The sequence below is a fragment of the Tachypleus tridentatus genome, chromosome 9 (assembly GCF_004210375.1).
Source record: "Tachypleus tridentatus isolate NWPU-2018 chromosome 9, ASM421037v1, whole genome shotgun sequence".
NCBI classification, from domain to species: Eukaryota; Metazoa; Arthropoda; class Merostomata; order Xiphosura; family Limulidae; genus Tachypleus; species Tachypleus tridentatus.
In genome coordinates, this window is record NC_134833.1 from 94,543,817 (window position 1) to 94,687,995 (window position 144,179).

Below are 144,179 nucleotides of genomic sequence, written 5' to 3' on the forward strand. Positions count from 1 at the left end.
TGGACAACGAGGTTTACTTTCAGGACAACCACAGGCCTAGAGTGCTGCTAAACCATTTGTAGAGATACCACAGGTACCTCACCATTATGTAATATATGAAAATAGATCTAATACGTGTCTGAATTCATGAACTTTCGAATCAGTTGACACTACTATGCCCCTACTAATGAAAACGGTTTTGTCTAGTATAAGACGAGAATCTTACAATGGGAAGCTCAGGCTGAGATCACACACACCTGTGAGAGAGACGATCTTCCTTCTGACTTCTTGGGGAACAACAGAAGAGAAATTAAGTGTTTTAATCAGGCTTTTCAGGAAAGTCATGACAAGAAATGGATGGACTATAGAGCAGGAAATGCAAAGCCTGGCTCTAAGTTTATATTATCAAACCCTTGACAACGTCAAACACTTGAGTAAGACCCAATTGTAGGTCTGTAATATCGCTACTGCGATGAAGAACTAAGCAATGTATCAAGTCGAGTTCAAGGCTGAAAATTGAGTGACAATGAAAATCTGCACCAGCTGACTAAGAAAGCCTACTTGTCAATGATCTCCAAGAATGTTTAAAGCATCTGTTAGATATATACCACTGTTTCAGTTTAAGATTAATAAAAGTACAATGATTTATACAGTTTATCCAATGCAAGTGTTAAATATAGCTATTTTTAGAAGTAATAGTTTATCGCAGGTTTGTTTATATAACTTTTCACAAAACATCCTTTGCACAGTTCATTATGAATTGGTTATTGTAATAATAATGTTTCATGTTACTAGAACTTTCTATGCTTATCTTAATGTTTTCAGAGTATTGTTAACATAATATCTCGAAGTGTGTGAAATGTTCTAAGATTCTCTGTGCTGACAGAGAAATAGACAGGAAATTTAACTGAATAGACAGAGAGATAAAGAAGTGTGTTAATCAGTTTAGTCATAAAGAGCATATGTTTTCGTTTTCAAAGATAAATTATCACAGATTGTATTGTAATAATAGAGTAGAGGGAATAATTTATTTTGTAAATTACATTCTAAAGTAGCTGAACCAGGTTGCGTGGACTTTGTAAAAAATAAACAGTTATTTAAAGCTCAAGGTAAAACTGTGGTAATCTGTAGTTATAGTGGTTATTTTAGAGTGAAATTACCACAGACTGTATTGTAATAACAAAGTATTGTTATAGTCAAATAGAGCATATGGACAGTTGAATTTTGTAACAATCCATTTGATTATCAGCAGCGAGGACAGTCATTTGGTCAGGAAAGCAATAGCTGAAAGAGATTTGCAACTCTTGCTTTCTGAACTGTTGGGTAGTATTGTCTAACAACATTTAGGATCAGTAACTGGTATGACAGACACTGACTGCAAAGAATCAATGACTGAAATAAAATAGTAACAACTGCTTTAAATGTTAATATTGATGGTCGTAGTATAATGCATACACTGCATTTTGTGATTTTCACTTTAATATTATCATCTAGAACGGTTCTTTTGGTCAAGAAACCAGTGGCTTAAATGGATTTATGACCCTTGTTTTCTGAACTACCTGATAGTAGGTACTGTTCATTGAAATGTGTGTATTACATTTTGTGACTGCCATTCGATTATAAGTTAGGGTGTTTTCTGATTGTAAGATTAACTGCACAGAAAGGTGTTTTTAACCTTTACTTTCCAACCTATCAAGCAAAGTGTCACATGCGATATCCACAGGCTATACATCTTTATGTATAGCCAGCAAAAGTTCTGCTCTCAGTCGCGGGTTCGAATCGCCGTCGCACCAAACATGCTTGCCCTTTCAGCCGTGGGGGGCGTTACAATGTTACGGTCAATTACACTATTCGTTGGTAAAAGAGTAGCCCAAGAATTTGCGGTGGGTGGTGATGACTAGGTGCTTTCCCTCTAGTCTTACACTACTAAATTAAGGACGGCTAGCGCAGATAGGCTTTGAGTAGTTTGAGTAGAAATTCAAAACAAACAAAAACAGTTTCGCCTGTTATTTTGCTAGTGTGTGCTTCTTATAGCAAAGCCACATCGGGCTTTCTGCTGAGTCCACCGAGGTGAATCGAACCCCTGATTTTAACATTGTGATTCCGAAGACTTACCGTTGTCTCAGCGGGGGACCATTTTGCTGGTAGAAATTAAAAATATTTCAAATCAATCAAATTCACAAACCATAACAAATATCTTGGTAGAGTCAAATTTTGAATAAATGAAATCAATCATGCAGGTTGAAATATTCTTGATAGAACATAGTTGTCTGGATATTATTTCTAAATTTTCTAAACTGATGCAAGAGAATATAAACTATGTCCTGGAGGCAAGAAGTGACATCTACGTGGCATTACTTTGTGCTTATCTTTAACAAGACTAATTTTTATCTGAAAGAATATATAAGAGTAACAAGATGTCAAAGAGTTGAAGTTAATGCCATCAGTTTAGCTATTTGAGTAGACGGTTATGACTTTGACGAGCAAGATAAGTCAGGATCAAGCACGAGACTCACTGAAGCCTGAGTGGACCATGACGTCCTTATATATATGTACAAACGGCTCGTTTGGGTTGAGAAAATATTTTAAAATCCAGTAAAATCACCCATACTGGATTATAACATTCCTTGGGACTCGGCACATTAAACAAAACAAAAACTCAACATACTAAGAAACCAAATAAACACAGCCATAAAACTATGCTCGCCAGATGAAATTAACGATAAATTAGACAAAATAAAACAATACTTCATCAACATCAATAAGTTTCCTCCACAAACTGTAGAAAACATTATACGCACACACCTGGACAGAAAGCAAAATCAACCAACAAAAGTAAATATATCTCACGAATCAAAAAATCACGAAACCATATACTGCTGCATACCATATATTCCCGACATCAGCAGAAAAATAACCACCATTTGGCAAAAAGTAGAAACAAAATATGACATTCAAGTTAATACCAAATTTATTCAAAAACCAGACACAAAACTGAGGTTTATACTATGTAAAAACTACACTGACAAACATCACATCAACATTATTTATCAAATACAATGTGATAACTGCCACGACTTCTATATTAGAGAAACAAGTAAAAAAATGGAAACCAGATTCAAAGAACATAAAAAGTCAACTTCACACGTTTTCGAACACTGCAAGTCAAATAACCACAACATGACCATAGAAAACACTCAAATACTAAATAAACAAACATAAACAAACGCAAAATTAAAGAAGCCTTACTTATACAACAACTTAAACCCAAAATAAACCAATACAAAGGAACACCTTTATAGCTATATTAAAAATAATATAATAAATAATAATATAAAATCATATATTCTAAATTATGAATATGTTCCAAGAGAAAGTAAAATTGTCTTCCACAACCTGGCCTGGCATGGCCAGGCGGTTAAGGCCCTCGACTCATAATCAGATGGTCGCTGGTTCGAATCCCCGTCACACTAAACGTGCTCGCCCTTTCAGCCGTGGGGCGTTATAATGTACGGTCAGTCCCAATATTTGTTGGTAAAAGAGTAGCCCAAGAGTTGGCAGTGGGTGGTAATGACTAGCTGCCTTATCTCTTGTCTTATACTGTTATATTAGGGACGGCTAGCTCGGATAGCTTTGCACGAAATCAAAAAAACAAAAACAAAAACTTCATTATAAATTGTATTAAAATATATTTGTGTTAAAAATTGTACGTATCAGTCCTGTTGGCAAATAACATACATTTGATACATATTGATACTTAATTAATTTCTAAATTAAAATTTCTGGCTATTTGAAATATTAATACCTTAGTATACGTAACATAATAAATCGGAGACTGTTCGAGATAAATTATAACATAACAATATATATTTATTGTACTTTACTTTTATTTCTTTTTTCTTAGTTAATTATTGTTTATATTTGATATAAATTGTACGAGTGATTTTAATGTGTATTGCATACGTGTAAATTTTTTCTTGTAAACAACAATTTATTTTATTATGTTTTGCTTTATTTAAAATTAGAAGGTTATTGTTATTTTATTGGGTTTCCGTGAAGCTTTTTAATAGTTCATTGCATGTATTTGTGTAATAAAAATTAATTTTATGCTCATTTTTGCGTGGTATTTTTGATAAAGGATTTTATTTGTATAATTGAGTTACACTATTGTTAAATTATTTACCTTTGTTTTTTATTTTATGTATTGGATTGAGGAATAATTCGTGAGCGTTTTTTCAAGTTAAAAAAATATATTCATAAATGAAACGCTTTCGCAAAATATTTCATGTCATTTGGTAGATAATTTTTTGCTCTAATAGATGGTGTGTTTGATTTTCATATGTCTTTAATTTTTGCTTTCATTTTCAGCTCATTAAATGGAATGTCAAGTGGACAAAATCCAGCATTTTCGACACCATCTGCTTTTCGCATTTAATTTCTTGCAATTTCGTTTAAAACAATGCATACTATATACCTAGGTATTACATGAAATAAAGTATCATAATAAATGTGTTGGGTGTAATGTGTTCATGCATTGAAGTATTGTATAGTCTTGCATGTAATGCTTGAATGAAATTATTTAAAAACGCTCACGAATTATTCCTCAACCTAATAGAACACGTACTATTGAATGTACTTATTTTCATGTATTACGTATTTCTTTCTTGAATGATTTTATTTTTGGATTACTTCATCTTTGCGAAAGGGTTTCGTTTTTTTTAAATTCATTATTAACGGGTTTTCTCGTGTTGTATTTAATGTATTGATTTTTGTAAAGTAGTACAGGTATTGTACTTGTAAAGTTACTTTCTTGTGTTGTTCATAATATCACAAGATAAGTGTTTTCAACGGAATAAGAGCAAGTCACGTGGCTCTTTTGACATATGAATGACGTAATTTTAGCAAATTTTACATTCTGTAGTTAAGGATGACCATATCAGTTACGAAAGAAATGGGAAAGTAGAAGTCTGATATACAGATATAACATGCATTTTGTACCCGCTGACAATTTCTCAAGTTGTCAGTGTCTTTCAGAGTTTATTCTTAGCATAGAACATTGTTCAACGAAACAAAGTTCATATTGTGTCAATTATTCATGATACTGCCTCAGTCATCAAGGTATTCATATGTTTTCATTTAAAGGAGATCACTGCAGTATTAACAACACCAGGAGTGAAAGTGTTGTTCATACTACATTTTTGACTGTAAACTATATGAGTTTTGAGGGTTATGATACCACATACTAACATGAGAATGGTCCCTAGCCACGTGGATAGTGTACGAGCCTGAGAAGAGATAACTTTGTATATATTTAAAGAGCACACGCTTAGAGAAAGATTTTGAGAAATTTAGAATCAACTATCATCTGTCCGACAAGCTTCATTTTTAGAGTTTCAATTTTCTACCTCTATCATTGTTATAACTAACAATGCCAGTTTCACGTACATTCAGAGAACTGCATATAGCTTCTATTGAAATATGAAGACTCTACAATTTTCGATATGGAATGTCCTTGATCAGACAAGTCTTTATCAACTATTAACACATGGCTGTACGTTGCTGCATTTCATTCCAACATAATAATGAGGTGTCCTTCCTGTAGTATTTATAAGTATAACGTTTTCCCTCTTAATTTCCATGATGATTTAGTTACTTTCTTATTCATGTCCTACTATTATTTATTTAAAGGACTTCAATAGGGAAATAGGTCATGTAAAAAAATATTTTTAAGTTGTTGTTTTGAATTAAGTGCAAAGCTACACAATGGGTTATCTGTGCTTTGCCCATCACGGGTATCGAAACCCGGTTTTTAGCGTTATAAGTCCACAGACGTACCGCTGAGCCACTGGGGATATTTTTAAGTCCTTAAAGAAATAGTTACCAATAGCAAGAGGGAAAGACTATTATTTCTGTTAATTTATAGTGATGTGTTACCCGTGCTTGACCTAAAATTGTTATACTAAACAATTACTTTTAGTGACCTGTTCGTCATCTTTGCCCTTTAAAAATTATTCTTAAAGCTTGCCTTAGTAACCTGTTCTTCACGCATGACTTATAATTAGTGTTTTTAACGATTGTTTGCCAAAATTTCTGCTAGAAGAAGTGGTGTAATTTATGTGAATGCAATACTTATAAACAAGTAATAATAATAAAGGTGAGGGTTTTTTCTCTAAGTTTCAAACAAAACTGAAATGAGTAGTTTACCTTGTTTTTATTAACTCGTTCGGAAATCTCACTAAATTATAATTTTGTTTTACTGTGATTAAATCAGACTTACCCCATTATGTCGATTTATAGTTCAGTTGTCTGAAAGAAACTGTGCAGTGTATTATACGTTAGTTGTCGCGACTTTTAACCTTTCAGTTGTGTATCCTACATAAGAACACTTACGTTGCAAGCTCCGTGTCCGCCATCAGGAAAACCTGCACAAATTACATTCTCGTCGATACGGTAGTCGGGTCCATACCACTCTTTACACTTTAGTCTCGGTATCACTGGTACTGCAGCTTGTTTCAGTATTAGTTCACCACCAGTACCTGAAAATAACTATCATTTAAATAATTTATCCTTCTACCAATTTTTTTAATTACTTTATGAAGTGTTTAAACGTATTCATTATAATTGTTATGATGCGAAAGCTTTTTTCCAAACTGTGTTTGTTATATCCTAGACGTCATTATAAGCTTTGGATTGAGCGAAACGTGTCGTCAGCAATGGATATGACAAACATAGTACGGATTGAATATTGTTATTATGCACCATTCGACTTCTAGAAAATGTAGTGTTAAAAATGAATATAAATGACCCAATCTTTTCTAACAAGTAAAGTTCATTATAACACTATATAACACAAATTTTGTTCCTGGATAGTATGTGTTATTTCTTAATTGCTTATGTTGTAAAAGTACAGAAAATAGCCATTATTCCCTTCAAACTTTGCTTTCGTGACCTGGATAATGAAATTTAGAAATTAACCTATTTTCTATGTAAAAACAGGCAAATTTTCATATTTTCATTTACGTAAGATCTGAATAAAACAGCATATGAATTGAGATTTACATGTATTTATACCAAAGTTATACAAAAATGTTTAGAAGTGAATATTTTTTCGAGATTTGCGACTGTAATGTAAATGACTTTCACGTATCAGCCCCCAAGTATAGTCTCCCATCATGTTTTCGTTATACGCTCCTAGGTCACAAAAGCAAAGTTTGAAGAGAAAAATAGGTTTTTTTTTCATTTACTTTAGACATAAGCAATTGTGAAATAACACTTTTCGCCCAGGAACAAGAAAAAGTAAAAATTTTGTTATATAGTGTAATCAAAATGTACTCTTTATCAAAACATACCTATAATTTCAGTGTATTATAATGATTTTGTTTAGAAGTTTGTTGAGTAAACACTTGGTTATGTGAGTAACAAAAAAGCGAGCTTATCAGATTTTAAGTAATTCATATAAACTATTTGATCCTAAGTGTTCACTAATCAAGATGATTTACCCAGTCCTAAGTGTTGACAAACCACGTTAATTTACGTCTTTCATGTTGATTAACCAACATTATATACCTGATCGTAAATGTCCTCGTCTATTCAATAGCTTTGATGTAGTTGGTAAGCCAAAAGTAGACATGTATGTTTAGGAACACTCAACCTGAAGTATAGATTGAAATTTTTAACTATCTGATTGTGTTTCCTTACAAAAAGTTTGAATAATGTATTTGTGTTTTCAGGTATATGTAGTATACTGAAGTGTTCCTCAAATGAAACTAAACTATGTTTGTTCATTATTTAAAAAGTGTGCCATGAAGTTTCGTCAAAGCAATCATTAATTTATTACTGCTAAAACTTCAAGTGTATTTGAGGGAAAATAGAAATTTCCGTTTTAGTTATCGGGTAGGAGAAATCGTTCGTACTTGAATTTTTCTTAACTAAAACAGTGCTTCTCTATTCTATACCAATATCAAATTTCACTTCCAACAACCTAATGTAGATGTGAAATTGTTAGTCTAATAGAAAAAAAGTATACAAACATAATTTTAACGTGATTAAGTAATTCAGTATAAGGAACGTTAGTTAAAACACTGTAAAAAAGGTAATTATTTTCAGTGTTAGCCATACAATCTGTAAGAAACTAGTTATGTTGTTTTGTGTTCATAGCTTTGATAACAAAGCATACACGCAATATATCACGGTAGCTATTGATCAGAAGTTAATATTAACAACTCAAACCAACGGTACTTGCCATTTGCGGTGTGATAATTTTTTTTCATTTATTGTCTCTGCATTTCTAAATAAGGATATGAGGTAGGAATAAATTTATATAAATACAACCTTCTGTTTACTTGTTCGTCTTACTATAAGTTTAAACTGTATGAAATCAACATAATAGATACATGTAAATAATAATGAAAGCATAGACCACTTAAAGTTTCCTCTATAAAGTTACCTCTGGCAATTCCCCAACCAGTCACGTGACATACAGTTCCAGGTGAAATGTCCGAGTGTGGCTTAGGCAAACAGACAGGCTGGACAAATGGCGTAAATTCTATCGGTGCACTCAACTTAACTGCTGCAATATCCCTGGCTTTCTAGAAAAGTTATTGGATAACTTCTGTGATACAATATTAGTGAGTTTAAGACCGGCTTAACATTTTAATCGCTAATGTTATGTTATGTTGCCATATATGGAAATTTGTTCAGCGATTTTATTTACAATTGAGGTTGATTTTACTTATTACTTTAATAATTCTATTCCGTGTAATCCACAATTTATTTAGAAGTGGTTTAGCTGAAACAATAATTGTGTTAATTTAGGTTTCATAAGAGCACAAAAATTACCATGAATGATCTAGAACTAAATTTTAAGCGATCTAACATTCAAAATACTTAACCCTTTAGAGTACCGAACTTTTTTATATACGGTTCAGTACCATGGGGACGACGCATTACGTCATATCGAGGCGTCTCTAATTTTGAATTAGTAGACCCTCGAATTCGCAGATGGGGAGGATTAACCACTCAACCTCGCCTACCCCAGATTCTGAACTATATATTCTGCATACTTTTGATCAAATGTTCTAATTAATTCTTCTAAATACCACTTAAAACTCAATGAAATATTGGAAAGAATTGCAGAAACTTTTAGTGTTTATCCAGTGTATGGATTCTGTTGTTCCTATAAGTAGAAAATTTACACAATTTATACGAATGTAAGGTGTTAAATGTATTTCATGAAAGGAAACTAAAGCATATTAAACTTAAATCTTACATTCCATGGTTCAAGCCCTTTGAAATCTGGGTGGGAATAAATGGCATCCACATATCGGACTTGTTCATTTGAGTCATGGATCAGTTTGTTGTATTTTCCAACGTGTACCCTCCACGACTTCCTCTTAGGATACCTGTATAAATCAGTGTGTAATTAAGAAACGTGATGGAACTCTGTACAACAGACTTGGCGCGTGTTTATTAAAAAGTATCCATATGTAGCTTTTACCCAAAATGTTTATACTCTCTTTTTTCCATATTAATTAATTAAGAAAACACTACAATGAAAAAACAAACGTGAAAATATGCCTAACGTAAGTTAAGCCTACTTAATGGTATATGGTGCTTTGTGGTATAACAAATTTATAGCTTAATTACAAGTATAATGCTTTGGAGGAACTAACTGTATTAGTTCTAGTTCTTTTTGTTAATAATAGTATTTGAAAAACCATGTTTGCTGTTTAAATAAAGTTTCGATGGTGAAACATGAATTACCTTTGAAAGGTTAAACAAATGTTAAGTAGTAGTAGTAATAATAAAGAACAAGATACATTTCAAACTCCAAGTTTTGAACAGTAAATCTGAAAACAACTTTTTAATATATCAAATTTTATTATAAGGTTTTCAGAGGAAATCATATTACAGTATCCTACAAATAGTATCCGCTAAATACTTAGGTAACTATGTCATTTACATATAACATGTTTTAATGTAATTTTTCGGTATTTTTGTAACACAGAAACTTTACTGCTTTGGAGTTCAACTGATTATTATCGTGAAAAAAGCATTACAGGAAGTAAATGAGTGAATCCTATTTCAACAACAAAAACACTTAATTTTCTTTGTTGTTTTATATAACTTGGTTTTTACATCGTATCATGGTATTGTCTGTAATTTCTAGAATAACTGGGGTACAAGAAACTTCTGTTAATTCCTTACCCCCACAACCACCACAAGTAACAATAAAAAGAAATTGAGCTATTATCATAACTTTACATTAAGTTGTTAGGCACTTTTATCTTTTATATACTGGAAACAGCAAGTATTCTTAATGTGTGTGTGTGTGTGTATATGTATATATATATATATATATATGATTTGAATGCCATAAATCTGAGCTACTGAATTTTTTGTTATAGTTTTCATCCACAATTAAAATTACACATTACTTTGCCTTGCATGTGTAAATAAGCAATATTTTTTCTTGTGAAAGATAAAGCCGGTAATTAATATCCAAATATCACAAGAGGTAACACAAATGATATTAAATTGTAATATTAAAAGTATAGGTCTCAGTTACACTAAACTCCCTTCCTTACTTTTAGTTCCTAAAAAAAAAAATTGAGTTTTACCAGATCAAACTCTCATGTTTAAAAGAACCTATTTAGAAAAATATTTTAAATATCACATGACCACATATAAAAATAGCACAACTGATTTAACCTTTGGAAAATAAGTTCTCATCATAATAGGTTCATTTTTACAACATCGCCACAACTTATAGAAGCTTCTAATCACAATGTATTACTGTACAGCATTATCACAAGTTATAGAAGCCTGAAATTAGGAAGTTAATGTCACAACAATAAATAAAAGTATAATCAAGCTCAGGAATTAGTTATTAATATGCCGGTTTATGAAGAAACCTATTGTATTAGGAAAGGTTATTTAAAGTGGTCATATTAAAAAAACAAAAACTGCTTATTCGGCGAATGGGGTTTTGTTTAAATTTTACTTATTCTGCGGAGGACACAGGATTTAAACTACCAATTGTCTAATGTATATATCCTACCTACGAAAGCAGTGTCCGGCAGTAATCAACCACTGGCGATTAATAATAGCACCACCACATACGTGACCGAAAGGTTCTAGGTCCCATACACGAAGTGACACCTGCCAAGGCCAACTTCCCGGAATCGCTTCTCGACCTCCTACAATTCTTTCATTTCCAAGTACAGGACTAATGTCAGGTTTGCCGCAAGGCGTATCGGTAAATAAACCTTGACCTGGACATTTTTTGTAAGAAAAATAATGTGTGTAGTGGTTATTTTACGTAAAATCTCTAAAAACATTAATAGGAAGACTAGGAAAAAGTTTTTTTTTGTTTTTTGTGTCTACTTTCAGTAAAAATAAACATTCTGTGAAACTAAAATGTGTATGTAAATCAGTGCCTTTATTCCAAAAACCGAAACTTTTCTATTTATACTACCTATCTTTAGTACTAAAATGTCATTCATCAAGAACATTTTATCCAAAGTATCTTAACTCCATAGATCAAAATTAAAAAGAAACTTTTAAATTAACGAAGAAAATTTTGTATACTACACCGTCTATTAGTACACAGTATAATACATCAATACAAAAGAAAACTGAAAACAGTGATTATCAGAATTCATTGGATGAGTGTCCTCGATGTTATCAATACTTGTAAAGGTAAATACAATAATATATTACGATGCTTACCCAACTTAAGAGATTTAGATTAATTATATGTCGTATATTATTGTATATTATCAATAACACATAATATCTGTAAAAATCAATACAATAGTAATAATATTCAAACTTACTTTAAGCATTACAACCAATAAACTTAGTGAAACTAAAAAGAAAGTGAGTAGATTATTGCTTGGCCCGGTATGGCCAAGTGGTTAGGGACGCTCAACTCGTAATAGGAGGGTCGCGATTTTAAATCCTAGTCACACCAAACATGCTCCCTCTTTCAGCCGTGGGAACGTTATAATGTTACAGTCAATCTCACTATTCATTGGTAAAGAGTAGCCCAATAGTTGGCCGTGGGTGGTGATGACTAGCGGCCTTCCCTCTAGTTTTACACTACTAAATGAGGGACGGTTAGCACAAATAGCCCTCGTGTAGAAATTCGCGCGAAATTCAAAACAAACCAAACCCTCTAGTCTTATACTGGCCACCATGTACCAGACGTTTAGAACTAGTATAATATTCATAGTTTTTTCTACTTTCGTTAAATATTTATATTTATATATATTTACAAATAATAATAAAAAATATAAAAGAAGAAAAAAACAAATAAAAAAAGCAACTCAAGACAATATATGAACATTGCCCTGAAAAGGGCCAGAGTAACCCACAATACTCTGGCCCTAAAGCACTACAACTACAACATAGTAGTTGTAGTGCTTTAGCCGACATGAAAGTTAGGGATGGAGGAAGAGGTCTACTGCACCTGACCCTTCTGGGTATCTAAAATCCAACATACCCAAATATCCAGAAAGAAGCTTATACTGCTTGTTTGTTTGTGAATTTCGCACAAAGCTACTCGAGGGCTATCTGCGCTAGCCGTCCCTAATTTAGCAGTGTAAGACTAGAGGGAAGGCAGCTAGTCATCACTACCCACCTCTTGGGCTACTCTTTTACCAACGAATAGTTGGTATAACGCCCCCACGGTTGGGAGGGCGAGCATGTTTGGCGCGACGGGGATGCGAACCCGCGACCCTCAGATACTTATACTGCTAAATTAGGGAGGGCGAACTCAGATAGCTCTCTTGTAACTTTGCGCAAAATTCAAAATAAAATGATGAAGTAAATGTTAGTGCTCAGAAAACACAGTCAGCTGTTTGTTACTATTTTCTGGCATTTATTTCCTAAAAATTGCGAGTTTCAAGTCGAGGAATTTCTGTACCTTCGTTTTTTGACCAAAATATTTGCATAATGTTCTATATTGATGTTATTGTCCACATGTATGGACAATAGCGTTAATGCCCAAGTAGTAACAGAGAAGGTAACGTGTACGAGTTATTAATCTTGTTTGTATGGGTTGTTTGGAGTACCTGTTTGTAAAAACACTCAAACAACTCTGTGGGTCAGAGTTAAGTTGACAAAATGACAACGACAAAATTCAGGATTTGATTCCCTGTAGTAGACAGAACGTAGGTAGATATATGTTCAGTTTTGCATTGAAAAACATAAAATAACAAACAATAAAACCCTAATATAAAAAACCATGGATGAGTGAATAGCGAAAAGATTCAGAATTGACCCCAACCACCAGGGGCAAGCTTAATATAAGGATAAAATAGCCATGGACAGCAAATTTTTGAGCAAAATGTAAACTTGAAAAGGAAAATGAGTAAGAACTGAAATAATATTCTACTTTTTGGCGTAACTAATAACGTAATTTCAGCTTTGTTAGAAAATTCTATTATTGTCTGTTTTTTTAATTTCGCGCAAAGCTACATGAAGGCTATCTGCTTAGTCATTCCTAATTTAGCAGTGTAAGACTAGAGGAAGACAGCTAGTCATCAACACTCACCACCAACTCTTGGGCTGCTCTTTTATCAACGAATAGTGGGAATGACTATCACATTATATCGCTCCCACTGCCGAAAGGGCGAGCATGTTTGATGTAACGAAGATTCGAACCCGCGACCCTCAGATAACGAGTCGAGTGCTGTAACCACCTGGCCAAGCCAATTCTTTTATAAGAATTAACTTCTCTTAAATTAAAATAAACATTTTTGCAATTGTTTTTACCTGTTTTTCAATTCGATATTTCAGTTTAATAACATTTTTCGTAATCGTTGTCACAAATCGACACTAAATTTCTAAAATAAAAGAGAGATAATTTATAACTGTGTGTGTCTGTTGCTTGAAAGTTTCACGTTGTAGTAATAACTGCATTTAAAAGAATCTTTGCAGAGTAAATAAATTATTTATTTTTTTTAAGTGCTAAAACATATATAATACGGTGAGAACATTCTATATAAGAGGCGTCGCTAGTTACTTAAAATATTGGGGCTAGGGCCAGTAGGCTTGTGACATCATCATGGTTTACTGCTCTGGTTTTTCAAATTACCAACTGGGCATTCAAAACACTATTAAGAATAACTGGGGCACGGTGTGCCAGCGCCTAGCAACACCTTTGTTTCACACTCATTCTGTCTGTTTTCACTAACCTATAATTCTGTGCGCGAACTTTGAAAAGAATGTCGTTGTGACGTTGGTAATTCAGTTTATGAATTGCTGTTTTTCATCCGGGCATTGTTACATCCGCGCTGTAGCCGGAATAGTCAGTCTGTTACACTGTCACCTTTTCATTTTCAATCAGTTAACAGGCCAATAGCCGGGCAGTCTATTACATCTACAGTTCAGATAACGCAAAATATTTGAGGTTTTATACTAAAACATGTTGAATAATAATTACTAAACAACTACTGTGGCTGATGCTTTTGGCCCAGCATGCGAGGTAGTTAAGGCCTGATGGTCGCGGGTTCGAATTCCCCTCACACCAAAAATGCTTTCAGCCGTGTAGGAATGATAATGTTACGGCCAATCCCACTATTCCTTGGGAGTAGCTCAAAAGTGGGTGATAATGACTAACTGCCTTTCCTTTAGACTTACACTGCAAAATTAGGGACAGTTTGTGCAGATAGTTCTCGTGTAGCTTTGCGCGAAATTCAAAACAAACCAAAAACTATTGCTTTAATATCGCAAAATTTAAAATTATTATATTTATATGTTTCTTTAAAAGCGATTATTAGGTGATGTGAATTCAATTCTGTTGAAGCGAATTTTAAGAATGGTTTATTTTGTTTACGTTGTCGTAATGGATATGAGAAAAATATTTAGCGGACTTCAACACCACTTACCAGGTAACAAAAAGAATGAAAAAAACCTAAAGCTATTATAAAAAAGCCAGAATTTTTAGTAGTATCTCTAATATTTTTACAACGTTTAGAAAAAGATCAAAACATTACAAAGTTTCTTGTTTTTTCTTAATATAAAAAGTTCAGAAGAACGAGAACCTGCAACTAACAATGATTCCGATAATATTACAAATGAACCACCTGTTAGTGATGACCCACTTGAATGAGTAATCGATCGAGTATTTGGTAAAAAACAAAACAAAAACGGTATTAAACAGAATCTCAAGTGTGTTGTTTTTTCAAGACCTGCGAAAACATATTCCAACCGAACACGTGTATAAACGAGAATTACGTTCTTTTGGCATTTGCTACATTTTAAAACAAGGAATAGAAATTACCTTGTTTATACATCCAGCTCAAAGCTGTTTTTTGTGCTCCATATCGGGGAAAACTATGCATACTGAAAAATGTAACCACACCTCTAAGTTTTCATGAAATTATATCTGAAAATATTCGAAATGAACCTTTTCAATAACCCCAAATCATTGGTTTGTTTTTTGTTTGTTTTTGAATTTCAAAATTTTTAACAACACATCACACATCTAGTTTTCAGTACATCAACTCAAAGATGTAAAATCTTTGTTTGAAATCAGAAACAGGCAGTAAGAGTTTAAAAAGATTATCCAAAACCAAGTGTTCTGCTTGTTTTAATTTAAGTAAAAAATTGGGATGAAGTTAACACGTTTTTAACAACACTAAAATAAAATGAAAAATCAAACAAATGATGTGAAGCCGCTAGATACAACAGCCAAGTGGAACATTAGAATCAGTTTCGAAATAATTCTTTTTTTTAATGGAATTCTTTGTTAGAATGATTTCATGCAGTTAACAATGACTTTTCGTAATGATGATATATTCAACGAATTAGAAGAAAAAAGTAAAGTAAAATATTGTTTTTAAAATTATGAATTTTAGAAACGAAAACTGTAATCTGCTGAAACTCGAGAAGAAAATATAAATTTGTCGGGAAGAGAAAAATTTAGATTTGAAATTTTTTTAACGATATTAGATCGTCTGAAATTTTAACTCAACAAAAGAGATGAAACATATACAAATTCATATAAATTTAATTAATTTTTCAACATAAACATAGTTTCAGAATCCCAAATTATGATATGTACTGAGAGCTTTCGAGAGTATTTCAATATTGATTTTGGATATATTTTGGAAATTCATGTTGTTTTTTATCAACAGTTGTGATAAATCACACTGCATAGATAATTCTTTTTTCTTTTAAAAAATTAAAAATTACTGAAGATCAAATATTACAGAAGAAAACTGATTCTCTTTACTATTTTGACCATTGAGAATTCTGTAGTAAGTTAATTAAATTATAAGAACGTAACAGAAAAATGTGCACAGTTAAAAACAAGGCGTAAAAATGTGTAAATTTGTGAGAGATTATATTGGAAATATAACATAAACAATTATAAATAAACATTTAAAACATGTGAAATGTACCTGTCTTGATAACAAATAAAAACTAATCATATTTATACCAAAATATAAAAAGAAAAATAAATTTATTTATTTTAGTAACTTTTTTTTAAGATAGGAACAAAATTCTCATAAATCACTTTATGGTGTTCTGTTTATATTTTTATGTGTGCTGCAAACAATTGAAACTCTTATATGAATGACAAATAAAATAAATTCTTATGTGAATGATAAACAATTCACATTCTCCCTTGAATGGGTTAACAATACAAATTCCTAAGCGGATGATAAATAATACACACACATCTTGTACGTGAATGTAGATGAAAGGAAACCCCGACGTGAATGTAAATTGGTGAGTGGTAAACGATTCTAACTCATACATGGATGGATTAACAATTAATATACGGATAGTAAATTATGCAAACTCATGGATGGTAAATGATACACATTCCTACGTAATGGTTAACAGCAGAACTTTCGTGGATGGTCAACAGTTCAAACAGCTGCAGGAATGGTAAATAGTTCAAACTTCTTCATGGTGAACAGGACAAAAACGGTTGTTCAAAGAGTAATATGCTTTATTGTTTCTACGAAAAGTCTCAGTTTCGAGTTTAACTTATTATTTTATTTCGTTTTTGAACGGCAAATGACTCAACGAAATTCAGATTGCATTTCTTACGCTGATAAGCAGTATTAAGTAAAATAGCGTGAAAGAATTGTATCGGAAATTTGTTTTAACGATTGCGCTTTGAAGAGATTGAATTAAAGGTAAGGCAACATACCGCAATTTTCTTCATCTGTTCCATCACCACAATCATCAACTCCGTTACAAACGAATTCCTTGGTGACACACTTGCTGTGGTGATGACAAGAAACCTGATCACGATCACACTCCACTAAAGTAAATACATAAAAATAATATCGTAACTTGTATAGAAAAAAAGGATAATAATGTTAAGACTGGAAATGAACAATAAGAAAACTTGTTAAAATACGAGAATAATCTGAATAATCTACTCGTTATTTTCTTCCTGTAATCTTATTTACATCATCCAATCAGAGTTACGGGCATTGTTGATTTTGAATAGAACTTTCTTTTAGATGTGGTTTAAATATGGAGGAAGAGTTCGAACGTTCCTGACTCTTCCTGGTCTTTAAGACCTAAAATCAGACAAGTGAAGTGTCAGTAGGTGGTTTATACATATAAAGACCTGATGTTTAAGTGTTATTATGCGATGGTTAATGTCACTATTCGTTGATAAAGAGAAGCCAGAAAGTTATTGGAAGGTGATGTTGACTAGCTGATTTTACTATAGTCTATCAATTCAAAATTATGAACGGCTAGTGAAACCAGCCATCGAGTAGCTTTGAGTGAAAGCTAACAAAAAAAAACAAGAAATGGAGGAACACGTTTTTTGAAGCGATAAAAATTCATGGAAAAAACATTGTTAAACATCTTGTGTGCAATGTAAACACATATCTAAGCCCGTTACAAGCTCTATCTAACCTATTATCAAAATTTTCCAAATTTAGCGGTTTTTTTACTTTTTAAATGTTGTTTTTCAACAAAAATTCACCTACAATTAATGTCATAGCAGTACTAACGTTTTTGACATTTGCGAATTTTAAATGCATTCAGATGTGTTAATGACGAAATTCTAAAATCTTATGAGTAAAGATCTTAAGGTAAAGAATGTTATATGTTAGTATGTGAAATATACTATATCTGCTATATCCAGAGCTGAAGGGGCCATTTGCATGATATCACGGCTGACAAATCGAAGAACAAAACGATTGGATTATTGTGTTAACTAGAGAACATGCAATCTTGAAATCGATAATTGATTTAGTTGGGAGTCCTATCATTTTGTAATTATTAAGTTAAATATTGGTTAGCAAAAGAAAACAAAATGACAGGAAATAATGTATCGATACCACGTAGTTTCCTTTACCTACTAAGGAATGGGTAAAAATCAGGCTACAGTTAGATTCATTATGAATCTGTAAACTGATTGTGATGGACTCATAATTTTCAAATTGCTTTTTCTCTCTAAAGCCAATTGCTCAAAAATAGTCAGATGTCAAAGTAAAGTTTTGTATAAAACAAATAATTTCAGTTTATAACGACGCTAGTACCCAAATTAATAGACTAAAAATTGAGGTTATTTCTGATTAGTTTGTGTGTATATAGTGTACCAATAGTTGTTAAAATATTATTTTTTAAACAACCAACGCAAAATACACAACATTGTAAAATAACCATGATTTTAAAGAATCATTAAAACTGTTTACCAGGTGGTGCTGTGTGCTCAAAATAAAGCCTAAAGCCATTGTTGCCATTTCCAGCTCCAGTTGATTTAAACCGAATTAGTACTTTAGTGGAGGTGGATAACATGAATCGATTACTCAGAAACCCACAGAATCTTCCAAGAAGACCACTTGAATCAGATTCTCCATTAAATATTTCAAGGCTTCCTTCATTGCATTCACCAAAGTAATCCAGGATGCGTAACCGAATGATCTGAAAGTTTTAAGTTATTTTCCACATGGTTACTAAACAATGTTTCATTGTATCGTTATTATAAACCACACGTAAATACGAAATACCTCCCATGGTATATTAATAGTAGCTAAATTACCAAAATTTACAATAATAATAGTACAGCTTTTTAACGATCCTCTGGTTTGAAGGTTCTTTGAGGAGATGTTTAGATTGTGAGTGTGATGATGACTTCAGCTAGCTAGTATTAATCAACAATCTAACAGATTATGAAACCGTTACTTTAAACATCTCAAAACTCAAAATTTCACAAAATAATTATTCACGATATAAAGCAAAGAAGCAAAGTTTATCATTTTAAGTTTATTTCATTTTAAAATTATTCAAATTTAACGATGGTAACTTATTATTTATGATTTAAATGGTGTGTAGTTTATTTATGCAGTCTTAAGGTTGCCTTTCAAAAATTACTAAAGCATTGATATACAACGCAGAAAATGAACTTTCAAACCAACATCTGTGATTCAATCACAAATTTTTAGAACACTAGTATTTTTGCTTATGGTAGCACTTATTAAAATACCGTGTACTTAGACCCATTTTACGTTATTTTATTGTTGTTACGAATTTTTATACATAATAACGCATTTATATTATGTAAATGAAAAAATCAAATCTATTAACTAAACCTTTTTCCACTGTTTTTAATAAAAAACATTTGTTATTTCAAGCTGGGCACATGTCAAAACTCGCTTTCCTACCTTGTCAGAAAAACTATCAAGGAACCAGATACACGATCCATTGTGATTATGTGGCTGAAGAAAGTCTATTATTCCAAACGAGGATTTAATTACATGGGGTTGATCAGAACTGCAGGCTACGATCTCATTCAATATCGGTACATCTTGGCCCCAAGTTGCTGTATACATATACATGATCAAAATCATGAACATTTATGCGTGTATCGAATATAATTACGTATAAATTCTAAAACATACAGACACTTTTTTTATTAAAAGTGATGACTGGCCTTTAACGTAATTATTATTCATTTCGTGTCTTGAACCATTACAAACATACAAATAAACTTGATTGATTTAAAGCTACTAGACTTTACAACATAAAATGGCAAGCATAAAACTACAATACAACACACTCGAAACTTTTCTTGGAATAGTCACGTTTATCTTATACTATTTCAACTTATCAACATTACTAACAGTTGAACGTTCTCTTACGTCATTCGGTTTGAATGTATAAACCTTATGCTTATCTCTTATCTTTACACATATAGTTAAACATCCATATTGCTTTGAGTTTTCGAGGTTCTCTATGTTAACTACATGCATGATATATACGTACTTTAACTGCGAATTAAACAGTGATTTTTATATAAAACGGAAGTGTTGCAGATTATCACAATTAAAAACGTACCTGTATTACAAAATTTAATTAAGAAAAAAACAACCTTGAATAATATCCGCAAGCTTTCGTACTGCATTTTGCCGTAAGGAAAAGTTAGGTTAAGGAAAACTAAATTCTGTAGGAATTATTTTACAAACACTTACAAGGTCCACAACTCTGACTGAGTTTACATACCAGTTTATTCCCTTTTATCACATTTAGTTTTGTTTTACAACGTCACGTGACCGTAAAACACACATTGAAAAGGCCTTAATTAATATCTGGCATTTTCGCAAAGAAACTATTGAAAAAAACAACAACAAAGAAAATAGAAAGAAAACACACGTGCCAGCTCGCAGTATATTTCAACCTTCAGTGAGGACCGATATTTAGGGGAAATCCAGTTCGAAGTTTATGCTTCTCTACTCAAGCTACGAAAAAGATTAAACTATTCTGCATAGATTCAAGGACGTAAAAACTGGGGATACCACCGTTCTCCTGCTTGAAGTACAGGAGTGCTGTGCACCTTGTGATTTTATTAATATGATAAATAAATAAGTAATAAATATCAAATACGTAGTTTCCATCAGGGTTTATACAGTTCTTATATTTAATGGATTTTACTATCACTAGTACATATAAAAAAAGTGTTCCAGCGCCGTTGGCTAGATTTCTTCTCACTAGTGATATACATGCTGTCAAAGCTGTCTTAATGATATTCGAGGTTTCTGGGCACAGGTGGAATTGGAGAATCTTTCCATATTACAGTAGGAAAGACATGTTACTTGTTTTTGTACAATTAGTTTTTGTTCTACATTGTGAGCGCAGTTTCCCCCTCGTATTTCTACTCTTAAATTTATGGCTTAACATGAGACTGGTATTTAGCGCACATGACTCGCAATCTGTGAATCGTACGTTTGAATTTCTGTCACCGAACATGCTCGCTCTTTTAGTAGTGGGGGTATTATAATGTTACAGTCAATCTCACTATTCATTGGAAAAATGTAGCAGACAAGTTGGCGGAAGGTGGTATTGACTAGCTGCCTTTCCTCTAGTTCCTCACTACTAAATTATGGACAGCTATAGTAGATGCGTTGGAGCATCTTTACGCGAAAGTCATAGTAAATCATCTTATAATTACTACGCATTGCGTTAGGGAAAATGTACTAACTTTGAAATAAGAGAAATATAGAATGCATGCATAGTGCATAAGTCTTCATAAAAGAAAAGTATCTATATACATATGGGAAAAAAACTAATATATTTCGTTTGAAGTTCTCTTTTTAACTGAGGGTCCTGGGTAGTTGCCCAGTTTACCCACTTAAGACGTAAGTGTTTACAGTTACAGATGTTCATTAGTTCCGCTAATATGTGTATGTTTTCCTGATTGTAGTTTTGGCACTATTTTCCCTGTTGATGCTTATTTAACATACAAAAACTGTTCTAACACCTTTGAATTGTCACTGGAAAGGCGTTCGTATGTATTGTTAATTAAAGACTTGTCGTGTATTCATAACTGCTTAACAAAATGTATTACTATGTTTCATTATGCTGATAAATCTTTTACGAACAAGAATTATATAAGTGGTCGAAGCTACACAAATAATTTTGTAAGAATAACACAGTAAATAGAATATTCGAGAACATACGACACTTTCTTTTCTTTTGAATGAAATCGAGGCTCAGCTACCCATCATAATCAGATTTCAGCTGTTCAAAACGTTTTTATTCTCAGAGTTTAATCGATCATCAAAACAGGCAGATTATATTGTGTCTATATTCCAATGTTAAATCATATTCAAATCCTGGTTTCGTATCCAACAAACCTCTATTATACCTCCTTCATAACATTCATCACATATTTCATAACATAACATATTTCAAAACATTCAGATCATACTAGCTTTGTATCACCTCCCCAATGGGAAGCGATGTTATAGATCATGGCTAATACAGTATATGTTTTGTTTAATGGTATCTGTGATGCGTAGCACAGCCCGGGTTGAGAATTAATTTATGTGAAAGTTACAATTATTTACGTTCTGTTCTAACTGCATAACACCTGCACAGAAACATTTAAATCATCCTCGCTGAACGTAACTGAAAAAAAGTATCCTTAATTAATTATAAAATACCAGCAGTCCTAGTATTAATTATAAAACTAAAACTAACATTAATTTATTTATTTTAATTATAAAATATTAAAAATCTAACAGTTTTAAACTGCTACATGCATGTGATTTTAGCTCTACCACAACTCGAACTCCCCATCTTTTTCACAGTGTATGTCTGAGGATTTACATTGCTAGAAACCGAATTTCGATATTCATGATGGGCAGAGCACAGAAAACTCATTGCGTAGTTTTATGGTAAAATGCAAACAAACTCAGCTTGAAGTGCTCTTAATTCAAAAAACGAAAAAATATTCACTACAAACGAGAACTACTACAATGGGAAGTATGAATTGATGACCAATTAAAATTCATACAATAAATACAATTGATTTTCCATGTATGACCAAGAGTAATTGAAACTATATGAATTTTCTTTCGTTTACAATACTGATTGATTTTTGCTCCCTACTTCCTGCCCTCACCCAGTGACACAGCGGTATGTTCTATAAACCGGGTTTGTGTACCCGTGGTGGACACAGCACAGATAACATCCAAACGAAACAATACATTTCTTCATTTGATAAGATTGGTGGGCTTAATTTTTTTCAGTTGATAACATTTATTTATTAGATTTGTTTAATAATATTGACTTATTCTGTGATAAATTGTTTAGGCACAGTATTCATGATGAAACTGTAGAATGGACGGCAACTGCCTGTCATGGAGACACAAGTGCAGAGGACTTTCGTCTTCAAGACGAAAGACTTTCGAAACGTCGTCCTTTTCACTTATGTCTCCACAACAGGCAGTTGCCGTCCATTCTACACAGTTTCATCAATATTGACTTACTACAATACTCTTATTTTCCCCATTTGTCTCAATGAATGAAATTCCACTTTCTGAAACGTTCAAGTTATTAGTTTTTTCTTGATCCTACGTGTTATGCAATACTATAGATGCTACTTAAGTTTGAATTTTGCGCAAAGCTACTCGAGGGCTATCTGCGCTAGCCGACCCTATTTTAGCAGTGTAAGACTAGAGGGAAGGCAGCTAGTCATCACCATTCACCGCCAACGCTTGGGCTACTCTTTTACCAACGAATAGTGGGATTGACCGTCACATTATAATGGCTGAAAGGGCGAGCATGTTTGGTGCGACGAGAATTCGAACCCGAGACTCTCGAATTAAGAGTCGAACGCCTTAACACGCTTGGCCATGCCGGGCCAAGCTACGCTACTTAAGTAGATGATGGGATTTAGATCTGTTTATATGATAATTCTAATACATTTATTGCTATTTGTTTGAGAATGTTGATGGATTTACAACTATTTCTTTGATCATTTGATTATGCCAAATATTTAGTAATAGAAATTAATGTAACGAGATTTTAACTTTAAACTGACAGAAACACGATATTCTTTTCTACGAAATAATTTAATGTTTTACTTATTGTACTTACTATATAGTGACAATCTGTATAAACTTAAGGTAAGTTAACTTTTAAAATACACTTTAAGACTGAACGCAATATAGGTCTTAAACTTACTCTTAATACTTTTATTTATTCTACTTAATTGATAAAAGTCAATAAAATCAGACATATTTCGAGCACTTAATGTACTGCTTTAACTAAAAGCATTCATTACTATAAAAAAAAGCTCGTAATGATTAGGATGCATTGATTCATCAGTTTTGTATACTCGCTGTCAGCAATACTTTTGCTTGTCGCCGCAATAAAATCTTACGCGGTTCAAATGTTGGGTTCTTATATCTTATGTTATTTCCAAGTTATCTCGTAAAACAATTTCTTAATACAATAATGTTGGTTTTTTGTAAATTAGAATTTATAGAATCATATTCATAGAGATAGCTTTCCATAATTCTGCTTCTAGATTTGCAAATGCGCATTCAGTTGTTACCACCAATGTTTTCTAATTCTGTCATTTTAAAAAACAACAGATCTTCTTCATACTTTAAGTAGTCGAGAATCAAACATACAGCATTTATGTTTTGCATATTTTCTCTTTAGCAACTGGTTACTCTTTCACTATGGTTTGCTGTCACCAACAAAATTATTGTGTTTTGTCACAAAATATTTGGATGATTTTGCTACTTGGCTATATAAGTAAAATTGACTTTAGGTTACCCTAATCCTGCATTGTAAGTACATTGCTCTATTATAAGACAGAGAAAATAAATTAAAATGATGTTTTAAGTTTGATTATTATTATTACAGGTTCAACAGATTTCAGTATTGGTTTTCGTGAACTGAGTTTACTCAAGTAGGATGGTTGTACACAATTTTGGCACGCTTTGCTAGCTTTAGGAAGATGGAATACTCAGTTTTGATAGTCCTGGTTTACATGGACTGAGTTAACTCAAGAAACATTGTGTTCTCAGTATTGACACTCATACTTTGGTTTACATGGACTGTGTTAACTCAAGGAAAATGGTGTACTCAGCACTGACAGTCGTGTTGTGGTTTACATGGACTGAGTTAACCCAAGGAAGATAGTGTGTTCAGTATTGACACTCGTGTTCTGGTTTTCGTGGACTGAGTTAACTCAAGGAAGATTATTGTGCGTAACTTTAACATGTGAAATGTTTAGTTAATCCAAATAGTATAGCCGTCCCGAGGATGTTAGATCTGGAATTTATTTAAAAATATATAAATATTACAAGATACTTTTATAGATTTTTGACGTTTTTTGTGACAACCACTGTAGAGCAAATTATGACGTAAAGAACAATTAAGATGCTATATTTTAAGATATCTTTGTTTTTACTTTTAAATAAACAAACTTTTGAAACATTAGATTATATCAACATTGTGCTGGCTTGTCTCGAAGATTATAACTGCTGTGCAATAAGTTGTTACGAAAGTGTTTCACTTGTTCATTCAGAACACATGTTTAATTACTAATATTATTACTCAAATGTTTTCAGAAATAGGTTTTGTTTTTGTAAAATTCGCATGAGTACAGCACATATAATGCTTTCTAAGCCCGTTAGTTCAGTGCAACTTTGATACACAAATATCTTAATTTCATATCCAAGAAGAACCTTCACTTTGTTAATCTTCATGAACGTTGTAAACTGTAGCTGTTGTACCGTGACAAAGAGATCCAAAGATCTGTTTCACGGAGAAGATTGTAGAAATGCCATAACACTACGTAACAAAATGTTTATTTTTACTTGTTCCTAGGAAGAAAGTGTTATTTCCCAATTGCTTATGCCTAAAGTAAATGGTAAAGACTGATTTTTCTCTTCAAACTTTGCTTTTGTGACCTGTGAGCGTATAACGAAAACATGATGGGAGACTATACTTGGGGGCTGATACGTGAAAATGATTTACATAACAGTCGCAAATCTCGAAAAACTACTCACTTTTAAATATTTGTATTCATTTTTATGTAACTTTAGTGTAAAGAATATAAATCTTGATTCATATGTTGTTTTATTCAGACCTTATGTGAATGAAAATTTGCAAATTTGCCCGTTTTTATATATAAAACAGGTTAATTTCTAAATTTCATTATCCAGGTCACAAAAGCAAAGTTTAAAGGAAATAATGGTCATTTTCTGTACTTTTACAACATAAACAATTAAGAAATAACACATACTATCCAGGAACAAAATTTGTTTTACGTAGGGTAATACGGGTTATGGACATTCAATGCCTGCTTTATAGATAAGATTGTAGAAATGTCATAATGTAAAGTATGGACCTTAAATGCTTGATTTATAGACAAGATTATATAAATATCATAATATGAAACATGGACGTGAACTCTCTGGTTTATGGACCACGTCAGAGAAGTGTCATATATAAAGTTGTTTTGGAATTTCGCACAAAGTTACTCGAGGGCTATTTGTGGTAGCCGTCCCTAATTTAGCAGTGTAAGACTAGAGGGAAGGCAGCTAGTCATCACCACCCACCGCCAACTCTTGGGCTACTCTTTTACCAACGAATAGTGGGATTTACCGTCACATTATACGCCCCCACGGCTGGGAGGGCGAGGATGTTTAGCGCGACGCGCGCGCGAACCCGCGACCCTCGGATTATGAGTCGCACGCCTTACGCGCTTGGCCATGCCAGGCCTCATATATAAAGTACGGGCTTTAATATCTTATTTATTGACAATATTATAGAAATGCCAAAATATAAATTATGGACTTCAACTGTTTACTTTATGGACAAGAGTACAGAAGTGCAAATAAAAGTCGATTGCACAAAAGTAAGAGCTCAAATTTAAACATTGTCCTTTGTCGAATAATTATATTTAAATTAGATGAACATTTTGCGAAGTGCATTAAATAGAAAAGTACACTAAACATTATTAATAACGTGTTCCACACACAATTTTTTTTAAAGAGCAGTTAAACTCTGTGAAGCGAACACTTCAATATACATTCAAAACTCTGCAAATAATACAAACATTAATAATAATATTTTTGCTTTAGATATTTGAATTTGTTTTCATCTAAACTCTATAGATGGCAGAGCAACTTACATTGACTTTTAAGTCTTTGATATAAACATTTGCCATATCTAATAACAATCTCTAGTGGACATATATTATTTTAGGAAGTAGTCATTTTACAAACATTTTGTACTATTCTTTTCTCTTCTCGATCAGGTTTCAGGTCGTGTTTGAGTGACCCGGGAGAGTCAGCTGCTAGTAGAGACGTCTTCCTCCTTCCTTGACAATGTATTTATATTGAGGAAAAATGTTAAATAGTTTAGGTCACGATATCAGGGAGGGTTCAGGCACTACATGGATCTATTCTCTCTATATATATACGTACGTGTTTGTTTGTTCTTTAATTTGGCACAAAGCTACTCGAGTTTATGTGCGCTAGTTAGCCTTAATTTTGAAGTGACAGCTAGTGAACAATACTTACCGCCCATAGTGAGATTGACCGTTAATTATACAACTTCTACGACCGAAAAGTTGAGCATATTTGGGGACAGTATTCGAACTTACGACCCTCAAACTGTGATTCACGTTCATTCACGACGACCATGCTAGGGCTTCAGATATTCCTTTTCATGTTGGAAAACCTGTTTGACCCAATGATATATTTAATAATTAATCTAAAATTCTCTTTGTTTTAAATAGCCATAAAATCTCACTTTTTATACTGAACACACTATTTTATTTTCCTTTAAAAACTGATGTTAATCCACCATGTTTTATGTTGCCCATACTACTCCAATTTTGGTTGAAATTCCACACCAGCTCACTTTCGTTACTAAATAGTCCATATACCCCGTCTCTATTTGAAATAGTGCGGACTATCATACCTTATTTTTAGTTGTCCATGCTATCCCACCTTGTAGTAAACAGTCTACATTATTCTACCTTGTATTAAACATTCCACGTAATAATGCCTTGTTCAAATGATCCACAGTACAATGTAAAAGTGTTAGGACAAGATAATTGTTTTGTTATTCTTTCCACTTTATGTTGTGAATTCTTCCATATGATTACACAGTATAAGTTTCAACATTATGGTAATGTTCCACTGATCCCTGTTGACAACTGAATGAGCCAGGGTGATGTGATAATACTTATCATTCTTTAGATTTCCTATATACTTCTACCAAGGGCACATCATAAAGGTTCTGTTTGAATGAACATACTGATCAAACTTAGAGTCTGAATTATCTGTTATGGTACCCTCTGCAGTGTCTTAACTAAATAGAAAAAAGCTAGCATATGGTACTGGAATATGTTTGAAGAAATTAATTTAATAGTACTTCAAAAATAAGTCTTGATAAAAACACTGTTTTCTAATACATATCAAGTTTTGTTGTTATGCCACGCCCCAAAAAGTGTATTAACTGTTTACTGACCTCAAGCACTTCCAGTGAGTTTCACTTGTACTAAATATGAATATTTATAAGAATTTGATGTTTCACGCGTGAGTTACCTTTCATTGTTCTTTGAAAGTAGCCTGAAATCTAATTTTTGACTTTGTCCTCACACTTTTACACAGTACTGTAGATTATTTCACCATGTTTTAAACATTTCACTCTACACTTTGTTTAAACAGCTCATAGTATTCTCCACTACATTAAACTTTGTTTAAATAGCTCATATTATTCCACGTTACTTTATACATCAAACTTTGTTTAAACAGCTCATAGTATTCCCCATTACATTTAACTTTGTTTAAACAGTGCATATTATTCCCCATTACATTAAACTGTGTTTAAACAGCTCATATTACCCACCTTGGTGTAAAGTCTACAATATCTCACTTTTATGCCCCATCATTTTCTACCAAAACGCACACTATTTCACTTTGAAAACAGTGCATTAAACTAAATTCATGAAACCTAGGTTTGAAGTGACATCTTCAATATTTGGAACACTAAACGTTCAGCATTGTAAAACTTTGTTCTTCCTATACAGCTATAAGTATATGTGAAGTTTCTTCTTTTCTTTTTTGCACTTAAAACAGGAATTTTTATGACTTTATATTACCACAGATAGATAGACTTTATACACAAGTTTTGTTATATATTTGTAACGTATTATATCGTTGGATGGGTTCTTTTAGATTATTTAGTGAAAATAACACAGTCCAGTCCACGTAATAATTACAAATTTTTCTTCCTTATGGTTGGCTACAGGTTACTGTCACTTTAACACAAGTTTTGAGCATAACTACGCAACAACATCTTAATAGATACTCTAGAATTAAATGTAGACATAACTTCAAATATAACATTACAATATATCTAATTTAAGGAGTTTGGATGGATAAACAAACATATAACTCATCGAGTGATTGTATAAAAGAGTATACGAAATAAATCTTAATGAATAATTTCTCTGACGCTGAATTGACTGACTAGCCTTGAAGTAATTATTCAATTATTCAATGCTATTTGTTCAATAAGTTGTAATTTACTACTTTACTTCTACTTATATCTTAATCTCCCTATTTTCACATTCCACACGAACCTTCTCGATCTTAACTTCACGCATTCTCTAGCAAATAACTAAATTAAAACATTAAGATACAGCTTAGTTGTAAGCTACGTATTTTTAATGTTGTAATTTAGTTTGTAACTAGAAGAAGCTGTGGGTTTTGATGATGTAATGTAAAATTCATGCTAGTCCTGGAAATATCTAGAACAAGGGTAGATTATAAAAAGGACGCTCGGTAAAACATCGAATTAGTCAAGAGTTCAGATGAAGTAAACTGTTACTCAATATGTTAAAGAGGCCAATATTTTGAGGACGAATGTAACATGTATCCGCCACGCAATCCCAAAATGGGTTTTGACACACACACAACAAAAAACCATGTAAACACAGGAACATCAAAAATTGTCTTTATTAGTTTATAAGTTGGTTGATATACACATGATTTTCATATACATATTAAACAAATGACAAAATTCAAGAATTTTCTACACCTCTGTTAGTTGGGACATGCAAAGAGCATGTTTGTACCACATTCAGTGTAAATCGGTTGAAACAAGGCTAAGTAATTGACCAAAATCTCTAAAAATCTAAAAATCCCATATTTTTGTATGTTTGTGTACGGTATCCCTAAAATAAGTATATTTTTACAAAATTTCGTATAAATTGGCCATAATATAGAGACATAACTGTCAAAAGTTTTTAAATCATGCTTTTCGTGATATCTTGGCCCTTATGATTACTAAAAATGGGCAAGCCAACCATTTTTATTTTTTCAACATGTAGTACCTGTAGAAAAGTAACTTTATACCAAATTCTTTGCAAAGTGATCAAAATATTACCGAGTAATTGATCATAACCCTTAAAAGTATGTTTTTTGTGAGCTCTTACTCTCCTAAAAAGCTTTATTTAGCGTTTTTTTTATAAAAAAAGTTATATTTCAAAGTGTTTTTTTTTCCAAGCATTGGTGGCTCAAGAGTTATTTATAATTTTCTTTAATGGCCACAAATGTCATGAGGAGTTCAGAACGACAAACGAAGTCATCTCTCTTATCATCATCTGTAAAGATTCACGTTACTACTAGTCTCGATACACCTTTCTAACTGCCTTACTGGGTATTCGTATACAGTGTTCTATTTGTTTTAGCGCTGACTCAAGGTGTTTTCTTGACTTTTTTGCATTTCTTATTTTAGCCTCATAGTTTTTCAGTGACTGTTGGAGGTTATTGTCGTTTGGCGGCTTCCCTTATTTTACTAATGCATCATTTCCCTTCTTTCTCTCTCTCTGTTTCGTAAGTTAATTAGTTCCAAAGCAAGTTTCAATGTAGGACATTTTTCCTGTATCTACTGCGGGGATCGAATATTAAACTTAAACGAATGTTTCTCTTGGTTATCTCTCTGTGATGGTCCCGCATGGCCAAGCGTGTTAAGACGTTCGACTCGTAATCCGAGGATTGCGGGTTCAAATCCCGGTCGCACCAAACATGTTCGCCCTCCCAGCTGTGGGGCATTATAATGTGACAGTCAATCTCATTATTCGTTGGTAAAAGAGTAGCGCAAGAATTGGCGGTAGGTAGTGATGACTAGCTGCCTTCCTTCTAGTCTTACACTGCTACATTAGGGACGGCTAGCGCAGATAGCCCTTGTGTAGCTTTGCGCAAAATTAAAAAACAACAACAAATAATTTGCATAATTATTTCGCATATTTTATTTACTAACTTCCTATTACGATTTTTAACATAAAAATCACCAAAAAAAAGGATTCAAATTCACGATAGCTATTATTACGTCTGTAACAAACGCAAAATATCATTTTAAGTGTTTCAAGTGTTCATCCTTGGGTGTCTTAAAAAGATCCGCACTTATTTAGATTTGAAACAGAATGAACATAATATATTATCCAATGATTCATTGATTTTTGACATTTGTAATGCCACGTAAGTGTAGTGATGTTTTAAATTAATGGGTAATTTATACACAACCAATTTATTCATAAAATATTTCGGTTTGTCAAGTACGACTAACACATATTTTGTTTTCAACAACACTGCAAGACCAAAGACATACTTGTATTATGTCTTTAAACTGTATCATTTAACCTAATATCGGGTTTGTCAGTTACTGTACCTCACAATAACACGTCGAACTTGGCATGCATAGACTACATGAATGATTGGAAAATGTCTTATTTTATTGTAGCCAATCATAAGAAGAATTACGTCCTCAACTGATTATCAAAGAGAAGTTCAGTGCTGGACTATTGTTGGGTCAATGTTTTTCTTTTTGGATTGTTGTTGTTGTCTCCTTTGTTTCTGCTCATCCGACCAACGTTAGCTGAACATAAGGCCAACAGTATTCCAGCTTTTAGTGTTTATTAGCCAGATCAAAGTATTTTTCTAACTGTTGTCCAGCATTGGACTAATATGCGATCTTTTTTTGATGGATCTTTATGTCTCATTAAACGTATATGGATACTATAATATGATAAAACGTAAATAAATTGTACCTGTATTTTCATTTATGCATTAAATTTTTCATAAAGTTATTCCTGTCAGACTTGTGGAGAATATGTGGAGGAATTATATGGATTGGAACCCGGACCGCTGTCTCCGAAGTGATACTTCTGACCTCATGAATTCAAGATGTCAAGTTATCATGATCATAAACTCATATATCACGTGCTCTTATAGATGACCTGTGACTCCAATCCATTTAATAATTTATCATAACGAAACTACATATAATTATATGCCTGTATTAATATAATACACGAATTATGCATGTATGTGCACAAAGGCTTTGAAGTGGTTGGAACAATAACATCTACAATAAACAGTAACTGAAAATTGTTGATCAGTTGCGTCCCATATAATATTTCAGAGAAACTAGGTCTGTTTGTGTCTTTTAACAACAGGCCATCTGTCCACAAAGGGGCCCGCCATGGCCAGCTGGTTAGGGTGCTTGGCTCGTAATATGAGGGTCGCGGGTTCGAATCCCGGTCACAATAAACATGGTCACCCTTTTAGCCATGATGGCGTTATAATGCAACGGTCAATGCCACTATTCGTTGGTAAAAGAGTGGTGGTTGGTGATGACTAGCTGTCTTCCGTCTTGTCCTACACTACTAAATTAGCAGATAGCTTTCGTGTAGCTTTGCGCAAAATTAACAAAAAACTGTCCACAAAGAGAAAACGAGCCTCGGAGTCCGTAAAGATAACTGCGATCAATGGAAGATAAAAGAGCTATCTCTGAGGTTTAAATTAATGACCGTATTACTTCCTAGATTTCAAACTCCAACGCCGATTTTTCCAAATTCTGTTATCTTTCATACTATACTCGTAAATTATTTGTTTGTTTGTCTTAGAATAAATTCACATTGGATTATCTGTTGTGACCGTCATGGAGAATTAAGCCCCGGATTTTAGCGTTGTAAGTCTGTAGACTTATCGCTGTCTCATGGGGTACATATTACTGGTTAAGATAAAATATTTTTAATAATACTGGTAATAAGCAGAAAAGGAAAGAGAAAAAAAATAATTTTGTTAAAACAAAATCCATAGATTTACATCCCTTTATATGCAATTTGCTATATAATATTAATTAAACATATCATATTCTGATTTCCTGGATTTATGTTACCAGAGTATTGGGCTAACAGCGGTTAAATAATTTGGATGTTTAGGTTGGAACAAAGATGAACCAACATATTATCCCAGTTAAGAGCCGATGTGCAAATTGTCGCTGGGTCAGCACTGTTTACCAATGTTGGTCAGCGATGTTACAACTAAAAGTGATCATTAGCGAACATTGGTTCAGTATTTTTCTGCTATCTGGGTTCCCAGCTGCCGTTGGCAGAGAAGTGCAGTGAAGAATGTAAACTTTAAGTTAACCTCACAGTTGATAACTAGGGATGAGATGTGGTTGTTGTATTGAATCCACCTTCATATTCTTCGAAAACATTTTGTACAGTATGAGAAAAGCAAGGTGTAGCATGAACATCTTGATAAACCTCTTATTTTTATATCATAAAATATTATCTGACAACTTTCACGTACGTTCACTTTGACATTTACATTTGAAATAAAGCAAAGGAATCAAAACCTCGCCGCAAGAACGTCACACACCAAATGAAGGTGTTGGAGCACCAGTGCAAGTGGGACCAAATACCTCACGTGGAGTTCTTTCTACATTTTTATGTTGCATTCAGTAACAGAAAAAGGTAAAACGTGTTTTAATCGTCAGACCACTTCGCTAGCTTTTTGCTATTTAGTACAGTTTAAGTTTGTTTGTTTGAAGTAAAACACAAAGCAACAATATGGGTTATATGCGCTTTGCCCAACACAGGTATAGAAACCTGGATTCTAGCGTTGTAAGTCCACAGACATACCGCTAATGCCACTGGGAGGCTACAGTTCAAGACGCTGCACTTTCCTGCATTGTGATAGATGCTTTCGAGATATTATATTCTTTGAACAGTATTGTTAAAAATACTTAAATAATGTCAACCGTTGAAGAAATCAGTCCAAAATTCACCTTTGTCTTGATTCGCCATTCATTTTTCATTAATTAATCAAGGTTGATAATTTAGTAACAATATTAAACAACTCTATTACTGCAATGTTAGTTTGATTTGAATTTCGCGTTAAACGACACGAGGGCTATCTGCACCAGCCGTCATTAATTTGGCAGTAGAAGACTAGAGGGAAGGCAGCTAACCATCACCATCCACCGCCAACTCTTGGAATTCACCGTCACGTTACAACGCCTCCACGGCGAGCATGTTTGATGTGGCAGGAATTCGAACCCGTGACCCTCAGGTTACGAGTCGAATGCCTTAAACACCTGACCATGCCAGACCTGTTATCCTATTATTCATTATTCCTTGCTGAGAACTTATAGTTCGTACCTTGTTGTAAAAACACTTTTCTTGAAGCTAACACAAGTTTGTGAAAATATAATAAATCCAAAACACAAAAAAGATTCTACAAATTATAAATGGTTTATAAAAAATAACAATTATATTCTAGCATTCTACTTTTGTAGATACAAATAAAAACCATTTAACAAATATATTATATCTAAATTCCAGCCTTAGGCTTAAATCAGATATCAAAGTATATGTAAATATTTTTTTAAGTTTCAGGATGGGTATGTATTTTTTAAATTCGCAATTCAAACAACTCTTGAAATTTCAAAACATAGTACGTTTTATTCAATCCTAGACTTAGAAATGCGTATTCAAAGTGACTTTTAGCTAAGAGCATCTAATTTGTCCATTTGATATTATACGAGTAATCATTGCTAACTGACTATCTTTACTCTAATATGAAAGATATGTATTTATTATTATTTATTTTGTGTATGTGCAAAAGAAGACTTATGTACTTCAATTTGATTAGTTTGTTCTGAATTTCATGAAAAGCTATACCAGGGCTATCTGCGATTGGTTTGGTTTTGAATTTCGCGCAAAGCTACACAAGGGCTATATGCGATAGCCGTTCCTAATTTAGCAGTGTAAGACTAAAGTGAAAGTAACTTGTCATCACCACCCACCGTCACCTCTTGGGATACTCTTTTACCAACGATAGTGCGATTGACTGCACATTATAACGCCCCCACGGTTAAAAGGACGAGCATGTTTGGTATGACAGGGATTTGAAATCTCGAACTTTCTGCAATAGCCGTTCCTAATTTATCAGTGAGAGACCAGCCAGAAGGCAGGTAGTCAACACTATTCACCGCCAACTTTTGAGCTACTCCTTTACCAATGAACAGTGAAATTGATCTTCACGTAATATCGCCCTCATTGCAAGGATTTTCAGTGATGGGAATTCGAACCTGCGACATGCAGATTGCCATATTACGTAGCTAATCATAACTATAACAGTGTTTATCGCAAGAATGACCTAGATTTGCAATATGTGCAAAACAAAATAAAATTTCAAATACACTCCAAACAGCATATAAACAGAACATTATAATTATAAGCACTTTAGACACACTGTTGAGTAGTAACCAACCCAACTGCAGAGTAAAAAGCCACCAAAGCACTTGGAAAAAGTCGGTAAAGTAAAAACAAAAATCTTACAAAAGCAACAGATTTGTATATCTGGCTGACTGATTAACATTATTGAAAAGGCATAGCTCTTTCCTGCCTTCAACTTATGCAAATCTAAATGCACATGACAGAATTTGGCTACCTTGGCTAAAAGCGTTTTTCTTACTTTTATTTGGTAATAATAAGTAATAATAATAACCATTTTGAAACACTACAAATAAAGTGATAGCGCAATAGTAACCATATTCTGTTATTACTAGCATGCACTGTGAGCTACCAAGTAACAATCCGCACTCATATCGCGATTGCATATACGCACGCGTCAGATGATCGTTTTCTAGCTGTATCATCTATATAAGGAAAACGTGGGTTACTATATTATCTAGATCTGGGCTCTAACTGTGATCTAATATTTGAAGGTGGAAGTTTCAGCTCTATACATCTGACTCGAAGGTTCAGTGTTGGACAAAGCAATTATATCATAGTAGTCGGTGCCTAAGACATGAGTTAATACATGAGAACGAACGTTATCACTACCGAAGTTTGATGCAGCTTTGCTTGAGTACCATGGATTTCAAACAAAAACGATACGTTCTATAATTAGCCTTTGTATTGTTTTCAAACTACATGTTACATACTGACATATAAGGCTGTAGTTTAAACAATATGATTTTTAAAATATGTCTTTCACGAAAATATGAGAAAAAGAAAATAGCTTATGTGATAACCTACATAAGTAGTTATCCCACCGAAGAACTCATTATTGCAAAAAATAGAGATAATATTAGAAATAGTAATACTGAATGTGTAAGGCAAACCTCGGACATTAATCTAACAAATAAAAACACTGCCGCCCTAGCTAGATGAAAAAAAAAAAAAAAACTAGAGCAAAAAATATCAGACGAAACCAGGAGAGGTAGTGATAGCTCTAAGAAATGTTATGAGAAGGATAGGCTTAAAACCAAGAAATGCTATAAGACAAGTATAAAGAATGTGTATTTCTAAATATTTCTAGGTTGTTTGATAGAAAATAATGTTATCAGAATAACAATTGACAAGCACTTGATTTGTAATATTACCCTATAAATGACGTATTATATATAAAAATAAGCTGTTAATTGCATTTGGTTTGCAATAACAGTCGGTGGTTTCTAATCTCATTTTGATAATCTATATGCGTAACTTATTAAATTAACAACCTACATATATCTATTTTTAATGTCATTTCATAAAATAAAACCTTTTTAACACGTTTTTTTTCTGTCTAGGGTAACCCTAATCTTCGAATTATTTTCTTTATCGTAAAAACCGGTATGACCAGGTGGTCAAGGCACTCGACTCCTTATCGGAGGGTCGCGGGTTCGAATCCCCATCATACCAAACATGCTCACCTATTCAGCCGTGGGGGCGTTATAATGTGACGGTTAATCCCACTATTCGTTGGTAAAAGAGTAGTCCAAGTGTTGACAGTGGGTGATGAAGACTAGCTACCTTTCTTTAGTCTTACACTGCTAAATTAGGGACGGCTAGCACAGATAGCCCTCGAGTAGCTTTGTGCGAAATTCAAAACAATCATTGAGATTTTTTAAACGGATCTTGATAATGAATCTTTAACGCGAATTTTTCATCACTAGAAAAATAAAATAAGGAAGGATTAAAACATAGGTTGTGATCGCTGTAATTAATATTTAATTTTTATATCAAATATAAATAGGTTTTCATAATGAATATTTTAATATGAATCTTAATAATAAAGTTAATGTCAAATAAAACGTCAAGTATGTTAAGGCTTTTCTACACTGATATTTATATGGTCAGAAGGTGACAAGTGTGAGAAAATAGCACTAGCTTTATTTTCAATGTGATTTTTATATATTCGGTTGTATAACTAAAATCATCAGTTGGAGGCATATGTTTTATTATTCTGATTTCGACTTTTCTCAATTAATCAGCCGAAATATCTTAAGAAACTTTCCTGTTTCACAATAAAAGTTCATCAACTTTTGTTACGATTACAAGCAACCACAACTGTTTTAAAAGTATTTTATATTAAAATATTTATATAAATATATATAGATTCTTATAATTAATAGATGAAGTCGTCGGTACTTAGTAAAACTACATAGTTACAGAACTGTAAGTTTTGCAAGTATTCTGTTTATTTTTAACATGACAGTAATAAATGAACTTCACGAAATGTGCAGTCACTTTTGTTTTTCTTTATTCTGTAATATACATATTATTAAACTTTCACATATATTATGAATGCATTTCTCCTTTTGCATCTATATAATTATAGTAGTTCCTATTGTTGTATGTCTATGTAATTACTTCGCATGGAGTGGATGAGTCTTCTACAAAGTTGTTTTTGAGATTCATTAGGCCCATAAGGGAATGCATACAAATTTCAGTTTTGAATTTTGTGTTTTGTGGTTTTTATGGGCGTTCTTACACTTTTTACCACTACTTAGCCCACTATAGATGGATCTTCACCACATTTGCTATGGATGCTCATTGAGTCCATGAAAAGATACAAATTTTTAGTTTTGCATGTTACATTTTGTACTACTAATTCGTCCCCTTTCAAAGGAATTTAACCAAATTTACCACGAAGGTTTCTTGAATCCATATAGAGGTACATGATAATTTTTGGTTTCATGTTTTGTGTTTTACAGTTTTTATTGGCATTTTTATACAATTACATATAAAGGAAGCAATTTAAAAATTAAACATTTTAAAACACTAAAATTTTCACTATTTGCTCTTCACTACACAAACTGAGCTAAAAACAAAGAATGCAGAAACCTAAGGAAAAACCCTGGAAAATTCTTGATAAACAAAACATGAAGTTAATTTGTTTAAAATATATCACATGGTAAGAAGAGAATTGCGAAAACTGGATGCGTTATTACTTTTATTTATATACAGAGGATTAATAACTTTATATTAAAACGACTTTACTGTAAAATTCAGTAAATTAAACGACAACCACAACTGATATAAAGTTATAATTAAAAAGCATAAACCAAAAGTGCAATGTTACCATAACTTGATCGCTTTTGGAAATGGTGTATAACATCTAAAGAAAAATGAAAAAAGTCCAATTACGTGTACAGGATAAACATTTTTATAAGGCTTTCGTGAGTCGTGAGTTTCATCCTGTAGGTACGTTGTATTCAAGTTTTCATGACTTATACAGCTTTTTTTTTCTCTGTGTTTGTTTTTGGTATTTTACTGTTGTTGTTGTTTCGAATTAAGCACAGAGCTACACAATGGGCTATCTGTGTTCTTCCCACCACTGGTATCGAAACCCGGTTTTTAGCGTTGTAAGTCCGCAGACATACCGCTGAGCCACTGGGGAGCTTTTGGTATTTTATAACGCACACATACGTTTTCTCTACGTATTTGAAGTATGGGTTTTTAAATGTGTACATAACTTTGTTCTCTCTTTGTTTGTTGTTCGGGTTTTTATGCCTTATGGATTAACTCTGAAGAGCACCTGTAGATGAGAAACTGGCAGAAAATATAACAAAGTTTTAAGTTTTTAGTTTTTTTGTGATATATTTTATCTCTGTGTGTATATATATATATATACACACCAAGGTATCTTAAGTTTTTATCATATTATCAATATAGGTAATTAACTTTACAGGGACTCTAGCGCCAAATTCAGAACATAAGTTTTCTTCCCAGTTCTGTTTATCAGGAACAGCTACAGTCTTCTCACGACTTAAACAGCGCATGAAGTTTTCACAATCCGCTACTGTTATTTATTGCTAACTTCTCGTTTTCTTTCATTCACGTGTAACATTTTCAAATGGAAGTTAAATCTGAGAAACATTGTATCCATACCATCATATATGCACCTCTCTCAATAACATATAGACATTATATATTGTATTTTGTACCTTATTTATCTATTATGTTTGGCGCTTTTCGCTTGTTGTATTAAATTATTATCAAAGGTAAATAGATGGTACTTTAACTCTTCTTTAGGTGTTCAAATTAACTGTTCTGTAATTATTACAAATGAATAAATATGTAAATGTTGCTTTAAAACAAAAACAACATTTTCTGGAGCTCATTCGGTTTGTTCATGTGTACGTGAAAACAACAACAACAACATAAAACAGTTATAGTAGCTTTATTTATGTGCTTCATTTTTCTATGTATATTTTCAAACTGCTACTTTCCTAACAAAACCTGTGATAATAGGAAGTCGTCAGATAGAAAAACTAGTTAGCATTACAGATGAATCGTGTCCAATGAACAAACTTTGTGTCTCCGCCTCCTGCCGACTGTCGGATACACCATGTACAATCAAACCGCTATAGCTTCACACATACAATGTAGCCTGGGAAGCGACAGGATGGCCTGTCTGGTACTTTAGATAAAAGCTTAAATTATCTGTTTCCGGGGACAGAAACATTGCGTTTGGTTGCATTACTAAAATTATTGTATGTGGGTGGGTAGGTTTCTATGGTACAAGGTCGTATACAGAAAATGCCTAGAGAGGCAAAGCCGGTCACGTGTACAGGATAAAGATTCCTAAGGCTCGTGTGGACAATATATAAATTATAGGTTTTTAACTTCTAACCATTGACACAAACACGCATACACACACACACACACATATATATTGTTACTTGAATAAATAAATGCATAGATAGTTATTATTTTATCCCAATATATAGTGGTTTTTATATTTATCTACCCTACCAAACTTATCTATGTTTTAATTATTTTTCTATTAATTTACACATTTACCTGCACATCCATCTATATCTGTTTGCTCAGCTTTCTAGGTATTTGTGTAACAGTCATGTTATATATAAAAAAAGATAGCAGCTGATGATACTTCACGTTTCAGTAAAGTGACTAGTCTGACATTTAAATATCATCAACCTGAAACATTGTTTTATTATTTATTATATCGTTTATTGTATCCAATTTTATTACGTTCTGCTTTTGTTCATTATCATTATTTTATTCTAAAGATTGTTTTGTATTGTTAGCTTAATACCTTCGTTTAAGACTAGCAAATATCTTTTAAACTGATCTAACTTGAAATATTATTGGGTTTATGGCCGAAAATATCGTTCACATCGAGGGTGATTTTTATATGTAGAAACGTAAGAAACATATATTCAATTAACTGTACTGATTTCCATGTTGGTTTTATGGTTTCGTCCTAAATACACAGTTTGCTCTGACTGAAAGTTAATATTATAATACACTAACCTTTGAAGATGTTTCAACTGGGTTGGGCAGTCCTAGACACTGATTCTATAAAAACTCTTACCCCATTAATACACTAATATAAAAAAGTTTTATATGCTCTTTTCATCTCATATTTACAAAGATTGTCTTCTTTTTCATCATCCTGATTTGAATCCCAGTTGTATCGAAAGAAACTGTTCATCAACTGGTCATTTTTATTTGTTTGTATTTATCTTAATTCTTTAACGTCTACTGTCAAATAAGCTTAATCGCCTTTAATACTTCCTTCTTTATCGTTAATACACACTAACTTTATCGATGTTAGAAACACTATTTATGCTATGAACGTATTTATTTGGTTATTTTCTTAGCCTGTGCAGTATATTGCAATAACAATCTCCCAGTAACGTCTGAGTAATTTCATTTTGGTAACCACTGGGTCTCTTTAACACATTGTAATTTGTCTAAGTGGTTGTTAAAGTTGACTGTATTTCAAATTATCTGCTACAACTGGTACAACACCAGCTGTTGTAAAAACATTTAATTCAGGCTCAAAGTTGACAGATTTACAGGATTATGATGCACATATAGTTTAGCACCAGCTGGTGCAAACACTTTTAACTCAGTGTTAAAGTTGTTAACTTTGTGAGTTAAGTTATACAAATAGTTTCGTACCAGCTGATGTAAACACTGGTAACTGTGATAAAGCTGTGGAGCTCCAGTGTTAAGTTGTGCAACCAGCTGGAACAAATGCTGTTAACTTGGTGATAAAGATAGAGGAACTTCGGATAATGCAAGCACTTTTAACAGTGAGTTTATATACACAGGATACATTACATACTTTAGTTCTAAATTTAATTATACTCATGCTATACATTTATTTAAAATAATAAAAACAAAACGTCTGTAGAGCTTTTGTTTTCTTAGCTGTATATGTATATATATATATATTGGTATAGAAACGTATTTGTCAGTCCATTTGATAAACAGTTGAACAACGTTAAGCAGGACTTGTTCTTGTTTGTTTATAATTTTCGAACACAGGTAAACAAGGGTTATTTTAACGACGGAAGGAAGTTAGTTAATCGACGGTACTCACAGCCAACTTTTGTCTAACCGAATAGCGAGACTTAACCATCACTCATATAGAGCTCTCACGACCCCAAAATGCGGATTCCCATTTTATTCGGCAACGGGACGAGAACCACGATACCTATTATGCTTCGCCCGACCTATAATGTAGGTATTTCCAGAATTAGACATGTACCACTATATTAGGTTATATTAACGATAGGTCAAATTTAATTTCAAAAGGAAGACCAATACGATTTCATGATGATATTTATTGTCATTTTGAAGTTTAATTCGTCTTTGGAAAAAAACACAAAGAGAAGTTTCATATTTGAAACTCAGATGTCTGAGTACGTTGTATACTACCGTAACATTACCCTGACCTTCCAAGGTCTAATCTCGTGGATTGGTTGTATATTTTCTACTTATTGTGCTAGTCAATCAAAAAGTAACGAAATAAATTTTTCTCTAACTGACTAGATGCGGTAGTTTAAACGAATATAGTCTGTATACACGCCCTGAAATGACTAGTAACAAAATTATCTAGAACAGAGTACAGGTCACAGAGAAAGATGCCAAAAGAGACACTGAGCGGTATGTTGGCAAGAAATCAACAAAGACAACGTGTAACTGGGTGATGAGCAAAACAATTTACTGTTCTCAGTTTTTTTTTGTGAACAATTGTTTTTATTCTACTACGAAATTGCTTTCCGTTCACAGAATTCAATACTTACTCATTGCAAGATATAGAGAAATGTATGATGTTTCACATACACAACTCACTATTCAGTACTTTCAGTCTAAAGACGAACTGCAGTACATATGTTCAGAATGTTCCACAACCTGCTTTCTCTTCGCTTTTAGAGAGACGTGAGAGAATAAAAGTTTGAAAGTACAAGTTTTAAAGAACGAAACAAGTTACCGAGCATTACGTAGAAGTAAGTTCTAGTTTTAATGCATCACTTACTTATAATGAAAAAATAAAAGAAAAAAAGCCGTACAAGCTGTGTCCTTGACCTTTCATTTCACGGTCCTGAGAAACGTGTAGAATGTCAGTCAAATTCTTAACATTTTGTTACCCCTCTGTTCAGTGTAACAAAAGAACCGACTCCATTTAAAGGCGGGTCTCTCCCTCCCCCCAAAGACCTAGCGGGTGAGCATAATTTGGATGATATTTTATATTAACTGGTTTAGTTTCGGCAGGAAATGAGTTACGTAAAACAAGTAAAATGGTCAGCATTTCGAATAAATTACCATTTTGACACCTCGATGACTCAGAGTTATAGCTAATAATAAATACTAATATCATTAAACTTTAGAACTATGGAACGAAACAGTTTAGAACCCAAGCACGAAATGCTGATATCGGAATAACTCATAGTCAAAGAGTATCAGCATAATATAGAGATATATAGCATAAGACATTAACATCAGTAAAATTTAGCTATATGGTATCAGTATAATATGGAGATACATAGCATAAGACATTAACATCAGTAAAATTTAGCTATATATTATCAGTATAATATAGAGATATATAGCATAAGACATTAACATCAGTAAAATTTAGCTATATAGTGTCAGTACAATATGGAGATATATAGCATAAGACATTTTACATTAGTAAAATTTAGCTATATACCGGAAAACACGACTATTAATATAATTCTGAATTACAGCAAGATGCATAAGTATCGGAATAGAATACATAGTATATAAAAGAATGGAGCAAAGTATAAGTTAAGTGGCTAAAATATGAAAGAATTTCGATCGACAAATAAAAATCTATCATTCCGTGAAAATCTGACAATAGTGTGGTCTATACTTCTATTTTCTAAGAGCTACTGTACATTCTTCTAAAAGGTGTCCAATTTGTAACAAGAACAAAGAGTAAATAGCTGTTTGCTATAATTGTTTGTGTAACATCGTTTTGTTTGATTTGGTTTGTTTTGAATTTCGCACAAAGCTACACGAGGGCTATCTGCGCTAGCCGTTCCTAATTCAGCAGTGTAAGACTAAAGGGAAGGCAGCAAGTCATCACCACCCACCGCCAACTATTGAGCTACTCTTTTATCCAAGAATATTGGGATTGGCCGTAACATTATAATGCTCCCACGACTTAAAGGGTGAGCGTGTTTGGTGTGACGGGGATCCGAATCCGCGACCCTCTGATTACGAGTCGAGCGCCTTAACTACCTGGCCATGCCGGGTCTTATGAGTTGTATTGGTTTCCAAAATAACGTGATTAAATATCGTATGTAGTTGTCTTTCAATGACTACGAAGTATATAAGTAGCCATTGTACTTTGGTTCAAGAGAGCTTTGAATTGCGCCATTAATTAAGGAACAGTGAATAAAATAATCTAATATCTTATAAATAATTTTGCCTAGTTTATCAATGCAATAGTATTTCAAATGAATAGCTGAACAAAAACGTTAAGAAATAAAATCTAAAAAGTTATTACTATATTTTGTTTCAGAGGACGCTAATTATGCAATATCTATTATAAGTTCCACATCTTCTCCAGCTTTTACACAGTATCTTACTTAGTTGAGACTCAAGTTTCTATCTTGTGTGTTGCCGATATAATGTTATCTATTTCGTGGCATTGGCTCAGGTAAGCATAAGTTGCCTTCACACACACATAGAGACACACACGCGAGCGCATACATGAAAAGGAAGCAGAAGTTAGCATCTACGTCATCCATTTACCGGAAAACGCCCGAGGCGCTGGCAAAAATGAATTATTTATATAGGCATGGCATTGTTACTTAGTAGAAGCCTACAAAGTGACTCTCAGATACGTCGGTCAGTGTGACATATTATACAAGCACACGTATTTTGTCCTGCAACAGGTGCTCACGCTTTTTTCTAAACGTTTACCTGTGTTTTCTTTAAAAACGTTTCATTTTGAACGTTTTCTTTGTGGTGTGTTAATCGAAGAATCACAGTTCTAGGCATCAGTTGTTTTTCCTTCTAATTTTATACTCTGTTGCTTCCAGTCTAACGAATGAAAACAAATTCAGGTGAGTGAACCGTTAGAATATTCGCGCAACTGGGCAATTCGTAATGTTGAACGGTTTACTTATTTTATTAATAAATAAATATAAATATTATTTTCATCCAAGGTACGTCTTCGTTACACTCGCTTTTCCAGTTCCATGATATGTTATCTTCAGTTTTCGCAGTTTTTTTTTATCTTGCTATAGAACCCAGTTTTTCTCTCTTGTCAAGTTCGTGCTTTAACAGTTGAGCCAAAAATTAATTCCAATAACAGTTACTGGTTAGACCTCTTTTGATAACTCAAGCTATCACAATTAGGTTGATTATTACAATTTTCATAAACATTATTTGATTCTGTATGTATTAAAATATTTTAGACATAATTAAGAAATACAGAAAGATTATTAAAAGTTAATTATTTTTTGTTTATTTTGAATTTCGCGCAAAGCTACTTGAGAGCTATCTGCGCTAGCCGTACCTAATTTAGCTGTGTAAGACTAGAAGGAAGGCAGCTAGTTATCACCACCCACCGCCAACTCTTGGGCTACTCTTTTAACAAAGAATAGTGGGATTGACCGTCATATTATAACGCTCCCACGGCTGAGAGGGCGAGCATGTTTCATGCGAGCGGGATTCGAACCTGCGACCCTCGGATTAGGAGTCGAACGCATTAACATGCTTGGCCATGTCGGGCCGTTTTAAAAGTTAAAAAACAGAAAGTACAGGCTCAAACCACAAATAGTAAATATTCTGTTCAGAGCAAGATCCACTGGCTTTTCACTACACTCAATGTCAGTCAGTTTTACAAATAACTCTGCACAAGGTTAAACTTGCTATTGTAAATCGTTTTAAAACTACGGAGTCTATTTGAAAGTTAGCCTCCGTATAACGTTTGTCTCTGAGTTGTTTAACACATGTATTTTTGTATGTAAAACATAAATTTCTTAAATTATATTTGCCTGAGCTGCCATTATATGTATAACACCACATTCTGGGGTAGATTTGTTGAGTACGGACAGGAAACCATATTAAATGATAGAATTATTTGGTGGCTTAAGGACAATAGACTAAACTTAAGGAGACTGCACTGAGCATGATCGTACTTAAAATATTAATAATGTTATATTATTAATTCAGGAATGAAAAAAATACAAGATTTTTTCCCCATGAAATCAATGTTATAATACATAACAACGATTTCACTTTAAATCATTTCCCCTAAACCTTACTTTTTGCAACATGTATACAGTTACAATTGCTTAATATTACTGTAGAATTTTGTAGTCACGATATTATGTAACATAAATTTCAACTTTTTTATAAAAGCGAATATTTAAATTGTCTACATATTTATTGAAACGGAGTAAAAGAGAAACAACGTTTCAAAGAAACAGGCAAAGTAGATGAATGAGTATAGGTTAGCAGCTAAGGGAAACTTACATGTAGTTAAACATTCACTTAAAAATGTTTTAAAAATTAAGTCAATTCTAGTAAGGTATCCTTAAGTTTACTAAAAAGGAATTTTACAAGCATTCTATTTTTGCCACAATCTCTGAACTAAAAGTGGTTAAAAGTGTTTTTTTACGTTATTTCATACAAGGCAAATATGACACTCATTCTAAATGCAAAACATGGTATGAATGAATAATGAAAACAACCGAAAAAACATGATTATTCATAAAATGCACTCATTTTGATATGTATGTTATTTTGCTTTGACGTAGAAGGAGCATATACTGCGATAATACGTTTACATATGTGTTATTCTGCTTTGCATAACATGATTTTATCATAAAATTTATGCATTTATATATATATACACACACATATGTATATACACATGTTTTTTAGGCTTTCTTGTGACATAATTATACCATAAAATATACATGTGTTTTTATTATTTTGCTTGATCATAGTATGATTATGCGATTAAATTAACACTTTTAGCCATTCACGTTCTTCTGCTTCGTACAAAAATATCGTTTTTACGCGCAATTAATTTGTTTAGTTTAATGTTTTGTCTGTGCTTCAGGCGAATTTCCCATTCTGAGTTGATATAGTTAATCAGTCATTTTTCCTTTAATATTTTCTACGCTGTGTTTCTTTTCCCTTTTCACAATGTAATATCCTTCCAGTAGCAGAGCGGTATGTCTGCTGACTTATACTGCTAGAAACCGGGTTTCGATACCCGTTATGGGCAGAGCACAGTTAGTCCTTTTTATGTAATAACAACAATACAATAAAATAATTTTTGTGGCATCATCGTTTTTGTGGTATAGTGTTTATGTAGCTCGGGATGTTAAGTGAATTTTTTTTATTGAAAAACATGTTTGTTACTTGATTGTCACTTCATCTTCTTTATTGTCACAGTGTTTCCTCATTTATGCTAATCGATGATTATTGAAACACAATTTTCTTACCAGATTCTCGCATCTTTCATACTATTGTTTACTTTCTTGTCAGTGGAGGGTTACATTTTACATATTACTTATTGGTAGGTAGCAACTAATAGTTTCTGCAGGGAAGTTCAAGAGAGGAATCGGACCAACATGGTTCAACCAAAATTTCAAATCCTACATAACTACAGCAAACGACAAAATATCAAAACGCAAAGAATCTGTTTAAATATTCTATTCTTATTTTTACCGCATACTAGTTTTAAGTTTGAGCAAACGTTTCTTCTCACAATGAAAGATAACAAAATAATACATAGCTAACAGAAAAATGAAAAAAGTGAAAAAAAAGTCATATTATATCAATGACTTCCTCCCTAGTCTAGATATTGTTAATTCTTAAGTGGTACATCATATCTCTAGAATATAATATTAGAAAACAACATATTAACTTTTGTGTTTTGGGTTCTCCTGTGTCATGTGCCCAATTCACTGTATCTCTTGAACATCCTTATTCACGACTCCTGTCCTCTTACTTATTGACGGGTCTTTTTGCTACCAGAATCTCTCATCTTTTATAACCACTGAATATTAGACTTTAATATTTCTGTGTATTTTAAAGTAACAAATCAGGTCATGTAAACATTATAGTAGAACATTTGCACATTTCCATGTTCATAGAAATGATCTTACAGATTTAACAACCTTAATAATACTATGAATAAATGATCGATGATTTTCATCAATTATTTTTTACAGAAAATACATATGAGAAGCTACAACAAAGTGGCGTTGTGCAACACTGAAAGTGATTTCTCTGTTATGTTCAGAATGGCTGTTATTAATAATTTTACCTGTACCCCGCATAAAAGATTACATATAAATATATATTTTTCAGATGAAGGTACATTCTGTATTGTGATGTAAGGCTTTAATCCCTTATAAAGTTCAAGCACAATTCGAACTCAGTTAACCACGACAGTATGCCAGACAGAAGAATCTAAAAGTTTCCCGTTGTGGTTATGAACGGATATGTGCTTAATTTTTGTAATTATTGGATTAACTGAAATTATGTTTAATATATAATAGGTTTTGTTTTGTTTATTTGTTTTGAATTTCTCGTAAGCTACACGAGAGCTATCTGCGCTAGCCGTCCCTAATTTTGTAGTGTAATACTAGAGGGAATGCAGCTAGTCATCACCACCCACCGCCAACTATTGGGTTACTTTTTTACCAACGAATAATGGGATTGACCGTCACATAATAATGCCTTCACGGCTGAAAGGGCGAGCATGTTTGGTGCGACGGGGATTCTAACCTCCGACCCTCGGATTACGTGTCGAGTGTCTTAATCACCTGGCCATGCCGGGCCTATAGAATAAGTAAAATTAAACAAAACAAGGTGCATTCTGTCATCATGTTTTAATAGAGGTCTTTTATGTTTTCTTTGTTTGTACGTATGTTTAACTAAAGACACGATCTTACATTAATGTTTGTGCAATCAAACTCCAGGGTTGGTTAGCTTCTTAATATTTACATATTTGTTCGTTGCCAGTAAGTACCACGTTTTAATGATCGTAACAGAAGTCACCTTTATAAGAGCAAAAAGTCATATGCTATCTAAACGTCTCCATTGTGTATTCGTTGTTCTATAGACAGACCTTTGTTATCAATTTAATAAACATCGTTCTTTAATGTGATGAATGGTCTCAAACAGCCCTTTATCTTACCATAATAGCGTCTGTATAAGTTTGAAACACACAAGAAGTTTTGTGGACTGGGGCAATGATCAACCATAACATTTCAACACTTTGTTTCAACAGAAACGCCACACTTTGGATCATGGTAAATCTTTACCGCAGACTACAGCTTAGTGCCTAATTTATGTTAACTGCTACAGTACGACGGGTTAACAACCAGTACAAGCAGTTGTGTATTCTTTCGTACAGAATTCCAAATGTAATGGGCTTGGGTAGGCGGACGTAATGACGGCCATTTTTCTTGAGGAACTTCTCTTCATAGAGCTGGTTTGTTGGTTGATTTGGTGTTTTATGGTGCAAAGCAAGTAGGCTATCTGCACTCTCATCATAGGGTCACTGCAAGGTTTAACCATAGAACAATGACTTCAACCAAACGATTCCACTAAAACTATTACATTCCCACGCTTTAGCAGTAAGTTAAGAAATAGACGACTCCTGGCAGGGATGATTGAAAAAATATACTAGCACTATTTTGCTCCTCAGTGGCTCAGCGATATGTCTGCAGACTTAAAAACCGAGTTTCAATACCCGTGGTGGGCAGAGCACAGATAGCCCATTGTGTAGCTTTGTGCTTAATTCAACAACAACAAGAAATAGACGATACGAAATTCTTATAAAGTAAACTTGTGTTTCTTTACAAGAAGTAGTTCCAGCTTTATATCAAATGCACATATATATATATATCTAAAACATTACTACAAGAAACCTGCGAGAGACAATTATTTGTTTATTACAATGTCACTTCACTACAGCCATCTATCTTCTGGTTTAATCGAATTAAGTTTCGTTATAAAAAGCTTTTCTGCCATGAAATAAAAGGTTATTGTTCCTTGATGATTTAGTATATTTGTATATGAACATGATAGTACTGTCTGTTGTATGCCGATGTGACTACTTCGCCGGGTGTGTGTGGATCTTGCGTTTTTCAGTTTTGTGGACGTTTTTACCACAACAAAGTTGACATAAAGGTTTGTTGGATCCTGCAGAAATATATGCAGAGTTGCGCTTTTACATTTTGTGTTTTGCAGTTTTTATAGGCGTTTTATGCAATTACATATAAGGGAAGCAACTTTTCATGTCCTAAGATAACCTTCTTTAATCATGAATTTACATAACTACCATACAAGGTGCGGGTACTCTTACTAGTATATTAAAATGATTGAGAAACTTCAATAATATAACCCATTTGCAAGCGAGGGAGAGAGGGTGTTGTAAGTTTCTATAAAAAATAAAAGGTTATATAGTGTGCAGAACTAAACAGTGACCAGTCACAATTTGTCTTCACTTCACCTATCCAACGTATAGGTTTTCTTCATAGTGACTACGAAGCACGTTCACACTAACTACATGTTTAAATCTGTAATTTTTGGGTAGTTTTGAGTGTAAGAATATTCACTTATATGTCTGTCAGTTTGTAAGTAATCTGGAAAATGCCATATGTTAATAATATACGCACTTTTATATTTACCAGTTTGTAGATAATATGAAAAGTTCCATATTTTCATAATAATAAACATTTAAAACTTAACAAGAGACTATAAGTAATATATGTGTGGACGTGTGAGGTTGATATGTTTGATTCATTACTGATTTGTTGTTTTTTGTTTTTAATGTAGTTGGTACATTTGATTTATGTAGTTGAAAGGTTTGATTTATGAAACTAGTACCTCTGAGTTAACAGAGCACAACATAATGTTTTGGGATAACAATGAACTTGTTGGCTCATTATGGCTGTCCCATCTTTTAAACTAAACTAAAACTATTAAAAGAAATAGTTTCAAAAAATCTCAAAACCAGTCCTTATCATTCAAATAGTTATCAAATTTTCTCTTAAACTTGACTAAATTTATTATCTCTACAACATCCAAAGGCAACACACTCCAGAGACCAACAATCCTGTTAGAAAAATAAAACTGTCTTAGTTAAACTTGCTAACATTTATATTTGTGTCCCATGATTTTACTACTGACTGGTATGTTTGATTTACATAAAGGATGCATTTGGTTTATGTGGTTGATAGTTTTAATTTATGTGGTTGATAGTTTTAATTTATGTAACTAGACGTTTGATTTTTGTGATTGGTTAATTTAATTTATGTAGCTGGTAGGTTTTATTTATATAGTTGATACGTTTGATTAATACAGTTTGCGGGATTTTGTTTTTTTCCTTATTTACCGAAGAGGTTTAAGTCACCAGATTTACATGTTTACGTCTTTTAAAAAGCTGTCTTCTCTTCACTAGGTACACGAAGGACCGTTGCATAAAACGTTGTGTTCTTATTTGTCATTGAACTTATTTTAAGTTATTGAGTATTTATTTAACTGGGCTTGCCTCATTCTAGATTTTGTTATTTCCACACCTACGCAATTCTTTTATTATGAAAACGTAACTGAAATAAATTAGTTACATTTGCATTACCAATTTTAATGGGTGATTTACTGTTTTGGTTTTGTCTTTGTTGGGCAGATGTGCCACTAAGCAAACAACAAAACTATATTTGTTCTTGTTCTTTCTATTATATGGCGTTATATGGTAAAACAAACACACAATAGCTTAACATATTTGAAGGAGTTCTGAATATCCTTAGGTGTTATAATGACCCGTAATGTTTTAGATGGTAAAACAAAACCGCGATGGTTTAACTTTATTTTCAAGGTTTATGTTTGCTTGTTTGTTTGAAATATAGCATATAACTTCAGAATGTGCTAGTTGTACTCTGCCCAACAGGGGTATCGAAATTCGGTTTCTAGTATCGTAAGTCTGCAGACATATCGCTGTGCAACTGGAGAGCTAAGTTTCTGTATCATCAACTGTTATAATGTCTCCTAATGTGACATACACGGTAAAACAAAACCGAGAAGGTTTAGCTTTATTTTCAAGGTTTCTGTGTGTCCTCAGCTATGATAATGTCTACTAATGGTGATGTTACATGGTAAAATAAAAACGGAATAGTTGAACTTTTTGTCAGGGTTTCTATGTGTCTTTAGGTGTTAAAATAACTTGTAATATGATGTTATGTGGTAAAACAAAACTGGGACAGTTTAACATTCTTTTTCAAGGTTTCTACCTATCGACAGCTGTTAAAATGTCTTATAATGTGATTACGTAGTAGAACAAAACCGGGAGATTTTAACTCTTTTTTCGGGATTTCTGTCTGTTGTCAGCTGTTAAAATGTTTGAGATGCTTATTTGTGTCTTTGTGATCTGTTGTTTCACATTTAGTGTACACATACGACAGTGTCACGATGTAGTAAAATTGAGAAAAGTTTGTTTATTTGATGTTATAAGTTATTATAAATTACATTGCAAAAGATTACATATAAGAAACCTCTAACTCACATTTGATTCAAACAGTTCTTTCTAATTTTATAATCACATGTTATAAATTTGTACAATAACCCGGATGTAAAGCCACTTGTGACACGCCAATCAGCGGCACTTTCAGCAAATCTTTCGTCGCCCGTGTGCGTTATGTTTGATCCAGAATTCTTAAGTGTATTTTTATTTAGCCTCGATCTAAAAGTAGCTACTCAGTCTTTGTACAATTGCGCACACATTCAATACAGGAGATAACTCGCGAGTCTCGCGTGTTTGTCACTGTACAATCAATGACATCCATATCTAGCATAAAGTTGATGTATTCCTACAGTGAGATTACGACATCTCTGCCTATTTTTTAAGCAACACACTAGGCCAAATGTATCATGGTTTACGTTCACGACTTCAAAAGAAAATCACTTTCTGTTTCTCATATGCAATGATAACTCAATATAGGTACGATTTGTTCAAACACTGGTTTCGGTTTTTTTCCCCCAAACATTGAAAAATGCCATAATGTGTTTGCGAAGCTTGTATATAACGAACATCACCAAACATAAATAGCGATTACTTAATTTTTCACTAAAAACTCATGCAAGCGGGCTATTTGTATATTTATAAATATATTGAATAAAAATAGGCCCATCATAAATTGGTTTCTTTCAGATGTGTAAAACAAAATTCCGCTCACAATAGTATGCTGCTTTTAGTCTGTGTAATACACAAATATTTGCAATTTGATTTACTATATTAAAAGTCAAAGTCTGAATTCCTAGCCTTCAGAAATTCAACTTCGTTTCCTTTTTCCCCGGGTAATATTTCTCAGGGATACCACTAAGAGGAAGTTAATACTGCAATGAAAGTGGGTCAGCACGCTGTGACACTTTTTCTTACAGATCACTGATGTGATGCAACACTGGCCATTACAAAACAATAAAACCATTTTCCATAAGAAACCCTTATCTCACGAGCAGCATGTGAGGCTTGTCGCCCATTAGTCATATTCTAGGCTCGCGGTCACGCGAGGTTGATGGCAGGCACTAACTGTGGTGGTCCAGAGTAGGCGCATTTCAACCTGGCAAGGAGCCGTAACTGGAAATCTGTCCCGGCCAGGGTTCAAGCAGACTGTTGAACGACTGGTTGTTGACAACAGCTAGAGATTTCTCCAAGCGAGTTTGTCTCGCCTTGTATGGCGTTGCCGTTTTATTTTCCTAGAAACAGAGCTTTAGAATCAGCAAAGATTCAAGACGTGGAATTCTCATGCAGTATGGCAAGTATATTGCAATTTAATTTTCTTAAAAACTATATTTTTAATATTTAGTACCGAAAGAAATAAAGCCATGCCTATTAAGGTTGCTCATTATGCATGTGTGTGTAAATTCTGCAGTTTGCAAACATGTTATGGCGGCCTTACCGTTTCTTCACAGCCTTCCCTGAGGTTAAATAAATGATGAATATAACTTCGATCATCACGTTAAACAATTCAGTTTCCTGCTTTTGACCAATTGTCATTTTTTATATCAGCAAAACCACACACTGCGTGAGAAAATTTGTTTGTTTACTTCTACGTATATGTTGAAACATTAGCTAGGTCATATTTTAATGGGTTTTACAATATTTAAGTATGAGTTAATTTAGAATTTACAGTTTGTTTGAATTATGTTATATATTTATTGGATATTCTCAGTAAAATATGAAACTATTTTATTGCGAGTAAAATGCTTGCCTTTTTCGTTTTTGCTTATAAGTATGTATATATGCACTCTCATACAACACGCACATTCAGATATAAATATTACGTATTCACTGTGAACATTTTGTAACGTAATATAATGTATCTCAGACGAGTCTCCGATTTACTACGTTAACGTATTACAATTTCAAATAACCTGTAATTTGAATTTAGAAGGTAATTAAATCTCGAGATGTATTAAATTTACGATATTTGCCAACAAGATTGATACACGTAGTTTTCTTACTTAACACAAATATGTTTTAATCTACAAACAACAATACAATTTATAATAACGATTATTACAAATAATAATTTATATACAATAGTTTTACGAACTTACAAACTGTACTGAGTTTTCCATTTGGTCTGGAAATGAATATTTTATCGACGGTTCAGGAATAGCGAATTATATGTTTATATTGTTACACTTTGATTAATGGCTACCCTCACACGTTTACCAACTGACTTTTCTCCGATGAAGATATCTATTGTTCTCATAGAAATACTAACGTCCAAAGTTAAGTCACTGAAGCTGATCGGTTTTTAATGTTTAAAATCTATAAACGTTTCTCGTCAAATGTCTGTAGTTTTCCAATTAATAAGTGTTTATCACAATTATAGCTTTCGAAGTTTATAGTATACTGACTCTAGCAAACCAACAGTATTAAATTCCCTCCTGGTGCGTTGGCTTACAAACTTTAGTGAAGTTCTCGAAAGTTCAGTTAGCGCAATACTAGCATTTGTGCACACACACACACACACACACACACATATACATATATATATATATATACATCATTGATTCTTATGTTAGAGAAGCTTCTACAAATTTAGAGAACCGTCGGAACTTTCCTAGTACACATTTAACGATATAAGTTACATACATTTCTAAAAACATTTAACTGAGACAAACATCGACATTAAAGTAAATATACATTAGAAAATCTGTTACAATATAAAAAGTGAGGTGAGTTTTATTGTTGTCACTTAACAACCAAATACTTGGTTCTTCTCCGTAACATGAATATGTAGACATTTCGAAATTATTTAACGTAAAATGTTTATATTCATAAATGTTGATACTTAAAGTGGAAATTATGGGCATTCTTCGTTCTTTCTTTTACGTGGATGACGTTTTAACCCTGCGTCCCGAGTGGTTTTTTGCTCATAACTTAAAAAGTATCACGAGTAGGCTAATAGAAGTACAGTATATTATAAATATTATACTAACACACATCTACATAAATTTTATGCAAATTAAACGACAAATAAACTGTTTATAAACAAATAACCAAAAATAGGAGGACCAGAAAGTGTTCGTACAGTTCAGAACGTGTGACAAAACTAATATTCCCGTAAATATTTTGTTTAGTTTGGCAAATAAACTACATTATACCATTTCAGAACTAGACAGTGGGTTCATAATTATTGGAATTAGCCAGCAAAAAATGTACTTCCGACAATTTAACGCCGTCTCCGTCATTATCTGCTTGGTCATCATGGCGAACAGGAAACAACTGTCCAGTGATTTAAAAAAAAAAAACGAATTATTGTAAAATACAAGTCTCGTGTGTCTCTTTCCGGTATTGCTATACAACTTAATGTGTCGAAATCTACTGTTCAAAGCATAATTGCCAAGTTTAAGCTTAGAGGATTAACTGCTAACCTCCCTCGTTCCGGACGCCCCACCAAAATTCCAGAGAGAACCAAGAGGAAGGTTCTCAGAGAAGTTAGTAGGAACCCTCGTATAACACGTAATGACATACAGAAACTGGTAAGGGAAACTGGGGTTGAAGTAAGCACCTCTACAGTTACGAACATATTACGCTCTTCTGAGTTCAAAGCATGCCGTCCTCGTAGAACTCCATATTTAAAGCCTGTTCATTTAGAAGCACGATTAAGGTATGGAAGAAAGCATGTAGATAAACTCTTTACCTTTTGGAAGAGTATTCTTTGGTCAGACGAGACTAAAATCGAGCTTTTCGGCCACAATAATGTTCGTTACATTTTACGTAAGAAGAGAGAACGAAATCTTCCAAAGAATACCGTCACTATAGTTGAACAGGATAGCCTTCACCGCGTCAACGGAATCATGAAAAAAGAAGAGTACGTTGTTATATTAGGCACTTATGTTAAGAATAATGCTCGGAACTTGCGGCTTGGGTGTCGTTGGATTTTCCAGCACGACAATGACCCTAAGCACACATCGAAATATGTGCAATCCTGGTTGCAGAGGAACCATATAAGCGTTCTGAAGTGGCCATCGCAGTCACCCGATCTCAACCCAATTGAAAACGTTTGGCATGAGTTGAAGACCAGGGTTCATCAACGTAATCCGACAGACTTGCAAGAGTTGGAGGCCTTCTGTAAAGAAAAACAGATGAAAATATGACTCGAGTACTGTCAAACGATCATGAAGGGTTATGAGGAGAGACTGTGCCAAGTAATTCACCTGAAAGGCTACACATCTGGCCATTAAAGTAGACGCATTAACACTTTCTGCCCCTCCTATGTTTGGTTATCTGTTTATAAACAGTTTATTTGTCGTTCAATTTACATAAAAATGTATTTAGATGTGTCTTAGTATAATATTTATAATATACTCTACGTTCATTATTCTAATCGTGATACTTTTTAAGTTATGAGTAAATAACTACTCACGACGCAAGTGTACGAACACTTTCTGTCGTAACTGTGCTAATGTGCCACTCTGTCCAACAGTAACTTAATCTTGTCCAGTAAACATGTCATTGATTATTGTTTTGAATTTTTGTTTTTGAATTTCGCGCAAAGCTTTTATTTGTTTGTTTTGGAATTTCGCACAAAGCTACTCGAGGGCTATCTGTGCTAGCAGTGTAAGTTTAGAGGGAAGGCAGCTAGTCATCACCACCCACCGCCAACTCTTGGGCTACTCTTTTACCAACGAATAGTGGGATTGACCGTAACATTATAACGAACCCACGGCTGAAAGGGCGAGCATGTTTGGCGCGACGGGGATGCGAACCCGCGACCCTCAGATTACGAGTCGCACGCCTTAACCCACCTGGCCATGCCGGGCCGCATCGTTGATTATGAAAACGATTTTGATAGTGCAATGATCAATTGGTTTTTTAGGCTTGGTTTATGATATATGAGGAAACGGGGAGAAAACTGGAATGAAAAAGTAGCAACATGTCGTAAATAAGTGATGTTTACGAGAGTTGTTTATTTCTTATTAAGAACAACCTTAAGCGTATTTTACAATCTGTTTGAAAATGTAATAACATCTTTGTGTTTCTTGTTTTGTAGGCTTAACCTGTTTATTTGACAGATTTATGTGAAGAAAAAACTAACGTTAACCTTTTATTTATTCTATAGTTTATGAATTTTATTTTTAAGGAAAGTAATAAACACAAGATATTTTATTAGGATTTAATACAAATCGCAGCTTTACAAGCTGATTGATTTGTGAAATCATGTAAAGTAAGCCATAAAAGAAATGACTAACATGTTTTGTTTCCAAACATCGGTCCTCACGTGAGTCAGTAGTAAGTTAGCGGACTTATAATACTAAAATATGGTGTTTGGAATATGGTGGTGGAAAGAGTGGAGATAATTTGTTGTGTAGCTTTGCGCTAAAAATAAAACATTAAAAAGTGCAAAACTATCTCATCTGACAACGCAAAATTAAATAAATCAAAATATACAATCATTGTGAGCCAGCTCTAACTAAATTGTTGCCAACAAACATCTCCATCACTGGGGTTGAATGAACCAAATGAGTACTCAAGCCATCTGTCAGAAAGTGTCTGTATATTTTATTTGTTTTACAGTAAACCTGTCTTAGCCGGAACCTGCTTAAGGTGGAAACCTGTACAAGTCGGAAATATCAAAATTTTGCAGCATTATCTTAAGATTTCTCTTACAAAAGGCCCTCTATATGGCGGAACCTGAGTAACGCAGACGGAAAACTATCTTTCATCTATCTCATCTATCAACAAGTAAGATTAAAACCTGAGTAAGGCGGAAAAAATGTTTCTGATTAAATATTAATTTCTTATTTAATTAATAATTTCTGTAAATATTAATAAATTATTTAATTAATAATTTATTTAAATATTAATAAATTTTGTTATAGTAAGTATTGGTTAAATATATTCTGTTCTTTTCTCTGCCATCATTATTTTTGCAGTTAAATTAGATACATGAATTGTAGAAATATATTTGTCTTTTAAGTGCAAATATTAAATAATTCTCACGAAAAAAATAAATTCCTACCTTTCCTAACTTTAAAATTTAGGGAAAATTTACTTAATACCCTCATTTTTAAAAAAAGCTACTAAATACCCTCATTTTTTAAAAAAGATGTTTGTTATGACGATTCTAGTGAAATCTAAACTCTAATTGAGAAGATCGATGCAGATGATTCTGTGAACGCGAAAAGTTTTGTGAACGTTGACAAGAATGTTTTAACAGAAACTGATGAAATTGGTTTAAAATCTATAATAGAATCGCAAGATGGTTACAGTGTGAGAAATTCAGAAGATGAACAAAGTGGAAAAGATAGTGAGGAAATAAAAATTCCTACTTTATTACAAGTGTTAAGTCATATTGACGCTATCAAATTGTATGTAAAAATGAAGAAGGAAAACGAATTTCATGAAAAGGCCGTAAAATTGGGGTTCTTTTTTTAACCGCATGAATAAACACATTAAAAAACGAAACAGTTAAAAATGGACACTTTTGTGTCCAATGGACACAATGGACAATATATGTTGAATGTCTATATTTGTTCTTATTCTAACAAATATAGCATAAACAGTATAATAACTTTATTCACAAACGTCTTACTTCCCTTGAGTCAAGCAAATATAAATTTCCTCTCAAAAATTATATATAATTAAAGAAATGCATGTTCACTATGTCGAAGCCGGAAATTTTACTGGGTACTGTGCGATTCTGCCTTAGACATGTTTTACTGTACTTATAATTAACTAGAGTACCCGTCTATTGTGCGAAATTATTGTAAATTTATGATTAATCAAAGGTTATCTTAGGACATAGAAAGTTGCTCCATTTATATTTGATTGTAAAAAAACGCAAATACGACCATAAAAACTGCAAATCACAAAAATGTGAAACTACATATTTGTATGTATTTCTCCATGAATTCAAGAAACCTTCATGCCAAGTAGTTAAACGAAGATACAACAGACAGTATTATTGTATTTGTTGTACAGATCCCATGTTCATAAAAAGTTTAAGAAATTGTTGAACGTTTCGTTCTTTTAGTTGATACAGATAAGAAATTATATGCACCATTTGTTTTCACCTTAGCACATAATAGAGGAGGGCATCTTCATCTTATACAGCATATAAACATGGATTGCGAAAATTTGTAACATGTAACACGAGACTGACTTTATCACAAAATTAAAAGACGAACGTGAGGACACAAAACATATTTTTTAATTTTTTTAATAATGACGAGTATTTTATCATAACTAATATATACAAGCGGAAACAGATATGATTAAAGAGAAAATCATCTTGCTTATCAGGTCGAACTCTTTAGTAGCCACCTGGTCAGAAACTTTGAAGATTTTGTAAGCTTAGACTCCAAGAATAAGAATGAGTGCTGTTAGAATACATAAAGTAGCACATTCGTTTCACCTTCTAAAAAATACAATTTTGTCAAGGAATATATCTGGATATAGATCTTTGTTTTCGTCTATTTTAGATACCTCTCTCATGTCTTGTTTACATATACGCCTCCTCCTGTATTATCTGCTCGAGTGTTTACGGTGTTGTATAAACTAAGGTGGATTGTATATTTGTTTTGAATTTCGCTTAAAGCTACACGATGGCTATCTGCACTAGCCGTCCCTAATTTAGCAGTGTAAGACTAGAGGGAAGGCAGCTAGTCATCACCACCCACCGCCAACTCTTGAGCTACTCTTTTACCAAGAATAGTGGGATTGACCGTCACATTATAATGGTTGAAAGGGCGAGCATGTTTGGTGCGATGGGGATTCGAACCCGCGACTTTCACATTAGGAGTCGAACGCCTTAATCCACCTGGCCATGCTGGGCCTAACTGATGTGGATCAATCGTAAAACATTTTACGCTGCTATCGCTCGTTTTAAGTCTGCGTCCACGCACTTTTTTCCCTATAGAACGTTCTCGTCAACCAGTATTCTTCTGTAATTATAAGTCTGTTGCGCAACACTGCCTTGAGTAAGATAAGTTTAAACTATACTGGAGAAAAGAGGTTTAAAAAAATCGATCAATTATGTGTTTAGAAGGGAAGCTGTATATGCAGAAAAAGAAGTATCTAAATAAAATGTGTGTTTATATGGTAAGCTATATATGCAGGAGAAAAGTAGTGTTAACCAAATTTATGAAATAAAGTAAGATGTAAGCGTAGAAAAATATTTCGAGCTTTACGTTTGCAGAACAGATAAAAAAACTGGATTAAGCCTGATAGAATTAAAAATGTACTAAATGTTTTTTTTGGATCTGTCAACTTTTGATAACTATACAGTTAGCATAATAATGTGTTTTGTGCAAAATTCATGTCTGAAGAACATGCACGTGCGTGGTTGCTTGTCACGTGCAAGCAGAAATGAATAAGAACTAACAATAAGGTGAGATAAAATGTGTAATATATGCAGATTGCCGAACAAGCAACGGAATTTGAAACTTTATTTTTGCCTTACAACGTCGTGCGCATGTGTAATTAAAGACCAGCAGCTCTGTGGTTTTTTTGCACAGTGCCATTAGGATGATTGCAATTGTTCGTGTTTTGTAAGCATTATATATATATATATATGTACTGAACTAAGCTTCCAGACATATGTAATTGTCACGCTAGAGCTAATAGGCTCTTCTAAAATACAAGGACCTGTTTTGCGGTTTATGAAATTAACATACGCGCACGCATAAGTTCAGTTTGCACGTGCGCAATTATGGTCGCGAAACAAGGATCATTTCGTAATTGTACATCCACTAAGATGTAAATTAAATTAATGTTTTTGTTGAACAAAACAGATTCTCTTATCTCATTTTTGAATAAATTTCACGTTGGATTTTCTTCAAGAGTTTCCATTAAACTTCGTTACCTTTCGACAGCATACTTAGTCTGACAGTTTCTTGATACTACATTAGTTGAACGTAAAGTTTCTTCAGACAACTGGTATGGACATTAAAACTTTAATTAAAATAAAGTACAGAATAACTTCCGACCTTCTAAGTCATCTTAGATTAACATGTAAAGGTCATCATGCAAAGATTCCTCATTCATAGGTGCACTTAACTTCACATTATCTTGATTATCTATAGAAATATGGCCTCGAAGGAAAAAATATTTGTTGTTTATTGTAAATTGAGAAACAAGGAATAATCACGAAACATAAACTTGAGACTACAAAACTTTGACTGGAAAATAAAGCATCATTTTTCACCACTACTAAGCCCAACGATATAAGCTGCAGACAAGCCCTCTAGTTAGATATTCTATCAAAAGACGTCACTCTGATCTTCTGACTTTTGTGGCTACTAGTTTGTATACGAAATTTCGACATTAAACATTCAGAACGACTTAAAACTTTGTTGTTTTATACTGTGGTCGAGAAGGTTGCTCACATTCTTGTCTGTTTTCTATATTTTGACATTGGAAGAAATGCGGAAACAAAGAACTCCTACAGCTGTGCAGTGTAAAAGCTTCATTAACAAGACTTCACTCTTCTTATGTTTTATGTATTATGATTTATGTAGATCTGGTATTTAACAGTTATCTGCCACGCCCACTTAACATGGTAATAAAAAACCAAATTCATAGTAAACATAATGGTTCTGTATGAGGGATAAAAAAGATCAAAGTTTAGCACTCGGAACTCATTCTCTCAAGGCTGGTATCCAGATGGTTCATAGAGCAGCGTACTATTTGTGTGTGTGTGATACTGGAAATTGAGTATCATGTTTCCAGGGCTATCTTACTGTGTAGTAGACAGCTAAATACTCTTTTCGCAAAGTCTACTACCAGGTGGACGTTTTGCATACTTTTAGAAGCGCGACATACAAGGGACAGGCTCAAAATCTTATAACAAGGAAAGTTTTCCTAAATAACAATGTTTCATATTTGAGATCAAAATACCTGCCGAAAGGTACTTCCCGTTCCCTTTAAAACAGTTTATGGAAATGTTTGTTTTTGTTGGATTTCACGCAAAATAGACGATGGATTTCTGCACCTGCCAACACTAATTTTGAAGTAATATAGTAAAAGAAAAGCATGCAGTCAACAACAGCCCCCGTCAATTCTTGTACAGACTATATAATTGGATTTGACCGTAACTTTAATAAAGAATTCACAGCCTCAAAGTGCGAAGAACGGTTTCTTTTATTTTATGAAGGCACTAATGTAACAGGAGCACCTTTCCTCAACATCATAGTTTGGCACGTTAGTCATGGGTCACGTTCAGGGCCTGTTTAAATAGTGAACGTGATGATGTCAGGGGAAGAAGACGTAAAATACATTGTTCAAAACCATGATTTCAACCAATTAGGTTTTGTTTTCGGCTTCCATGAAATGTCATATGAAAAGCAGAACTCATTTATTTAAGCAACAATAACTGTAGTTAAAAAATATGTTAAGATTTGCAAATAGCCGATTAATGGAAGAATGGTATGTTAACACTTTAGGTAATGAAATACATAGTTATTATTCGTGATGACGAGAAACCAACTTGAAGTAAAAATGTGCATAACGTTGTTTATCGTTCCAAGCAGCTGCACAGTAGCATGTGCAAATGTTCATATCAAATTTGAACAAAAACACGTGCCATTTGAAGTTAAGAATCTGACGTAACATAAGGTTGTGCACTCGAATTTTTATTGTGTTTTTTTTAAGAAAGTGATCGATAACCATCAAAACTCAACTTTCAAGCGTTCGAGTAAAGTATATGTAACTGGAGTTGGATTTTAAATTGGTTTAAATGTCACTCACTATGTTTTTGTATTAAATAAGTTTATTTTTTGAGACACTGGTTTATAAATTTACGTTTTTCTTATATATGTAGGATTACTTACAAGTTTGTTTTTTTTAGGTTTTCGTAATTGTGAAAGTGCTAATTTATAAAACATTCAGTCGAAGTTATTTAATAAAGTAGAGAAAATGCTATTTTTGTTATTGAAACATTTATAACACATTTCCAAAATATTTCCTTTTATACCTAATAAACCTTAAAACATCATTGATTTACAATCTGTCTCTCACAATCTGTTGCTAATCTAACATCAGTTATTTTTATGCAATATCGTCTACTTCATATCTATTAAAAGCTACTTCCTATTTAGCAGTAATAACTTCCTATTAAGCAACAGCTGTTTCCTATTTAGTACAAGCTACTTCTTACTCAGTAACACTTACTACCTAACTAATGTCGCTTGGTGGGACATCCGTAAGTTTTGGGCTTACATTGCTAAAATCTTGGGTGCGGATCCCCACGGTGGACACAGTATATAGTCTAACGTGGCTTTGCTCTAAACAAACAAATCTTACAAATAGCAATTAGCTATTTTGTAACAACTAATGTACAATTAATAGCAAGAAATTGCCCAGTTAGTAACAGCTACTTCTGACTTAGTAACAGTTACTTTCTATTTAACTGCAATTAGTTCGTATTTTGCCCCCCGCTAGTACAGCGGTATGTCTCCGGATTTACAACGCTAAAATTAGTGTTTCGATTCCCCTCGGTGGGCTGAGCAGATAGCCCTATGTGGCTTTGCTATAAGAAAAACACACAAACACACAGTTCGTATTTTAAAACAGCTAGTTTATAATTATTAGCAGTTAATCCCCATTTAGTAACAGCTACTTCCTTTCTATTGGCAACTAACTTCCTAATCAGTAACATCTATTTCCTTATTAGTAGCAAATATTTCCTATGTAACAGCAGCTATAGTTCCTATTTTATGGAACGTATATGCTATCAATAGTAGAGTTATTCTATTTATTATAATCTAATCTTTCTACCAGGTACAATTTAGTTTGTATTGAATTAAAGTGCAGAGATATAAATGTCTCGACAATTTTCTGGTTCAATATAACAGTTTAAAACTTGTTTAGTTGATAAACAGGGAATTTGGACCCGAAATCAAATTAACATTTAATTTAACTTACAAGAGCCATACAGGAAAAACTACTTGCTATCTTTTAACAGCTATTTTCTATATAGTAATAGATACTTTCTATCTCGTTACTATCATTGCTTAATTATTAACACCAGCCAATTTCTAACTTATGTAGCCCGGCATGGCCAGGTGGTTAAGATACTCGACTTGTAATCTGAAGGTCGCGGTGTCGAATATTCGTCACACCAAACATGCTATCCCTTTCAGCCATAGGGATATTATAATGTGACGATCAATTCCACTATTCGTTGGTTAAAGGGTATCCCAAGACTTGACGGTGGGTGGTGATGACTAGCTGCCTTCCTTCTAGTCTTACACTGCTAAATTAGGGACGACTAGCGCAGATAACCCTCGAGTAGCTTTACGCGAAATTCAAAAACAAAACAATCCTAACTTAAAGTATCTGTTTCCTGTTTAGTAATAACTACTTCCTAGCTATTAAAGTTACCTCCCAAGTTGGTGATTTTGACTTGAAATCAGTTATGATATCATTAACTAGTAATAACAATTTTACGTCTAACACAAAACAGTGTTTGTTTGTTAATCACAAAGCCACCTATTTGTGTTGTGCCCACTACGAGTATCGAAACCCGGTTTTAGCGTTATAAGCCTTCAGATTTACCGCACTGCCACTGGGGTAACATAAAACAGTGAAAACAAGACTCGCAACATACTAGTCACAAAATAATACGATTACGTAGGACTGTTGTATGTTGATTTGATTGTTTACGATTTACTGTGTTCTCTGTAAACCACATAAAATACAATTCTTTGATGTTTTCCTTTTTTGTTGTTTTAAAGTTGATATATTTTAGCAGTCATATTAAATTAACTCAATAAGAACGCAGCTTCGTAAAGTTGCTTCTTAGAAAGATATCCAATGCATTTTTTATCGAGAACGCCAGTACCAGATATGGTAGTTCAACAATACACAAGTATCGAAATAGTTTATAGCCAGATTAATCAGAGAGCAAATAAAATGTCGACCTGAAGATTAGTCAACCACTATTCAGCAATTCTACTAGATGGTCCATGATGTCGATTATAAGTAACATTGTTACATTAGTAGCGTTACAAACTAGTTTATATGATGTAGCCCTTAACAGAAATCGACCGCATCACACAGTAGGTTTGGTGAGATTTTATAAAATTGTATCGAATATGTCAAAGGAAAGATAGATATTTGTATCCTGCTTTTTTCAAGTTAATAAAGTTTTAACACACCCGTTCATGTCACCAATAGTACAGTAGAGAGGAATAGCTCGTGTTTTATTTTATTTTTTTAAAGTATGCGGACGAAATGATTTGGGGAAGTCGGCCAGGAAGAGTGACTTATTGTTGTTCTGTGTCACCGGAAGATAGCTGTTCATATATATTAAGTGAGGAACATTCTACTTTTCAGCCGTTACATTGTTTAAAGACATGGATAGCTTTTATTAGTGTTCGTTTCCTTTTTTTTTGACACAGGACTATAATAGTAGCCTCTAGCTGAAAGCCTTATGCCGGATATCCCTTCAGTGAAATATTATAATGTTGAAATAACAGAAGCATTACAGTAACATTTTTTTTGACAGAAGTGTCATTATATAAAAGAAATAACAGTGCTGTATTTCCTGATGCATCATGGGAAGTTTACTAATAGAACTTTGGACGGACCGTATGTTGTCGACAAATTCAGTCCTAGACACAGAATTGAATTAGATTATGAATAAGTAGTATATAAATCATTTACTTCCTCTAACTTTTGTGGGTTAGACTCCTCTATTCCTACCGTCATCCGGGTGGAATGATGTAACTGTACTTCCATCTGCGTAATTTCCCGTTTATCTGATTGCGCTTGATTTCAATGACTGATTTCCCTTTCAGTGTTTCACCCAATAATCACGCGTATCGTTGCTCATAATTCCTTCTATGCTATAGAAGAGACATCATCAAGCTCTCTTGACTACGATCAAACGGTTTCTCTGACGTACAGAATGTCATGGCCAGCTCTGTAAAAAAACTTATCGTAATACACTCAAAACTTGAAACTGTAAAGGAAGAATCGTCTAAAGAAAAAAGTATGATTCGTTATAAGAATGTGGGATAGCTGTTTGGTGTTTCGGTGTTGTTGTTTTTTATTGACGGTTATAATGTTTCCGACTTAACTAAGATATTTGATTACCGCTGCTATATTTATGACTCTAATAGTTTTGCTATGACTCTAATAGTTAAAAATAGTTTTAACTAATTCTGTTTTCCTCCTTTAACAGGTATGGAGACGAATATCACACTTTGGCAGTTCTTGTTGGAATTATTGCTCAGCAACCATTATAACCATATTATTATGTGGACGAATAATGATGGTGAATTTAAACTGGTGAACGCTGAAGAAGTGGCCCGACTCTGGGGCCTAAGAAAAAACAAGCATAATATGAACTATGACAAACTTAGTCGAGCTCTTAGATACTACTATGACAAGAACATCATTAAAAAAGTACTAGGACAAAAATTTGTGTACCGTTTCGTATCATTTCCAGAGATAATAAAAACAGAAAATAAAATTCCGTTTCATGTGAAAATGGAAACTATTAACAAGGCTGGGAATATTCCTTTTGATAACAGTTCTTCTAAAGTGACATACATTCCTTCTGGTCCGATTTCTCTTGTTACAGAAGAACAGACAATTCCTTTAGACCTTCGAGAAGACAGTGAAAGAAAAACACATGTTTCACTTAAGGACGAAAAAAATTCTATCTGTATTTGGAATAGAACTGCTCCGGTTACAGAAAAAAGACAATGGGAAGAGAAAAGGAAAGAGGAGCCAGCAGGGCAAACTACAAGAAACCACTTATCTGGCTCTGAAACTAGAATATCCTTTTCATCACCGGTAAAGAGACAAAAAGTTGAACCGGACAGTGACTCCTGTTCTTCCCCTCCTCTTTCTTCATCCAGCTTGTCCTCTTTAACTGGGGAGGTGAACATTCCCTCAAACAGAATACGGAAATCAAAACCACCTACTTTTCATATCCGGACGTCGAAAAGTCTAGCTTCTCATCAGACTCCAGTGGTGACTCTAGCTAGTCCATTTTTCTCTCAAAGCAAAACTCCGGTTATGCCTTTACCAATATGGGCATCACTGAGTCCTCTCACACTTTCCAGTTCTCACCAGTCTACTAATCCAACCGTCCAGTTTCAGTTTCCACCTCATTTTATCAGTCTAGGGTCCACTGCCTTCCCACCACTACGTCCCTTTATTTTACCTCCGAATTCTCCATTTGACCCTAAATTCGTGTTTTCTCCAACCAAATCCATTCAAGTTTTGCACTGAGTGAGTAAAGACGAAGAAATCTTCGATAACATGAAGGTATATAAGTGTGGATATGTTAATAAGACTGGTGTGTATTGAAACCGTATATATCTATATAACAAATAATTAAACCAATAAAGCTAGTCGTCTGTATATCAGTAGGCTTTGAGTGATAGGTTCTGGTTTACTTGTTCAATTATCTTTGAGAAGAGAGTTACTCTGTGATTACCTTTTCCAAATGTCTTGTGATACAGTTTTCTGCTGTAATACATTTTGCTGTAATACAAGCTATAATATTTTTAACGAAAAATCAATGTAAAATGTGATGTATGTATATATATATATATATGCACACATAAAAGATTGTTTTATTGCCACACATATGTGTGCGTATGTATATATGCGTATTGCTCTATTTTGTACGTTAGAAAACAAAACAGGATCAGTAGAAGTGTGTAACAAATGTGAAGGTACTTTTTTAATGTTCCTGATTAGCAGAGAATCAGTAGTTTTTCGAAGACGAAAGTTGGATTGATACCAGCTGAATAAACGCTTTTATATCGATATTGAAAACATGCACGTGAGAAAAAACTGTTAAATAGTCTCTAGTTTGCTCATTCGGACGTAAACCGTCAAGTGCGGCATAAATATCATATAATTATCTTAGACAGAGAGAGACCAATATAAGTACCATTGATTGACGCAACTTGTATTAAACAACTTACAAACCCAACACAACATGTGTGGTAACTTATGCTGATGTGTATATGGCTGTAATTTCGTCGTGTACATATTTTTGCAATGTTTGTAAATACGTGAAGTACAAATACTACGCATAAAAATAATCAATTTTAGACAAGAAAACCTGTGTTGATGAATCAGTGTTGATATGACAGTGTTCTGAATTACTGAAAATTTGGTATGACTCATATGACTCATAAGTATGTAATATTGCATATTTTAAATTTTTTTTAGAATTTCTTACCTAAAGTCTTACTTGTTGTGTACGTTTCAAATAAAGTAGCATAATTCTAGTTGAATGAATCTTAGAAAATATATACCGTTATATTTTGTTAATTATGAAATTATTAAGTTGTAGCTATTATAATGTAGTTTAAATTAAAATTCAGACCGAAAAACTTATAAGCCACGGTAATGTTTCATTACATATCTGATACCATTTTTTCCTTAATTAATAATAAAAATAGCCATTCTTCGATTCGACAGAAAATATCTTGTATTTATACCTTTTTTGTTTTCTTTGTATTCAACGTTTTAAGTGGTAAGATAATTATAATTACCTCAGTTCTTTATTTGATCATTTAATGTGTTGACTTTTGCAACAGCAATGAGAATAACAACTATTTTCTTGTTCATTACAAACATTTTTGGCAAGTTTCAATTATCATAAAACAGTCAAGTTATTCACTTATATGCAAAAACGGCTCGTTTGGGCTAGAAAACACTTTTACATAGAAGAGCGAACAACGTTTCGACCTTCTTCGGTCATCGTCAGGTTCACAAAGAAAGAGGTAACTGACCGGAAGCTGACCACATGTTTGAAAGGGGTTGCGTAACTGTGTGTCGAAATAACCAATATAAAGGAACGCCTTTATACCTATATTAATAAAATAAAATAAATAAAATTATATATTCAAACATCTAATACCGCCCTCTACATTTCGACACACAGTTACACAACCCCTTTCAAACATGTGGTCAGCTTCCGGTCAGTTACCTCTTTCTTTGTGAACCTGACGATGACCGAAGAAGGTCGAAACGTTGTTCGCTCTTCTATGTAAAAGTGTTTTCTCAGCCCAAACGAGCCGTTTTTGCATATAAATTTTCTCAACAAGTGGGTTTCTCGTCATCACTGATTACAAGTTATTCACTGTTTAGACAGCAAGTGATCATATCAGATCGAATGTCGGAAGGTCTTAACCTCCTTCAGAAGTTCCTACATTATATATACGTACGCATATTCTGTGGTTAACCAATACGTAACGAAGTTATATCACTGCCCTCCAATAAAATAAAACCTCTAATAGCACTGACAAGATCAAATATTACAACATGATATTTTTTTTTTTTTTTTGTGAAACTGCATGCAAGGTAAGGATTTTGTAAGCAGAAAATATTCTCTGTACTGAATAGGTTAAATAATAATCACACTCTATACTAACTCAATGGAATAATATCATTTTTTACCGTTTTGGAAAATAGCGTATGTGTTATTACTTTATCTTTTTGCAATATAGTTTGTGTGTTTTGTTAGGGTAATCGAACTCCTGATATTTAGCATTGTAAATCCGAAGGCCTACCACTGTCCCATTGAGGTACTTGCAATAAAGAATTCCAATGGAAACTAAAAAGTCTGTTTTTTATCAAACACATACAGAGGATGGTTAATTTTTTGTTTGTTTGTTTACCGTCAAGCATAAAAGAGATTAAACAAAGTATTTCTTTTTGTAAAAATTAAACTGGCTAAATACAAATTAGCGAGGTTTTTTTCGTGTTCGACTTCAAGTGTTTTTGGAATTTGTTATATATGACTAGTTGAAAATAGTAAAGAAATTATAATACACCATGGGATTAAGTATTAAGGAACAAATGTTAAGTGTTATAATTACTTTAATTGCAATGCTGCAAGTGGTTTTTTTTTCTCTTTTTTCATTAACTTTTGTGATTTGAACAAAACTGTTGAAACCTTTACAGATAATGAAACACAAAAATATAGAAGTTATTCTTTAAAAAATCTTATTTGTAAAACAAAATATTTTGGTGAAATTCATAGCTGTTACTAAGCTTGATAAAAGTAAACATGTCTTTTTTTTCTGATAAAGAACAAAATAAGACAAAATGTTAAGCCTAGGTAACACTATGATATTGAAAATAAGGTAATCAAACGACCAAAGAAGGAGAGTCGAGCTTGTAAGCAGTAAACTTAGAGAGCCAAATAAATACAGTGTGATTTTAAATGTAATTAATGACGAAGAATGAAATTATTAGTGGAGTAAAATATTATTCATTTAAACTGAACGTAATAAAATGTTTAAAAAAATGTAAATAAACAGTTATTATTATTAAATAAACTGATAAAAACCAACAAGAGCATTTCATACTATCAGGGAATCGTGTACATTGTGCTAATTGAAAGGTTGTTGAGAATGTCAATAATATTTGACATGCCGCTGTGCCACTAGGGGCCGTCAGTAATGATTTGTTTGTTTTTCTTTTTTTTTTAATTTCGCGCAAAGCTACTCGAGGGCTGTCTGCGCTAGCCGTCCCTAATTTAGCAGTGTAAGACTAGAGGGAAGGCAGCTAGTCATAACTTCCACCGCCAACTGTTGGGCTACTCTTTTACCAACGAATAGTGGGATTGACCGTACCATTGTAACGCCCCCACGGCTGAAAAGGCGCGCATGTTTGGTGCGACGGGGATGCGAACCAGCGACCCTCAGATTACGAGTCGCACGCCTTAACCCACCTGGCCATATCAGTAATGATACCTCCAATGATTAACACGCCTATTTCTGAATATTTTGGCCCAGCATGGCCAGGCGGATAAAGCACTCGACTCGTAATCCGAAGATCAAAGGTTCGAATCCCCGTCACACCAAATATGCTCACCCTTTCAGCCACGGGGGCGTTATAATGTTACGATCAATCCCCTTATTCGTTGGTAAAAGAATAGTCTAAGTATTGGCGGTGAGCGGTGATGACTAGCTACCTTCTTTCTAGTCTTACACTCCTAAATTAGAAACGGCTAGCGCAGACAGCCCTCGCGTAGCTTTGCGCGAAATTCAAAATAAATCTGAGTATTTAATGCGTGAAAAAAAAACTATTTCGGTGACCTGTTATATTTTTTACCAATTGTATCATAGAGTGCCAAGAATGAAATATTTATAGCCGTGTTCCTATTCTGCAGGTTTATTACTTCACACAAGAAAAAGCGTACAATTCTATACACATTATTTTGAGATAGGTTTTTCTTCTTAAATCTGACATTTGGAACAAAAGTGTTTTAAAAATAGAAGCCCTCGTGTTTAATAAAACTACTTAGTGGTCGTGTCGCGTATAAATACTTTTTTTTTGTTACAGTGGAACAAAACTTCAGATTTATGTAAAATAAAAATTGTATTAATTGTTCAAAGCACGAACAGTTAAATTTTTATTGGGGATCACTAAGGCTCAGTGATAGGGTTTGGCAGCTTATAATGCCAAAAACAGGATTTCCTGGAATACCCATGGTGAACATTGCAGAGACAACATATTGTGTACTTTTGCCCTTAACAACAAAGAAACAATATATACTGATGCAGTTTGTTTTTAAGTGTTGAGATCTATTTCGCTTTTACAACGATATTAAAATATTTTATTATTTCAGACTGCTAGATCTTTTATTTTTTCCGAATAAATCCTGTTTTCACAAAAATTTAATCCCTACGAGAAAGTCGTTTAAGAAAATTTTCAATGACGTAATTATTTAACATAAGGAATCACTATAGACCGGAATCATGTAAAAATATATATATCATATCTGTATGTAGGGTTAAAACGAATAGAACTTTTTTCGAAAATAGATATTTCAGTCATGGAATATGATTGCGAAAGTCCATTAATATGACACCAGTGGATGTTAGAAGAAAAGTGAATATTTAAAAATATTTCACTTGATTATTAAACTGTGATTTTCGATGAAAGCTTTAGAATCAAAATCACACAACAAACAGAATTAAAGCATTTTAAAAATACTGGAAAGCGCATGTATTCCAATTATTCTTTTTTAACCTAAAAATCCTTTAATGTAGTCTTTTAAAGAGTAAGATATTATCTTTATCTGAGATAAGAGATGGATCGTTTATTACATGAGAAATTTAAAAGTTGCTTATGACACAAAGTTTCAGTAGGACACAATTTATAACTTTCTAATAACACAAATGTTTATGCTAAGAAGCGCAAACAAACAAAAGCTATGTTGGAATTACACCTGAAAGTATCGTTAACATCGAAACTATTTATATGATGGTTCAGTACGTTTTGATCGTTACAAGATTCCTTCTCTAATGGTTTATGTTTTTGTTTTTTTTCATGAAAGATGTCCTTCGTTCTCATAGATATAGTTAACTTTGATCAGGTAATTTTAATAATGTTTACACTGAAAGAAAACCGTTAAAATATCTTAATGGTAATTTAGAACCATAACTAATGCCGTCGTTGAGTACGTGTTATCTCCTGGACAATAACATATGTTTTGAATAAATCAATTTACATCATGAATGTTACTTGGCTTTTTTGTACACGGAAACCTCCTAGGGAATATTCTATTTTACCTTCTCTTGGATTCACACATCCATCAATTTGTTGGCCCTTTAAGAAAAGGAGAGGATTCTGATGCTTGAACAGTGCTTGAGTGATTGCAGTATATCGCTTTGGTTTTGATTTCTGTAGAAAGAATGCTCTAGTGTGTCTCCCTCTGTCTCAATCGGGTGATAAACCAAATGCCAGTATTGGATGTCCTTGATGTTGTCTGGTACTATCTGTAAAGTTTAGAATGTTTTTGACAGTGCAGTGCATCCTCTTATCGGACTCCTGTGGATTGGGTCAGTAGAAACTAAATATTTCTCTTTTAATGATTTTAACCCAAAAATCATTTTACAAAGATATTAAGTTCTGTTGACTCTGCTTCGCCCTTAACAACACCCCTGCTTCATTTTCCTGTCCTTCATATATCATCAGACCATTGGCGTTAATGACACTATTTTGACCGACAATGTTCTTTACTTCTTACAATTCATTGGCCTTTTTATCCCTATTTTATAATTTAAAATAATGAATCGCACAGATTATGCTTTAATTGTAGAGATTTTCTTTTACTTTTAATGTGATTGTAAATATTGTTAAAAATAAATATAAAGGTTATTCTTTGATTAGTGTTAAGTACGAAACTACTCTATGAGCTATCTGTGCTCTGCCTTCCACGGGTATCAAAATCCAATTTAAGAGTGATAACTTTTCAGCTTTGCTAATGAGCCACAAGGGTGCATAAAAATAAAGTAACAATATATTAACGTATTCAGCCAGTACAGCTTTACTTTAAACGAAATATACACAAACCAACAGCAACAGAAGATAGAAGAAAAAAAGTACAAATCGTGTCGGTTTCCTTTTTAATTTAAACATACAAAGTAGCTAGATCCAATAATTTATGAACTTATTAGGTTTCTCTTTGCTTTGTCATTTACTGAGAATTATCACAATTTTTCTTTTTCACTCTGTGGCAGTACTGATTATAATGTTTAAAGTACCCTCTTATATCGCGTAGCAAATGTCTTAGATTTTACATATCCAATTGATAGTACGTATTTTTATTGGGGGAGGACTGAGGGAAGAGGAAGGAATTATTTTTTAAAATGAAAAGTTAATTCACTTATTACGTTAAATGTAAATAACTTTACATTTACACTTACCACAGACATAAATCTATTGGTAATATAGTTATTAATAAGATTTATGATATTTTAAGTTAAAAATTGTTAATTACTCTTTCTTATAATTAATTTATCTTGGGTAAATATCAGTTAAATATGAATATTAAAATCATATATTCAAACAACTTTTACAATAGGCAAGATATTACGGATACATTGTCTGTGCCTATATTTTAAAATTTCTACTTATTTATATTATTATAACAGTTATCTTAAAAAGACTTTAAAACGGCTATTTATTGATTTGATTATCAATATTATACAATGATATCCAGATTTTCCTTTAAAGATGATTTTCTTTTATTGATTAACTAGCTTTAGAGGGAAAGAGAATACAAATTTTACCCTGTGTCTGCACTGGTTGCTGTATGATAAATAAATATCAATTTTGAAAATTACGTGCAGTTATAGTTTACCTGACTGCTTTGTTTTAAGCAAGTGAAACGTTGAAGCTCAACTGGTAAAGATATTATGCTATATTTTAATTTAACAGTAGTTCTAAGACACAAGGATAATGATATGATACGATGAATCCCATCATATCACAGCGAATAACCTGAGAACTTATAACACTAAATCATGGGGTTCAATCCATCCTTTAAGAACGTCCAAGGTAGTCCACATTGAAGTTTTGTGCTTAATCTGCTGTCACACAATCATTTAAAGAAAAAATCTCAGTATTACCCGCCATCTATTGAGAAATACCAAAGTTAGACCATACTATTAACTGACACTTTTAAACAATGTATCTAAGAGTTAAGTCAAGATAATATTGTCAAGTGGTTCAAAAAATAATATGAAGACAAGGTTATATTGTCGTACACTTTTCTGTATAATTGTTTCGCAGATATTGTTTTAAGTCAATTAAGAACTTTCGAATGAAGTCGAAAAAAGTTATTGTTAGATAAAAACACTTTCAATATATAATTAAAATCAGAACTTCCACTGAAAAAAAAAGTAAAACGTGCAAGCATAACTGTTAACACTTCACAAAAAACAAAATTTTAATTTTTTTTGTATATGTGTGTATAAATATATGTATATAATTTGTTTCAAAGTTCAAAATATAAACAAATGCATAGTTGTTTTTCCGCGGACCTTTCACTATATAATATGGGTAAAAATAGGTGATTTGCTACAAACGTAGTATATATACGTATATAAATAATGTAAACAAAGACTAAAAACCTTTCAGTTGTTTCTATTCTCAAGATAGCTAGTATGGGTATTAGAACTATAATAAAAATAAAGTACAAAACAATATTTCGAACTTCAGTTGTTTGTTTACGTATACAAGAATTCTGTTTTAATGTTATATTAGAATACTTTCCATTTCGTAAACGAGATAATAAATGCAGAGTACCTAAATTTCCTGAATTAAGCATATGTTGATATTGCTTAGGGATAATTAAGTAAGGCTAATTGAAAACAAACAAAAATAACAGGAAACTAAAGCAATATACAAGTACTAAAATACTGCTGTATATTTTTCTTCTTGAAAAACTCCAAGGGACTTAATAACGAATGTAGTGTTTAAAAATGCAATAAGACCAATGTTATTATTTCAAGAAAAATATAATTCATTATAATCACACTTGTACAGCAAAAGTCGCTCACACAATAAATAATAAAAAATAATTCACTTGAACCGTATTGGTTGCACGTGGAGAATGGCATTTTACTGTTTAAAACTTAGGTTAGGCATACTATTGCATATCTTGAGCATAGCAATAATATTTGTGCCTTATCATCTATAGAGATAGAAAACTATTTCAGGGGATAAGGTTTTGTTCCTCATCTCTAACCAGTGGCCCGTTTTAATAGCCCGCTGGTTTCATTTGTTTTCTCTCTATCTTCATTTGTTTGTTTTTTGTAAGCATTCTTCCTACAGCTAGATGCAAATAGTAAAAGATGGCGTAGCTACGAGTCGATGTGAACTGTGAGTAACCACATTTATTTCAATTTATATGCATATGCATATGCATGAACATTATGTAAATTATACAAATCATGCTTAAAGAAATACAGCAGGAAGGACTATACAAACAATATAAATACTCTTTTGCCCGAAATAAAATTGTAAGGCAGTTGTGTTGTCTTCCTTGCTGCATATGATTTTCATGGTTTACATTACTATATATGCATATTGTAATTTCAATTTTCTTGACATTATATAAAATTCTGAAGCAACATTCCAACGTCATAACAGTTGCAAATTTTATGGTGTTGCTCTATGGAAGGTATAATATAAAACTTTCTAATCATGTCTAAATCGCAACCTCTATAATGAGGTTATTTTCATCCTTATTGACGATAATACATAGTTTACAGTTACTTTTCTGAAAGCACGAATAGTTCAGGATTAATTTGGTTTGGTTTGTTTTGAATTTCGCGTAAAGTAACACTAGAGCTATCTGCGCTAGCCGTCCCTAATTTTGCAGTGTATGACTAGAGGGAAGGCAGCTAGTCATAACTACCCACCGCCAACTTTTGGGCTACTCTTTTACCAATGAATAGTGGGATTGACCGTAACTTTGTAACGAACCCGCGACCCTCAGATTACGAGTCGAGTGCCTCAACCACCTGGCCATGCTGGACCAATAGTTCAGAAAAATTCCTGCTTTTGCTGCCCACGAAATGTAGATTCACATGCTTGTAATTTTTACAATGGGTATTTTGTCATTTAAACATACAGAAAATAAAACTTTATCTTAGTTATACCTTATCATATTATTGTAGTGTTGAAAATTTTTACTGTTGTTATCTTATTCTTCTGGGCTGAAAACATAAAATGTATCCAATTAAATATTTTTCCAAATATATGTATATGTATTTGTTACATTATCTTTTTAGTAATTTACGAAGCTTATAATTCGAACGTAGATTTACTTTTACGCCTCCTCTTTATTTCTTCACGTGACTTAAACTTTATGAACGTGTTGCAGTTTTGTTTTTACCCATGTTTTGTGCCCGCTCATGTCTCATTGCTTTCTAGTCAGAAGAGCATGTCCTTAGTCACATAATTCCTTTGTAATAAAATAACAAGAACAAATACTCAAAATGACTTGAGATCTGGCCCCGTTTTCTTACGTCTGTCTTGAGAAAACTTTATGTTGTTCCAGGTTAGACAACAATCAAACTGGCATATTGCCATTGCGTGTACTGTAAGGCATGCCTTTCTTTCCTATTAACATGGAATACTATTATTATATATTTTATGTTAAAACATGACACTGTAAAATTCACGATAATTCTCGTATTTATTTATTTCTAGAGCTATATATGATTTTGAAATTCAGGACTAGGTATTTAATACCAATATAATAATTTTTAAACCAATTTATCACCATAACATTTTTAGACAATACAAGACCTATTGGTTTATCTCAACTGTCCCATCCTCTAAATTAAACTAAATATTTTAAATAGATAAATGTAAAAAAAATCTCAAAGCCAACCCTTATCATTCATATACTTATTAAGCCTTCTCTTAAACTTGTTTATATTTACTGCCACCGCAACGTCCGAAACAATCCATTCCAAAGGTCAACCATCCTGTTAGAAAAATAAAATTGTATTAACTGAAGATGACTTCCACCTTTCTATCCAATTAACTAACTTATTTCTCACACCTTTTCTCACACTTATAGAGACACCTTTTTTACTTATGTGGCACCTTGTCAAATGCTTTCTGAAAATCTATACTCACCAAATTTGCAACATTACCTTCATCTACTCAGTAATCTTTTCAAAGAATGCCAAAAGATTTTTATAGGGAAATATTTTCCCTCAATGAAGTAATGTTGACTATCCAATAAAATCTAAGTTTTTTAAATGACATTGGAAAGATTCTTTTCCCAGAATTTTTTAAACGTTTCCCACAACTGATGTAAGACTAATGGACCTATAATTACTGGGACAATTTTTTTGCCTCCCTTGAAAAAAAGAGAGAAATTAGGTAACTTACAATCTTCTGATACTTGTTTACTACTCAAAAACTTACAAAATGTGGTAGCAAGTGGCTCACATATTCAATCCTTAACCTCCTTAATAGCCCATGGGGAAATATTATCTGGCCCAGGAGCCTTATTGTTCTTCAATCTTCCACATTTGTTTTCTTAAAAAGTTCAGAATTAACACAGACACCTTGTTCTGTTTGATTCAATCTATCAACGGTTCAGGATGTGGAATACTGCTTAAATCTTCATTAGCAAAGACTGAAGAAAGACAATTTGTAATGACTTAAACCATCTCAAAATCATCAAGTACGACCATTCCTATAACATCCCTCAAGAGTCCCACTCCAATCCCAACATTTTATTTACTCTTAATGTATTTAAAGAAATCCTTACTGTTAATTTTTACATTTTTAACAAAACTTTTCTCATACATCCTTTCTGATGTCCTATTTTTGTTTGGTCAACTTTCTTACTCAATATAATATTCTAAATTTCTCGTCATACCGGTCATCATAAATTTCTTAAATTTATGATATTTTTCTTTAATTCTATCCCTTGTATTCTTTGTGAGTCAACCTGTTCTTTTATTTGCAACCACTCTTTTCTTCCTATAAGGAATATGTTTAATTTCACTATTTAAACATTGACCTAAAATATTTTCCACATTCGATCATTTCTCCAAATAACTCAGTTCTCCAGTTCAAAATAGATATTTTTTGTTGCACATCTTCAAAATTTTTCGTTTTGTAAAAATGTGTAACTAAAATACCATTATTACTGATTTCCATACACAGCAACCATCACTTGCACTCAGATATTTCCAGTTTCCACCTTCTAAATCGTTTGTTTTTTTATATTTTAAGTTAACAATAAATCTAAAGTTGCATTGTTTCTAGTAGATTTAATGACCAGCTGGTGAAGAAACCCATCTTGAACAGTTTCCAGAAACCTTTTTTTTCACAGTTTGACTCTGGCATTTCTCAATATTTAGAACACATACAAAGCTGCTATTATAGCTAAATAACAATATGTGTAAAGCTAGGAAAACAAATTAACCCAAAATGTAAATAATAACTACCTAAATCATACTGTTTTGTTTATTAGTTTTTAATTTCGGCAGAGCTACACGAGGATTAATGCAGTAGTCGTCCCTAATTTAGCAGTGAAAAACAAGAGGGAAGGTAGGTAGTTATTCCTCTCACCGTCAGTTCTTGAACTTAGTCGTTTGCCAACGAATAGTGAGATTGAGCGTTACATAAAACGCTTCTATGGCAGATTGAAGGAAGAAGGTCATAACCACCTGACTATACTGTACGAGTCGGAGCTTAAGAGTTTAATAGAAACCGATATATTTAATATTAATATTAAGTTTGATTAAGAATTTATTTCTCCTTTTTAGGAACAAGTAATTTCTTGAAACGTGATACATTTTTACCAAGGTTTTTCTAGCTCACTGTTTTTCAACTCGTCCTTAAGAAATATAGATGAGCTTCACAAGTTTGCTTAACATTTATCTGAAATTTGCCTTATTTTTAAAATCATTTATTAACTTCTAAATACATGCGAATAAAATATATAAAAATATATTTTAACCTTGAAATTGTTCATTGCAAATAAATCTTTCGTAAAAAAAATTGATATTTTAATAGGTTATGTTGATACTTAATGTATCTGTTGACAGATTATTTTTGCCGCTTAACGCACCTGTTTGACAAGTTATGTTAACATTTAATGTACTTACTTTATTGGTTATCTTACTATTTAATGTAGTTGTTTGACAAGTTGTGTTAACACATAATATACTTGTTTGACAGGTTGTGTTGTCGCTTAATTTATCTGTTTGACAATTTATGTTACCATATGAAGTACTTGCTTGATAGATTATGTTATCATTTAATGTACCTATTTCACAGGTTATGTTACCACTTAATCTGATCGCTTGAAACTTTTCACTTGAATGTTCTAAGCATCCTTACAGTGACCGAACTGTAAACATGTCTCGTATTTTAATTAATTCTTTCTTTACCACACAGAAATTTACAAATTATGTTTAAAAAATTACGTGCGTGAGATACAGAGAATGTAAGGTCAACGTTTTAACTGAAAGATAATTGTATTATATCTATACGAGGTCTGTTAAAAAAATACGCGAACTGTTTGAATTGCGCCGCTCCAGTTGGTTCCAGGGGAATCCGCTTGGTGTCGCTAGGTTCGCAAAGATCAGCTGATTACGACGCCATTTCCCGATTGCAGATATCTTTATTTGTGTATTAGCTACCGGGTTTTAAGTGAAGTGCGATTTTTCCGTTTGGCGGACTTCAGAATGAATGACCTGAAAGAGCAACGACTTGCTGTGAAATTTTGTGTTAAACTTGGAAAATCTGCGACTGAAACTTTTGCTATGCATAACACGGCTTACGGTGATGTTGCTATGAATCGTACGGCATGTTTCAAGTGGCATGAACGTTTTAAAAATGGTCGACAGTCTATTGAAGATGATGAGCGTCCTGGACGTCTTTCCACGTCAACTGACGACCCACACGTCGACAAAATCAACACCCTGGTGCGGACAAATCGACGTATGACTGTCAGGGAGCTTGCTGAAGAGTGTGGGATATCAGTTGGATCTTGTTACGAGATTTTGACCGAAAAATTGAAGATGCACCGCGTTGCTGCGAAATTCAGCCCTCAGAACTCGTGAGTTTTTGGCCAAACACTCGATCACTGTTCTTCCCTACCCCCGCTACTCACCTGACTTTGCTCCTTGCGATTGTTTCTTGTTCCCCAAACTCAAAAGACCCTTGAAAGGAAGAAGATTTGAGACGATTCCCGAGATTAAGGCAAATGCGACGAAGGAGCTGGAGGACATTACAAAAGAAGCGTACCAGGACTGTTTCAACAAGTGGAAACACCATTGGGATAAGTGTGTGCGTTGGGAAGGAGAGTACTTTGAAGGGGTCCCAGACCTGTAACTTCTAAATAAAGTACATTTTGTTTTATAACGTCAGTCCGCGTATTTTTTGAACAGCCCTCGTAGTTTTTCAATCTATTTAGGTTGTTGGTTATCTACCAACAACAAAGTTATCCGCCTTCTTTTTTACAATATTGTGTTCTCTTTTCGCTTTGGGCCCGACATGGCCAAGCGTGTTAAGGAGTTCGACTCGTAATTCGAGAGTCGCGGGTTCGAATCCCCAATCGCACAAAACATGCTCGCCCTTTCAGCCGTGGGGGCGTTATAACGTGACGGCCAATCCCACTATTCGTTGGTAAAAGAGTAGCCCAAGAGTTGGCGATGGGTGGTGATGACTAGCTGTTTTCCCTCTAGTCTTACACTGCTAAATTAGGGAAGGCTAGCGCAGATAGCCCTCGAGAAACTTTTAGCGAAATTCAAAACAAATATACAAACAAACTATTCGCTTTCTTCGTCCTGATGAATGTCACTTTGATATTCTGTCATCCACAAAGATTTATAATACTTTTTTTTCTGATACTCCAATGCTGCAACCACATTATATGTTTAGAGTTTTTGCTGTTGCATCCCTCCCCCAACTCTCCACCCTGATTGCTCAGCAATGAGACTGAGGACTTATAGCGCTAAAAATCAGGTTTCGGCCATCGTGTTGAGCACAACTCAAATAATCCAATGTACATACTTGTCATTAATGGAAACAAAGAAACAACAAACAGAGCTCTACTATTTTTCAGTAGGGATAATCTACAACTCGTGTATGTCGTTTCTGTGTTAACAGGATATATGAAAATTAGAAACTTGCTTTAGAAATTTTGAAACAGCTTTAAAAATTATAAAAAAAGAGTCACTCGCTCAAGTCTCCATTGTGTTTCGTACATAAATCTTCACATATTGTATTTTATTTCTGTCTTGTTTTTCCTTATTTGTATTGATTACAGAAAGTACGTTTTACTAAATTAAATCGAGTGAATGTCTTACAACACGGCGTTTGAAAGCTTTCGAAACAAAACTTGAGTTATTTAAATAAACTGATAATTGAAATGACTCTGATGATATTTATTTTCATTTCAGACAATTTTCAAGAAGAAATAACGAGAAATGTGAGCCTAATGTTATTTTGTCAAGTTTACAGAAACTTACTTCGTCAAGGGTTCAAGCGTTTGTTTGATTTGAATTTTACGAAAAGCTATACAAGAGCAAGCTGCGCTATCCGTCACTAATTTAGCAGTGTAAGACTAGAGGGAAGACAGATAATCATCACCACCCACCGTCAACTTTTGGGCTACTCTTTTACCAATGAATAGTGGGATTGACTGTTCATTATAACGCCCCCACGGCTGAAAGGGTGAACACGTTCGATGGGACCGGGATTCAAACCTGCGTCCCGCAGATTGAGAGTCGATCACCCCTTATCACCAGGCTATGCCAGCCACCAGAAAATGGTGCTGTTTAGGTTAGAAATTCCATGCACAGTTCAATCACCCAAATTAAAATATGTCCTAACCCTTTGGCCATGCCGAATCTATTGTATTAAAACATAATTGTAAATGCGCTTGTTTATAAAGCTAAAACTCTTGAATGCAAATTATGAGCTGTCATTAGACAGACAGGACGCTAGAAACTACATCTCATCAAAAAGCTTAAAACTATTATAAGTTACAAAAACTACTGACCTCTAACGTAAAATAATAACAGAATAGTGAATACTATAAAGAGTGATGCTCATTTACAAGAAAAATATTAATGTAAAAAGAAAAAAACAAAGCTATTTTTGTCAGTAGATGGCGGTACGTTAGTACAGTACAGTCGTTATTATGAACACAAAAATGGAGGAAGAGGTCGAAAATATACCTGATCCTCCCAGGTGCCGAATGAACACACAAAAACTCTGGAATTCTATTTACATGCACATTAATTAGATTTATTTAAAGTGTTTACACGTTAAATAATTGTACACAGGTACGAATTTTCTATTCTAAAGGAAAATTTAGAGAAACAGTTGTGTAATTTCGTATCAGAGAAAGGAGAAAGATATATCATTTTAGAATAACTATTTCATCTTCTTCCGCTTTTCAGCATCCGGTCTCTGAAGGACGATAAATCAGGCCATCTGCCCTTATAGTGAAGAATGTAATCAGGTAGATCCACTCCCATAGCAGCTGAAAGAAAACAAAAAAACGAGCTGAAAGTTCAGAGCTGAAAGTGTTAATGTATCTCTTCAAACGTTTGTGTATTCTGACATTTATATCAACAACTCTGGCAAACTTCTTTGAAGAAAAAATCATAGTTTCGTCTTTGTAAGAGAACAACAACGAAAGAATTATTTTGGTTGCAGCACTGGGTTAATTAAAACCGTTATGATGAGAAAGTTTATTCAAAGTGCCGATTTTATTAGACAGCATTACCTTGAGAAAGTTTATTTAGAGTTCCGGTTTCACTAGGTAGCACTACAATAAGCAGACTTTTGTCCTCATTATTTGTTTGATAGAACTGCACTACAATGAATAAAGTTGACCCGCAATACCGGTTTCGACAGAAGTCTGAAGTCCACATTAAAGGCTTCGTAAGATAACGAGAAAGCTTTTGACCTTCATGCACTTTTTAAACATCACTCAAACGAGACAAAACTGATAATTACATCATTGGCTTTGTAAGACAACACTCTAAACTGAAAACTGTGGAAAAAGCAATATCGGATGTAAGATAACACTAAAACAAAACTATAACTAGAGTAGTTTAAAAACTTCAATACTGACTTCGTAGTGTGACTTTACATGAAGACCAAAGAAAGTGATTCGGTATTAGAGATATAAAGTAATAAATTAGTCAAATGGCTAATATTTTGTAGTTTAGTTGTTTTTATTGTTATACAACGAGCTATCTTTGCTCTATCCACAGCCGGTATTAAAACCCAATTTTTAGCATCAGAAGCCACCGGGGGTGATTTATATGTTCAATCAAGTTTTTCTGCAACATAGAGTTACTAAAACGTTACTAGTATGAGAACTCTGTATATTTTACTGTAGACCTATAAACACTAGAACAACTGCTTTGCCACTCAGCTTTGAAAGGTTTTAAGAGTTTCTGTTAGTTTTTTACAATTGTAGCTTTGTAAGATTATAATGTTAATTCGTAAATTTCTTATATATTTTCAAGTTCTTATAAACAATCAGTAACGAGGTTTATCGCAGTTTTTAAAGATGTAAATCGGTGACGTAAATGTATTTAATGTCCTTTATTAAACAGGTATTTTCTTATGTGACATTGATGGCTATCTAGTACCGGAATTCGACATTATTGTAAGTTTTCATTCTTAACCGGCTCTTCAATATTTTGTTTATTATTATTTTAATCGTAGCTGTTATTATAAGTCATGATTTACTATAAAAATTATAAATGCTGTAATTTTCACAATTATTTTTTGTGCTTTAGGAGTAAAATGTAATCATACAAAACACAATGAGAAACTTTTATAGTTGGCCTTGTTATGGATAAAGATTAATATATATTCAAACCTTAAACGTTTCAAACATGATGTTTAAATATCTGTATCTCTGTACCAACTATATATAAGAAATTATATATTATTTTTTGTTCTGTCTTCTCATGACTATCATTAATATATATTCAAAATATTATTATCAAATAAGACGTTTAAACACCTGCACTGCGCACTAACTATATGTATATCAATATTCGCTCCGTTTACCTGTATTGCTGGATATTTTTTCTAGAAAATATATTTCTATGATGTTGCAAAACATGTAGATTGGAAAAATCTAGTAAATCACATTATGAACAAAATAAACGTTGAAACCCTTAGCGCCACCTTTGGAAATCAAATATTATTTTTTGTAAGATATTTCTAGCTGTAAATAATCGGAAAACATTACCACTCTAAATCTCCTGAGAGCGCTGTGAGGATTATAAGTGACCCTCTTCTATGTATATTTTTTTATGACCAACGCAGTTTGTGATATAAGTTTGCGTGGGAAAAATTTTAATTAAGAGTTGTTATTTTTATACATCAATTATAAGTACTTCTCCGTTTGGGTAAGTGTCGGAAATGGTAACTAAAAAGAAAGAGAACGTAATCACGTGGAGCAATCGTTGTACTCTTATTGGACCACCAAAGTTGTGTCAATTCTTGTCAAGAGGGTGAGAATTTCCGGGTGGTTTTCATTTCACCGATATTCGAATTTCAGTGTGTATATATATATAGATTATTTTCCAAGGATGCGTCGGTCTTTTAAAAAGACATGAATCGATCAATGTCACAAACTCCGCAAACATACAAAATTATATAAAATTTAACATTTGCCCTATCTGGTTATATTCACAACAACTATTCCAAAACTAGTCCTTTAGCACTTACACAATCAGAAGCACACAAATGCATGTATTATATGAAGAGTTAAGTAGAAAATATATTATCAGCTGGTCCTGATCTAGTAGTTAGTGATCCAATACAGTAAACTAGGGGCTCATACTCCGCGTCCATTGGGCGCGAAAACACATTCTAAACATTAAGACCGTGGGTGCGTTATAAAAGTGATAGCAAAATCTAACTATTCGGTTAGGAAAAAGTAGCTAAAAAGTTGGCGATCGGTGATGACGAGCAGTTGCTTTTTCTAGTCTTTTAGTTCAAAATTAGCATAGGTTATGTTATGTGCAGCTTTGCGCGAAATCCCAAACAAACAAAGTCTATCAGCTGTAATACTCCATTTTAATATAAAGTGTTGGCTTTCAGTAGGCTCGATCATCGATAATTAAATATGTCTGGTACTTCTAGGCCAAGGTATGATATTGATACCTACTATCTGTGAGAGGTGTAGTTTTATACTTTTACATATTATATCTTGTTGCTCTAAGTCTTGCACGTATACCTATTATCTCTAATTGGTCTATGTCTTGCATATTATTGGTGCATATTATCTATGGTAAGTTTAAGTCTTGTACCTATTACCTCTAGTAGGTCTAAATCTTGTAGTAGTACATATTATATTTAGTAGGCCTAAATCTTGGTGTGGTACACCTTATCTCTGGTAGATCTAAGGTTTTTACTTGTGCCTATTATCTCTAGTAGATCTCAATCTTACATAGCTATCGTAACGTCTGGTTCGGCTATGTACTGTGTATGTATTTATGGTTCTGGAGAGTCTTTACGAGGGTTGTTAAGATGGATTAAATTAGTTTTTTTTAAATCAGTTAAATATTTTCTAAAACTTTTTTCAGATTTTGGATAACCCTTTATTTGCATTTATATTTCTATTGGTTTTCTTTACTACCTGGAAGAAATGTTTTGTTTAAACTGAAGAGAGTCACACTAAAATATAAAATAAGAACAGGTTAAACAGCTTAAATGTCTGATGAAATACAGTTGTGATACTGATTATCTGTATTAACTAATTGTAATGTTATTAGAACCAATTTTTCTATAAAAATGATAAAGTTGAACTCTTAAGTTAAAGATTGACTTTAGGAGTCACGTAAGGAGTTTTTACAAATCGGAAAAATATTTTACTTAGATCAAATTATCATTTCGTTTATCACAATGAACATTTTGTATTATTATGTTTATTAACAAAAATACAAACAGACTGAAGGAAAAGTAATAACATTGACGGAAAACGAATATACATCCTCACTCATCCTGACTTTTTGTGAAATTTATGTTTTTTAGTCTCAGAACTACGTGTTGTAGTATTTCTTTTATGTATTGTGTGACGATGTTTTGCGAAAAAAATGTATATGTGATGGAGAAAAATTGACCTCACTTCCGGTCTCAGCGTATAGGAATTAATTTAGAACATGCAAAACTTTCAACACAATAAAACTATCGCAGGCCTTATTAGGCTTGGAAAGTTTATAAAGGAAAATAACCTACGAACAATATATTGAGAAAGTTATAGTCTTGATATATGTCCATATAAAGCTATTTCTTTCTTTCGTTTTTTTTTTTTTTTGTAGGCCTTTATCATATTATGGGCTGTTTGTATAACAAATTCCAGAACAGGGTCAGTTAGTCGAAAAATATTACTTGAAACATAATTGACTTCCAGGTGTGTATACTACTTTTACATAGGATGTTATTTTTACTATACCTTGTTGATCTAAGGCTTACCTCATGACCTCAAATTGGTTATTATTTAATATGAAATTATGTTATTAGTTTGTTTGTTTGTTTTGAATTTCGCACAAAGCTACTCGAGGGCTATCTGTGCTAGCCGTCCCTAATTTAGCAGTGTAAGATTAGAGGGAAGGCAGCTAGTTATCACCACCCACCGCCAACTCTTGGGCTACTCTTTTACCAACGAATAGTGGGATTGACCGTAACTTTATAACGCCACCACGGCTGAAAGGGCGAGCATGTATGGCGCGATGCAAACTCGCGACCCTCAGATTAGGAGTCCACGCCTTAACACGTTTTGGCCATGCCGGGCCCATGTTATTAGTTGCTATAAAATAATAAAATCATCCATTATGTATTTAGTAGTTTTGAAAAATAAAACGATGACAGAAAGACTGATTCGATAAATCTTACTTTTTATTATTTACAGAAAGAAACAATTTCAGATTAATAACTCTGTTGTAATACGGAATTAATTATATCTATTTCTTGACTTCCTGTTGGGAAGGTAAAATAGTTTACAGTCAAAATTTAACAACGTTCTAATTGTTTGGAACAGTTTCTTTGTTTTAGAACAAAGCCACTTTAGCGTCCATCGAAGAGATCAAGCCCTGTACTTTAGCGTTGTAAGTTCGCAAGTTTACTACTGTTCCACTGATGGAAGAGGCTAGAAGAGACATTATAACACGTTGTATGCAAAAGTGCGTGGTCCGTGGAAGCAGTTTTGAAGTTGCGATTGATTCGTTTTTTGTTTTTTGTTTAATTTCGCGCAAAGCTTCACGAGGGCTATTTGCGCTAACCGTTTCTAATCTAGCAGTGTAAGACTAGAGGAAGGACAGCCAGTCATCACCACCCACCGCCAACTCTTGGGCTACTCTCTCACCAACGAATAGTGAGATTGACCGTAATATTATAACTCCTCCACGACCCTCAGATTACGAGTCGAACGCCTTAACCCATCTGGCCATGCCGAGCCTCGAATGATTCGTACCGAAGCATTCTACTGTACCGTACATAATCAGTAATAACATTGTACGAGCGAAATCACCTTGTCTTGTTTGTTTTTGAATTTCATCCAAAGTTACACGAGGACCATCTGCGCTAGCCGTTCCTACTTTAGCAGCGTAAGACTAGAGGAAATGCAACAAATCATCACCACCCACCGCTAACCTTTGGGTTACTCTTCTACCAACGAATAGTGGGATTGACCGTCACATTATAACGTCTCAACGGCTGAAAGGGCGAATAGTTGTCTTAAAATTCCCATCAATGTTGGAAAGAATCTGGACTACAAATCGCAAAATGCTTCCTTTTTTGAGTTGATTTTAGTTTCTTTCCTACAAGAAAAGGCTCTGTTTCTAACTAAAAACATTTTTGCTACATAATATATTCTTTAAACTAGAAAATGCTTCTTACATGAATAAAAAAAAAACAAATTCATACTTGTATTAAAAATAAAACATATCTTAAATGTTATATTGGCCTCTACTATGACATAAAATAAGCAATTACCAGTTCATCTTACTTCAAAATACACGTGATGTTGACACTCAGTTGACAATTTACAGTCTATATATCAACTTATTTAAATCACTAAAAAACGGAATAAATAATTTATAAATACGTTAACGTTTCGTAATTACTATTTTATAAATTAAAATGTACAATAAGCAATTCAAATATAATAAGAAAATAAATAATTTATAGCTAATTTTCTTGCGATGTCTGGAAACTTAATTTTCATGACGCTCGTGGCTGTTTGTTACCTCTCTGATGTCACGTGATGTGCAGGAGTTTGGGGCATTGTATTAAATTATACTATTACTTTTTGTATGCATAAATTTTTTGAAGTGTCACTCTTCTGATATGAATATGGATTCAAAAGATAACAGGAAAAATTGTAGCTATATTATTGAAAGCTTGTTGGTGAACACTATTGGTACAAAGAGTTTTAGTAATAAGGAAAGCATCATCAGGAACGGTAGACCGATGTTAGCTCTGAGCTTGACTGAAGGAACAAAGCAGTGTGTTAGAAAATTCAGTATATGCTAATATTACAGGACACTTTGGTTAACTGCTTATCCTAAGTTGCAGAAGCGTTTCTGCTAGACGTGTTTGTTATTTAACAGTGAATTTGGGATATGGAAATCAAGTGGGTTTGCTGATTTAATTAATATGCATAAGGCAATTAAAATACATGAAAATTCCTCCAGTCAAATACTTTCAACTTTAGGCTTAGCTAGAGTTGGAAAAATCATGGATTGAATTCCAACTAAATAGCCAACATAAAATAAATGTGCAAATGCACAATGAAAAGGTGAAGTTAAATTAGAGACATATTAAAAATATTATCGACGTATTATGATATTTGTGTGAACAACAATTAGCGTTTAGAGATCATGATGAATCACTACAGGCTGACAACCGAGACAATTATGTGGAATTGGTAAATTTGTGCAGGAAATACGATCCATTATTTGTAAACCTATTTTGAGAAATCGAGTGTTTCTTTTGGCCTGTGAAATAGAATCCAAAATGACCTGGAAATAAAGATTGGTAGTTTCTATGAAGATGTAACAAATGTATTCCATCAAAAGGAAAGGAGGATGGAATTAACATACAAATAGAGTAAGTATCTGAATATGTATTGTTTTTATTTTTAATTGGATATACTTAATCTTAAATATGATTAATGACTACAAGTAATTAATATTATTTTTATTGGCTGACCTGTACATTTTTATAACCTACCTTCTATGCTTTTACTTCCTTATCAGGACTAATCACTGCAAGCGTCTAGTTGTACGTAAGTAAAACACACAGTCTCACACACACACATATACCCAGGTAAAATCATATAAGGAATGTTATATGATAACTTGACTTATTATATTTTACAGCACACGTGTCTATTAAATCGTGTTTTATTTTCATCAGATCACCCAGTGATACTCGGGTCTTCAAATTCTGGATTGATCCATTTGTTCTTTACATATGTTTCAAGGGAGTATGAATAATATTTATATACCAGGAGAGACCCACAAATGGTTGTGATCAAATTACTATATTGATTACAGAAGTATTCCTTTAAATACAAGATTTCTAGAATAATAAAAAAATGAATTATAATCGCAGACACTGAAATCTATAAGTCAACTAGCAGGAGCGTAGATTTTTTACACCCGATGAGGGGATGATTTTTGCAACCACTTATGTGGACTGTTCAATTTGCAAATTGGTAATCTCTGATTACGTGAACGTAAACATGCAGTCACAGAGTAATCTTGTTGCCACGATACTTCAAGGTTTCCATGTAAGTTTGTATAAGTGAGGTGTTGTGAACAGTTTTCAAAATGTTAATAGAATAAAGACAAATGTGTCACAAATTAACTGCCACATGAATTTATTCCTGCACACTGCACAGTATAAAAGATGGCCATAATACTTGACAAGGCTACTAATAACTTTTATTGCATGAATTACGTTTTCAAATATTAATAACAATAGTAATTACCCTTGATAAGTTTATATCTACTGAAAAACTGTTCATGTTGTTTGATAAAAATAATTAAAATGTCTTTGCGAACTCTTGAAAATTACACATCAATACAATGTAGCGCATAATTATTCATACTTTTCATTGAAGTAAGATTCATTTAGTCGTTTAGTCTGCATGTTCCCAAACGTAGACCTCCTTTGTGGTGATCTGTTTATGAATTCTTTCATAAGCTCTTTTATATTTATCTTGTCGACCTCATATTTGTGAGTGTGACAAACTGCCACATGGTTGAGGCGGCACTGAGACATAGTTGACCTTAACCACGTCATGAACCGTCTTGATGCAGAAAAGCTGCGTTCACATTCGCAGCTGGATACTGGACATACAAGCAAAATTTTCATGAGAAGAAACACTGCACTAAACATCTGCTGGCTTGTTTCATGCATTTTATAGTAAGCATCCTTCGCACCTTTCAGAGATACTGCTTTTATTGTTCATTTGAACATGAGCAACTGAAACTCGAGCCGTTGTGCAGAGATTTCTGGATAGAAGTCTATAATCGAGTTGTCAATCTTGCCAGATGTGATCATGTTCTCAAGTTCCAGATATTGCCGAAAGTCATTGTTGTCTGCATTGAATCTAGTGGTCAGATGTTCTATGACTGTGTCCACAAATTCAAAATATTGGCTTCTGTAGTAATCTCTAGCTGTTGCAGAATGGTGTGCTGTGATCCTTCTGGTGGGTCTGCGAATGCTTGGTAGTTCAATAGGCACCAGATCTAGGGAAGTTACCTTTTTCTCAGCTTCATCAAATATCTTGTTGTAATTTTCCTCTGTTCGCAATACCCGCAGTTGTTCAACTGTCATTGCACATGCTTCAATCATGCCAGATACTGTCGTTGATTTTGCTTAGAATGCACTGTTCAGTTCCTCTAATGCAGCTGATAGATGCTGAGCCATCAACAATTCTAACACTGTCTTTCCTTTGTTAAATCTGTCCAGCAGAACTCGTGCTTTCACTGCTACATCTGATTTTTCATTTGCTAATTCAGACAAAGAATCAACAATGTCACTGTTGACATTGTTTCCAACATGTCAGATGTTGGAATTACATATCTGCATATGTAATTGCAGATAGGTGGCACAACCAGCGTGTTGGACACAGTGAACGGATGTATTTAACTGGACCATTGTGGCTGTCTGACGATACAATATTTTCAAAGATTGTCTTGTATTTGCCTGACCTCTGAAGCAAGACACCAAGTTCATGTACCCACTGGATAGAGTCTCGAACACATTCACAAGCTTCAACTGCATGTTGCATTATTAAATTAGCCTTGTGTGCTCCGCAGTGCAAAGCTGACGGCTGCTTCTCTTTTATTTTTGCCTGGCATCCACTGTACGCACCACTCATGTTAGCGGCTCCATCATAAGTTTGTGCTCTTAATCCTGACAGTGGTAAATTGAGTCTAGTCAGTACATCAAGTATAGTCGAGGATATTGTTTCACCAGTTGTGTTGGAAACACTGTACAAACCAAGAAATGCCTAATGGACGTCAAGGTTCTCATATACGTATCATACACATATTGCATCCTGTTCGGCACCTGTAACATCTTGAGTGCCATCAACTATTAATGCAAAGATTTTACTTTGTTGCACTTCGTGTGCTATGTTCCTCAGTATTTCATGGCTGAACATCTCCATTATTTCATTTTGAGCCTGGGGTGATGGGAATGTGGTTTTCTTTTACAAGTAGGCCGTCAACTCAGGATCTTCCTCTTCCAGGAGCTTCATTAACTGCAGGAAGTTATCCTCCGTATCAGTATGTCCACGTAATGCTAAACCTTGACGCAGTAAGAAACGTAAACCTCTGAATATTTTGACTAGACTTCTTTTGCATTTTTCCTGCTGCTGCTTTTTTCCATCATGTAGCTGGACAGTCACTGGAGTTATATCAAGTGAGCCTTCTTGAGATATAGCGAATCTGTGCTGAGAGGAGGATTGGTGTTCGTTGAATTTCTGTTTTACCTTTTTCCAGTTGAAAAACCAGTGGATATGAAGATATATTCCACTGGCCTCTCCTAGTTCCCTGTAAAAAGGCCTCTGTTTTCCGCCTTGGCACAATGAAAGCATATGACGTTTTTGAATCTGATTGTCGAAGTGCAGCCATGGGAACTCATCAAACCACTTGCCCTGGAAGTTGATATTTTGAGATTTTGCTTTCTATTATGGTATTAGTTGTGCGTCTGGATGATATGGCTTTTCACACTGTATCTGTGAAGAGTCAGATTTTTCATTACTGCACAAACTTGTTTCACAACTATCTGGTGGTTCATGATGTGCAATAGTTGCACAAGCATTTTCAGACTCGTCCTCTGATGAACATGGTATTTCCTCTGTATGGAAAGTTTCTATTCCTTTGCTTGAGGTTGTTGGATTATCTGCATCTGCATTGTCACTTGTAGTACTAGTAACTGGCTTGCAGAACTGTCTAATATCGGAAAGTTTCAGACACTTGCTTCTCATAATTGGAATCTGTTTTTCAGATGACTCAACAGGGTAAAATACAGTCTTTATTGAAAACCTCTAACGTACAACGAACGAAAATAGAACAGAATGGAAGTAGCACTGAACTGTACAATGTATCTAAGTCGGATACGCGAACCTCACAGTGACTACCGAGCCGACTGACCGCCTGGGCATCGCTGGGACAATAATGTGTGGTAGTTACAACACAATAGTAATTGCAAGTTTCTCAAAAAATACTTAAACAATCACAAATATGTTATATTCCTGTTAAAGCTCATCAAAAAGCAAACATGTTGTGATATAATGTCTATTAAATAAAAACACCTAAACCAAAACTAGCAATACAATTCAAGTAGAGTCTTCAGGCCGTTGAAATCGCTCCTTTTGTGTTCTAATTATACAAGAAAATACAATATTTGTACTATCTATGATAAGAGAATATATTGTTCTTTTACCATAAAGAACCACACTTTATTAGAGGGCAGTGATAAGTCTTGCATGTATACTTAGGCTTACTGACTGATACTTATGAACTACCGCTTAGATCGAAAAGCTTAGAAGCACGCCTATATTAAAGATGTACATTTCCGCTAATGAAAAAGCCTACATTTAGGCCTAATTATGTAATTCGTTTGGTAAGAACACGAGAATCACAAGAACAAACACACAATTAGTAGGTCTGTGATGCAATAAAACAATTCAACAGACCAAACTGAAGGGGAGGATGATTGTATGCGCCACACCCCCACCTAAAATGAATGAAGGATGTATACCCCCATCCCCCCAGGTTCTACGACCCTGTCTACTAGTCTCATGCTTAATGTTAGTTAATTAAGTCTTTATAAAGTACGGTCTATACTCGTTAGAGATGTTAACACTGTAACGTGTGTACGCTTGTTACTTTAATTTAGTTAGGGCTAAACTTTAGTGTATTTAATACCAACAATAAATAAACATAAAACGTTATTCTATGGCCTGATGTTATACCTTTCAAAAACATAGATAAGCTTTTAGTATATTGTTCTGCAAAATGTCTAATAAAATATATTTACATCTGGCTTTTATTTACCTTCAATGAAATGAATAGGTACGCATGCGCATTTAGAAAGGGGCGCTGGTATTTTCAGTACAGACAAAACTGAGTAGTCTCCCACTGGTACAGTGGTAAGTCTACGGATTTACAACACTAAAATCAGGGGTTCGATTTTCCTCGGTGGACTCGGCAGATAACCCGGTGTGGCTTTGCTATAAGAAAACACACACAAAACTGAGTATTGTTTTATTTATCGCAATGAAAATACTGTTATACAATATTTCAATGTTTTTCAATAAAATCTGACAAACTCCAATGTGTTAAACAATATGACAATAATAATAATTACACTCGTGTTGTTTCTTTTCGTAATAAAGAAAGCTTATTTTCAAATTATACCTGAAATCTACAATTCAATAACCGCAATGAAATATATCATATGGAATATATATACAAGGTGTATCTGAAATAAAACATTAAAACTATTAAAAACATCCACATAACATTTTTATTATTCATTAGCGAATTGTAAATGAATGTGAACTTTGAAGCATCTAGTTTTCGAGTAAACTCTTGGCGAGAGTATATTATATAATAATTTAATGCTTCACGTTTCACACTACTTCTCCGAGTCACGTTTACTTAAGAGTTAACCACAATGATCGTTGTGACGCTTTGAGTCACGCTCAGTTTGAAGTAGCCGTGAAAATATGTAACACATAGAAGAATGTAAGTTGGAAAATATTTATTGATCGATTTTGAAGACAAATGTGTACTATATAGTGTTATCTTCGTCTGTTTATTAATTTACTTTTAACTATTTTAATATATTAAGATGACATAAAGTGTGTCCTGTTCGTTCGTGTGTTTGTTGTGTGGCTTTTCCTCTAGACTTAATTAATAACGATCATGTTTGTTTTTGCTGTGTTGTATCATCCAATTGACCAGATTAACAACGTTCATGTTTGTTTTTGTTGTGTTGTGTCATCAAATTGGCCCGATTAACAACGTTCATGTTTACTTTTGCCGTGTTATATCATCCAGTTGACCAGATTAACAACGTTCGTAGTTTTTATTTAAAGAGAAAAATGAACTGAATCTAATTAATGGATGCTGTGAAATCTCCTATGGCTCCTTTTCGGTAATTTGTATAACGTATAATTTAATTATATGTTAAGCTAAATAAAAAAACAAACATACAGAAGTTTGGATTTTAAATTTCTTACCTGTTCTCTTACTTTCGTGCTTCATTCTGTTCCGAACCTGATTGAGGACTGTCATGTGTTTTTCAATACGGTTGTCGCCAAAGAAAGGTAAGATGCTTGGATTAAATTCCTCATCTCGATCGTGATAAATAAATGGATGAGGCCGAACTGCTGTACAGTAGCAGATCATCCACAGAAACAGACAGCAAGCAGTCAGAGACCTGAAGAATCGCATGATCTGTGTGAAAAGGAAATATATTTATAATCCTTCTTATTTCTATCCTCGTAATTGTAGTCCATTGTATTATGATTAGTGATTGGGTCCATTACAACTACCTTCAGCTTGAAGGTATAGTTCTGTAGGTTTAGTTATAGGAGTGTGTGTTGTCTTATAGCAAAGGCATATCGGACATTCTGCTGAGTCCACCGAGAGGAATCGAATACCCGATTTTAGCGTTATAAATCAGCAGAATCACCTCTGCATCAGCGAGGAATTACTTATAGAAACTGTGGTATTAAGGTCAATGTTCAAAACGCTATAGTTTGTTTATTTGTTTTGAATTTCGCGCAAAGATACACGAGGGCTATCTGCACTAGCTGTCCCTAATTTAGCAGTGTAAGACTAGAAGGAAGGCGGCTAGTTACCACCATCTACCACAAACACTTGGGCTACTCTTTTACCAACTAATAGTGGGATTGACCATCACATATAACGCCCCCACGGCTGAAAGAGCGAGCATGTTTGGTGCGACAGGGATTCGAACCCGCGACTCTCAGATTACGAGTCAAACGCCTTAACCCACCTGGCCATGCCGGGCCATCAAAAGGCTATAGGTTTTATTAAGAAGGTCCCACGTTCAGTGATAATAACGTATAGAGTAATAAGGTAGGGCCCGGCATGGCCAGGTGGGTTAAGGCGTGCGACTCGTAATCTGAGGGTCACGAGTTCGAATCCCCGTCGCACCAAACATGCTCGCCTTTTCAGCCTTGGGGTGTTATAATGTAACAATCAATCCTCTATTCGTTGGTAAAAAAGTAGCCCAAGAGTTGGCAGTGGGTGGTGATGACTAGCTGCCTTCCCTCTGGTCTTACACTGCTAAATTAGGGACGGCTAGCGCAGAGAGCCATCGAGCAGCTTTGGGCGAAATTCTAAAACAAAACAAAATACAAGTGATAAGATAAGTGTTCGTAACTGCATGAGTGATTATGTAAGAAACTTCATATCTAAATTTATAATTGAAGTATTAAGATGAGTATTCTGAATTCCATGCGCGATTATAAAGGAAAATTCGTATTCTAAAGGACTGAGTCTAAAAAACCAGGAATTGAAGGAGTAAAATTTCTTCAGAGATGCATTAAGAATCACATGTTTTGTTCAGGAATTGTTAAACGTTTTTGTATTTCTGAAAAAGTTGTATTTCAAATAAAGAAAGATGTTGACTAAAGTACTTGTTTTTGTGATTTTTATTCTGTCTAAAATTGTTGTTATGTATTTTATTGGACGTGATTTTCAAATGTTTTTGGAGTTCCCTGACAGTTTCCAGCTTTTTGCTTCCTCTACTTTTGCGCTAATCTTTGAAATGCCCACGTTTTTGCGGGATTCTCTTGAAGACACGTTAAATGATAGTACTGCTACGAAAACATTTGCATACCTTATTACTGCTTTCAGTGTTTTCCATTCAGTAAATTATTTACTAAAATGTTATATAGAATATATTTTTGTATTTTCATAATTTCTGAAAGCGTAATAATATTTTTTACCAAAAAATAAAATGCTTTAATTTTATATTAAAAACTTTTGATTTTCAGTTCTACAGTGTTAACTCATAGCATTTATTAGTCTTTTTTGACAGTATGTGATTGATTATATACAGAAGGGTTAAGTTACAAAAAGACGAGATTTAAACAAGAAATGTTTCAATAGAGCTCAGGAAAGTCAGGATAAATCAAACCTATTTAATCTGCTGAATTCATAGTGACAACCTTGAGTCTTTTACTGAGCGTTGGATCAAAGCTTCCATCTAATCAGGAGTTGTTTGTTTGTGTCATCATTCAGTATATACAGTGTGCCAGACCAAACTTTCATCTAATCAGAAGTTGTACATTTGTTTAATCCACTCAGTCTTTATTGAATTTTGGGTCAAAGTCTACATCTAACTGGGCTTAGTTCATTTTGTTTATCCACTCAACACATACTGAATGTTTGGTCACAGCTTTCATCTAACGAATCTTTGTTGATTTGTTTCATGCACTCACTCCATACTAAGTGTTGGGTCACAGCCTCCATCCAACGAATCTTTGTTGATTTGTTTCATGCACTCAGTCATAACTAAAGTGTTGGGTCACAGCCTCCATCTAACGAATCTTTGTTGATTTGTTTCATTTATTCAGTCCATACTGAGTGTTGGGTGAAAGCTTCCATCTAATCAAGCTTTGAGGATTTGTTACTTTTACTCAGACTATACTGAGTGTTGGGTGAAAGCTTCCATCTAATCAAGCTTTGAGGATTTGTTACTTTTACTCAGACTATACTGAGTGTTGGGATACTGCTTCTATATGATTAAGTTTTGTTCACTCATTATACATAGAGGTCTTGCGCGTAACGTCACAAAACAGGCCTAAATGAAAGACTTCTTTACTGACTTATGGATGAAAGTTTCATTTCAGTCTTGTGTAAAAACAAAACTTTTCGAGACATTTTTGAAACACTAAAAATATTTGTTTTTCTAAACTGATATTGTGTCATAGGCCATGCTCTTTTTTTATGTTGTTTATAAAAACAAAACACTTAGATGATAATTCGAAAATACGACTCTTAAACAATCATACAATAAAGATTATTATAAGAGGAGTGGTGCATTAAAATCAGTCTTATCTAATTTCTGTTTTTATATTTATTCAGATATATATCGTTATTATCATATTACCAAGAACAGCAAACTGATTTCCTTAGAAAACGAGAAACATCCCAAAAAAACACGTTTAAATTTGTATATGTTTGTATTCTGACATATTTCAAAGAGCGAAGTTTGCTTTACTGACGCATTAAAACACAGAGATAGATAAAATGAAATTGTCATACTAAGTTGTATGTAGATTACAACATCACCTGGTGAGTACACAATATTGATCTTAAAATTAGACTACAAATTTCAGTTTAGTGTAAATCGCTTTTAATCGCACTGCATTTCAAACAAGTGTCTTTCTTTTCATTATTTCGTATAGTAGTTCTTTTGAAATTAAGCACAAAGCAACAAAATGGGCTAGCTGTACTTTACCCAGCGCGAGTATCGAAACCCCCGGCTTCTAGCCTTATAAGTCCGTAGATATACCGCTGTGCCGCTGTAGAGCTGTTCGTACAGTATCCCGATAGGATAACGGTAAGTTTATGGACTTGCACCTCTAAAATCCTGGGTTCAATTCTCTGCAGTGGACACAACAGATAACTGAATATGGCTTTTCTATAAATATACAAAACAAACAATTCTTCATATAGTGATTTCAACTTTTTATAATTTCTCTTCATAGCCAAATATTTCCTTGACGAATGTACCCCTGCATAGTGACATCATGAGGCTAATTCCATGAAAAGCTAGTCTTATCTATTTAGCCAATTCTTCAGCGTTTATTTGGATGAAGGACACAATAAATCAGTTTTAACATCTTTTTCAAAGCCCAGTTTGTCTTGGTAGCTAGATAAATTATGATAATCAAATGTACAAATTATGATTGTCTGGTATTTACAGAACTATCAGCCGGTTGATATTTGCTAGTTAAATTTATAATGCAGAAACTTTCACTTGTCAAGATAGGTGCGCTTCAGGTCCTTGAAATATTCGACTCTATCATTTAAAATGGGGCTAAGCGTGACCCAATGGTTAGCATACCAGACAATGAATTTGAAATATCACGGTTTGCGTGCGTTTACTGCACACAAAAAATGCACTCCACATTTTGGGGCTATGGCTGCGTTATGGGAGTGACAGTCAAATCCCGCTATTCTGTCTGACGGTACGTGATGTTGACAAGTAACAATCTATTACTTCAAAACTAGTGACTGCTAACACTGATGAGAACCATGTTGCTTCGTGTGAAATCTAACAAACAAATAAAACTTTGTGATTACAAGTATTGCTAGTTGAATTACTTTTCGTATTTCAAATGAAATTCATCTAAATAATTCTGCATCGTGTTCTTTCACTATACTGGTCGATAATTTGTAACGCCAGAAATTCCAGCGAATTAGTGCGTTGTTTGAGGTTCCTTGAATCTGTAGAAACTTATTTATCTGATGAGCGCTTACACTCTTGTTCAAGCACCTGTTACATATTGTAAATCTACCGAAAGTAAACAATATAATAATTAGTTTTAATGAGAAACGACAACTCGTAATACTCGAAAATGGAAATTACATTTGGCATATCGATCGATAGTAGACGTATAGCGGTAAGATTACTTGTTAATAAACATCCAGAGCTTGTAATTAATTTGTGTATAGCATCTAAACTTACGCTATTTATCCTACCTATTGGATTATTAGAAATATATTAATATATATAGAGAGAGACATTAAACTCATCTCTGAACTTCAGAAGTGCTTGTTAGCAATTAATATAACAAATTATTTCTCAACTTGAATAAACAAATTGTTTTCTTGCACCTCACGTCTTACTTTCAGTTACCTTGTTTTTAACATATCAAAAACCTCTAGCTATTCCGAAAGCCACATATTTACGTCAAATGGAACAGTTAAACTATAGATTATTAGTTAGTTTTTGTTAGACTTGTTTTAGTACGCAAGATTAAAAACACAAAAAAACACTCTTTATATCGGTTTGGACTCATTTTCCTACCTATATCGTGTTTACGAAATATATATAGATGGCTTTTTCAGTGACCGTGACCTTTGACTTAGGTTTAGCTATCTGTCTGATGCGGTGAAAAATTTCCTGACAGGGTATTTTGGGTCAGACACACGTGCTAGCAATATACTGGGGCCTGGCATGACCAAGCGCGTAAGGCGTGCGACTTGTAATCCGAGGGTCGCGGGTTCGCGCCCGCGTCGCGCTAAACATGCTCGCCCTCCCAGCCGTGGGGATGTATAATGTGACGGTCAATCCCACTATTCGTTGGTAAAAGAGTAGCCCAAGAGTTGGCGGTGGGTGGTGATGACTAGCTGCCTTCCCTCTAGTCTTACACTGCTAAATTAGGGACGGCTAGCACAGATAGCCCTCGAGTAGCTTTGTTCGAAATTCCAAAACAAACAAACAAACAAAAGCAATATACTGAGCTAACGACAATAGTTATTCCAACTATTCCTATAACGTCATCTCTTTCTTTCTACAGTCGTTTGATACGTCTCAACCTTCAATTTCTACATTTTATAGATAAATGTTATCTGATTTTGTGGATTCTAAACTTAAAAACCATGAAACGATAATACAATCATAATAAAACGAAGAGTAAACATGCATTGCCCATCTGAACCTGTTAAAACTGGCCGTTCGGAAAGAAATAAAAACATTGCAGAAATGGTTTTATTCTGTCTAGACAAATTGGTATTCTTGACTTGTTTTTGGTTTGTTGATGTAGATAGTTTTGTATAGAAAGAACACTCTACCTACGCTACATAAAACACCGTAAATCAACAATACGTAGGTTGAATTTAACACATTTCGAAATATAAAACCGTTTACAGGATTAAACGAAAATGAAACATATCGCATACAGGTTGTTCAAACATAATGTCTGGTTTAGTAACGTTATTACAACAGATTTTTAAGAACAACATTTATGAGGGAATATGAAATCTACTGATGAATTTATTTGCTTTAATTTCCGGTGACTTCATTAGAGTTCTTAATCAACTGCCATTGTATTCGTACTACAGACGAATATGAAAATTCACCGTGTTTACAACATTGGTTTCAAAACATCATAATTAGATTGTATTTTAGATTCATTCGGTTTGAGGTTCGTCTCTGTGTGACTTTATATTCAGGAAATTTGAAGTGAGTCATTATGACATCTTAACTGTTGATAATGTGTGTGCGTGTTTCATAAAACTTTTAATAAAAATTCGTTAGATATAAAGAAATGGACCTGAAATATCAAACGATTTTGCTGTGCGAGTTCATGCAAATCAATTTTCTTAGATGTAAGCTGGACGAGACTTGGATTTCATCTGTTCTGAAATCATCTAGGATTAAGATTTCTGATGGCATTCATGTAATGATTGTTCATCTGTTTCTTATTTTGATAACATGATAACTTCTGAAACAAAGTGTTACCATTGACTGAAAACAAATAGACATATTAATCGTTTGTTGCATTTCAAGCAAAACTACTCAAGATATTGCGCTAACCGAACCTATTTTGGAAATAATGGGGTAATAATCGCCGCTCACAGCGAACTGTTGGACGACTCTTGTAAGGCCGAAAAGTGAGATCTCACTGCCACTCTTGTAATTATATGTTTGGCATAACATGCAAACAAACAGCATGTTCTTGGTTATGTTACCTATGATAATAAGATGATTTACTTACATTACGAGAAATATTTGTTTTTTTTATTAACAAATCACAGATAGAACGTTTTTCATAAATATCACACAACTCATAAAACACGTACTGTTGTACGTCTATCATTTTGAGACTGGAAAACATGTGTTAACTTTATGAATAAATGAGAAAAGAATTATCTTAGGAAAAACATTACCTTTTGAGATGAATTTCCTACTCTACTGATCTCTGAAAGGATTAGTGCTACCATTACAAATCTGCTGCCCATTTTACTCGGAGAAAAAAAAAAACAGCTTCTAACTGTAACACAAAGAGCTTTTGCGACCAATGTTATGGTCATGAATTACTGTATTAACTTTGATTTAACCACAGTGTTCACTGCCAATTCGTGGGCAACATTTTTCTGACCGAAAATTAGAATTTGAACAAATGTATAATTCTAATTTACCAGTTGATAATTGATTGTATTATGCCGCCTTCGCAAATTGGTTACAAAAGTGTCGAGAATCGTCACACAGACCCCGTATTGTCAAACGAATAACCAAAAATGCGCATCATTTTCATAAGTATCGCCAGTAAACAAGTGACTTCTAAAATGCATCTTTGTTATAAATATCGCATATTGTTTCTATTGTGATTTATAAAGACAGAAAAGTAATTTTAATAACTAACCTTCATTCTTCCAGAAGAAGCAAAACACTTCCTTTGTCTAATAATATACAAAATTTAGTATGTACGTAAGAAATAACGCCACCGTTTCTTACGCTCTTAGGAGAAACGGTCTGGCATAGCTGGATGGTTAGTGTTATCGACTCCTAATCTGCAGGACGTGAATTCAAATCCTCCTCCCACCAAATATGCTCGCCTACTCAGCTGTGTAGAGGGTCATAATATGACGGTCGGCTAGCGCAGATAGCCTTTGTGTAGCTTTGGGCGAAATTCATAGCAAAGAAACTCACGAGAAACAATTTATCTGCTAATGGCGTATTTATTTTTTCCGGTAACCAGTATTACTTCTGCACATGTTGATTTAGTAATTAAACAGTTTGATAAGTAACTTGACTCAAGATGTTTTCTGTTGCGAAAAAGCAATTACTACCGAAGTAAAAAAATATTAATGAAAATGCGGATAACATTCCCCATATCGAAAATAAAAAGGTTAGTGCTCATTGTCAGTTGAGAGGTATTACTTCTTGTAACTTATTAATGATTTATGATTAATCTTTTTCCACATTGTAGTGTAGTTTATTTATAGCATATGGTTTATTTTTTACGCTTTTTAAAGCAAACACCAAAAGCTCTTTTAGCCGAGGCATAGCGGGTCCGAGAATATCTCTGAGTTTTTTTGTTTGTTTTTTTCAAGTACAAAATTTTAGGTCACAGTTCCATCATATACTGATCGACTTTAGATCTAATTAGCATTTTAATTTAGCAGTGTAAGACTAGAGGGAAGGCAGCTAGTCATCACCACCCACCGCCAACTCTTGGGCTACTCTTTTACCAACGAATAGTGGGATTGACCGTAACTTTAACGTCCCTACGGCTGAAAGGGTGAGCATGTTTAGCGCGAAGGGGATGCGAACCTGCGACCCTCAGATTACGAGTCGCAAGCCTTAACACGCTTGGCCATGCCGGGCCATATTGGACTTAACAGGTCAAACTTCAAATTGATGTATTTTACCACGCCCACGGTTTCATAGATTTATTTACTCCATCCTTTTCTAAAAACGTGTAAGCTAGTGGAGATCTTGATGAATACTAAAATGTAATGGGTTATATGTGCGCCCCAAGCTTGGCATACGCGCGCCCGAAGCGTGGTATTGTTAGCGCACAAAAATATAACAAATAAAAAAAAAGAAAAAAGTCCCATAAATTAATTTGCTCTAATCCTCCTAAAAATATCAATAGCCGCGGCTATTAACGATTCCCTTCTGTTTTCAGGTTACCTTGGATATGTTTGAATGTTTCTTTGATCAAGTTCCTTAAGTTTTATAGAAATATCGTAGATGAATTAGGATGATAAAGGTAGGCTATACGAGTACTGGGACAATTACTAAAACGATTGCGTGATTCTAACAAGTTACTGCAAGCTGCTGGCGTGTTTAACAAGAAGATATTATAAAGTTCATCACAGTGAAAAGTAACCAAAAACTAAAATTTATACAAGGAAGGTCTGATTAGTATGTATGTAGCTACCAAAGAAGATATATATCTATGTAGCTATATATATGTGTCTTGGTGAAACTTGATGTGTTTAAACAGACCAATATTTACAGGTGTAAGGCTTCGCACTATAAACCACTTCATTCACAGTGGGCAATTTTTCATCTCTTTCTTGTGTACATTATAAGACAGTTAATTAAGTTTTGGATTAAATAAGTGTTGTTGACTGTAATAAGAAGCTTTCAAAACATTATATGGTTTATCTGCCTGAAGAGAATTGGGTGTTTTTAACAATTGTAAAACTGGTAATTTATGCAGTGTATGTGTTGTTGGTTACTTAAAAACAATAAACAAGTCACTAAGATGAGTTTGTGGCGGTGCCTTTAGAGCAGGTTTGTGCTTAATTTACACGTTAAACAGAGATTTTAATTTTTAAATTAAGACATTTTAGGAGGCGTGTCCATGCACGAAATTACTCACACATCTGAGCATTAAGTATTGACCTTAGTTTTTCTGAATGTCTGTGGTAATGACTGAAGAATATGTAAGAAAAATACATTTTCAGGTTTACCAATTTTTTAATTCTTTGGTATAGAAAACTTTACAAAAAATTAATTTTTTTTGTCCCCGTTCGTCAGTTGTTAGTATAAACAACTCAGTGGATTTCATGGATATCTGTTACATTTGCTAAACATATTCTTACCTTGATTACCCGAAAAAATTCGGAAAACATATCTAAAAGATAACGTTTCCTGAAATAATATCTTCAGCAGATGTCAGCCAAAGAGCAATGATAATCACGCACTTTTTGGTAAAATTCTTATCACACTTTTGGGACATTGACCTTGTATTCTTAAGTATAAGCTGATTTCACAATCGGTTACAGTAACAAAAACCACACGAGATTTAGTGGTTTTGCAAAAGTAAACTTAATTCGCAAAAAAAATAGATTCTCAATTGGGTATAATAATAATAATAAATAATAATAATAATAAAAAAGTAACTAGCACTCATCGCCTTTCAAAACTATAACTTATTTCATCAAGGACAACCTGTTTACTCAATCGGTTATAGGAGAAAAAAATGGATGTTAGTTACATCCTTTGGATAAATAGACCTTATTTGATCAAGGTTAGGTCTTCAGTTCAGCCAAGATTTTGATTTGGAGAATTTATGGTTCGCAATTATTTGCTGCAGAAATCATCCACATTTTGGAGTCTCTACAATAATTTTGATCAAATGCTACTAGTCTTTCTGTACTTTTCAATTTATTCAAGACAAGAATAATTGAACAACCGGTTCGATTTATTTGCTAAGGGTTTTGACTACCAATTCTAGTAGGATTGTACCACAGTTGGCATATGATAACTTTACAAACTTAAAACGCTAAAATCCGGGATTCAGTTCCCTGCGGTGGACGGACTACAGATAGCTTATTGTGTGGCGTTGCACTCTGATAACCAAACCATCTAATCTAAGTTAGAAAAATATTATTTTATAATTTGTGTTAAGACATTTATACAGTTGTTGTTCAGTAACAATAAAACATGACAGTAAATTAATAAAATTACATATTCAATAACACAATTACATGTAATGTGGTTCATTTTACTCTAATTCCTGTCATATATGTTTGAGTATTGGATATTTGCGTAATTCACAGCTTTAACGTCGCTTATATTACTCTTCGAAGCACCTTCTTCCAGTTTTGTAGTTTGTTTATTTGTTGTTGAATTTCGCGCAAAGCTACACGAGGGCTATCTGCGCTAGCCGTTCCTAATTTAGCAGTGTAAGAGTAGAGGGAAGGCAGCTAGTTATCACCGCCCCCTGCCAACTCTTGGGCTACTCTTTTACCAACGAATAGTGGAATTGACCGCAACATTATAACGCCCCCACGGTCAAAAGAGCGAGCATGTTTGGCGTGACGGGAATTCGAACTCGCGACCTTCAGGTTACGAGTCGAGCACCTTAACCACCTGGCTATGCCGGGCCTGTTCCAGATTTAGAATTAAATATATTTTCGCAAGTGTTTCATTTCAAAACTCAAGTCGATACTAGAAGAACCAAAAAGCTTTCCGCTCTGTTATTAGTTTTTAAACGAGAATACTATTTGACTGTAACTGTGATAAAATGTGACACAAATAATTTCTGTCAAACATAATGTATCGTGAGAGTTGTAATTAGAAATGTTCTGCAAATGGAAGAAATTCTTACCATTCAAGTGCCGATAAAAAATTAAGCAGGAAAAGCACGTGACTTCGGGTTTCAGCTGTGAAAAACGTGTGATATGGGATAACAGTGATAAACAGTAGGTTTATTGAGGGCTGATGAGGACTCCCTGCGAGATCTTCTTGTTGAGTGGAATTAACAGTTCAAGTTCTTTATATGTATGTATGGCCCAGCTACGTCACTGGGAGGAGTTTTTGAATGACACTCTTCTAGTGTTGCAGGGTTGACATGCGCAGTAATACTTGACGCGAAATTTCCAGGAACAGTGAACTTGGGAATAGCTTCATCAAACGATTTGGTTGGTGGTATGGTGATGAGGGCAAAATTTTGTAATGTGACACCTCAATCAAGCACTAGTCTTCGTTTGTCTTGCGTACTTTTTCCAAACACCACCTTAGAGTCTTTTTAGAATGTAACAAGACTAAACATCCCATTATTTAAAAATATACAGGCTTTGATAAAAACTTAATAACAACAATCTTGATAACTAGTGTTACTTGTGCCAATTAACACTGTGGGTATTATCATAATAACCGATTGTGCTTCCTAACTCGTAATAAAAACACAATGTTATTATAATCTATAGATGGTAGTCCAGAAATGCCTCGCCCACAATAGCTTTTAAGCTGTTTTCGACAAAACTTATTTGGACAGTGGAAATTGAGTGCAATATCTACTGACATCTGATTTGTGATGGGGGTCATCTGGAGTTATGTGGTATTTGTATTATACTTTCAGAGAGTCTGGTTGTTCAAACGTTGGATATTATTATTTTAATAGGTTTCTGCTATTTTTAGATTTATCTGGAAAAATTGGATATATCAATTTCAATGCGTTTATTTATTTTTGCTTTTTTTATCGAAAAGTTGGATTGGTCAGTTTAAGGTTTTAGCTGTTTATTTCTCGATGATTGTGGAATATCTGGATAGTTTTAACATGCTTAACTTGCACTATTTTATAATACTGAAAACTGTATAGGTCAGTTTTAACAGATTTAACTAACATTGTTTTATCGTCTTGTAAACTGTGTAGGTCAGTTTAGCAGATTTTACTGATATTGTTTTATAATCTCGAAAACTGTAAAGTCAGTTTTAACAGATTTAACCAATATTGTGTTTTAATACCGTAAACTGTAAAGTCAGTTTTAACAGATTTAACCAATATTGTTTTTTAATACTGTAAACTGTATAGGTCAGTTTTAACAGATTTTATTAATATTCTTTTATTATCTTGAAAGCTATATAGTTCAGTTTTAAAAGACTTGACTTACACTGTTTTATAATCTTGAAAACTGAGATCAGTGATATCTCCTTGTGCTTCTTTAAAGCATGTCATGAATTAAGGTTTTAAATTATTTAGAGAAACTGAAAGGACAGAATCTGAGCTTACCAGCTTGGCAGTTATAGTAATTTTATCTCTCTCTAATCGATTTATAAATACGTCTTCAAGCAATGAGCATTAAAACTGTTGCCTAATACAGAGCAGCCAATAGCGAGAAACAATAGACCCAGTTATTTTTGTTAGATCCTATAAATATTTTTGAATTAATTTATGTTTTAGATTAAACAACAACAACTGTTTGTAAAAGATGTCTAAAAACTTTAATGGCATGTACTTCCTTCCAAGAAATCAATTGAGACTGATGGTGTACTTTGTGTTGAGCCTTTATAATTCCATATTAGCATTGCAAAAATAAAATATAGATTTTACGCACGTTCTTATTTTATATTGCAGTTGGTTAAATAACATAAGAGGGGAATTGTTCATTATTTGATTCAGTATATTCCAGTTTACCTGAGTGAATATTTATATAGAGGAGAGTTCATTTAACCTCACTTCATCTGATGATCTGCGCTAGAAGCTTGAAACGTTGTCCAAAAACTTCCTAGATTGGTGCATTCCATTAATGACGTCTTTCAAGTACAGTTCAGTTTATTACCATCATTACAAAGGCTTAGTAGTTGTCATCTTTAGATAATTTGGTTAATTTGTTTATTTATTTTGATATTTTAAATAATTTCCTTAAAGCCGAATAGCTTGTTTGTTTTGTTTATTTTTTGGAATTTTCCACAAAGCTACTCGAGGGCTATCTGTGCTAGCCGTCTCTAATTTAGCAGTGTAAGACTAGAGGGAAGGCAGCTAGTCATCACCACCCACCGCCAACTCTTGGGCTACTCTTTTACCAACGAATAGTGGGATTGACCGTCACATTATAATGCCCCCACGGCTGAAAGGGCGAGCATGTTCGGCGCGACAGGGATACGAACCCGCAAAGCCGAATAGCATCACATCGTAGTTTAAAAGCAAAACATAACCACTTCATTTTTAACTGGATTTTAAATATATTCTTTTAAAAGATAAGACCTATTAGACTTTTCAAATCTTGTCTCTTTTTGAATCCAGTTACTTCACAGTAACTATGCAAGCTTACGATGCTAAATAATGGGTTTTAATATTTGTAGCGGGCACAGCACAGAAAACCCCTTGTGTACCTTTGTGCTTAACAACAAACAAACCAAGTCAAAAGCATTGTTTTTCGATGGTTGGTGTTTACACACTAGAATAAAGGCTTATTAGGAAATGAATAAACCTGTCACCAGCGTTATTATAATAACGCATTTTTGACTTTGTTTGAACTAATAAGTAATTAATTGAGATTTCAGTATCATAATTTTTTAAAATCAAAATAAGTTAAATAAGAATTTGATATAATAAATGAGTTATAATAGTTACTATCCATTGCATTTGCTGTGATTTCAGCAGAACTAAAACAATAATAAACAATTTATAAGAGATGAATACGGTTCGGGTATACTTATGATATGAACATTTGAGTTTTTAAAACCAATTAATACAAGAACACTCGTAACCGCATGTGAAAAAATTAATACCCTCACACATGAAAAGTTAATTTTTTATTCAGAGAGTTCTTGAACTATTTTCAAAAATTTTAAAATAATTATAAATGTCTAGTGTTGAAACTTACAACCTACAATGATATTTTTCTATGCTGGCCTTGTATTTCAGATTATATTTTTGTATTTTTATTGCCAAAAGAAATGATCACGTAACTTTCTCAAAATTTGAAACGAGTTGAAGGTTGAATCATACCGAGAGCGAGCTAGGCTAAATTAGATTATTATTCATTTAGAAGCTCGTTACAGCGATTGGTTGATTATTGAGTTATCAACTTTGTTAGTATTCTTGTATGTTACTATTGTTTAGTACAACAGCTATTTTATGTTTGTAAATATTGATTATGTTTTATTGACAGCAGAAGTAGATAAAAGAAAAGACCATCAATACCAGAAAAAATTAACAAGAAAATGATTGTTTGGAGATTACTCTGAACATCAGTGAAAATTAGGAAAGTTATCGTAAAACCAGAAGTTTTATAAATGAAAAAGTTTTGTTATTATTAAAGACAAATAGACTTTGTATTATTCCCGTTACAGAATAATCTAATAGAATTCACCCAACAATATATATGATTACAACATTATTTATATTAAAGTCCAAGAGCTATAATGTATATCGAAGACAATTGTAAGAATATCTTTTACTTAGATATAGTTTAGATGAAATAAGTAAGAGGATTCCATATGGCATTATCATTGATATCTAGTAAATTTCCTTCTTCTAATATAAGAAGCATTACAATATATAAGGATGTTTTCCTTATATTGAACATAGTTTGTAAGTTGTTCTAAAACTGCATTAAATCTATCACATTACAAGTTTAAAATAACTTTATTATCAGTTGTTTACTGCATGCTCTTCTGATAAAATTTATTACATACAGATCAAGATGTTCCTCTACCGGATCTGTGTTGTTTTTATTCAAAAGGTAAGCTTTTTCCTGTTTGTAAGTTTCTTTCATCATATTTTAATTATTTTCTAAATCAATCTATTTCTTTTGGAGGCCCGGCATGGGCAGGTGATTAAGGTACTTGACTCATTATCTTAGAGTTGCGGGTTCGAATCCCCGTCATACCTTACATACTCGTCTTTTCAGTAGGAGAGGTGTTATAATGTGACGGTCAATCCCACTATTCGTTGGTAAAAGAGTAGCCCAAGAGTTAGCGGTGGGTGGTGATGACTAGCTGCCTTCTCTCTCGTCTTACACTCCAAAATTAGGGAAGACTAGCGCAGATAGCCCTCGTGTAGTTTAGCGAGAAATTCAAAACAAACCAAACTTTCATCTGGATTTTCTTGTCACAATGCTCTAACGTATCCTCATTATCTTGAAATTCTTGTAAGTTTAACAACAAAAGTCTTTTTTAATACGAAACTAAATAAATAGATCCAGTGTATATATGAAACATCTTAATGCCGACGATGCCAAAGAGAGTAATTCATCAAAATTGTTTGAAAATATGTATAGACATCTGTATATATGTGTGTGTGTGTAGAAATACACATATGAATATATATATAGAAGTTATGTTTAATAGGGTTATAATTATAGGAACCTCCTCAATATTTATTTCAAACACTATTCTTTTCTGCAAAGATATAAACTCCTTTTGTGATTCATATTCGTTTATTATGTTTAAACCTACACTGTTACAGATCGCGAGACTATCCGAGAATCTACTACATTATATTATCTTATAAACATTTCAAAAGAGCACATCCTCAGCTTTTATAAAAGATATAGCCTAATTAATTCATGAGTAGGTGCCGTGGGTTTCAAGGTGAATGTATAATCTATTGGATGTACAAAGGGTTAAGCTTAAAGGTTTTTATTTTTGATACTTATTTAGAACTACGCAGGTTAAATCACGTTTTCAGTCAGATCTCTTTTAATCTAAGTTCTCTACTGACGTCATTCGATACTTATCAGTTTTATTCTTTTCCTCCATTCGCAGCGTGTGGGCGAACCTCCAGCAATAGAGGAGATTTTAAGAATGAATAATAATTGGTCCTTTTATAAGAAATACTAAAACCTAGAAATAGAATTCATTGGAATATTTTCTCGTATAATCAGTGTTACATGAAAGAGTAAACTATCTCATCACTCATATATTTTTGTCTGTGTAAGTAACCTTATGTTTCCTAAAAACATCTCTTATAGTCATATTTGAAACCGTTTGTGGCATTCTGGAGGTGAGGAGTGAAGGAGGCATTACAGGTTTGCTAATTTTAACTTCGTTAATAATGTTTGTGCTTAAAGGGTGGGAGATAATATGATGTAATGACTTATAGGTTGTGAAGCAGTTTCTTGAGTGTTATGTATAGATGTTGTTGGCTATAGAAGAAAGATTTCTGATAAACACAATTCGTCATTAATTCCGTGACCAACGTTTGCGACTTAAATGGCGTTATATTCAAATTATCCACCATATATTTTTCTGCTTTAAGTGCCAAGTAAAAAAAAATCGGAGAAATATTTAGCAAACAGAGAAATGTCATCTTTAATTATGTCATTCTTATAAGATTGTTTGTTTCTGTGTTTGAATTTCGCGCAAAGCTACACGAGGACTATCTGCGCTAGCCATCCATAATTTAGCAGTGTAAGACTAGAGGGAAGGCAGCTAGTCATCATCACCCACCGCCAACTCTTGGCTACTCTTTTACCAACAAATAGTGGGATTGACCGTCACATTATAACGCCATCACGGCTGAAAAGGCGAGCATGTTTGGTGTGACAGGGATGCGAGCCCGCAACCCTCAGATTACGAGTCGCACGCCTTGACCCACCTGGCCATGCCGGGCATTTTCTTATAAGAAACACATGCATCAGACTTGATCCCGATTTCAGTAAAATATGGCCAAGGTTTCGGAACTATACAAAAAAGGAAACGGTAAAGGATGAAAATAGAAACACAACATGAAGTTCCGTAAGAATAATGTCTGCGAGAAGGATAAGTGAAACGGATATCAACATTATGAAGACGAGAAGTGAATAAGGAAAATAAAATCATTTTAGTTAAATAGTTCAAGGATAAAACATAAAGAGTTTAAACAAACACGCACACATGAGCAAACAAAAAAGTGACGAATAAAATGTGTGTAATGATGTAAACCGCAGAGGTGTAGCTTCTGGTTGTTTAAAAATAAAATTTAACGAAACGGGTCATCTTTATTCTGATGAAGGATAAAGGGTAACGTATTTTAAATCAGGATAAAAGGAAGTGTTATGTCAATAACATTATTATTAGTAGTACGTAATTATTCTTCTAGAAGTTATACCAAAACAAAATGTACAACGTCAAAATGCAAAAAAAGTGAACACGTGTTTGTATTTGGTATTTATTGCAAAACTGTTAATAATATATGCTGAAGTCGTTCATTTTAACCACAGGGAAGAACACTAGTCAGCAGCTCCCTAACACCTACACATTTACACTGAAAAAATGACTGTTACTCTTATAATGCATACATAGTTTAAAGTAGTTGGAATATTTTGTGGCATTGCAAAGTTTCCAAATCTCTTCACCAGCTTCAATATTTGAAAATCACCGATAGCAAACGGTATTTAAAAACCGAGCTGGTAAAATTAAGGGTTAACACAAAACTGCCCAATGGAATACTTGTGGTGGTCAAACTCTTTGGCAATTGGTGTATTCTTTTTTAATTAACATGTTCAAAGAGTGTTATAACCTTATTTAGTTATTAGAATGTCATAATTATAATTACTTGAATATACTTTTCAAACAGTGATAGCATTCGTGATAGTTTAACAAGTTTATAAATTCGATGTAATTAACCCAACAAAACCGGATAACTCACAAAAGAAAAAAAGTAAATAGAAAGAGAAACTAACAAACTTGTGACCATTTTACTACTGGAAAATGTGTACCAGAAACGCATGTTTCATTAAGGTATGAGACATTCAGCAGGTTTATTCATGTGCGAAATGTCCGAACCGAAAATAGGAACTTCGCATATCGAAGAAAACGTTTTGCTAGTACATTAAATAACTTGTCCGTGTCTTTCAAACGAAGTACTATAAATAAAATTATTATTTCATTTCTAGAAGTTTCGAGTAACTTCTATTACTGCTCTTATATCAGGTACGTTTGTGAGTCAAATAATTGTGAAATCAGCTTCGAAAATTGTCAATTTTCGAGTTAAAATCAACTTTCCATAAATGTTTGAAAGTATTGGTTATACTTCTTCAATTAATTTCATTCTCTCCTATATAAACTGGAAACTGTACATATTTGACTGATCTCACACGTGGAAGGTTCTTATATTATTTGATTATAGTTTTCTTTCAACATACGATGTTATATTAATAACTATATTGAAAAAGCTTCGGTTTATTTTTTCACGCTTACTGTACAAGCATTCGACCACTGCTAAGCCATGTTATTTCATCCGGATGAACACAACTCAGCAGGAAAGAAATTTAACTCACACCAACAAAAAACAAGTCGGCATTCAATAAAATAGCACTTTTTGAAAAGCGTTGTCACGGCACTTTTGACTTCAAATATTTCTGAAAATAGTAACTTAAGTATTATGGCCTCAACTACATTTGAGAATTACACTGATTATTTTACGCATAACTGTTACTCCTTAAAGCTGTGTAGTTACTTTTAAGTTATTAATTTTGTTTTGTAAGATGTGAACAAAAAAAATTACACACGATTGTGTTAGTAGTTCTCATAACTAATAGCTCACTTACATGTTTTTAATCTAGAGGTTTGTATTGTGTGCGTTCTTGCTAGAGGGCTATTGAAAGGCTCTACGCTGAAATCATAGCGTGATGAGTATAATTTTTGTTGAAAGTTCAGAAACTGATTTGAGATATATAAAACGCGATCCTACCATGGCTGGGTGAGTTAAGGCGTTCGACTCGAAATCTAAGGGTCACGATTTCGAATTCCGGTCGCACCAAACATGCTCGCCCTTTCAGTCGTGGGGGCGTTATAATGATACGATCAATCTCACTATTCGTTGGTAAAAGAGTAGCCCAAGAGTTGGCAGTGGGTGATGATGACTAGCTGCCTTTCCTCTAGTCTTACATTGCTAAATTAGGGACGGCTAGCACAGATAGCCCTCGAGTAGCTTTGCGCGAAATTCAAAACAAAGAAACAAACGAAGTATTTTTTTTGTCGTACTGCTTACGATTAAAATTTTAAATTGAGTAAACTTGTAAAATATGCACCTTTTATGGTTATAGTCACAACTTCAGATTTCACCAATATTCCCACTAGATCACTTAGATCACAAGTAAGCAGAATGCCGTGTAATTTGAAAACACCATTTCAAATGTAATCCGTAATTTATAGCTCTCTGTACATGTTGAGGAGTGGCCAGTTTTACAGGTTTTGGTACAGTTTGATTTATATACTGTTTCATAGTATTATCCATCGCAATTTCGTCAGCTATATCAAGCCTTATATAGTTTCAGCTTAACAGGTAAAATTGGAAACAATAGAGACAGATAATAAAACTATCCAGTATCATGAAAAGTCCTTTAGTTAAAGTTGTATTAATTCACTGAAACATGACTAAAAATGCAGGAAGTTTTATTAAGTCAAGTTACATCGATTTTAAGGAATACAAGAGTTTGCTTTTGGCATGGGGTATGAACTCGAGCGACAAATAAAAGCGTTATTTAAACTCACGAGAAGTTTTATTAACAAATAAAGAAAATGTATATATTTGAAAGAATCTAGACCAAGGTAAGCGTAACCTGAACAGGATCTGCATTATTCAAATGCCTGTTGTATTCAGCCATTTTAGGCATAAACTGTTTGTTGTTCGCAATTGATGGGAGAACTGAGAGCTGTTCTAAGATTAAATTTGCTTTCCCGGTGCAAACGCTCCAAATTTTGATGGTCGTGTGAGACACATAGTAACAGCTCTAAACTATTAATAGACGTATTATATATAAATATAAACACACACAGTAAGAATTCCAAAACATTAATGGACAAAACATGTATAATTCTAAACTCTAAATATACACAACATATATAGTGACAACCCCAAACTATTAGTTGACATAGCATACATACAGTATCAATTTATATTATTAGTGGGCGTAGCTTATTATTATATCATTATTATAAGAAAATTATTACTAAAACGAAAAAGATGTCTTCTAATAGAAAGCACTAGAGTTTCGTCAGTTTTTGTATTAATTTGATTGATCATAATATAAAGCAATGTGATTAAAAACTACTAAATTTAAGCAAAGAACGCCCTTTGGTTTACTTTAGTAAAATAAATTTTACTGTTGATAGTATGAAGGACAGAATACTGATTTCAAATGAACAAACCGCTCGACATTCTTTGTCGTAAGCAGGAAGAAGAATCCTTTAGAACAGATAAGTTGTTGTATATTCTATAGTATGTATATTTCAGAAAATTTAAAGATCAAAAACGATTACTGATAGTAATGAAGCAGATTGGGTTTTGAAATTAAAAGTAAAAAATTTCATGAACAGGTTCTAATTAATAAAATTAGAAACGTAAAATGTTTATTAAAATCACATAAAATAACGATATTATTATTACTAATTAACATGAGATATTACAAAATGGATTATATACCTGTTGAATTTATATATATAACCTTACCTGTTTTGCATACAATTCTGAAATTGAATAAGAGTCTTATTAAATGTAAAGTTATCACTAACTCAGTACAAACTGTTACTAAATCTTTTACTATTATATTAAATATATGTTTAAATAGTTTATTTAATGAGTGAAATTCATTTTAAAAAATGATTCGAATCTTTAGATTATTAAAACTAATACACATTGATAAAATCAAAATCTCATTCTTGAATGATTTTTGTTCTGGCAGATAAATACAAAAAAAAAGTAATTTGGATATTCTGTAGTTTCTACATTGGAAGAATAATTCTATACAATACATGCTATTAGATGTATTACATTTTACAAACTATGCTGTGTTAATATACAGTATAATAAGATTAAATGTAAGAATAGAAAAAGCCGATTCTATAGAATATAAAGTAATTAACCATCGCAAGTAACAATAAAACCCGATATTTGGCTTTGACCACGATATACGAGGAACCGAAGAATTAATATCATGATTAAGTGTGCTTTTGCTAGCATTACATACAAATAAGCTCCTCATTATGAAGGTAAGTAGCTACCAGAGTAGGATCAAACATAATTTCTGTAGAAATAAAGCGATCGATGGAAGTTCTTTAAAAAGCGATAGAAACAAAGACGCAGAGAAATATTAACACTTAACACGGATACACCTAAGCTGTTATAAACATATCCATACACAATGCACATTAACATTAACAAAATGTTTTCTTGGGGTGGGTGGCTTTTGTTCTGGCAGATATATGCAAAGTATGAAATTGGACATTCTGTAAGTTGTACATAGAGAAGAATAGCTATATAAAATACTTGTTATTGGATACCTTACATTTTACTAAAGGTGGCCTTTATAGATATGGTCAGGTGGTTAAGGCACTCGACTCGTAATCGGTGGGTCGCGGATTCGAATCCACGTCACACCAAACATGTTCGCTCTTTTAGCTGTGGGAGCGTTATAATGTGACAGTCAATCCGACTATTCGCTGGTAAAAGAGTAGCCCAAGAGTTGGTGGTGGGTAGTGAAGATTAGCTGCCTTCCCTTTTCTCGTACACTGTTAAACTAGGGATGGCTAGCGCAGATAACCCTCGTGTAGCTTTTCGCGAAGCTATAAACAAACCAAACCTTTATAAATAAACATCTATCCCATTTTTGTGATAACGAGAAACTCACTTAAAGTAAACATGTATCTCAAGACGGCTGGTATGGGTATTAAAATGTTTTCTTAAAATAAAGTAGAGAACAACGTTTCGACCTTCTTAGGTCAAAACTTTTTTCCCTACTTTATTTTAATAAAAGCTTTAATACCTATTTCAGTTTCACTTACATATAAGCAGTTAATCAAGTTTGACTTGATCCACCAAAGATCGAATTGAACAATAAACAATAGAATAAACGGTTCAAATTTGTCAGCTATTAGAATTTAACCATTAAAGATACCTTTGCTTCGTGTAACGAAACGCAGATAAAACTAAGGTAAAGTAATTGCTGTTTCTAAACAAAAACAAAATAATGTTTGCTTGTCTACCATGGGAAAAATTCTGTTTCGTATTTCCAAGTACAACTCGAAAAGTTTTTTTGGTTGTTTATATTTTGATTATAGCAATACTTTTAATTCTGATATGATTTCTACAAACAATACAGATACAACTTAGGTGTCTTCCCGATGATTCAGCTAAAAATCTAATTTCAATTCCGCAGTTGGTAGAACCTAAACTCCATTTAGCGCTTGAAACACTTATTTTCTTTAATGAGAATTAAAGGCATAAAATTTACTTCATTCTTTCACTGATAATATTAATTTAAAAAAGTAAATAAATGAGTCTAGTTTTTCGTGTCACAGCCATAAAGCAGGATTGTGTTAAAGTACATGTTAGAAAGTACCTTACATTTACTTAGACAAAGGAATACTGGTTAATTAGATGAAATAAACGAAAAGTATGATTAATTTTAGATTTTTTTATTCTGTTACTTTAATACTTGGTGGCATAAACTTGTTATATATAACCAAATTCCTTAGGCACACAAGATGCATTTACGCATGCTTCACCTCACTCCTACATCTGACAAATACTAGTTTCTCCAGTATATATTTTCTTGAGATGAGACAGTTAACCCTTAGGGAAATTAGTTTAGTTAGAGAAATATCTTTCCGGTTGCGCATAACCCGTGAACGAGGTTATAGAATGTAGCACAGTGGTAGATAATTATTGTAACCAATATCCACTACTCTGTTCTTATCTGTTCACAAATAAACTCTGATATGCTTAGGCAAAGACTGAGGAAAAGACAATAGCAAAACGTTTTTCATACCTTTTCTCAATAACTAAATTTTATATATTTTTTCGGTTAATAAGCTACGATAAAATTAATTACTACAAGTACGTTGTTTGCCGTAACTAGTGCTAGGTGTTTCTTTCATGCAGTAAATGTTTCAAAACTTCTAAAGAATGTTTTCATTACTTATTGTCTAGCATTCTCGAGAGAGGACGTATCGCTATCTTTAGAATTCAGTTCTCGTTTCCAAGTGTCACATAGTACTTATTTATAGCTAGGTTTGGATTTAACACACAAAGTTCCATTTGAATCTTCTCGTATAAAAGCTCTAACAGAAAGTCGAATTTTAAACAATGGCGAGAGAAATACGCGGATGTAAATTATGAAGCCAACTTCAGTCCCTAACTAACTAAAGCTAACGTGTATCATTTATAGCATCAGACAGGTATCAATATCGAGGTATAGTCTACAGCGTGTTTTCAGTGAATTAAATTGGTTAAAAAAAGAAGATACGATAAATTAGAACAATAAAATAAACTCTGACTTACGAATTAAGTAAAATACACTAATAAATACAAAATTATCTGTAGTTGAATAATATGCTGAAGCCAATACCTTACCACATACCTTATTTTTCTACAAATATTCTGGTCAACTTGGAAAACAAATGTTGTTTTAAAATAAAATTGTTATGAGATTTTCCTCCAGTTACAAAATTTCGTCACTTTCATCATTTATTTTTTAAATATATAAAACAAGAAAAAAACGATCTTCTCCAGGTAAAATAACTTTTATTTTAATCAACGTTTCGCTTTTGCGGCTTCTTCAGTGCTAATACTGATAAACTGTTTGATATTAACATATTAAATTATAAAATTGTTTGTGTGGTGATTTACAACAATGACAAGTAATGTATTCAAACGGATAAAATATCTATGTTTTAGATTAATATTACGAACATTCTGTTTCTGCATTACATGTAAATAAACGAATTTTTTTGCAATATACAGCTGTTACAAATAAACACAAGTAACAACACAATAATGAAATTAGAAAATATGTGCGCCAACAGCAAAGTCCAAACTCGTCGAGAATGTTCTGTTTATCAGACATAATTATTTCTGGTGTTGAACGAAAGAGTCTGCAATTTGGAACTAAGTCTCTAATGTATAGAAATGTAACAGTATGTGAATTAGGTGTTGTTAACTGTTTCAAAGAAATATTTTCATAAAATTATAAGTTCAAATTACCTTTCGAAGGTTTACTGACAGCTTTCCTAAGTGACTCGAAAACCAACTACTTCTGTAAACGTTCTGTATTGGTCCTCAACCACTTTTATAAATGTTTGTTCATTAGAAACGACATATTTCTTATATATATAAACACATGAATATTAAAGACTGTCATAAATAAAACTGTATTCAGAAATAATTGTATTTTTTCTAAAAACTGTACAAGTAAAAAATAATGACTTATTAAGTTTTGCAGTGCAATATTAGTACGTAATGTAGTTACATTAAATGTAATAATAAAAGCAACTGGTTCAAGAGAATACAAAATATAGTTAGGCATCATTCAAGAACTTTTGTACTGTTTTTAATAATCCATAAACAACGATGAGAATCATTTTCTGAAATTAATTCAATTTATTAAATAAAATGTCTAAGCTATTAATCAAATTAATAGTAAGAAGTTTATAAACCTTGCATATTAAGTAATAAGTCTAAATTTGATATAATATTATTTTTCAATCTTATATATGTAAAAACGGCTGGTATGGATAGAGAAAGCACTATGTAGAGGAGCGAACAACGTTTCGATCTTCTTTGGTCATCATCAGGTTCACAAAGAAAGAAAGATGTAACCGACCAATAACTGACTACGTGTTTGAAGGCGGTTGTGTAATTGAGTGTAGAAATGTAGATGTTGGATATATTTATTAATATAGGTATAAAGGTGTTCCTTTGTATTGGTTTATTTTGGGCTTAAGTTGTTGTATAAGTAAATCTTCTTTAATTTTGCGTTTGTTTATTGTCTAGAGAAAGCATCGCAAGTAAAAATGAAGCAAAATATTTAGCTTTGTTTACGATGTACGAGGAACCGAAGAAATGATGCTTTAATTAAGAGTAAATATACTGATTCTATAACGTTGCACATATACAAGACACTTATTATGAAGGGAAGAAGCTACCAAAGCAGAGCCAAGCATAATTTCTTTAAAGATAAACCGATCGATGCAAATGTTAAATCAAGTGATACAAATAGAGATGTAGAAAATATTGACACTTTTAAAGGTTTCGTGTATGCAGTTATGAATATATCTATACACAATACGTGCTCATGTTAACAAAATGGCTTTATTGGGTGATTTTTGTTTTCACATATATTTATACACACGCACACACATATATGAATAAAGGTAAAATTGCAGTTATTTATTCCTGAAGGAAAAATAAAAATAAATCAATAATGTGCATGTATTGATTTAGATGAATTTTACTGAAATAGTTTTTATGTTCATTTCATATACATAAACAGGTGTACATCATATTTTACTATACAAAAGGAAAAAGTCTGGCATGGCCAGATGGTTAAGGCACTCAATTTGTAATCCGTGGGTCACGGGTTCGAATCCCCGTCACACCAGACATGCTCGCCCTTTCAGCCATGGGAGCGTTATAATGTTACGGTCAATCCCATTATTCGTTGGTAAAAGAGTAGCTCAAGAGTTGGCGGTGGGTGGTGATAACTAGCTGCCTTCACTCTAGTCTTAAACTGCTAAATTAGGAACGGCTAGCGCAGATAGTTCTCGTGTAGCTTTGCGCAAAATTCAAGTTTGTTTTGAATTTCGCGCACCCCTTCTAATTAGTGAGTTCGGCTATTTCAGCCACACCCTTTAACACGTGTATAAAATCAAGCATACAGCCATGCAATCTCCACAGACAAACATTGACAGTAGAATGGGTCGTGCTGAAGAGCTCAGTGACTTTCAACGTGACACTGTTATAGGATGCCATCTTTCCAACAAGTCAATTCGTCACATTTCAGCCCTGCTAGAGTTATCCCGGTCAACTGTAAGTGCTGTTATTGTAAAGTGGAAACGTCTACGAGCAACAACAGCTCAGCCACACAAGCTCACAGAACGGGACCGCCAAGTGCTGAAGCGCTTAGCACATAAAAATCGTCTGTCCACAGTTGCAACACTCACTGCCGAGTTCCAAATTGCCTCTGGAAGCAACTTCAGCACAGGACTGTTCATCGGGAGTTTCATGAAATGGGTTTCCATGGCTGAGCAGCCGTACACAAGCCTACGTGTCGGCTGAAGTAGTGTAAAGTACACCGCCATTGGACTCTGAAGTAGTGGAAACGCGTTCTCTGGAGTGATGTATCACGCTTCACTATCTGGCAGTCTGACGGACGAATCTGGGTTTGGCGGATGGCAGGAGAATGCTATCTGTCTGAATGCATAATGCCAAGTGTAAAGTTTTGTGGAAGAGAAATAATGGTCTCTGGCTGTTTTTCATGGTTTGGGCATTGTATGCTGCAGCATACAATGACATTCTAGAGAATTGTGTGCTTCCAAATTTGTGGTAACAGTTTGGGGATGGCCCTTTTTTGTTTCAGCATCACATGTTCCGTGCACAAAGCGAGGTCCATAAAGACATAATTTGCCGATATTGGTGTGGAATAACTTGACTGTCCCTCACAGACCCCTGACCTAAACTCCATCGAACACCTTTGGGCTGAATTGGAACGCCGACTGCGAACCAGGCCTTCTCGCCCGACTTCACTAATGATTTTGTGGCTGAATAGGAGAGAATCCCCACAGCTATGTTCCAAAATCTAGTGAAAAGCCTTCCCAGAAGAGTGGAGGTTGTAAAATCAGAAAAGGGGGGACCAAGTCCATATTAATGTTCATGTTTTTGAAATGAGATGTTCAACAAGCACATATGGATGTGATGGTCGGGTGTCCACATACTTTTGGCCATGTAGTGTATATATAACATCAAATTATGATAAATATTAGTTGCAACTTTATATCAGTTTACATTAAACATTATTAGCTTAATTGGTCCTCCTCTTACTCTAATAATCTCTGCAAGATGATGTGGCATACTGTCGAGGTTATTGATGTAACCTCCCATGGTTTTATCCCAACTTGTCACTAGAAGGCGTTGCATCTCGACTATGGTTCAGAGTCGTGATTAGCATTTTTTGGCTTACTGTACACCGTGAGCAATAGCATTGTCATTGTAAAATACAAAGCTGTTACCAATTTTTTTTTTAGCATATGGAAAAAATATTGTCTCTGTGTCACGTCTGTTTCTGTGTAGGATATCAAGATCAGTTTTTCCACCATGATGAATAGCTGCCCAAACATTTGTTTGGTGCCCCACCACCACATTTGTTTTCTTTTGAAAAATAATACAGTCGTTTTCTCATCTGTTCTCTAGGGAAACAATGAACAACAATTCTACCATCAGGTTTAATAAGTCAGAAACAGAAGTCCTCGGAAACGATGACATGTCACCAGTGTCTTGACTGTATATTGGCATGCTGTCTTGCCAAAGTAACACGATAACAGCAGTGAATTTTGATTTATAAGATTGCATAGCTCTTCTTGCAAAATAACTTCGTTTGGTCAGTCTTTTATTCACTTTTCTTCTAGATAGTCTGAAATCAATGTGTTCACGCCATTACTGTCGTAAGGTACTGAAATATTTCTTTCAGCCTTAACGTATTAACTTAATCGAAACACAGTCATCTCTGGCAGTAGACTTTTCTAGAACAACGTTTTCTATAGTTCGATGACGTTTCAGGATTCTGGATACAGTACATTGGGAGTACCCTACTGTTCTAGCAATGTCCGTTTCTTTCGTACCATTTCTAGATTGCAGAACAATTCGACTTTCTATAACTTTTTCCACAAACGAGGCATGGCTTGCCACCAAGTACAAAAAAAAAAAAAAAGATTATACACAAAGCACACTGTTATATAAAACAAGTGTGTGTATTTTGACAAACAAATACTCAAAACAATATATAAAGACTAGAATAACCACTGATACATGTCCCATCATCCACATACTTTTTCTGTTACTACTCGGGTATTTACTCAATAACTGTTCTGTGAATCTGGACAATAAAATTAATACACAACAGCATGAAAACATTTTGGTCAAGAATGTATTATTTGGATTACACCCAAAAGCATAACATCGATTATATTCAAATGATTGATCAGTGCATTGTAATAATTGCTATTTTTTTGTTTTACGACATTGCTTACTTCCAGTTACCAAGTATGTTGAGTTAGCTACATTATATACTAAGTTAATATTTAGTTGTGAGGTATGTAGGTATTTTGTTTTGATTAGAGGTGTTTTATATACGCAGGCTAATGTAGTCCTTACTCATAATAATTACACTGCACAACAATTTTTTTGAAAAGTTTTGCTTCCTGAAACGTTTTTGATGATTGTGACAGGTAGCTGGTGGGTATGCACAAACATAGTTTTGGTTTTGTTTCATCATGTAGGAACTCTGAGAAAGAGACAGTTAACTGTTTACCGGCAATAGCGTATTTAATTGCGTTTATGTTTCTCATACGCTATTAAGTTCAACATAATTAAAAGTGTTTTCCTCCTGATTTTCGTTTGTATTCAATGTCTGGTGCATCACGTTGCAATGCCCAACAGTAGTCAGAAAGCATTGACGGATTCCACTAGCCCTGATATCGTTTTTCCATTGTAGCAAAACTGAAGATTTCGATGAAACAGTACGTGATGGGCTAATTTGGATGTGATTTTTGTGATCAGCAACCAAAAATCTATAAGGAACACCCAACAGTGTTCAAGAAGCAAAAACTTTGTTGTGCAGTGTTATTAGCCAGTCTAGTAATCTTATGGTCTTAAATTATATATAGTCAGACAGATAATCAGTTATATGGATATAATCATTAATCGTTTTAATGTTCAGGTTATAGTGGATAGTGATGCAAATTATCAGTTTATAAAAGAAGTAATGTAGATAAATGCACATTAAGTGTTTTATTAACTAGTAAACTAATTATACTTAAGATTACCGTGTATGTCAAGATTCCTCAACCTGGGTTCCATGGAACCCAAAGTTCTACGGACTGGTTTCAGGGGTTCCGCAAGGAAAAGAAAACCTGTAACCATAGCAGTATGAAGAAAGAAACCAAAACAAGTGAGACTGTGACATTTCTTCTAACTCTCCCAGTATGTGTAAATTAAACAAGTTTAATCTGTTGTTATATTTTCATTTAACTTGCAATAATAATATAATACATTCAATGTTTTTCTCTTATGCATATATATGTACGATAAGGTTCCACTACAAATAAGTTTTCAAATAACTGATCCGTGGTAGCATAAGGGTTGAGAATCTCTGGTCTAGATATATTAGTAACTTTTTTAAATGTCAGAGAAACCACGTGGAATTATTTTCTTTTGTGAAGTGCATAATGTTCTGTGTTATAATGTTGAACGATCGATAACACTTTTTTTCACTTCTTTTTCTGGCTTCATGTGTACTTGTAGTAGGAAAAATTAAGTTTATCTGTAGATTCTACAATAAGTGTAGATCACTGACAAATATTTTACTTTTCACAGATCTCATTACCTGGGTGGTTAGGAGGATGGGCGTACCATTATTTTAAATTCCGATCCAGGTTAATTTATATTGCGATGTTTTAAGAAGGAAAAGTTTAGGACTATCAGTTCTTCAGTGACAGCCATCCTTCAAGAGTTCTTTTTATTTCAGAAACCTTACACAACTTTTGTCACGATTTTCGAATAATTATTTCAAAATGATACTGTTGAATGTTCAATTTGGTACAACATAAATCATGATTTTCAATCTCCAAATATAACTATTACAACTATGTGGGTATTGTTTACGTTCTAACAAGGTTTTTGAGCGTAAAGAAATATTTTTGCCAGTTCATCTTTACTGTATGTATGTTGTAGAGACGCAAATATTAACGATTTTGCGTAGCTGTATTAAACTCACATATGACTGAAAAAAGTAAATTAATGTTTTGAAGAAAATTACAAAATTTTGACGTTCAAAAGAAATTGAAACAAAATAAAAATTCCTAAAATACATCAAATATGTGTAAGAACTGCTCAAATGTTAAAATATATACACTGCAGACTAAACTTCGTTAAATTCACTGTTACTTCCAACACTCTGAGAAGATTAGAAACGCTCTTTTTATTCTTATAAAAGCCCTCAATGAATATTCAAATATCTATCTTTGCAGGTAGTTTACATCTACATGACTTATAAACAATGATTCAGGAACAAGTGTTCATTTCACAAGACACTTGTCGGTATAGGGAGATAAAGAGTTTGTAAGAGGCAGATAATTGTTGTTTTTTTCGTTATAGTTGTATGAGATGCAAGACAAAAACGTTTATTAAAAAGAGAAGTTAATGCTATTCAGTCTACTTTTCTCTATACAAAGTTTAAAGATAAGAAAATAAAATCTATTCTTATACGAATCGTAAAATTGCTTTGAAAAAAAACATGTTATCTCATGGCTCCTGTGGAAGAGTTTAGCAACGTAACACAATGTGAGGAATTTCGTCTCAAGTTTAATGAAACAAAGAACAATCCTTTCGCGAAGTTTAAGCTATTTTTCTTTTAGTTCAATATTTGAATCATGTATTTACAATCTTTTCAGGAAAAGAAAAGTTTTCAGGTGAGTTTTGGTAAGATTTAACCACGAAATCCATAGTATTATTACGACAAAGCTTACAAAATTAATAGAGCTCCATTTTGAAATTTATCCTGCAAATTAAAAAAAAAACAATGACGAGCTATTCACAAAGAAAAACATTATGATTATTGAAAACCTTCCTGATATCCTTTTAAATATTGTTTCATAAAACTTGGACCTTCTCTTAGATACAAGCTTCCTTTTCTTTTTAATGAAACAGAAGACATGATCAAAAACTCCACTGCAAAAGATATTTCTATACTATAAAACAAATAACAGTAAATAAAACTCCACTGAAAGGGATGTTTCTTTTTGTCCTGAAGTAGATGGAACTAAGTAATACTCCACTACAAAGAGTAGTTCTTCACTATAAAACAGAAGACAATAAATAAAACTCCACTGAAAGGGATGTTTCTTTTTGTTCTCAAGTAAATGAAACTAAATAATACTCCACTACAAAGAGTAGTTCTTCACTATAAAACAAAAGCTGGTAAATAAAACTCCTCTAAAAGGGATGTTTCTTTTTGTCCTGAAGTAGATGAGACTAAATAATTCTCCACCAAGAACTTTTTTAAAATTTAGAACAAAACATTTCGGGCTATCTACTATATCCACAAGGAATCGAACCCTACATTTTGGCGTCGTAGTTCTGTAAGATTAATTGTGACACATTGGGGGCTCGTCAGAGAAGTACTCTCTTATTATAATATATTTTGCAGTAAATAATACTCTAGTATACAATGTACTAACTTATTATGATATAAATAGCACTAAACAGCACTCCACATAAAAGGGCCTTCCTTCATTAAAAACGTATTAAAGAAATAATGCTCCAACACAAAGACTACCCTTTTATTATGATACATATTGTAGTAAATAATACTACACAAGAAAATGTCCTCCTGGATTATAATATATAATGAAGTAAATAAAAATTCACTCCAAATACTACTATTTTATTATAACACTAACGAAAGTACTCGGCTTCGCTCGGGTTATTGAGATGATAGTGGTTGTATTATGAACACATTTTGACATAAAAATAAACCTATTTACTTTAGTCGCTAAGCAACATGATATAAAAGGCACTGTTTGTATGTATCGTTATTTAAATGCACTGGCTTTTCTATGTATGTTTGAAGTTGTTATATAAAGAACCACCTCTTTTATATGTGGTTTTTCTCTAGTTTGCCTCATTAAAAAGATGCGTACGCGCATTTGCACGTGGATAAGTAATACATAGATACGCACCCTCAGGGTTATCTTAGTATGGGTGTAAAATTTCACGTTTCTAGGTTCCTTTGTCTTGGAGCTATGACGATCAAATATTCTTTTCTATGTGGTTTTTCACACACGTGTATGACTAATAATTCACTGAGTCCACTTAGTACGTGTGCAAAATTTAAGGTTTGTAGGCTTTGTCTTCTTGGAACTATGGTGGTTACACACACACACACACACGCTCTGTTTTTATCGTATATTGCAGTAAATGATACTACACTATCATAGGTGCTTCTTGATTATAATATATTTTGCAGTAAATAATACTCCAACAAAAAAGTTCTTCCTTTATTATAATACATGTCAGAAATAATACTCCCTCACAAAGATGACTCATTTGTTATAAAAGAAAATACAGTAAATGATATTCTACTACAAGATTTTATTCGTTTGTTTGTTAAGCAAATAAAGATATTTTTAATATAATGCCTTTTTTAATGGGATTGAACAGAACCTAATGGTTAGCGTTACAAGTTGTGGACCACAAAGTCCAAGGACTACAAAGCGATGCCATTGAACACGCCATGTATTTCTAGCTATGGTTACGTTTTAAATAAGACAGCCAATCCTGTACAGATCGGCAGTAGGTATTTTGGAAATGGGTGATCCTCAAGGATATCCTTTCTCTGATTTGTAATTTAAAGTTATGAATGGTTATAGATGAATCTTAAAAGTGTCTATGTCCCTCACTCGCAATTTGAGAACCGTAGGTTCGAGTCCCGTCCACACATTTTCGTCCTTTCAGTCATAGGGGTGTTACAATGTACAGTCAATCCAGCTATTCGTTGGTAAAAAGAGTAGCTCTAAAGTTGGTGATAGGTAGTAATGACTAGCTGCCTTTCCTCTAGTCTTTTACTGCTAAATTAGGAACGAATAGTGCAAAATTCAAAAACAAACAAAGCAAACTTAGAAGTCTCTAACCTGGCTGTTCAGCAAATTTGTTGTATTCGGTGCCATTCCGGCTGAAATCGCTGGTACTTTTTACACAGAAAACGAAGAGAAATAACACCCTACTTCGAAGAGCATTTTATTATAAATCAGATGAAACTATATGATACGATACTTTGGAGAGTAATCTATAATAAATCAAATGAGAGAATATTATACCTCACTCCAAAAACTGCTCATTTTTTTTTATAAAACGCATAACGAAAAATACCTCGTTACACAGTATATTTCTATATGGTTAAGCAGATGAGAGAAAATAATATCTCACTTTAAATGACATTCCTTTATACCAAAATGGATGGAGTGAAATACTATTAACTGTTTCTTTCCTATTTTAATGCAAAGCTACACAAGGGGAAATTAAACCCCTAATTCCAGTATTACAAGTCCATAACCTTACCTTTTACCCGGGGATAAAATCACAATTCGAAGGATATTTCATTATTATAAAACAGAATATAGCTAACAGTACTATACCATAATTGATACAACAATATATGATTATAAAGAAGGTGAAAATAAATAATAAATTACTACCAAGGATACTTTATTATTTTAAAGTAAATCACAGGAAATAATATTCCTCTACACAGGATACACCTCTGATTGATTTTAAAAAAATGCTATAAAATAAGTTAAAGAAAAATGTTAGACCAACAATCTGATTTCACTTTTTTTTTCATTTTTAACCCACTGAGTATCTCGATTATCGAATAACTATTAACATTAAATTACAAACAGTTTATATTGCACTGATATTTTTAAATGAACAATAAATAAATCAGAAACAAACAAGCTTACACAGCGCGATTTTAAACAAACATTATACTTATCAAACTGGTTATGCTGGGAGCAAATGTGTTCATCGTTGAATTGTGAAATATATCGGAACAACAGACAAAATAATATTTTGTAAATAAATTATAGCTAAATGTTTCACCTTACTATTTTGTCCAGAGTTTTATCTTTTAAATATTAAAATAGAAGCCATTTAATTGCAAATTATCTACGAAATGTTCCTAGTAATATAAAAGAATACAGTCTAATTGTTCGCTGAAGTTGAATGTAGATATGAGATCATTTTGTGTGCATAATGCAATTTTCTCAACTTGTGTCGAACGTTCTACGTTGCTTAACTTTGGTTATTCTAACAATATTCATGATCGTTAAACTCACGTTGTGTTTCCTCTTAAGCATTAAACCATACTGGGCTATCAGCACTGTTTCTGCAGGAGAAATTGAACTTAGAATTTGAATATTACAGACCTTTGATCTTATCTATGGAAAACCAGGAGAAATTTGAGATATGAGTGTTAGCTAGTACTGAAAACTAAAATTATCAATGCGATTGCTTTTGTTATACTTTTAATGTGTGATTATTTACTATCAAAAACCAAGCTATTAATATCCGTTATTTGTGGCCTGGCATGGCCAAGCGCGTAAGGCGTGCGACTCATAATCCGAGGTTCGCGCCCGCGTCGCGCTAAACATGCTCGCCCTCACAGCCGTGGGGGTGTATAATGTGACGGTCAATCCCACTATTCGTTGGTAAAAGAGTAGCCCAAGAGTAGGCGGTGGGTGGTGATGACTAGCTGCCTTCCCTCTAGTCTTACAGTGCTAAATTAGGGACGGCTAGCACAGATAGCCGTCCAAAACAAACAAACAAACCGTTATTTGTTTTTAAGTATAGGTCGCTATTATACATTACAATTAAAAAAAACAAAATCGACGTATTGTGGCACAATGAAAGCAAAATTGGTAAAATATGTCAAATACTCCATTGGTACAAAAAATACTGTTTGTGGATCGAAAAGAAAGTTCCATTTTGGAACATGTATATGTAAAAGTGATTCCAAGGGATGTCTTTACACAATATAAAAACGTACTTAATTATTGGTTGTTTATCCAATAATATTAATTTTATTTTTGTAAAATTAAAATTCCATTTTAAAATGGTATGACTAAAAGCATACCCCAAACATTACATGCCTCTAGGATTAGGAATTATAATAGCATTGGTAAATTAAATATATAAAATTAAGTAATACCTATTCCAGTTGTGTGTAAGATCGTTTGTTTGTTTTGAATTTCGCACAAAGCTACTCGAGGACTATCTGTGCTCGCCGTCCCTAAGTTAGCAGTGTAAGACTAAAAGGAAGGTAGCTAGTCATCATCACCCACCGCCCACTCTTGGGCTGCTCTTTTACCAACGAATAGTGGGATTAACCGTCATATTATAACGCCCCTAAGAGCGAGCATGTTTGGCGCTACAGGGACGCGAACCTTCGACGCTCAGATTACGAGTAACACGCCTTAACACGCTTGGCCATGCCGAGCCTCTGTACAAGAAAGCAGGAAAATAAAGTACATTTTAAATATCTTTTCAACTAGCAATTATATCATGTTCCGAGTTTCAGAGATATGGCGCTAATAACTTTGAAAAGTAAAATAATGCTTAATTTTTTCAAAACATTTTATTTATTCCTAAAGCACTAGAGGACACTACAAAACAAGGTAAAAATTTAAAAGTGATAAACGTTTTAATATTCATTGCTTCCTATTATTAATTCTTTTATTTTGTATCTGCAGAGATATTATTTTGGTTTCTGCCTACTCTTATTTTGATTGTGAAATAATTGAATATTCTAAAATATTTCTGCTTATTTATTCAGTTGAATTCGATAATCGATAAACTCTGTATAATAGTAATTCATATTGGGACGTTGTTGGGAAGTAGGCTTAGAGACGATATGGCAATGACATTTTATGATTAACTATTATTTGACTAAATATTAAATATACAGTAATTGTCACATGTTTAAGTGAAATTGTATTTCACTTTTTTCTAAATTGTAAATATATATTTCGAACTATTGGAATGTGTAAACACATGCTATTCTAAATTGTTGAAATATGTAATCACATTTAATATCCCAAACTGGAATATCAACTGAATATTGTTTAGTGTTTAATAATTAAATCGGAAACTAAATTTACTAAACAACAATAATAAAGTAAAAGTTAATAAAATGTTTTGTTTCCGAAGTAAGAACGGAATATTATATATTTAAAATATTGGTGAATGTTCCAAAAGCATGTAATCTTGATTTCTGTCCTATATATCGTAAAATACGCTGGGTAATACATGTATATATATATATATATATATATAAAACCATTCTGTATGGTTAACCATGTTGTAATATAATGAAACAGTTATAGAACTGATTATTTCCGACTAGAATTTGTGCGCTGTGAAACAGTTTCTTTGATGTGGACTTTTGCCTAACCATTTTGTATTTATTGTAAAATGGTTCTAGTAGCACAAATCCTTACCTAACTATTTCTAGTACAGTGAAACAAGTGTAGAAGTAAGGATTCTTTGCGACCCGTTTTATGTGTAATGAAATAACCGTAGAATTTCAGATTTCTAGATAGCCATATTGTTTGTAGTGAAACAGCCTCCTAGGTTGTGGATTCACACCTAGATCTTTTGTGGGTAGTAAAAGATCTCTAGAGGTGTCTGGAATTTCAGGAGTTAAATTAGGTGGAACAGTCCGAGAAATGGTTTACCATAGCAACAACAATCCAAGCCATCCAGATCAACCTATAAGTAACAAGTAATAGGGCCCGGCATGGCCAAGCGTGTTAAGGCGTGCGACTCGTAAGCTGAGGGTCGCGGGTTCGCATCCCGGTCGCGCCAAACATGCTCGCCCTTTCAGCCGTGGGGGCGTTATAATGTGACGGTCAATCCCACTATTCGTTGGTAAAAGAGTAGCCCAAGAGTTGGCGGTGGGTGGTGATGACTAGCTGCCTTCTCTCTAGCCTTACACTGCTAAATTAGGGACGGCTACCACAGATAGCTCTCGAGTAGCTTTGTGCAAAATTCAAAAACAAACAAACAAACCAACAAGCAATATTTTCATTCTATAACCTCTTCAAAACAGCCCAGCGTTTATGAATGGTCATTTCAATCTCAGAAGCTAGTCTATACGTCAGTTAGCCCTTACCAAAAACCAAATGTTTTAAAAGTTTCGTGATGTTATTTCCTTGATCTGTGGAAAAACATTTATCTTTTATGCGCAGTCTTCTCTCGACATTGTTTTTTAAAATTCGCGCAAAATTACACGAGGGCTATCTGCGCTAGCCGTCCCTAGTTTAGCAGTGTAAGGCGAGAGGTAAGGTAGCTAGTCATCACTACCCACCGCCAACTCTTGGGCAACTGTTTTACCAAATAATAGTGGGATTGACTGTCACATTATAACGCCCCCACGGCTGAAAGGGCGAGCATGTTTGGTGTGACGGGGATTAGAACCCGCGACCCTCGAATTACAGTCGAGTGCCTTAACCACCTGGACATGCCGGGCCTCACTACTCCTTGAAAGACTCTTAAACCATATCTCTCGTTTTACCATTTTACACTCACCAGATAGTTTTACGGTCAGCATATTTACATGTTCGCTTACATGTGTTTTAAGCCATTTGGTAGTAGATCCGCTATACCTAGAATTCACCTAGGACATTTAAATTCAAAGTGCAGTTTGCATTTTGGCGGTAATTGGTCTTGGTCATTGAATCCTGTGAGTTACGTCGAGTTATCTCGCTATCTACTATATGCTCGATACAACCGTAGACACAAGAAAATGAGTCATCTTTTGTCATTGAATGGCGTGAAAGTAAGATTACTGCATAACACCATCTTCACTAGTGTTATATCTATGTAGTTGAGGCTTCAGTTTATATAGTGGCGAAGAATTTTATTTACGGTGTATTTTTTTTTACGTGGAATATTGCAACGATACTTGTATCAACACTTGGATTGTGAGAGAAACAACACAACAAAGAGTGCAAAGCAAAATATAACAGATGATTTTTGTTGTTATTTTCGAAACGTGTTATGTGTGAGAAGGGAATTTTTCAGGTGCAAACAAATATAGGCATTGGCAAAATTGTTTAGAAACATATATTATTATAAAACTTGCAGACTTAAACTGCTAGAAATCGGGTTTCAATACCCGTGATGGACAGACCCCTTTGTGTAATTTATGCCAGATAAAAACAACGACAACTATAAAATCTATTTATGAATACTTCGTATGGGTGTGATATGTATTTCGAGTGGAAACTGACATTGTGTAAATGAATATTGTAGTTTATATGTTCGTATTGCCTAAAACTTGCAATGTGTTTATTATAGATTTTAAACGCTTCATATGACATCTGTATAACATTTATCTTCAGTATTATCACAAGTTGTTTGCAACAACCAAAGTGCTCCAAACTTTTACAGTCGTTTAACTACAACTGAATGATTTGGGCAAATCAGTGTAGAAAAGGAAAGTATATTTATTTAGATGACTTAACTGAGTATTCAGTGGCTGTGGAAGAGAAATAAATATTGAGTACGATAACCTACATGACATTCAGTTGATTGTATGACAGAAACACGTAGTAAGTAGGATGATTTAACTTAGTTTTCAAGGGCTTTAGAATATAAATACAGTTTGTCCATTTTTCTTGCAGTTTAAATACTTGTTGACAGTTTAAAACTAAACTTTGTACAATTGTAACTCTCTAAGTCACAGTAAAAGTGTAAAGTTTTAACCATAGCAATATGTTTTTAAGTTCAACACAAATTTTCACCATTAAAGTGGTAGTTTTTAAACGTTTTAGCTAATAAGAATAACAAAATACAACTGATTTTGTGCAGCAATCAAATTAACTTTTTTTTTTTAATTCGAGACTCTGATTATATATATAAGAAAGACAAGCTCACACACATTCCACACTAAGATGCAATTACAATTTAGATATGAAAAAAGAAGCCAACGTAGTAAGTTTATGGAGATCGGACAGCAATTTTACTATAATGGAGAAGTAGTGTAACCATCAATATATCTGTGACCGAAATAATAGAAACGATAGCGCCATCTGTTGTCATGAATATAACAAGTTCTCTGTGCTGAAAGTGGTAATTGAGGCTTACAAAATGTAGCGTCATCTAGTGAATAACACCACAAATAAAAAATATATAAAATTTTCGCAATTTAAGAATTCAAGTTTCAGATATTTAGAAAAATAACTTGGTATGTAGAACAATCATTTCTTTTTAACAGAATATAATTTTAAATAAAATACTCTCTTCACAACAAGAACACGATTTTAACTGGGACTGTATTTGAGTTTTTGATTACATGTTTATTGATATAATTTTAAATGTAGCATTAAAAAACTGGAGTTCGTTAAAAAATTATTATATTTGTTTCATAAGAGTATCACTTTTAACATATAAAACATTATTTTTTCTGTGAGTAAGAATAATACAATAACAACATATATTTTCTCCGAAACGTTTTAATGGATTTTCATAGCATATCGCAACTAATGGCTTCTTTCAATTCCTTTTGACGTTCACTTTACCTTTACACTTATATACAAATTTCAGGTAGTATACCTTTCTTTACGATTATATTTCTCAAATCAAACTATTAAACATTTACAGCAGCGTGAACGTTTCTAGAAGAAGTTATGAAACTTCTATAAGAAAGGGAAGTTTTCAGATGAAACCACGAAGCTCGTATTGGAACGTGAATTTTTATAGATGAAAGTATCAAAGTTCTGTAAGAAAATGAAATTTTCCAAATAAAACTACTAAGCTCCCATAAGAAGATGAACTTTTACAGAAGAAAATGCTAAATTGCTTTAAGAAAATATACCACTTCATCTGAAAGTTTTTAATTTTATCCAGCCTTCACCGATACCGGCAACTATTTCATAGCCACCATTAGGTCAGAGTATAGCTTTCCATGACGCTAAATATCCTTTCAAACTTTCTTCATGCAGTTGTTTGAGCAATCTTTAAAGTACGTCACTCCGTTTTGCACGTTACTAAGCTCAACAATGCTTGTTCGTTTTATTTAGAAGTGTTTGTACATGATTCATACTGAAAACAGCAGTGTTTCCACGTTGTTTCTAGTTGAGAACATCAATGTTTCCATATTACTTCTTTCCGAAAGCAATTCTATTTCAAACTTGCTTTTTACCGAATATAGCAATGATTGCAATACGTACAATTGCGTTTTTTATGTTGTGTCATACCGAATACATCTCTTATAACGCAAACACAATATTTTGTGGTGTCGCACGGATTCGAATTCTGTTTCAAAATCTGTAACTACCACAAGACCAACCTGCGCCCCAGTTAAAAAACGTAAACCAATCAAATCCATAGCTAGACTTGGTTTTCAAACAACCCCACTGTTATTATTAACAAAAAACAGCAACTCCATTCTGTCAGATAGATTTAGAGAAACTTAACAAGTAAAAAGTGACTTAGTTTGATATTCTAATAATATATGGCTTGGATCATGCCGGTATATAATACTTCTTTAAGTAACATCCTCCGTCGCGAAACGGAGGTTTTCTGTGACTTCAAAACGTCTTTTTGCCAAAAATGTTTCACCAATAAAGTTTAATGATAACAATAATATTTCACTTTTTTAATAAATATATTTATGTTTTCTTTCATTGTTAACTGTTACTGTAAGTTAACAACAGATGTAAGATGATGATATTTAGATGTATCATTAAGCAAGGTTCTCCATCGGCTCATATTAGATATTTGAAGACAATGACAAATATTCGTGTTCAGGTGGAGAGAAAGAACTGCTATATTTTTTCTTTTTAAAATATAAAGAGAAGAAAAACTGCGTTCCTGAAAACTTGTTTTTAGAAAATTGTTCAATTAGTTGATGTTTCTTTGTTTCAGCTCCTGGCAATGCAACTTTAAACATTATTAAAACTGAAGGTGCAGTTGATAGGCTATGTTGTGTTGTTATTGTTAGAAAAATAGGAAATTGTATTGTTGGAAAGTGGCAAATTGTGTTATTGTCTGTTAACAAAGGTAAGTTGTCCGAGATGACAAGAAACCCACTTGAAGCAAAAATGTATCTCATGACGCCTGGTATGGGTATTAAAACATTTATTAAAATAAAGTACAGAACAACGTTTCGATCTAAGAATGTTTTTCTGTACTTTATTTTAATAAATGTTTTAATACCCATACCAGCCGACTTGAGATACAAAGGTATGTTGTGTTTTGTACGTGAGAAAATAGCAAACTGTGTATTTCTGTGTCAGAAAATAAAAAACAAAATATAATTTTAAACAGTTTTAGAAATCAGATTCTATGGTTATATAAAAGTAAAAGTTAAATTATTGATTTTAGTTGATAAAGTTTATATGCCCAGTGGTTACCGTGGTCTGTCTGTCATAAAGCTGATGCACACACTATTTATAGTAGTGCGTGATAGAACTGATGCACATAGTGGTTATAGTGGTGTGTCATAGAAATGATGTACACAATGATTTTAGTGGTGCGTGATACAGATGATGTACACATTGATGCACATAGTGGTTATAGTGGTGCGTGATAGAGATGATGTACTCAACGATTTTAATGATGTGTGGTAGAACTGATGTACACAGTAGATCCAGTTGTCTATCATGAAGTTGATTTCGATCATATCAGTGACTTCTTAAAATTAGTAACTCAGTTGTTAACGTGTCTAACTGCAAATTTAAAATCCAGGGTTTTCGTCCCATCACTCCTCTCTTTGAGGCCGTGAAACACTGAAAGTATGACTGATTTATCTCCTAATTATTCGATTAGAGAAGACAAGGAATAGGAGATGGGTGCTTCTGTGTAGCTTCCTTCCTTTAAGCTTATCAGTTCAGAGTTAATGACAGTTAATGTAGGTGGCCTTTATGTAAGTGTGTGTATATAATTAAAACTAACAAAAAGACACAAATATTAAAGTTAACTTTAAAAAAATCAAACAGATTTGGAAGTAAAAAGCTAGTGTATCTGAACAAATAAAAGATTTTTCTGGCTGTACGGAATATTTTGTGACACTATGTGTAATTTATAAAATAAGTAAATTTCAGTTTAGAGAAATTTTATACTTGCATTAGAATTTATAGTATTTGGTTTTATAATGATTAAATTTTGTATTATTTTTGGATAGAGAATTATTGAGTAACGATCAAATATGTACTATGTGTGTACATAATATTAGTGATTGACAGAATTGTTGAAAACGAACTCTGGTGAAGAACTTACGAGTCTCGCGTGATTTGTATAAAAAGTAGCCAGCAGAGAGGAAGTAAAGGAGAATATTATTGAACAGCTACAGTCAGTGTGCTGTAGGCCTAGGAAGGTATAATTTTGATTAACGTCTATTTATCGGAAAATTGTAGACTTTGACCAGGAACGTTTATAGATTTCGAACATTACAAACTCTTCAACTTAAGTGAATTACTTCGGACGTTATTGTTTCTAAGAGACATTAAGTATCTCCACCAGTAAGTCATGAATTTCTAACCGGTGTGACGCTAGCCAAGAAAGACGTCTATAGCTCAAGCGAGGTGTAACAATATCAACTCAGAATTAATTTGCTCCTCATGGACCTGGATCGTCGATAAATTATTCAATTCTAGACCGGATGCACAGTAACGATAAAAAAGTGTTCGTACCACTGCGTCCCGAGTGGTTTTTTGCTCATAACCTAAAAAGTATCACTATTAGGCTAATAGAAGTATAGTGTGTTATAAATATTATACTAACACACATCTACATAAATTTTATGTAAATTAAACGACAAATAAACTGTTTATAAACAAATAACCAAAAATAGGAGGAGCAGAAAATGTTCGTACAGTTCAGAACGTGTGAAAAAAACTGATATTCCCGTAAAAATTTTGTTTAGTTTGGCGAATAAACTACATTATACCATTCCAGAACTAGACACTGGTTCATAATTATTGGAATTTAGCCAGCAAAAAATCTACTTCCGGTAATTTAGCGCCGTCTCCGTCATTATCTGCTTGGTCATCATGGCGAACAGGAAACAACTGTCCAGTGATTAAAAAAAAAAACGAATTATTGTAAAATATAAGTCTCGTGTGTCTCTTTCCGGTATTGCTACACAACTTAATGGGCTGAAATCTACTGTTCAAAGCATAATTGCCAAATTTAAGCTTGCAAGATCAACTGCTAACCTTCTTCGTTCCGGACGCCTCACCAAAATTCCAGAGAGAACCAAGAGGAAGGTTTTCAGAGAAGTTAGTAGGAACCCTCGTTTAACACGTAATGACATACAGAAACTGGTAAGGGAAACTGGGGTTGAAGTAAGCACCTCTACAGTTACGAACATATTACGCTCTTCTGGTTTCAAAGCATGCTGTCCTCGTAGAACTCCATATTTAAAGCCTGTTCATTTAGAAGCACGATTAAGGCATGCAAGAAAGCATGTAGATAAACCCTTTACCTATTGGAAGAGTATTCTTTAGTCAGACAAGACTAAAATCGAGCTTTTCGGCCACAATGCTGTTTGCTATATTTTCCGTAAGGGAGAACAAAATCTTCGAAAGAACACCGTCCTTACAGTTAAACACGGAGGTGGCTTGATCATGCTATGAGGTTCCTTCAACTCTTCTGGTGTAGGCAGCCTTCACTGCATCAACGGAAAAAAGAAGAGTATGTTGATATATTAGGCATTTATATCAAGAATGATGCTCGGAACTTGCGGCTTGGGCATTGTTGGATCTTCCAGCACGACAATGACCCTCAGCACGCATAGAAATATGTGCAATTCTAGTTGCAGAAGAACCATATAAGCGTTCTGGAGTGGCCATCGCAATCACCCGATCTCAACCCAATTGAAAACATTTGGCATGAGTTGAAGACCAGGGTTCATCAACGTCATCCGAAAAACTTGCAAGAGTTGGAGGCCTTCAATCAAGAAGAATGGAAGAAAATGCCAGTCGGGTACTGTCAAACGATCATGGAGCGTTATGAGGAGAGATTGCGCTAAGTAATTCACCTGAAAGGCTACACAACTTTCCATTAAAGTAAACGTATGAACACTTTCTCCCCTCCTATGTTTGGTTATTTGTTTATTAACAGTGTATTTGTTATTCAATTTACATACAACTTTATGTATATGTGTGTTGATATGATATGTATAACGTACTCTACTTTCATTATCCTAGTCGTGATACGTTTTAAGTTATGAGGAAGTAACTTCTTACAACGCAGGGGTACGAACACTTTCTGTCGTAACTGTAAGACTGTGATGTCTATAAGTTTGTAAAACTGTTGCATATGAATTATTATTTGTAATAACTATTAGTAATAATCGTTATTATAAATTGTATTGTTTTTTATGTTTGTATACTAAAATATATTTGCGTTAAAAAAGGAAAATTGTGTGTCAATATTTTTGGCAAATGCCATAACCTTGATACATATTAACAGTTAATTAACAACTAAATTCAAATTTCCCGTTACTTAAAGCAGTAATACATTAATATACGTAATATAATAATTCAAAGACTCGTGCGAAATAAATGGTAATACGAAACACCTATTATTTTGACCAAGGTATCTGATTAAATGTTTTACTCCAATTAATAACTCACGATCACTGCAGATCGATGTTGCTCATGTTAGTCACTTTTAGTATCATATTATTTCGTTATATGTCATCTCATCATGAATGCATATGTAATAACAAGAGATACAGTAAAATTAGAAATGAAAATTTTATGATAGGTTGTGGTGTGCATACCTGAATATAAAACTGTCGCTGATTGAGGTAATAACCAACGGTCAAAAGTGATTTAAGCACCAATTTACTGTTTGTGTCCGTTCTCTTAGATAACACGGCCTCTTCTATTGAAATAATTATATTACGAGATGTTATTGAAAAAGAAACTATGGGTGGTAGTCATTCTATGCTTCTGATGATAATTACTCGCCCAATTTCATTGCGAATTACTACACCTTAGTAGATGTATGAACAATAACAAATACATATGAAATACTTGAGATATGTATATGATCAGTGTGAGGTAGTCGGATGGAACATGTACAAAGCTAGTTAGGTGTTATCGTGAAATTATTCGTAACAAGATAATTATACCTTTTATTTTGAAAATTGGTGTGTTTATTATTTGATTTCAGTTAGTTTTGTCAAAACATGAACTTATGATTAGCGTATTATGTTCACAATTTTTGGTGCTAGTTGGCGTCTCTCTCATACAATACTATCTTATGTACATCTAAATATATATATATTGCCACATCATTTTTCAACAAACTTTAATCAGAGAAATATACGAAAAATTGTTCATTTTTTCATATCCTTTATTGTATACATTAACGTGTATTATTGTTTGTATTCTTCAGTGATTGGTCGAAACTACTTGTTTTTTATAATAATCTTTCTCTTGACTTCATCTGTTCCTCTTTACTATTATTCGAAACCAAATCTGTACTCTCTATCCATGCGTTTTCCTAAACCAAAATGAAATCTTCCTTTAATAAAATCCTCGTACTCTTGTAATATTCCAGCTCTTAAGGAACTGCGCTTTCCAAGACCAAAATTAAACTGTTTACCTCCTCGTTTTCCAAAAGAAAATCTGTTCACTTTATCTTTTCTTTTGCCTTCTCCAAAAACGTAGAAGATGCTGTGTTTATCATCCGTGTTCTTAGTATCGGGTACAAAGAGCTTTCCTAAGCTAAAACAAAGTCCTGAGGAATCCTTTTATATATCAGAAAAGAGCGTAAATGTTCAGGAAAATCTGATAAAACTTCACCTGAAGAGCCCAAAAAATATTTTTTACCAAAATCAGGACTATACATTTGATCAGCTCGCTTAGGTTTAAGGTCATTAAACTGATAAATCTCCCGGATCTCCTTCTTCTCCATGTAACCTGGTTCCTGCATGTTATATCTCACTTCCCTGACGAGACAATGGTCAACTTGGTCATCCATAGATACATCCAGATGACAAAGATCCCCATTGATACTCTAAAGAAAATATAAAGAAAACTATGATAATTTTAATAAAGTACCGTACGTATATCAAATACAACAAAATATAACATTCTTAAATAAATCTAAGTGCAACTTTAGTTCAGGTGTATTGAGAGATTACACATTATTCATACAATAACTGGAAGTAACATTTTGCCCAGCTGTGTTGCTGTAACAAGCTTTTTACACAAAATACAAGCAAGTGTGAAGTTATTTCAGCTCTGTTACAAAAACACACATTTTTCATAGAAATGTTTAATATAACTTTTATTTTGTAATCGATGGTTATGACAAGTGAAACCTTAAGTCCAGTTGAAAAGTCTAAGAAATACTTGAATTGGTCATTCTTGAATTCTGCCAAAGAAGAACAATATTAATCACAGTTATTGTAAGTGTACAATACTTGATGCTAGATAGCTATTACGTTGTAATGAATGGCGTTTTGATGGTGAGAACTTCGACGAAGCGTTACATTAAGAATGGAAACACCTTATTGTTTAGGTCAAGTTTTACAGCTATTTCTATCTTGCTATTGTTTTAACACCACATTAATTGCCATAAAAATCGTTCTTCGGATTTTGTACATTTTATATATCTATAAATTATTAATTTAATTTTAGACTGATAAACATTTATCAGCTGTAAAATACAGATTAATTGAAATGCCATTAATTCTAGAGTCTCCTAATTTCTTTTGGCTTGTCCACATGATTTCTGATCTTTAATATTTCTGAACATTCCTGTATTTCTTTAACATAAACGACGCAAAATTAAATTATCAAAGAAATAATCAGGCAGGATAAATAGTGTGGTTGATTAGATTCAGGAAACAAGAGATTATCTAATCGATATACAAGACGCTTGATTCAAGGTCCAGTAAAACCAATTAAAACGGCGCAGTAGATAACAAGGAAGTCGAAAATGTCGTATATGTTTAATTCTACTCCAGAAACAGATTTTCAAGACAATTGTCCAGAAGAATATTTTTTTAATCACTTACAAATACGTGACAGTATTTAGAGCGTTTTTTTACCGAAGGTAACGGAGGTTATTTTATTACCTATATGGGTGTGAAAGGATTTCTCCAAAACGATAAATGGATTTCGACGAAGGTTAGTATACATCTGGACTATAACCCGACTCATAAGTTTTTACTTTGTTGATGGTCAAGATCAAAGGTCAAAGTCACAGCAAAGTTACGAAAAAATATCCTTGTGTGTTAACATGAGACTGATTGTTCAACTATTTGTGCTCTATAACTCAGTCGTAAATGATATGATATTGTTGAAACTTGATGCAGAATAGTTTTTCTCATTGTTGTGCCAAAAGTGGTCCGTATTTGTTGATATCAACGGACACATGTACCCATTTTTTTATTTTCTGTGAACCGAATATGATCAAAGCTGCGTGGCAGAGTTATGCGTTTTAATGAGTACACCGCTAACTACTTGTATTCAATATTTCTGTAGATTCAACCTGAGATACTGTTTGTCCTACCACTAGCAACAACACATTGCTTGGATGGTTTAAGAGATTGATGAACCAGAAGACCAGGATATTTTCTAACATAACATTGAGTTTATTGCCCAGCATGGCCGAGCGCGTTAGGCGTGCGACTCGTAATCCGAGGGTGGCGGGTTCGCATCCCAGTCGCGCTAAACATGCTCGCCCTTTTAGCCGTGAGGACGTTATAATGTGACGGTCAATCCCACTATTCGTTGGTAAAAGAGTAACCCAAGAGTTGGCGGTGGGTGGTGATGACTAGCTGCCTTCCCTCTAGTCTTACACTGCAAAATTAGGGACAGCTAAGGTTTCTCCTCTTGGTTGGGGGTTGTGCGGTAGGCTAACAATTTACTCACTTAGAAAACCAGCTTGTTAATGAATCCGTTCCTTCATGGAAGCGAGAGGCATAATAATAATAATATAAATAATAATAATTGAGTTTATTCCCACCAAAATAATACTTATAATTCATATTGTGATTTTCCATATGCATTGCCTTACATTTATTATAAATAAATGCCATCTGCAGCTTATTTGCCCAACTTACCATACACTCCAAATCCTTTTGTAAAGCAGTGCAACCTTCTTAAAGTCAGCAACACATAAAACTTTTATTTTACTGGTATATACTGTATTGATTATTTCTTCATATGTGTAAGTGTTGTAAATCAAATAGTAGAAAGTCCTAACTCTCAGTCTTGAGGTACTCATCTCGTGACATCAATTCATTTAGACTGAACAACCCTTTACTTTATTAACCTCGTCAATTTTCTATTCAGTGAGCTAATTTGTTCCCCACACACATATAGAAATAACTTTTCTAACAACACGGTGGTTAGTTATGTTGTAGCATTTGTACCTACATCCTACTAATGATCGAGTAAGCATTATAATATTATACATATTAAACAGCCTATAAAAAATATTCAACGAGCCAATCTGTTCCCCACACATATAAAAATAACTTTTCTAACAAGACTTTTATGTGGCATCTTGTCAAATGCTTTCTGAAAAACCATATTTACTAAATCCACAACCGTACTTTTCTATATAAGAAGTAACCTATTTAATAAATCTCAGAAGACTAGTATAGCAATATACTTCCCTAGTGAAAACATGCTGATAATTCAATAAAATTCTAAACATTATAAAATGAATTTTCAAAGCATCAAATTGTCCCAAACTTGTCCCATCACTAAGTCCTGCTGTTACTGGGACAATTAGCAAACTTCCTTTTTTCTGGCGTTTCAGTACTATCCTAGAAATTAGAAAAAAAAGTAGGAAGTGGATCACGTATCGAAATTTTAACTTCCTTTTGAACTCTTAAACCTTTTTATAACAAGCTCTGAACTGATGTGGTCATATTTTGCAAACTGGTTTCCATCAGAAACTGTTCAGAATGAAACTATCCCTTAAATCTTCATTAATAAAATCTTAACTAAAGATATAATTTAATTTCCAGCCCCCACAATTATCAGACATTAGCATTTGTGTATCACCCCTCGAAGATCCTACTCCCATCTTAGCATTTTGCTTACCGTTAATATATTTGAAGAAATTCTCAATTTGTACACTTTCAGATACCCGTTGTTGATATACATTTTTGGCCAGCTTTCCTTATCGTTTATAGCCTTCTTATATTTCATAGTTACAGTAAATTTAAACTTTTTATATTGATAATGTTTCTCTTTAATTTTATCATTTTTGAGCCAACCTGTTTTGTTTGACTTGCTGCCATCCTCTTTGTTTATAATGAACATATCTATGTTGAATATTTAAGAATTTATTTGAGAAGAAAACCCGAATTTCGATGGCACTTACAATCAGTTCACGAGCCCAATTCGCGGCAGATGGATCTTGACCATGGTTTATCTCCAACGTTAGCCCCTATGTGTACTACAAAGACTGGAACGCTGCTAACA

The 144,179-nt window shown here is 33.5% G+C and overlaps 3 protein-coding genes across 9 annotated transcripts in view; 1 reads left to right on the top strand and 2 right to left on the bottom strand.

The window, feature by feature from the left end:
* The window catches only part of LOC143225793 (chymotrypsinogen A-like), a 24,456-nt gene extending 4,014 nt beyond the window's left edge, over positions 1–20,442 (bottom strand). Inside the window, exons 1-8 of the mRNA XM_076455795.1 lie at positions 20,305–20,442; positions 19,632–19,789; positions 18,663–18,891; positions 17,153–17,266; positions 11,039–11,252; positions 9,248–9,380; positions 8,426–8,567; positions 6,370–6,515 (exon numbers count right to left, since the gene is read on the bottom strand). Of these exons, the coding sequence (XP_076311910.1) occupies positions 6,370–6,515; positions 8,426–8,567; positions 9,248–9,380; positions 11,039–11,252; positions 17,153–17,266; positions 18,663–18,891; positions 19,632–19,789; positions 20,305–20,371 (1,203 nt within the window). The 5' untranslated portion in view covers positions 20,372–20,442. The remainder of the gene's footprint in view (positions 1–6,369; positions 6,516–8,425; positions 8,568–9,247; positions 9,381–11,038; positions 11,253–17,152; positions 17,267–18,662; positions 18,892–19,631; positions 19,790–20,304) is intronic.
* A 22,061-nt stretch (positions 20,443–42,503) lies between these two features.
* Positions 42,504–84,589, top strand: LOC143225794 (uncharacterized). Of its 7 annotated transcripts, none has more exons than XM_076455800.1 (3): positions 42,504–42,615; positions 57,699–57,866; positions 66,310–68,577. In XM_076455800.1, the coding sequence occupies exon 3, from the start codon at positions 66,312–66,314 to the stop codon at positions 67,365–67,367; it is 1,056 nt and encodes a 351-aa protein (XP_076311915.1). In that variant the 5' UTR covers positions 42,504–42,615; positions 57,699–57,866; positions 66,310–66,311; the 3' UTR covers positions 67,368–68,577. The 7 variants fall into 7 exon arrangements, 5 of the variants coding, with proteins under 5 accessions (XP_076311915.1, XP_076311914.1, XP_076311913.1 ...); XM_076455799.1 differs by lacking the exon at positions 42,504–42,615 and adding an exon at positions 44,431–44,703; XR_013014091.1 differs by lacking the exons at positions 42,504–42,615; positions 66,310–68,577 and adding exons at positions 52,173–53,421; positions 82,844–84,589 and having other exon boundaries at positions 57,699–57,883.
* LOC143225795 (uncharacterized) lies at positions 82,671–106,212 on the bottom strand. The gene is made up of 3 exons (XM_076455802.1): positions 106,063–106,212; positions 95,185–95,401; positions 82,671–82,926 (listed from the first exon to the last, which is right to left on the bottom strand). The coding sequence occupies exons 1-3, from the start codon at positions 106,063–106,065 to the stop codon at positions 82,823–82,825; spliced, it is 324 nt and encodes a 107-aa protein (XP_076311917.1). The 5' UTR covers positions 106,066–106,212; the 3' UTR covers positions 82,671–82,822.
* Between the last annotated feature and the right edge of the window lie 37,967 nt (positions 106,213–144,179).

Excerpts from the sequence above, each read along its gene's own strand:
- LOC143225794 (XM_076455796.1), top strand. The coding sequence starts at position 66,039 with ATGGCCAGCTCTGTAAAAAAACTTATCGTAATACACTCAAAACTTGAA. Across the intron at positions 66,118-66,309 it reads AGAATCGTCTAAAGAAAAAA|GTATGGAGACGAATATCACA; the intron begins GTATGATTCGTT and ends CTCCTTTAACAG.
- LOC143225795 (XM_076455802.1), bottom strand. Across the intron at positions 82,927-95,184 it reads GCACGAAAGTAAGAGAACAG|CTGCTATGGGAGTGGATCTA; the intron begins GTAAGAAATTTA and ends GTTTTCTTTCAG.